General features: G+C 35.7%; 1 protein-coding gene across 9 annotated transcripts; it reads left to right on the top strand.

Annotated features, from left to right (window-relative positions):
- Window positions 1-3,736: 3,736 nt before the first annotated feature.
- On the top strand, window positions 3,737-118,784 carry ZNF644 (zinc finger protein 644). 9 transcript variants are annotated; one of them, XM_082669463.1, is made up of 8 exons: window positions 4,027-4,064; window positions 4,211-4,323; window positions 4,814-4,870; window positions 39,601-39,661; window positions 95,612-98,649; window positions 98,832-99,437; window positions 116,253-116,355; window positions 117,103-118,784. In XM_082669463.1, the coding sequence occupies exons 4-8, from the start codon at window positions 39,618-39,620 to the stop codon at window positions 117,293-117,295; spliced, it is 3,984 nt and encodes a 1,327-aa protein (XP_082525589.1). In that variant the 5' UTR covers window positions 4,027-4,064; window positions 4,211-4,323; window positions 4,814-4,870; window positions 39,601-39,617; the 3' UTR covers window positions 117,296-118,784. The 9 variants fall into 9 exon arrangements, with proteins under 9 accessions (XP_082525590.1, XP_082525596.1, XP_082525597.1 ...); XM_082669464.1 differs by lacking the exons at window positions 4,027-4,064; window positions 4,211-4,323; window positions 4,814-4,870 and adding an exon at window positions 3,737-3,853; XM_082669471.1 differs by lacking the exons at window positions 4,027-4,064; window positions 4,211-4,323; window positions 4,814-4,870 and adding an exon at window positions 3,904-4,022.
- The last annotated feature ends 25,395 nt before the right edge of the window (window positions 118,785-144,179 follow it).

A 144,179-nucleotide genomic window follows, 5' to 3' on the forward strand; every position in this document is an offset into this window, starting at 1 on the left:
ACAATACAGACATTTCTCAAGTTTAATGTGGGTGAAAGTTTGATGAAGGCCTAGAGAGGGCTTTCTTCTAAGCAGGAGAAGGCTGGCTAGTTAGTTGCCAAGAATCCTTAAGCAGTGGCATCTACCTGTAGTATGAGATTAGTCTCTCAGCCTTGTAAGTCTAGTCAATTGATCTTGTCAGGTTTCCATGGCTGCTCAGACTGTTACTATTTCTCCTTCTTTTCATTTTTTCCTGAACTCACTGCAGTAGGCTGAGCCACTCCTCTGAGCTTGCTCTTACCAAGGTCACCAATGATCTTGCACACCCAGTGCACTCCGCTTACTTATATAACCTCTCTGCTGCATTTACTCAGGATGTGCAGAGACCCTGCTTTGTGCTCACCAGTCCCATTTCCTTTTCCTCCAGGGCCTACAGCCCAACTACATTTCCCAGCCTTTGCCTGCAGTTAAGTGGAGCCACGTGACTAGATGCTGACTAATAGAAAGTGAGAAGTGATGTGTGCCACTTCTGGGCTTGGCCACTTCCACTTACTGCACTCACGATTCTCCATGTGTGCTCTCTCTTTCCAGGGGATCCAATAGAAGACACTAAGACCTTAGGGGATGGCAAAGCCAGATGACAGAAGGACCCTAGGTACTTGAGTAACTGCTTTGAGGCTTCCCTTCCCCTTCCCACTAACTTCAGTGGAGTGTGATGTGAATAAGAAGTGAAATTTTACTGTGTTAATCCATTGATATTTGAAGTTATTTGTCATAGTAGTTAAGCTGTTACCAATACTTCCTTGGCTTCTGTGAGGCTGCACTCTTGCCTAAATCTTCTCATAACCCTCTGTTCCTCCATTTTTTAATTTTCTTGGCTGGCTCTACTCATTCCTTAAATATTTTTTTTTTATCTGTTTCCCTAGCCCACCGTTTCCTTTCTTTACATATGTTCTGTGAACAAGTCTATACTCATGTTCTACTTCTGATATGCTGATGAGTTAGAGTAGTAAATGTGTTCCTAAATATTGGATATAATTTTTACTAAATATGTGTATATGAAACTTATTTTGTATCATGTTTTATGAAATTTTGTTTCAATGATTTTGAAATCGTTATTATCTATTTCCTCATCTCCCCCATTCCCTGGTAAATTGAGAGTTGATTATATCCTTTTGTGTAGTTCTTTTATTGGACTATAAAAGCTCCTCATCTACTCAACTAATATTTATTGAATATGTTCAAGGAACTGTCTTATTCTTTTTTTTTTTTGCTGACAGTGCCTAGTACAGTGCCTTGCATGGTATAGGCAATTGGTGAATGTTGGTTGAATTGAACAAAATTATTTACTGCATACTTTACATGTAAAAGTCTCTGTGCTGGGGTTACTGTGAGACAAAAATAAATATAAGGCTTGATCTCTGTTTACTCTCTTCACCTCTCTCTATGCCAAACATCCTCTGACCTCCACCCTAATTAACACACGTCATAATATTTGAAATTCCACAAATGAGACTGTCTTAACAATTTTGGTACTCAGAGGTGGGTCCTCTTCGGGTGAGGCCCTAAGATAAATCCAAACTTGGACTTGACTTTATTACTAGGATAGTAGCTTTTTATTTTAATTGAAGTATAGTTGATTTACAATGCTGTGTTAATTTCTGCTGTAACTAGGATAGTAGATTAATCAATGTTTCTTTTTCTTCTTTTTGCCTGCAATTCAGAAGTATTGGAATGTGGAGAATTAACCATTTTTATCCAACATGAAATTGCATTTTCTTTTTGATTAGGTCATTTGAGACCACAGCTTACTTTGTATCTTTTATTGGGTAACCCCATTCACTGGAAAAACTAATAGATTCATATACTTTGCTAATAATGTCAAGTTTTAACACTTTAACAATAGCCAGTCTGGCTTTTCCTTTCTTTCCTTTTTGTTTTCAAAGATTCTTCCCCAGGTCAGAGCATTCTTTTATTACAGTGAGTAGATGTGCTTTGTGAATTTTCTCCAGGGGTCAAACTGTTTTCCACATCTTGATTTTCATTCTCAACTGCATTTTCCTTTTAATGTCTTTAAATATTTTGGCCTTGAGCCACATAATCTGTCTTTGGATTTTTCTAGTTGCCTGCATTTTTTTTTTTTTTGCATTACCTTATTCAAGATTTCTGCCCTTTTCAAGGTTTCTCCCTCATAGAAGGTTTTTTGACATCTATTTTGTTTATAAAGAATTTCATCAACCATTACTACTTTTACTATTACAATTATTACCATTATTTATACTACTATTTCTATAGTATTACAGTTTAGTTGCTTAATTCTTGTATAAACAAACAATTTCATTAGTGAGACAAGTTCCTGATCATGGTTGAGTTCTATTTGCTGGTGGTGTGATCTGATGCACATCAGTCAGTCAGTGGTGTACACTCACAACAGAGTTTTTGTTTTTGTTGGTAACTGCTTTTGTAGTGATATGTTATAAGAACATTATAATTTTATTTATTGTAAGTCCAATAGTAAACTGAGAATGTCCAATTTTAATGGATTCTACAGATGAAATAACCCAAAAGACAACCCCCCCAAATTAGCTGAAAATTTATATACATTTGATTGTTTACCCATTTGTGTAAATAAAGAAGAAAATTTTGTATTTTGAAAGAGTCCAAAGAGCTGTGTGACGTTGAGAAGATTACCTAACCTCTCTTTGCCTCATTAGGTTTTAGGTTTTAATGAAATTGAATGAATTAGAACAATGCTTGGTAAATAGTAAGCACTCAAAAGTGTTAGCTATTATTATTAACTAATTCAGCAAGTATAAATACCTGTTGTTTGGAATCTATGTTTGCTGATAATGATGATGAAGTCACCATCCTATAGAAAAGGGAGTGTTTCTCATTCTTGTTAAATACGTGCAATTACAGTGTATTCCTCTGAATGCCAATGACATCTTGAGGGTGTGGAAAAGCAGAGTTTTACGATAGCTGCTAAACTAACTAATGAAAACTTTTTTTTTTTTTTTTGAGAACCCAGAGATTCAGAACAGCCAAAGAACTTATTAAGGCAGGAGTAGTAGATTCCTCAGGAAATTTTGATTCATGTCAGACATGTTAGCAACTTTTATGTTTGCTCAGTTCAAAAGCAACGAGAATAGCTCCTAATCAATGTTTCTCAAAGTGTGGTCTGTGAAACTCTGTCCTCAGACTCTGAGGTGGATACTTGTTTAAAAAGTTTTCTAGAACTCTCTCGGGACCTACTAATTCTTTGAAGGGTAACCAGCATACCGGGTGCTTCTTACATAACTTTAATTCGGAGACCCACAACACATTCAGTAATGCAGGGAGAAAGTATGTTCACAGAATCAAATTGGACCAAACCCAGGGAACCTTTTAGGGTAGGCTTTTCCGTTAACTGAGATGCTACACTTGATGCTCTGCTTGTCCATCAAGCATCTCCCAACAATTGGTCCCCTTAAGATCCAGAAACCTTCTTCTGCCATTACTCTACAGTTGTGACCAGCAATGTCGAGTCCTTTAGCTGTTTTCCTCAACAGTAGAAAGAAAAGGAACTGTGGCCCTCTCGTGATTGTGGAAATCAAATATGGGTCTGTTCCACCTTAAAGGGCCTAGACTTGCCTAAGTGTTTGGGTCTTGCAGAGTTTGGGCACCACCATATTTGGAGCGTGCCTACTTTGGGGCGGGAACCTCCTTGAGAGTGATTAGGTCAGCGCTGGGGGAGGTGACCTTGTTGGGTTTCTGGCACCCGAGAACAGTGGTGCACTGTTTCTGCTGCACCCTTTGGTGTAATTGGCCCAGACGCTCCACCAGCGCGAAGCCGCCGGAGAGCTCCTCGCTGGCCGCCCCCGCGGCCCGCAGCTCGGTAAGAGGCGGGAAAGCAGCGCGCCTGCGCCGTGGGAACCGGGGCCGAAGGCGAAAAGCGGGGAGCGGAGGGGGGCCGTTGGAGCCGAGTAGCGTACAGAGCGGCGTGTGACGCGGGGACGCCGCGCGCTCCCAACGTCGCCCCGGTTTGACGCACACGGCACCAAACTGTGAGTTTCAGGGGTTATTTGGTCGGATTCGCCGGGACCTGTGTGGGTTTCGGGCCTCTGGGTTGTGGCGGCGGCGGGACTGAGGGTGGCGGAGGAACTTGGGGGACCCGGCCTTCGGCGCTCGGGCCCGGGGAGCTACGCCCTAGGCTGGGTCCCAACCATCCAAAAGGACGCATTTTGCCGCACAGGCTAAGATGGCGGCGGCGGCCGAGGAGGCGGAGTTGGTGCTACACAAGGAGTCCGGGACCCGGGTTCGGGGAGGCGGCGGCCGCGGCGGCCGCGGGGGGCGGCGGTGCCTGAGGTGAGCGGCGGCCGCCGCCGCGGGGCGGGACTCGGCGGAGGTGGGGAGGGGGGGACTTTTCCACGGCGGCGTCGGAGGATCCGGTAGCGGACACAAAGGGGCTGAGCTGGGCACTAGACTTGGGGGTTTTGTTTAGTCACATGAAGCTGAGCAGCCAGTGAGCAGTAGGGGGAAGGGGCCGAGATCAGGCGGCTTGGGGAGCCTTGCGGTCGCCATTGCAATGCACTGAGTAACGGGGCGGTCCGAGAGCAGCCACCAACCCCTCTCTTTGGGGCTGCTCTGCCTCGGCCAGAAGCGTAGGCTCTGGCGTTAACTGTACACACCCCTCCCCTAACGTGGGACCAGGACCGCAGAGCCCTCCCCTCCCCCTGTTTTGCAAGATCTTATGCCGATAGGTGCCTGGGAAGTAACAGCAAGAGGTAAATCGCTCAAAGTGTTTGGGTTGCCAGGGGCTTGGTGGGTGTCCAGCTAAAGCTTTTTGCTTCTCCAGGTCTGATTCCCTGGCCTTTGTGTCCCTGGGAGCTTAATCTCTGCCAGAGGAAAGCAGGTGTGCTCCACTCCTCCCGTGAACCTGAAGATGAGTTGTCCCAGACCCTTCTCAGTGATTGGAAACTTAGGTGGTGGAACTAACGGTTTCTTGTTACGAGACTTCCACAGACGACTCTCGTGTTGGGATCCATCCATGGTTTAGCAACATTAGTGGAAAACTTTTCTTGAACTGTTTTAAGTAATATTGACATAAATTTAGTTGTTATAAAACTTTTATGTTTAGACTTCATATTTTGTGTGGTCATTAAGAAGTACTCAACGAGGAGAGAAACACAATTGAGAGCCTGAATGATGGTCCTGTTTTGTATACAAGTTAATAAATTCAACAGAAATAACCAAAACACCATCATCTATTCTGGCCAGTCCTAACTAATGCCAGGCTTGTTGCATCTGGATGATAGATTAGATTTGCCTTAATAATATATTGCCTCTCTGCAGTAGTTTAGTTACATAGTTTTGGTCCCACAAGAAAAAGAGCATTTCAAAAAATAGACAACTCAAATTGCTCAAAGAAAGGAAACCTGCTGTTTGCCTTCAGTCATATGTGTAAGTATCCAGGGAACTAGATGGCAGCAATATTACATCGATAGGTTTTTGTAAGAAAAAATTATAAAGAAGTTACAGTTTAGTTTAGACATTTTAATAGGTGAAACACGAAGGCTTGACTAGTATTAATGCAGTGATATGTATGTTGCTGTTAAAATCATGGTGGTGTAAGTTTTAGAATTTCTAACAGTTTAAACTTATACTGCACTTACATCTACATCGTACTTGGTATATTTGTAATATTTGAAGTACAAAATTTGGAAACAACTAATGTTTTGGCTAGGTCACATTAACAAATTAAATTACTTGAAGGGATATTTAAGCACATTTATATAAGTAGCTTTAGATCCCTGTTCAAATCGAATTTGAACTTTTCAACATTACTTAAAACTTTCATTTTCCTTGTTTTTTCCCAGATTTATGTTTCCCCTCTTTTACGTTTTCTCCTTCTAATAGAGAACACTCTTGTATTAATGAATAGGAGATATATTAATATCAGAAATATTATTATTGAATCATATAGTTTTAGTGTAGAAGGAATCTTAGAGAACAACTAGTATTACTCTCTCTTTTTCAATATATTAAGGGCCAGAGATGATTAAGTTAATGGCATGATGGAAAATTGTCTCTCAACTTATACCCCATTGGTCTTTTCATTGGTCACATTGCTGGGATAAGGAGGTGACTATCTGCAACTAATAATGGTTATAAAACAAAACAAGGGAGTATGCTTGAGAGTACTTGTTACTCAGATACTATTATATTAATGAGAAATTCTGTGACAATAAAACTTTTATTTAACTTGATATGGTAACTAAGTTTTTAAAGTGACTTCCAAAGGGAAACAAAATCAGTTACAAAATCCAGACATTTCAGATAATTTCAAAGCAATGTTGCTTTTGAATTCTGAGGTTTCCAAAACAATCGACTCAGAGATTTGAAAAACAAAACAGAACAGGTAGCTTGATAAACTTCTTGGAAAGTTTGAAGTAATTGCCATTTCTACTAGTTATTAGGTAGGAAATGAGATAGAGGCTTGAAACAGTGATGCTAGTGCATTTCATTTTGTAATAGTGTTTTAGTTGGAAAAATGGACATACCACTTTGCCTCCTGTTAAAAACAACTTGTTAAGACTAACTAGTACTACTGCTGAGTAGTAAATCTGTAACATCTGTTAGGAAATTCAACAAGTAGTAAAATCATTTATGATGGGATCCCACAGTTACCTTTAACTTCTTTAGATATCACGTTTAAAAAAAACAGGTAATTTGTCTTTAGGTTTTAAAGTTTTTATGGGTCTTTTAAGGTGCACTTAAATTATTGATTTTTCTAGGAAAGTTGATATATTTCTTAATTTTCAACACTATGTGAGTAGATTTAATTATACTTTGGTTTTGTGATAATTGAGATTACTCCTGGATTCTCTGTATCAATAATTATGAAGTGAGTCTGTCACCTGCAGACCTTAAACCTTTTGCAGGTTTAATTTGTCATTCAAGTTATAAAAGAGGGAGAAGTTTGTTGTGGTTGAATTGAGACTGTATTGGGTAACAGGAGGAGAAAAGAAAGACTCAAGGACAGTTACTTGAAGTGGTGGGGTTACCTGCAATTTAAAAAATTTAAAGAAATTGGTTGTTAGAAAAGATCAGGTTCATCTTTCTCTCACCCCAAATATATTACTAGTGTTTAGGGTTACTTACTTTAGGGTTACTTACTTCTCAGAATGTGATTCTAAAGGAAAGCAGGGGATCTTACTCTTGTGGGAATGCTTTTCTCATGACTGCTTTTTCAGACATATATTAAGGCAACTATAGCTTGCACCGAATGCAGAAATTGGAATGTTGAATTATCCAGCCCTAATTTTTAAAGAACACTAGTTTTAGCAGTTCTTTTTTAATGTTTAAAAATTTTTTAAATTGATAGTCTGTAAAATAAAACATGAGAATAAAGGATGGATACTATAATGTTTTGGATAGATATTCAAATAAGCTCTAATTTTTTTACATTTATTTGTTATTAATCCATCTGGTATAGAGAATGTCTGCTTTGTAGATAGAGAATCTGTAAATATTGAACAGAATTGTGTAGCACTGACTGAAGCAGTTTTAGAAGTGTTGTCTTTTAATTCAGGTTTATTAGGAGGGAATAGCTGCTTTTAATAGTGCAACCCATTTATATCATTGAATTTTGAGAAAACTGAGAATAATCAAACTGATTCTAGCACTAGCTCACCCTGCTGGTTGGCTAAAGTATTTCTCTTCTTTCCTCTCTTAAAACAAAACTAAACTAAACTAAACTAAACTAAAACACTAAACATAAAGATCACTTGAGACCTAGAAGGTAGAACACCAAGTTCAATTCGTGGTCTTTCTTCAGATAGCTGGAGTCTCCATGAAAAAGGTGTATTATTATTCTCTCTAGGGCCTCAGTTGCTGTACTGTTTAATTTTTTCTTAGATCTGCTGAATTTGAACTGTGAAGTTACTATCCTCTCTGAATTTACGGGGAACTCTTATGTGATTAGGAGGAGTTAGTATGTTTTTGTTCCTTTAAATTCAAGATAAAAGATCCTTTGACTACTGAGAGATGTTAGCAGTCCTGTGAGATAAACTTTCCAGGAGGAGAAAATCGAGGATTTCAAGAGGAGGAAGAGGAGAAAAATGCTAGGGTAGCAGCAACAGCAGTGCATACTTCTCTTGGATGAAGGAAAGCGAGACTGTATTAAGATAAGCGTTTCTAAGAGATTTCCCTTGTACCTCTACTAACGGTTGCCCTAACTCCTCTTCTGTCTGTAAGCTGTAGCCTTCCCATTTCATTTGGGATTCTTGGAACTGTGATTTTGTAGGTAGATTTGTTTAAAGTATGGATTGAGTGATTTGTTTCTTGAAATATGATTCTGTTAGTCCAAACTGTGATAGAAGTGAAGTTGGTTAGAGTGATAAACAATGTTTTAGGTATTAAGCTTTTTAGAATGTATATCATTCATTGAAATTGAAAATACAGTTTTGTTTAATTGAAATATAGTTGATATACAATATTATTTTAGTTTCAGGTGTACAACTTAGTGATCAACATTTAAATACATATGGAATGATCACCAGGATAAGTCTAGTAACCATCAGACCCCATACAGAGTTATTATAATATTATTGACCATATTTCTTATGCTGTATATTATATTACCTCCCCATGACTTACTTATTTTAAAATTGGAAGTCTGTACCTCTTAATTCCTTTCACCTATTTTGCCCATGCCCCTCCCCATTCTGGCAACCACCCCGTTTGTTCTCTGTATCTATGGGAAAATACAGCTTTTAAAAGACTTTGTACAAAGTCAGGAAACTAAATATGTTGTGAGTCAAAAGGACAATTTCAAATTAAAAAGCACCTAATAAAGTGTTGGGATTAAAGTTCAGTTTACAAACCATATTTACCTGTATTATATCAGTTATTTATCTAATATTTATGAAGGTTGAACATTTTTATCCTTTCTTCCAGAGTATTTATCCTTTTACTTGAAAGCATAATATCTTTTCATCAGTTTCTTGAGGAAGATGTCAAACATAACTAGTATTTTCAAAACACCAATTACTGGGGAGGGGGATGGTTCCTAATTATTGTTGAATAGTTTGTGCAGGATGGGGGGATAAGGTTTAAAAAGTGTAAGCCTTGAAGTAAAACTGGTGGGGTTAAGATCTAGCTGTGTGAGCACTAGGCAAATAGATTTAACAATAAGAAATCTTCATAAAGATTTAGGTTTATATTACATAATTCATGTAGTAAAGTCCTTAGCTTTCTGATATGTAATGAATGCTGAGTAAATGTTAGCTGTTAGAATAATAGTTATTATTATTATCATCATTGTTTAATTGTGTTTCCTACAGTAACGTGAAATTTTCACCTGTGAGTGATCTGAAGTTGTATACCTTTTCTAACGTTCCATTTTGAGGCCCATATCTACAAAGGAAGTAAGAGACAGTCATCAGAGTGTGGCATCTCCAGTTCTAGCAGCTAAAGCTATAACCAGGGTCAATATTTCGGGAACACATTCTCTTTTATGGCTGTCAGCTAATGATGATGATGATAATAATACATTGGGAGTGAGTGCATTTGAGTGAAGGGCTTTCCCAACCCGTGGGTTGGTTTGCTTCGTTACAACATCCTCAGTTTCTTCACTCGCCTTTAAATTCTTGACCATGAGGATGGTGGTGACCATTAGTAGAGAGAAGCGGGTGAGTGGCTATGTGTATTTGTATATAAAGTACACAGAAACCCCAGATGAGAGTGAGGAGTGGCTTCAGCAGAAGCTAGATTGAGGAGAAGAATGTTATCGTTTCATTACTTAGTCTGAGTCAGGGGAATTTCCTCAAACAGCATTTCCTTTTGCTGTTTTCCTCTCTACACTTCTCTTTGTTTTGTATATATCTGTGCTGGTATAGTCTTAAACTTATTTCCCACTTTAAGTTTTTCTTGTACCACCTACCTTCCCCACCACAAACACAAATTTTAAACTTTAAAAGAAACTGTAAAAGGCAGTTAGTACTTTTAAGTTCACATGAGGAGGGGGTGTGAGTATGAAATATTAGAAGTTTAATATTTGTTGAAAAAATATTTTCAATTGTTTGGAAAAGGAAGTGGGAGGAAGTCACCGATAATCTTTTCACCATTATATAATCATTAGAATTAAAGGAAAGGGAGATGAGACTGACATTAATTAAGCATCTAGTATGTATTCCTTATAATTATGCTGTGATATATATATATTCCCATTTCATATGCAGGAAAACAAACTCACACTTGGGTCACGTAGGTAGTAAATAGTAGAGCAGCCAAGTTTCAACCTAGGCATATCTTGATTCTACAGATGAGACCTTTCTATTCTGCCTTCCTAGCCTTTCTTTCTGTATATCTACGTTTTTACCTTATACAGTTGTAAGTTTTGTCTCCTCCTCATGAAACGTAACATTATAGAAGCGTTTTTCTGCATACCCTTATTTCAAGTGGTGTCTTATTGCCCGCATTGTTTATTCATACCACCATATAAAGGTTCTTTGTCTTGGCTGCTGGACATTGATACAGTGATATTGGTCAAAATAGAAGCTGCTTATTTCTTTACTCAGTGACTAAGATGAAAAATAATTAATTAGAAAAAATACTCTAATATTTTAGAGTATTAAAATACTCATTTTAATAATAAAAGTATTAATAAGAACTAATACTCTCTGGGATTAGAAATTCTATGAGTTTAATACTACTATCTATCCTTTCTGGTGAGACGTTTAACTCAAAATGGATATATGTAAAATGTAGGTGACATTTTCAGTTTATAGCCATATGAAAACAGAAGTTTTAAAATATTTTTACGCTTTGAAATGTCTTAAGCTTCCTTGTTAAAAACCTTTAAAGTTGATATTAAAATTAAATAGGTACTTAAATCAACTGTTTAGTTATTATTAATAATTCTTAATGTAATAATCTTTAATATATAAAAAGAGAAAAGCTTAATATTGAATTTCTTACACTCGTATTGGGTGGAGGCCATATATTAAAAGATAATTTGTGGGACATTTATAAATCGCTTGTATAGGTCAGCACTACCGAGTAGGAATATGTTGAGCCACAATGTGATTTAAATATTTTCATAGGCACATTAAAAAATAAAAAGAAATAAGTAAAATTAATATTAACTTCATTTTATTTAACCTGGTATATCCAAAATATTATCATTTCAACATGTACACATTGAGATACTTGCCATTCTTTTTTTCACACCAAGTCTTCAAAATCCAGTGTGTATTACATACTTAAAGCGTATCTCAGTTCAGACTAGCCAGACTTCAAGTGCTCATTAATCACAGATTGGACAGTGCAGATATAGACAGTAAGTTCTATACAAGTATGGAGAAAGGGTAAAGTAGAAATTGAACTGAGTCTTAAAGGATAGTTGAGAAAATAGTATGCTGGGGAAGAACATTCCCAGAAAGAAGTGATGGGAATTAAAGTAGGAGACATTATTAGAAACCAGATAATAGAGTGGCTTGAATCCAGCTTAGGGAATTTGGTTTCTACGTGTGTGTGTGTGTGTGTGTGTGTGTGTGTGTGTGTGTGTGTGTGTGTGTGTGTTGGATAAATGCTGGAGGGTACCTAATCCATGTCTTGCACATGAGCACTTGATGAATATTGAATTAACATTTAAGTGAATTAATATGAGGCAGAATAAGAAAAATGCTGGCAGAATACTAACAAAGCCTTGTGGGTCTTATAAGGGGAAAGAGTTGCGTTTAGGGAATATTGGTGTTCTGTGATTAGAAATATGATAGAGAATGATGAAAAAGGATGAGAATTGAGAAAAGCTTTTTAGATTTTACCATTATTGGTGACTTGTTGTTAAATGTTTTATTTATATATAATTTACATATATTGAAGTGCACAACGTTTATATGAGTACAACTCAGTGAAATGCCACAAATAAATATACCCAGGTAACTTCAACCCAGATCAAGATACATAACATTTTCTTCACTGAAAAAGGTGCCTTGTGCCCCTTCTTATTAATTCTTTCTCAAAGAAGTAAGCATATTCTGATCTCCATCATCTTAAATAGTTTTGGCTTATTCTTGAACTTGCTTATGGCATATTTGCCCTTTCCAAGGGTAGTGAGAGTTGATGCCTGAATCTGTCTCTTTCTTTTCTATCATTGGCATTGTTGGATGAATTTGGAGGTAAATCAGATGATAAGTAGTTGGTACTGTGGCCCTGCTTTTTTTTTCCAGTGTGATATATACCAACATCAGAGAGATTTCTTAGTTTTCATTAATAGTAACTTTTTAGAGGTTAGTTTTAATGACCAGAAAATTTGTTTAGAATGCAGGGGTTTGAATTGCTTCCATAGATACCATAGTTGTCTGGCTTGCTTTCATTACAGTATTCTCTAGGCATATAGCCAAGAAGTAGGTAGAAGAGATCTTGGATTGCCTCCTTATATAGCTGCTTTTTGGAACGTCTTTATTAAGTAGCTTCTAGGCATTATGTAAGTTAGCTTTCAGGCATTTCAGATTACTTAATAAGGTATTTGAGTATTTCTGATTGTGATTGTAGGGGGAGGAATAAATTGGTGCACTTTTGTTTACAGGTAAGTATCCACTCTCAACCAGAAAGATTTTGCCATTTATGTGTAAAGAATGAGAATGCTCCCTTAAGGACAGTTGCACAAAAGTTTGAATGGTTAAAATCCATGAAGGACACTTTGTAAATGGATCTGCAATGGAATTATTGATCATGATTTTTTTCTTGTAGTGCTTGAGTCATTTTTTTCCAAATGGGATTAATGGTTACAGCATTGTTTTTCATAACTGTTGAGCACTGGAAGCCTTATTGTAGTGTAACAATTGGTGCTTTTGGGAGAAAGATTTTTTTCTGAAATATGTATCACTTACAATAAAGTTGTTAAAAGTACATAACAATGAAAATATGTATCATCACATTCCAGTATGCCAAGTTTTGAGGAATATGTTTTGTAAATTGTGCAGAAGTGGACATGAAAATACTTTCTAATTAATGTTTGAATTGTGAATGTTTTTGAGCTTATGAATGAAAGTATTTATATGAAGTTTTGTTTTTTGGAATTTGTACCAAGTTTGCTTAATATACTCTTGCTCCAAGAATTTTAATTGTTGTCTTGAAGAAATAAAACCTCATCTGTGAACTTTTATTATGTAGGTTTTGTATTTGTGAAGTATAGAAGGCCAAAGTAAAATTGATTAGATTAGACATTGAAAAAGTTTATTATCTATAAAATATTAAGACTTTATATAATAGCTTTTTTGGGCTAGAGTTAGAATATTACAAACAAAACAATTAGCATGTTATTATAGCTTTAAGACCTGACTTCTGTGTGTAGAAAAAAAAATATTTAAGGGTATGTTCTATGTTTTTGTGTTGTTTTGAAAAAATGAATGTTATATTTGAATTTTGTTTTGGGAGATTTAATTTTTTTGTATTCAGAAAAACCTTGTTTCCGTGGTTGTATTTCTCCCAACCTTCACTTATTTTAACTGGGTTAATTATTATACACAATTCATTTAGTACCACACTAGGGTAAGACTGCAGATACATAGAGTAAATGATGTGGTTCCTGCTCCAAAGAGGTCATTATCTAAGATACAACTTAAAGAGTGCTTAATAATGAAATATTTGAATTACTGGACTGACACAAAATCATATGAACAGTATACAGTAAGACTGGAAAAGATTCTTGGGAAAAATACTTTTTAATCTAGATTTTGAAGAAGTGTTATGTAAAGATTGGTGGAGAGGGTAGGGAGTATCAGCTAGGGGGAGGGTATGTTAAAAAGTACAGAGATGGATCTTGTGGAATACAAGCATTTTCCTTGTTTGAAGTAGAATCTATTTTAAATGAATGTAATGAAAAATAAAGCTTATAAAGTTGTGGCCTGAGCTGGAGGAATCTAAAAAAGTTTGGATTAGAAATAAGGAATTCTACTAAAGGCCATTGAACAGAAATACATGAAGGAAAATGAGAAAGATTAGCAGCCAGATATAACATGATTAGAGAAGCGATTGAAGTGAGTAAGGTCAGTTAGAGGTTATCAGCTTGGTGAATGGCGGGGAGGGTATATTAGGAATAAGAACAGGTAGTTTTAAAATAAAACGGGCGAAAAATGTGGCTCCTAAGTTTGTAGTGCAAAGTTAAAATAAGAATGGAACCATTTTATTATCTTCTGGTATTGAAAATAAACTTACTTGGAGACACAGTTTGCAAGTAAGTTATTAATACCGATTGAGGTATTATTGTACATTTGCCTTATCCTATAAAAAAAAACTTACGAGCTTTTTAAAAAACCTTTGATTTGAAAACTAAGTAAAACCCAAGAAAGTTTTGCTATAGTGGTATTTTCTGAATTGCTAGTACTTTCAACTAAAAAACTATTTGAGATGAATAGTAAGAAGAGCTTGTAATTGTATTGCTGTGTTTGGACTTACAATAGTACATTTAAGCCACGGTTTAAGAGACATTCTAATTGGTATGGGAGTTGGTATGAAAACAAAAGATAACAAAAATTAATACCTGGACTACCAGTGTTTAAATTTTAAAAAAATAGATATTGTTTTAAAAATTGGGGACAGTTGAGAACACACTGCTTTTATGAGGGGGATCCCTAAAATGTAGTTCCCTCTGGGATATTTAAGATGTAATATGTTTGTCTTTACTGGAGTTTTTAAGAGTTCTTAAATTGAATGTATATATACTGTTATCTTACAATGAATACCATTATTCTTAAAATGGAATTATAAAATATGAAAAAATTATAAAAGTAATATAATTTTAAAAGTATTTTTCTGCCTTTTTTAGAGTTAGTAAATAGAACAGAGTTTAGGAGTTAATAGAGTCTTGGAGTTTTAAGACAGTATGTTAGTCTTATAACAAGCTTATATTTTAACCACTCTCACAGTTAGTATAGACTTAACTTTGGTTAGTAAAGAAGTTAGTGCGGTTTCTGGCACCATGGTAAAATAGGGAGGTACATTTGACTCCATCCAAGTTACCTGTGGAAGCAAATCAGCTAAAGCAAAAGAGAATAGGTTGCCCCCTACCATGGGTGGGAAAAAGATTTCATCCACCTCTCTGAAATTTGGGGTTTCTATGTAGATAGAGTGGGTGAGAATAGATGACAGCAGAACAATCTACTGTTCCTTGATTATTGGATGAACTGGTGGTTTGGGAATAGGAAGCTTGCTTGAAAGCCCTGCCCTAACCTCTTTCTTAAATAGTTCCCTATTTATACTTTTTTGTGGCTGCAGACTTACTGGAAATAGACCTATCCTCACCTGTGTTCGCTGCCATGGGTCTCTGCACGCTGAAAAGCCATGAAAAATCACTGCATAAATAAGGAGAGGCAACAGTTTAAATGGGTTGGAAACTAGGAAACCAAATTGACTATTCCATATATATTGATCCAACTGAAACAGCTCATACAGTAAAGGAGGAGATAGAGGTAACCGTCAGCGGTTGTGGTGGAAACAAAAGTCTTATGCAGTGAAACTGAATGTCTTAATGGTGGCATTGCCATTAACAGTGATACAAATGGCTTCCTAAGTAGGTGTCCTTTGGTGTGACGTTGCTCGCCTAATCATCTCCTGGTTTATCTCATTTTCCAAGCCTTATTCACCAACTTTCCTGTCAAATTTGATTACCCAGTACCCTTCTAACAGCTTTTTCTTAAATTAATTGGAATTGATTTCTTTCCCACTCTCCTCCCCTTTTACAAATTGAATTAAAAATTCTTGATATGTGGTTTTATAAAAGTTTTATCTAAGTAAAAATAACAAATGTTTGAAATAAAGAAATGGCAAAAATGATAACTAAAACTTGCAAGTTTCATTCATATCAAGCAAAGGCTAAAACTTTTCTAGGCCAAAACCTTTGAATGAGAAAAAGGAATTTTTTAATTAATAAAAAATTAGGACCACTAAGCAATATTAGGCTTGAGCTTTTGTGTGATGAACTCAGAGCACTGAAACATATGAAGTAGAGTTTCTTTAGAGAAATTGGTAACATCAGTCTTTTCAGGAGACTAACTCTCAGATTTTAATAGATCAAGTAAACAAAAAGGCTATAAAGATTCAAATAACAATATGCTTTATTTAATAGGTGTATGTCAAACTTTGTTCCCAGTAAAGAAATACACATTTTTTTTCCAATTTATGTGAATTAAAAAAATTTTTTTAAATGTCTTGGGCTTGAGAATTTGAAATTTTAATAAGAGAAATTATATAGGTCAATATTTTTTGACTACAGTATAGAAAAGCTAGATGTTAAAGCCAAAATGATCGTAACTACTTGGACGATTAAAACTCTGTATCCTACTGGAACTTGAGCCTAAATTTCATACTATTTAAAAAGGAACAACAGTGAAGACATGACACATCAAAACTGATGAGATGAATATCTTTTTAAACATGGTGGATTAAATAACCATTTTCTTTGATATCAAACCCCTACTAGAATTATAGTAATTTTTTTTTTAATCATAGGCTGTCAAGGACAAAGAAAACTGGAAATTTGATCACAGAAGTAAAACTTTGGAAGCTGGAAAGCAACAACTTCGTAGCTCTACTTTCTACTCAACTTTCTACTTTCAGTGGGGAAGGCCTAGAGTGGTCTACAATTATGCTGTTGAACCCTGGGGTACTTCAGGAATTTAGTGGCTACAGGTTCCTTGAAAGAATTGTCTAAGAGTTAATAACAAGTTAACAACACTCATGGTGCCAAGAAACTTTATCGAAGTTTCTTTTCTGATATTCAAAGGGAAAACCTCTGTGCTTGAACAGTAGGCAAGCTCAGGTTAAGGGTGTCTGTCATACTCAAAAACAGAGAATTGAGTAGAAATTTACATGTTGAACTGGGAATCATCCACAGTCTCTTTTCTCCTCCTAGTTCTGAGAATACTAAGTATCAGACTTCTTCCCCCAGATGTGAGATTGGAAGATTCATCCTGCTGTAGCAAACTGATTGTCAGGAAAAAAGACCAACAGATAATAATAAATAAGGATCCACTAGGGAAATCATCAGGCTGATGATCTCACACTGACACCTACCCATTAACACAGAACTTCAAGGCAACTTTTTAAAAAAAAGATTCTTTACCATTATAGTTTATCACAAGATACTGGATATAGTCCCCCATGCTACACAGTAAGACCCTGTTGTTTATCCATTCCATACACAGCAGCCTGCCTCTGCCAATCCCAAACTCCCAGTCTATCCCTCCCCTGACCCCAGCCGCAACCCATAAGTTTGTTTTCTGTGTTTATGGGACTGTTTGTATTTTGTAAATAAGTTCATTTGTATCATATTTTAGATTCCCCATATAAGTGATGTCATATGGTATTTGTCCTCTGATTTACTTCACTTAGTATGATAATCTCTAGGTTCATCAACTAGACAACTTTTAGGTGTTTCATTTTAAAATATGAGATTAAGGATCATTAAACATTTTAGGATAACCACAGTAAGAAAGAGAAGAAGGAAACAGAAACTTTCTATTAAGTTTTAAAACTTTCTATTTAAGGTTTAAAAGAAAACTTTAAAAAGTTACTGATATCTTTGCAAGTAAGGGGATAATTGTATCTTTGAAATAAGAAAGGATACTATAAAAAAGCAGTCCTCAGAAAAAAAAAGACAATCTCTTTCTTAGACATTTAGAATATGGAATACTTAATAGAAGAGTTAGAAATTTAGGATGTTAAATTTCTAGTTGAAGTTTAGAAGATAAAATTGAGAATATCTTCCACAAAGTAAGACAAAAGAGATGTAAAGTAGGAGAAGATAAAATTAGAGGATCACTCTTGGCAAGTTCAACATGTGAAAAATCAGAATTACAGAATGGGAGGAAATGGATGGAAGCAATTATTTTTAAATAATTGAACAAAAATCTTGAGTTTCCACATGAAAAGGACTCATAGCATGCACAGCATGGTGACTGGAAAAAAAAAAGAACCATATCAAAGTACATCATGATGGAATTTCAGACACCAGAAATAAAGGGAAGATCCTGAAAGCTTTTGGTTATGGAGCATATAAAAGATTAGGAATCAGTAACATTGGATTATTATTAATATTATTAATATTAATATTATTAATATTATTTCAATCAATAATGAAATAATGCCTCAGAATCCTGAAGGAAAGTTATTTCCAGACTACTAATTCTGTACCTTCCCAAGCTGTCAAATGTGGGAGTAGGCTAAAAGTATGAAACATGAGGTGGTTAGAATATTTACTTCAAATGTACTGTATCTCAGGAAGTTAGTAGAGTACATGGGCTCTATCGGAACGATTGGGTAAATCAAAAAAAGGAGGGATCCAGGAAACAGGATTTAGTACAGGAGAAAATGATGATTGTGCAGGGAGATGCAAGGAATGTGGCTGTGCAGCAGGTCTGAAGAATAATCAGTTCCTGAGGAGGACAAAGGGATCTAGATGGTATGTCTTCTGAAAATACACACACAAGATATAGAAAGGATTTTTGTGACTTTATTCGTAAGGGATATTTATCTGTAGTTTTATTTTCGTGTGTTTGAGAAGGATTGGTGTCAATTCTTTAAACGTTTGGTTTAAAGGTAGATTTTACCAGAGAAGCCATCTAGTCCTGGCTTTCCTTGTGGGGAGTTTTTTCATTACTTACTCAATCTCTTGTTATCGATCTATTCAAGATTTCCTGTGTCTTTTTTTTTTTTTTTTTTTTTTTTTGCGGTACGAGGGCCTCTCACTGTCACGGCCTCTCCCGTTGCGGAGCACGGGCTCCGGACGCGCAGGCTCAGCGGCCATGGCTCAGGGGCCCAGCTGCTCCGCGGCACGTGGGATCTTCCCGGACAGCGGCACGAACCTGTGTCCCCTGCATCGGCAGGCGGACTCTCAACCACTGCGCCACCAGGGAAGACCTCCTGTGTCTTCTTGAATCAGTTCTGGTAGTTTGGTTTTTTTCCTAGGAGTTTGTCCATTTCTTTTAGATTTCTTAATTCGTTGCCATTCAGTTGTACGCTTTCCTTATAATTTTTTGTTTCCTATTATAAAGCCAGTATTAAAACCGTTTTCATTCATGATTGTAATACACCTTGAGATATTTTAGGTTTGGTTCCAGACCACCACAATAAAGTGAGTCACATGAACTTTTTGGTTTCCCAGTGCATATAAAAGTTATGTTTACACTATTCTGAAGTCCATTAAGTGTGCAACAGCATTGTGTCTTAAAAACAGTGTCCATACTTTAGTTTAAAAAACTCTATTATTAAAAAATGCTGACCATCATCTGAGGCTTCATCAAGTTGTAATCTTTTTGCTGGTGGAGGGTCTTGCCTCAGTGTGGACGACTGCTGACTGATCAGGGTGGTGGATGCTAAGGTTGGGGTGACTGTGACAACTCTTAAAACAAGACAACGGTGAAGCTTGCCGCATCGATTTACTCTCCCTCTCACTTGAACACTTAGAGGCCACTGTAGGGTTATTAATTGGCCTAATTTCAATATTGTTGTGTCTTAGGGAATAGGGAGACCTGAGAAGAGGGAGAGAGGTAGGAGAACAATCAGTCAGTGGAGCTGTCAGAACACACAATATTTATTAAGTTCACCATCTTATGTGAGCATGGCTTGTGGTGCCCCCAAACAGTTACAATAGTAACATCAAAGATGACTGATCACTGATCACCATAACAAATGTAATAATGATGAAAAAGTTTGAAATGTTGTAAGAATTACCAAAATGTGACACACAGACACAAAGTGAGTAAATGCTATTAAAAAAATGGTGCTGATAGACTTGCTTGATGCAGGGTCACACAAACCTTCAGTTTGTTAAAAAAAAAAACACAGTAACTGCAAAGCTCAATAAAACAAGGTATGCTTGTAATTTGTCTTTTTTTTTTTTGGTCAGTAGCTAGCTAAAGGTTTGTCAATTTTGTTGATATTTTCAAAGAACCAATTTTTGGTTTCATTGATTTTTCTTTATTTTTTAAAAATATTCTGTTTCATTTCTGCTGTAATCTTTATTATTTCCTTCCTTCTGTCTGCTTTGGGTTTGATTTGCTCTTTTTCTGCTTCCTTAGGATGGATGGTTAGGTTATTGATTTGATATCTTTTAAAGTAGGCATATATAGCTATAAATTTCCCTTTAAACACTGCTTCCACTTCATCCCACCAGTTTTACTGTGTTGTGTTTTTGTTTTCATCTCAACATATTTTATAATTTCTCATGTGATTTCTTCTTTGATCTAATGAATATTTAGGAGTTTATTGCTTAATTTCCACATATTTGTTACTTTTCCAAATTTTCTCTGTTTTTAATGTCGAGTTTCATTCCATTATGGTTGGAGAACATACTTCATATGACTTGATTTCTTTTAAATGTGTTGAGACTTGTTTTATGGCTTAACGTATGGTCTATATTGGAGAATTACCCATGTGCACTTGAGAAGAAAGTGTGTTCTGCTCTCCTGGAGTATTCTGTAGCTATCTGTTAGGTCTAGTTAGTTTGTAGTGTTCAAGTCTTTTATTTTCTTGTTGGTCTTCTGTCTGGTTCTATCCGTTATTGAAAGTGAGGCATATAAGTCTCCAACTATGTTTGTCTGTTTCTCCTTTCAATTCTGTAAGTTTCTGCTTCATATATTTTGAGGCATTGTTGTTAGGGATATATATGTTTATATAGTTCATCCATAATTTTTAATGAATTGACCCTTTTATTATAAAATGTCCTTCTTTGTTTCTAGTAATGATTTTTTTCTTAATATCTTATATCTGCTAAGAATATAGCCACTCTAGCTGTCTTTTGGTTATTGTTTGCATTGTACATCTTTTTCTATCCTTTCACTTTAAATTTACTTGACTCTAAAGTGTCTTTGAATCTGAAGTATGTCTCTTGTAAGCAGCATATAGTTGCATTGTGTTCTTTTACGCATTCTGCCAAATTTCTGCTTTTTGACTGGAATGCCCAATTAATTTGCATTTAATATAATTACTGATAAGGTAGATTTTATGTCTTCCCTTTTGCTGTTTCCTATATGTCTTAAGATTTTTTTTTCTGTTGTTCCTTTATTCCTCTATTATTGTCTTCCTTTGTGCTATTATTGTCATGCAAATTGTCTTTCTATGTCTTTTAAATCCAATAGGAGAAAAAAAGAGTCACAGATTTTTAAATGACAGTGTCTTTTTTTTTTTTTTTTTTTTTTTGCGGTACGCGGGCCTCTCACTGTTGTGGCCGCTCCCGTTGCGGAGCACAGGCTCCGGATGCGCAGGCTCAGCAGCCATGGCTCACGTGCCTAGGTGCTCCGCAGCACGTGGGATCTTCCCGGACCGGGGCACGAACCCGTGTCCCCTGCATCGGCAGGCGGACTCTCAACCACTGTGCCACCAGGGAAGCTCTACAGTGTCTTTTATGTTTACTTATCAGGTTACCTTTACATGCCCTTTAATTCTTCAGGCATACTCAAGTTACTGACTACTGTCCTTTGATTTCAGCCTGAAGGACACCCTTTAATATTTCTTGTACAGCAGGTCTGCTAGCAGACAGTTCTCTCATTTTTTGTTTATCTGTTCAATGTCTTAATTTCTCTTTCATTTTGGGAAAGTAGTTACAGAATTATTGGTTGACAGTCTTATTTTTTTCAGTACTTTGAATATGTCTTCCCACTGTCTTCTAGCTTTCATGGTTTCTGACATGAAATTAGCTGTTAATTTTATTGAGGATTTCTATATGACAAGTTGCTTATCTCTTGGCTTCTTTCAGGATTCTCTCCTTGTTTTTTGAGAGATTGATTATGAAGTATCTAGGTGTGAATCTTTTTGAGTTTGTCCTACTTGTGATTCCTTGAGCTTTTGGGGTGTTTAGATTAATGTTTTTCATTAAATATGGAGTAATTTCAGCCATTATTTATTCAGATATTACTTCTTCCCCTCTTTCTCCTCTCTTTTGGGACTCCCATTCTGTATTGGTGTTCTTGATGATGTCCTTCAGGAATATTAGGCACACTGTTTCGTTTTTTCCTTTTCTTTCTGCTCCTCAGAGTGGATAATCTTAATTGGTGTATCTTCAGATTCACTGATTCTTTCTTCTGTCTGCTCACATCTGCTACTAAAACCTTGTAGTGAATTTTTCATTTTCATTCTTGTACTTTTCAGCTTCAGAATTTCAGTTTTGTCCTTCATGATTTCTCTATCTCTCTTTTTTTTTTTACCAATTTCAAGAACTATACACATTTTATTTTCTACAGACCTGAATTTGACTTTTTAAAGTTAAATTTACACACATTTACATGTACAAACTCTATCTGTATATTTTTAACAAATGTATATACATTTATAGCCTACATTCCTATAAAGATGCAGAATTTTTCTATCACCTCAAAAATCTTCTTGTGTTGATATTTTCTGCTTGTGAGACATCCATACTTTCCTTTAGTTCCTTTGACATGGATTTCCTTTAGGTCTTAGAACATATTAAAGCTGATTTATAAGTTTGTTCATTAAGTCCAATGTCTGAGTTTCTTCAGAGACAGTTTCTTTTGACTGCTTTTTTATTTTAATGTGTATGAGCCATACTTTTTTTTTATTGTTTTGTCATTTTTTTGTTGAAAACTGCATTTTAAATAATGTGGCAGCTCTGATGATTAGATATTCTCCCCTCCCCAGCATTGTTGTTGTTACTGTTTGTTGTTGTTAGTTTGTTTAGTGATTTTTCAGAACTAATTCTGTAAAATATGTATTCTTTGCTATGTATGGCCACTGAAGTCTCTCTACTCAGTTAGCTTAGTGGTCAGCCAATAATTGGACAGTGATTTCCTTAAGCACCTGGGACCAGTAAGTCTCCCAGTATTTGTTGAGAGGCTCTGTGTGTGTGTGTTGGGGAACACCTTCAGCACTCAGCCAGTAAATTTGTAACTTTGCCTTACCCTTCATTTCCTGTTTGTGCAGAACTTCCAGGTTAGCCGGAGGTGAGCACTTAGGGCCTTCTCAGGCCTTTCCTGAGTATGTGTACAACCTAGAGCATGTGTGCAGCTCTGGGCACACATTTGACCATCTAGATTCTCAGGAATATATTGGAGCTTTTCTAAGCCCCAATTTTTCTTTTTTTTTCTTTTTCTTTTTTTTTTTTTTTTGTGGTACGCAGGCCTCTCACTGTCATGGCCTCTCCCGTTGCGGAGCACAGGCTCCGGACGCGCAGGCTCAGCGGCCATGGCTCACAGGCCCAGCCGCTCTGCGGCATGTGGGATCCTCCCGGACTGGGGCACAAACCCGTGTCCCCTGCATTGGCAGGCAGACTCTCAACCACTGCGCCACCAGGGTAGCCCCCAGTTTTTCTTTTTAAGCTTTTTGGTTAGTCTATTGTTGGTCTTATCTGTTATCCACTGCCTCAGTCAGCTGTAACATGATACAGTTTTTTCCAGTCGTTTTTGACAAATGCCCTTGGGGAAAGGCTTTTTTTTTGCACTGAGTGCCCTCTTAGGTCAAATTTAAGATAGCTTTGGGAGTGGTGTCTTCCAGGAAACCACCAGACATGTCAAATAATGACAGCCCTCTGAGAATGCAGTAGTGAAGGAGCTCTCACCCTCTTCTGCCCCCCTCAGGTAACTGCCAGGCTGCTGGTTTTCACCAGGCCTGTGGACTGTTGGCTTTCAAGTCTACTGTGGCACTAGGGTGGGAGGATGGGAATAGGGCAAAATAAATGCCACAGAGTTTGCTGGTCTCATCAAGATTCAGCCATCTTTCTTGAATAAACTCTCCCCAGATTGCTGCAAGTCTTTGGTTAATTTCTAGAGTTTGGAAAACGTTGACTCTGTTTTTGTCAGTGTTCTTGTTGGTTTTATGGAGATGATTTTTGAATCTCCTTATTTTGGTATTTTTGCTGGTGTCTTACCATTGAGTTTTCCAAATTATTTTATATATATAATTTTATTTTAACACACTAGTCATTTTAAAAAATATTTATTTATTTTTAGCTGCGTCAGGTCTTAGTTGCGGTATGCGGGATCTTTGTTGCAGCATGTGGGATCCTCTGCTGCAGCATGCGGGCTCCTTGTTGCAGTGCGTGGGCTTCTCTCCATTTGTGGTACATAGGCTCAGTAGTTGTGGCACTCAGCCTCTCTAGTTGTGGCCCACATGCTCAGTAGTTGCGACGCGCGGGCTTAGTTGCCCTGCGGCATGTGGGATCTTAGTTCCCCAACCACGGGTCAAACCCATGTCCCCTTCATTGGAAAGGCGGGTTCTTAACCACTGGACCACCAGGGAAGTCCCCAAAGTTATTTCATGTTTTAGATATGAGTCTTTTGTCAGGTATGTAGTTTGCACACATTTTCTCCAAATTTGTCACTTGCTTTTTAATCCTCTTCACAGGATCTCTCACAGAATAGAAAAGTTTCATTTTGATCAAGTCCAGTTTATCAGATTTTTTCTTCTAAGGATCATGCATTTGTTATTTCTAAGAATACTTTTCTGTCTTTAGAGCCTGGTGATTTTTTTCTATCTTCTACCAGATTAATAATATTACATTTTTCATGTATACCTATAATCCACTTTGAATTAACATTGGTATAGAATGTCAGATTTAAGTCAGTGTTTTGTTGTTTTTTCTCTCCACATATATCCAGTTGCTCTTATACAATTTGTTGAAAATACTTTTTTTCTCCATTGAATTGCTTTTGCACTTTTGTCAAAAAATCAATTAGCCATCTTCCTGTAGGGCTATGGAATAATTTGGGGAGGTTACAGAGGGATATAAGAGGGTAAGTCATTTTCTTACACTGGAAATAATCATGCAAAATGAAAAATCAAGATATAACTGTATTGTTTAGAAATTGGTGGGGGGGCGACTTACTGCTGTTTTTCATAACATGCTTTATTTGATTTTTAAAATATGTATTTGTATAACTTTGATTAAAATAAAAACAAAATACTATAGGATAATGCTAGTGCCTTATTTACGGAAAAATTCAAAGCCTTAAATGTCTGTGCTTTTAGTTTTGAAACATTTTTACTGTGGAAAAAATGCTCAGAATAATGCATGGAAAAAATGTCCAACTTAAGTGTTCAAAAGTACATACCTGCTTAGTCACCCACTGTCAAAAATGAAAACATTGCCCGATCCTCCACTCTGCTTCTTCCCAAACCTCTTCTTCTCTGTTAGCGTATTACCATCCTACGTTTTCTGGTACTAACTTTTTTGCTTTATATTTTTACTATTAAAAAACACATTTTTGAAATGTTTTCTGTTAATGAAATTTATGTAAATGGGTCCTGGCTTTTCCAGTTTTGTTTATGAGCTTTAGTTCTATTGTTGCATATAACTGTAATTCATTCACTTCCATTGCTGTACAGTATGTGAATAGTCCACGGTTTATTCATTCTATTTTTGATGGAAATTTGAGTTATTTCCCTTTTTAGGCTTCTGGAAATAACGCTGTGCATTAACTTGTACGTGTCTCATAGTACACACATGCACATGTGTATATTTAGTAAATACCTAAGAGTTTAATAGCTTGGTTTTAGAGTGTATTTATGTTTAATTTCAGAAGACATTCAACATTTGTTTCCCAAAGTGTTTGTAGCAATTTATAGTCATCAACAGAGTTCCTTTTGCACTTTATCTTCTCCAACACTTTATATTGTTAATCTTTAATTTTAGCCATACTAGAGGGTGTGTAGTGCTGTCTCATAGTGGTTTTATTTTCCATTTCCCTGATTGCAAATGTGATTGAATACCTTTTATTACGTTTATTGAGCAGGTTTTGTAAATATTTTGTGTATTTGAAAAAGAATGTGTATTCTGCAGTTTTGGGGTACAGTATTTACATGTGTCTGTTAAGTCAGGGGTCCCCAATCCCCAGGCTGCGGACCAGTACTGGTCCACAGCCTGTTAGGAACCAGGCTGACCAGCAGGAGGTGAGTGGCCAGCGAGTGAGGGAAGCTTCATCTGCGGCTCCCCATGGCTCACATTACCACCTGAACCCTTCCTCCCCCCACCCACCGCCACCCCTGCCCCCCGGTCCGTGGAAAAATTGTCTTCCATGAAACTGGTCCCTGGTGCCAAAAAGGTTGCGGACCGCTGTGTTGAGTCAGTTTTGTTAATCATGTTGTTCAAAACTTCTGCATCCTCACCAGCTTAACTTCTGCATGCTTGTTCAATTAGGGAGGTATGTTAAAATCTGCTGCTGCCATTATGGATTTGTCTTTCTTGTGTTGCTGTCGATTTTTGGTTTACATATTGGAATCCATATTACTAGGGGCACACAAATTTAGAATGGTTTCATGTTTCTGATGAGTTGAACCGCTTATCATTATTGATTCTTTTTATCTTTGGTAATGCTTTTTTGCTTTGAAATCTACGTTTATTGATAATAACATAGCTACACAAGCCTTCTTATTGTTAGTGTTTGTGTGGTTCATTTTCTCCCCCCAACCATTTATTTTAAATTTTTCTGTGCCTTTATGTTTTAGAAGTATTTCATGTATACACCATATCATTGTTGTTTTACTTTCAGTCCCATCTAACACTCTTAGTCTTTTAATTATAACATAAAATTTATTTAGATTTCATAATATTACTGGTTATTGGGACTTAAGTGAGTGATCTTATTATGTGCTTTCTATTTATTAGGACTGTTGTATTCTTTTTCTCACTTTTCTTGCCGTCTTTTGGATTAACTATTTTTATTACTTCTCCCCTTCCCCCGTCTTTTTTTTTTTTTTTTTTTTTGCGGTATGCGGGCCTCTCACTGCTGTGGCCTCTCCCGTTGCAGAGCACAGGCTCCGGACGCGCAGGCCCAGCGGCCATGGCTCACGGGCCCAGCCGCTCCGTGGCATGTGGGATCCTCCCGGACCGGGGCACGAACCCGTTTCTCCTGCATCGGCAGGCGGACTCTCAACCACTGCGCCACCAGGGAAGCCCCCCGTCTTTTTTTTTTAACTGTTGGTTTTGTCTGCTAGCCACAAGTATCTTTTTGTTTATTTGAAAATATCTTTTTTTCATTTTTGAAGAATAGTATCACTGGATATAGAAGATGTTTCAGTATCCACTTTTTTCTGGTGATAAGTCAACCATTACTTGTATTGTCATTTCCCATATATAACCAGTCACTTTTCTCTGGCTGTACTCGAGGTTTTCTCGTTGGCCTTTAGTAGCTTGACTATGATGTATATGTAGAAATGGTTCTTTGTGTTTATCCTGTTTGGGTTTGTTGAGATTTTTGTATCTATAAGTTAATGTTTTCTACCACATTTGAGATTTTTTTTTCCATTATTTCTTCAGCAAAAATTATTTTGTACCTTCTTTACTCTTCTCGCATTCCGTTACATCTTGTTGTACATGTGTGTTGAGTTGGGTGTCAACTATTTTGGACTGCCTGATATTGTCCTACTGGTCTCTGAGACTCTTAATTTTTCTTCAGTCCTTTTACTTTCTTTTTTTTGGATTGGACAGTTTTATTGCCCTGTCTTCAAGCTCATGAGTTCTTTCTTCTGCCATCTCTAATCACCTCCTTTGGGTGAATTTTTATGTCATTTATTTTATTTATCAGCTTTTTTTTTGTTATAGTTTCTGTCAACTCTTTGAATGTATTTTCTTTTAATTCTCATAACATACTTTAACATAGTTGCTTGGAATTCTTTATATGCTAACTCCTGTATTCAGGGTACTCAGAATTATATCTACTGACACCCCTTTTTTCCTGAGTATGGATCACTGTTTCCTGTTGCTTTGCATATCATGAAGTTTTTGCTTGAAAACTGGACATTATGAATATATTTTAATGACTGGACTCTTTTAATGTTGTTCTGAGAATTCTTGTGTGAAGTTTATAGTCAGATTTTGAAGCTTGATTGTGGTTTACATGTTTCTAGAGATTCCACTAATTCCCAGCTGTTCTGCTGGGCTTGGATTCTGTCCTCTGACACTTCAACCTTGTAGGGCTTCAGCTTCCTGCTGCCTAAACTGTACACAGTTGAATGTACCCTGTTGAAACAGCATCAAACTCACAGTAAAGCTCTGTTTTTCAAGTGTAGCTTTCTCTCTGGCCTCTGTCAACTTTTCCCCATCAACTCCTTCAGTTTTCCTCTGTGCATACATAGTTTATCAGTCATCCAGTGATTTGGGCAAAGTTTACCCTGAGAATTTTTGTTATATTCATTTTTTGGTTCTCTCACTGCCATGCTTTCTCCATTTAAATTTACAACTGCTTTTCCATGCCTCAGTTCTGAGCCCTTTGGTGATGTTATCTTTCTCCAGAGATAATTTTTGTTTGTTCGTGCCACACCTGAGGTCTCCAGCAGTCTGGGTTTACCTTAATTAAATTTTAAGGATTGAGATTTTTATTTGGCCATCTAGATGTGTTCAGGTGGGGCTGCAGTGCATGTAAGAACTTTTTTTTTTTTTACTTCTGGTTCACTACAGTTTAATCCTTTAGGTTCTCAACTCAAATACTGGGTAACATTTAGTATAGTACTCAACAGTTCTGTAGTATAGTATACTACAGAACTGAGTACTATAGTACTCAACCTTGCAATCTCCATTTGATCCCCCTAGCTCTACAACAGTGTCAGAAATAATGATCAATTTCTCAGCTGAATCAGGTGGATTGGCAAATAACCCAAAGTTAAAAGCATCCTCAGGTGCTGGGTTTCTATCTATAGGTCTCCATCTTGTCTTGGATCTTGGCCTGGTCATTCTTCTCTGTTGTGTTAACTTTTTGATGCCATCAAATTGACAGTTTTTAATATCTTGCTCAGTTTTTCTAGTAGGTCTCGGTGGGTTGATAAATATTACCTCTTCTGCTATTATTGCAGTTCTTTGAATTGACATGTTTGAATCAATGAGTGCAAATGATAGCATTAGGATAATGTCTCTGTCTCTTGGCTTTGATTTTTTTCTGTGGTGACTTTATTCCTGAATATGTTAATCTCCATGAGGTGGTAAAGATGGCCACTGTCTGCTATGATCTACATCATTGTCATAGCTGTTATTTCCACTGGAGAGTATACCTTTCCCAGTAGTCCTTGCAAACATCATGAGAAGGATTCCAGATTTCCCATTCTGGACTACATTCCCATCCATAATAAAATTATGATGACTAGGAGAACAAGGTACTCTGATCAGCCTGGGTATCACTTGTTCATCCCTTGATCCAGGGGTGGGCCTAAGATTGGTGCAACTTTAATAGTTGAGTAAGAGTGGAGTAAGAGTGTTTCCTTAAAGGAAAATACCATTAGCGTAAATAGGAAAAAGAATGTTAGGCAAGGTTGCAGATTGCTCTGCAACAGTTTATATAGATTTGTGGCATATCCTGAAAGATTTCATTGTATTCTTGAATCCAGTAAAACTATCTAGCAACAAAATTTCATGAAAGATTGTAGTTGACTGATAACATTAGTTGCTAAAATGATTTTGCTCAGTTTATATATCTCTGAGATTGACAAACTGTGGCATGTTTTCTAGAGTCACTGTTAGTAAAATAATAAAAGAGATTTTTATGTCTCCTTTTCCCTTGCCTTCAAAAGTTAAGAGACCTAGATCAATCGTTAATCTAAAATAACTCTTTCTAGGGATAAGAATAATATGGTATCTTTAAGATAGAGTTGCTATATCAGTTAGCTATTGCTGTGTAATAAATTACTCTAAAACTTGGTTTAAAACAAACATTTATTATTAGAACAAGTCTATGAGTCAGGCAGTATTTCTAGGCTTGGCAGGGCTCGTTTAAGTCTGCATTCAGAAGCAGCTCAGGAGGATGATTCTGCTGCTCTTGGCTGGCTTCTCTAGGATGGCCTGGGGTGGGACATCTGGGCTATCCTCTTGTCCTCCAGCAGATTAGAGTGGGCTTGTTCTCATGGTAGTGGCAGGATTCCAGGAGAGCAGAGGCATACACAGTCTCTTGAAGTCTAGCTCAGAACTGGCCAACTGTGACATTTGTTACATTCTATTGATCTTCCTTATAAGGTCAAGCCCAGAATTAAAAGGACTGGGGAAGGATTCTACCTCTTGGTAGGAGAAACTGCAAAGCCTTATTGCCAATTGCATGAGTAATGGGATGGTACAGAATTGGGGTTATTTTTGCAGGCAGACTTTTTGACTCATGTTGTAGAATTAATTTTTGATGTTATTTTGTTCTAGGTCAAGCCCCATTATATTTCAGTAGGAATTGAGTTTAAGTATAGAAGTTGTGACAAGTGTAAATTAAATACATTGATCTGTCCAGTAGTCCAGATGACTTGTTTTACTTGTTTCATGGGATGTGTCTGATGAGATTTTGGAAGCATTGGTCATGTACTGAGTTACCAAATATAGGGTAATTGTAGTGCCAGTTGTCTTACGAGTTGTAGGTGTTAATAGATGATTAATTTGTATCTTTACTCTTTTAGTTATAAATGACAATGGTTTTTTTGTGTTTATTATTATCATTCTAACCTTCTTAATTTGAGATTTGACTTTATTTTTTCCCTGCTTATTATTCTTTGCATATTCTGATATTTTAAATAGATTTATTGAAGTACCTTTGACATATAATAAATCACACGTTTAAAGTGTGCAGTTTGAACGGGTTTGATATCTGTATACATCCATGAAATCATCACTACAAGATAATAAACATATCCTTTATCCTCAGAGGTTTCCTTGTGCCCCTTTGTAATCCTTTCCTATTTATTGCTCCTCCCCTAATGCCCAGACAATGACCGATCTGCTTTCTGTCATTTATGGAGTAGTTTGAGTTTTCTAGAGTTTTATGCAGATGAAGCTATGCAGTGTGAAATCTTTTTGTCTGCATTTTTTTTTTCACTCAGCATGATTATTTTCAGATTCATCTGTGTTGCATGTGTCATTAGTTAAATTCTACTTATTCCATTTTACAGATATGATTTAAGGATTAGTGCTAGACATTTTTTCCCTCAGCTTTTGGCTATTACAAATGAAGGTGATTATTTGTATGTAAGCCTTTGTGTGAACATATGCTTTCATTTCTTTGGGTAAATACCTAGGAATAGGTGTATGTTTGACATTTTAAGAAATGGTGAAACTGTGCCTTCCTTGGCGGTCCAGTGGTTAAGACTTCTCCTTCCAGTGCAGGGGGTGTGGGTTCGATCCCTGGTCAGGGAGCTAAGATCCCACATGCCTCGTAGCCAAAAAACCAAAACATAAAACAGAAGCAATATTGTAACAAATTCAATAAAGAGTTAAAAAACAATACTAAAAAAAAAAAAGACACATTGAAACTGTTTTTACAAAGTGATTGTACCATTTTATCTTCCTGTATGTGTGAGTTAGAGTTTCAGTTCCTTCACATGTTCACTTGGTATGGTCAGCCTTACTAACTTTAGCCATTCTTGTAGTTGTGTAGTGATAACTTGTTGTGGATTTAATTTGCATTTCCCTATTGACAGATGATACTGAGCATGTTTTCATGTACTTACTTGTCATTCATGTATCTTTGGTGAAGTGCTGCTTCAAATCTTCTGCCCATTTTATAATTGGGTTGGTTGTTTTGTTGTAATTGAAGTTTTAAAAACAGATTTATTGGGATATAATTGACATGCAGTGAAATACACATATTTAAAGTGTACAGTATGATAAGTTTTGAGATACATATATATACACTCAGGAAGTCAACACCACAAAACAGGATAATGAATATATTTATCACCCCCGAAAGTTTCCCCTTGCCACTTTGTAATTCTTCCCTCTTCAGCTACGTTCCCCTTTTGGGTCTGTCTTTCAAAAGCATTTAATCTAGGGTTGCTATAGTTAGTGCTGCCTGACTTAAGAGGTTTTATACTCTTTCTAAAGGGAATAGGCATTATTTCTGACTTTGTGTGAGACTAGGGCAATAATCCCTCTCATCCTTTTGAGTGGCTCTTTCCTTCACCTTGGGTAGTTTCCACACAGGCTTGTTCTAATCGTTATGCAGCTGAATACTTAAGGGTGTGGTAGCTCTGTGCAGTTGTCTTCTCTCCAGTATTCTGCCCTGCAATCTCTAGCTGTCATGGCTTCGTTGGACTTCCAGCTGAGTCTCCTCAGTTCAGGGAGACCATCATATTCTACCTGGGTAGCTCTTCCCTGGGGGGCTGTATTTTCTTCAGGTGGTAAGTTGGGAATGTTGGAAGGCTCACCGCATTTGTTTCTCTTCTTTTAGGGTTCACCATCAGTGACTGCCTAATACCTGAAAACTTTCATTTCATATATATTTTTTGGTTTCTTAGGGTTTTCAGGTGGAGGGCAACTTCAATCCTTGCTATTCCATCTTGGCCCTTGTATGTAATTTTTTCTTGATATTTCTTTGTTTTTTTAACTTGTAAAATACACAACATTAAATTTACAATCTTAACCATTTTTAGTTGTACAGTTCAGTAGTGTTAAGAATATTTGTACTGTGCAGCCAGATCTCTAGAACTTTTTATTTTGTGAAACTGAAACTCTACCATTAAACACTAATTTTATCCCCCCCTGCCCCATCCTTAACCCTTGGCACCTACCTTTCTACCCGTTTTTTCTGTTATCTTGACTATGTTAGATAATTCATACAAGTGGAATCATGCAATATTTGTTATTTTGTAATTGGCTCATTTCACTTAGCATAATGTCCTCAAGTTCATCCATGATGTAGCATGTAACAGGATTTTCTTCGTTTTTAAAGACTACATAATATTCCATTGTATGTATATACTGCATTTCCTTTATCCATTTATCTGTTGATGAACAGTCAGTTTGTTTCCACCTCTTGAATAATGTTACAAGGAATATGGATGTGTAAATATCTCTTTGAGATCCTACTTTGAAATATTTTGTTATATACCCAGAACTGAGATTACTGGATCATATGCTAATTCTGTTTTTAATTTTTTGAGGAACTGCCATACTATTTTCTGTAATTGTTACACCATTTTACATTCCCACCTACACTGCACAAGAGTTCCAATTCTCTGTATCCTTTCCAAAGCTTATTATTTTCTTTTCTTTCAGTAGTGGCCATTCTATTGAGGTGTGAAATGATATCTCATTGTGGTTTTGTTTTTTTTTTTTTTTGCGGTACGCAGGCCTCTCACTGTTGTGGCCTCTCCCGTTGCGGAGCACAGGCTCCGGACGCGCAGGCTCAGCGGCCATGGCTCACGGGCCCAGACGCTCCGCGGCATGTGGGATCTTCCCAGAACCGGGGCACGAACCCGCATCCCCTGCATTGGCAGGCAGACTCTCAACCACTGCGCCACCAGGGAAGCCCCTCTCATTGTGGTTTTGATTTGTATTTTTCTTGAACATCTCTTCATATACTCTTTGAACATTTGTATATGTTTTTTTGATATTTGTCTATTCAGATCTTTTGCCCATTTTTTAATCAGGTTGCTTTGGGTTTTTTTGTTGTTGTTGAGTTGTAAATGTTACTTACATATTTTGGATATTTAACCCCTTATCAGGTATATGATTTGTAAAAATTTTCTCCCATTCTGTAGATTACCTGTTCACTCTATGTATTGATTCCTTTGAAGAAGAGGCGTTTTTAAGTTTGTGGTAGTCCACTTTGTCTGTTTTTGCTTTTGGTGTCATATCCCAAACTCAATCTCATGAAGCTTTTTGCCTTTTTTTCAGAGTTTTAGCTCTCATGTTTATGTCTTTGATCTATTTTGAATTAATTTTTTAATGTTGTATTAGGTAGAGGTCCAACTTCATTCTTTTGCATGTTTTGATCCAGTTTTCCCAGCACTGTTTATTTCCCAGCACTATTATAAATGGGATTGTTTCATAATTTTGTTTTTCATGTTGTTCATTGTTAATATGTAGAAGCACAACTGATATTTGTGTATTGGTTTTGTATCCTGCAGTTTTGCTGAAACCATTTATTAGTTTTAACATTTTTTAAAGAAGTTTTAACATTTTTAGAAGAATTTTTAACATTTTTTAAAGAATCTTTAGGACTTTCTATGTATAAGAGCATGTCATCAGCAAACAGGTAATTTTACTTCTACTTTTCCAATTTGTGTGCCTTTTATTTTGTCTTCTTGTCTAATTGCTCTGGTTTGTACTTCCAGTATTGTGTTGAGTAGAAGTAGCAAGTGTGGGCATCTTTACTTTCTTTTTGCTCTTAGAGAGAAAACTTTCGGTCTTTCACTGTAGGGTATGATGTTAACTGTGGGCTTTTCTCATGTGGCTTTTACTATGTTGAAGTGGTTTCCTTCTATTTCTAGTTTATTGCATGTTCCTATCATAAAATGGTATTGAGTTTTGTCAAATGCTTTTTCTGCATCAATTGAGGTGGTCACGTGGTTTCTATCCTTCCTTCTGTTAATATGATGTATTGCATCAATTGATTTTTATTTGTTGAACCATCCTTGCATTCCAGGAATAAATCCAGTTTGGTCATGGTGAGTATCATTCTTTTGATGTGCTAATGAATTCAGTTTGCTGGTATTTTGTTGAGGATATTTGCTGATATTCATCAGGGATATTTGTCTGTAGTTTTCTTTTCTTGTTGTGTCTTTGGCTTTGGTATCAGGGTAATGCTGACCTCATTACCCTGAATGAGAATGAGTTTGTGCATGTTCTTTTATCTTCAGTTCTTTAGAAGAGTTTGAGGAGAATTCTTCTTTAAATGTTCGGTAGAATTATCCAGTGGAGTCATCTGGTTCTTCTTTTTTTCATTGAGAGGGTTTTGATTACTGCTTCAATCTCCTTACCTAGTTTCAGGTCCGATCAGATATTTTAGTGCTTCCTGATTCAGTCATCATGGTCATGTGTTTCTAGGAATTTATCTGTTTCTTCTAGGTTGTCCAATTTGTTGGCAGCTAATTGTTCATAGTAATGTTTTATAATCCTTTTGGTATTTGTTGTAATGTCCCCTCTTTCATTTGTAATTTTATTTGAATCTTCTCTCTTATTTTCTTAGTCTAGCTAAGAATTTGGCAATTTTGTTGATCTTTTAAAAAACAAACTCTTGGTTTTGTTGATTTTTCCCCCCTATTTCTGTTCTTTATTTTATCTCTGCGTTATTCTTTATTATTTCCTTCCTTTTGCTAACTTTTGGTTTAGCTTGGTCTTATTTAAGTATAAAGTTAAGTTGATGATTTAAGATCTTCCTTTTTTAACGTAAGCATATAAACTTCCCTCTTAGTACTGCTGTCACTGAATCCCATTAGTTTTGACATGTTGTGTTTTCATATTTATTTGTCTCCTAATATTGTCTGAATTCTCTTGAGATTTCTTCTTTGACCCATTGGTTGTTTAAGAGTTAGTTGTTTAGTTCTTGTATTTGTGGATCTTCCTGTTTTCCTTTGCTTTTGATTTCTAGTTTCATTTCATTGTGGTGAGAGAAGATAGTTTGCATGATTTCAGTCTTAAATTTGGTTAAGACTTGTTTTTGTGGCCTACCTTATACATATTTTTGATGTGTTATGTTTACTTCAGGGTTTAATTCTGAAGACTTTTCTAATTTGTCAGTGTTTAATTTTCTAAAATATGTTCATGCCTTTTCAATATACTTAAAATACTTGAAAAATGAAGACATTACTTTTTATTTATTTTTTAAAATAAATTTATTTGTTTATTTATTTATTTTTGGCTGCGTTGGGTCTTTGTTGCTGTGCCCAGGCTTTCTGTAGTTGCAGCGAGCAGGGGCTACTCTTCATTGCAGTGCATGGACTTCTCATTGCAGTGGCTTCTCTTGTTGCGGAGCACGGGCTCTAGGTGTTTGGGCTTCAGTAGTTGTGGCACATGGGCTTAGTTACTCTGCAGCACGTGGGATCTTCCCAGACAAGGGCTCGAACCTGCGTCCCCTGCACTGGCAGGCGGATTCTTAACCACTGTACCACCAGGAAAGTACCAATATTACTTTTTAGAAATTTTAGATTTATAGAAAATTTGAAAAGAATAATACAAAGACTTCCCACACTGTCCTTCTTCCCCCATGCACACTTTGTTTTCTCTATTATTAACAACTTACTTTAGTCTGGTACAATTGTTACAGTTAATAAACCAATATTGTTACATTGTTATTAACTAAAGAACATAGTTTATTCAGATTTCCTTAGCTTTTACCTGATGTTCTTTTTCTCTTCCAGGATCCCATCTAGGATACTGCATTACATTTAGTTGTCATTTCTCTTTAGGCTCTTTAAGGCTTTGTTTTTGATGACTTGACAGTTTTGAGGAGTATTGGTTAGGCATATCGTAGGATTTTCCTCTACTGGAATTTGTCTGATGTTTTTCTCATGATTAGACTGGGATTATGGGTTTTGGGGAAGATATATTTGACATTTTAGTTTGCAGTTTTCTCTTAAAATGTACCTTTTGAGGTAAAACCAGTTATATCAGTTACTTTAAGTGTTTTCTCTTTTCTATATCCCCCTTCCAGTATTCACCTAAAGAATATCCTAATTATATTACACTTTTAAGGTATGGATTGAAAAGGAACTTTTTATCAAACTTCCTTATAAAATCCACCTTTTAAAAAAATATAGTGTTTAAAATGGCCTGGTTTGTCTCTTTGGGGAACAGATACAATTAAAAGTGGGTTTTTCCCCCCAGACTTTGAAATATAACTGTGAGCAGAACAAGATAAAAAAATTAAACAGCTAAAGTCAAAGTTAGTTATTGTGTGTAGTATTTGTGTATGCTTTTGTTTTATTTTGTTGTGCTAAATGTACATATAATGAAATTTAACATTTTAAACATTTTAAAGTGTATAGCTCAGTGGCATTATGTACATTCACTTTGTTGTGCAAACATGTACCTCCTTTTGTATTAGTCGGCTAGGGCTGCTATAATAAAAAAACACAGACGAGGTGGCTCAAACAACAGAAATTTAATGTCGCACAGGTCTGGAGGCTAGAAGTCCAAGATTCGAGAGTTAGGTTTGGTTTCCACTGATTCCTGTCTCCTTGCAGATGGCTGTTTTCTCACGGCCTTTCCTCTGAGCCTGCATCCCTGGTGTCTCTGTCTCTTCTTATAAGGACACGAGTCATATTGGATTAGGGCCCTACCCTTATGACCCTATTTAACCTTAATTACCTCCTTACAGGCCCTATCTCCAAATACAGTTACATTGGGAGTTAGAGCTTCAACATGGGAATTTTATGGGGACACAGTTCAGTCCATAGCATCTTTTATGTAGTGCGTCTAATTTATCTCCCAGAAAACCTGCCATCATCATTAATATATTAGTTTCCTAGGCTGCTCTCACAAATTATCAAAAACTAGGTTGCTTAAAATAATAGACACTTAATTCTATCACAGTTCTGGAAGCCAGAAGTCTGAAGTCTATCACTGGGCAGAAATCAAGGTGTCAGCAGTGATGATCTCTCTCCAGACTCTATAGGAGAATCTGTTCCTTGCCTTGTCTCAATTCTGGTAGCTGCTGGCATTCCTGGCTTTGGCTGCAGTCTTTAAGGCCAGTGTTTTCAAATCTCTTTCTGCTCTGTCTTTACCTTCGCTGTGTATAGTCAGGTGTCTCCATGTCCCCTTCTTTATAAGGATACATGTGATTGTATTTAGGGCCCATCCAGATGATCCAGGATAATCTCTCCATCTCAAAATCTTTCACTTAATCACATCTGTAAAGACACTTTTTTTTCTTTTGCCATATAAAGTAAAATTTACAGGTTCGAGGGAGTAGGATGTGGATATCTTTTGTAGGACCATTTTTTAGCCTATCATACTGAGCAACTCATAGTAGACTTCTGATGTTCCCACTTTGATTTATAGTTTGTAATAGGTCTCAGTATCTAGTTCTGGGTGGGTAAAGGCTGGTGGCAGTGGGTGGCAGAATATTCTCATCTCTTCTAGACATTATGCAAAAAATTCTAGGCCTGTGTTCTCAGTGGATGGTCCCAGAAGTGTCAGCATCAGCATCACTTTAGGAACTTAGAAATACAAATGATCAGGCTTCAGTCTTAGACCTGCCAAATCAGGAACTCTGAAGGTAGGGCCTAGCCATCTCTGCATAACAAGCCCTCTGGGTCATTCCAATGCACCCTGAAGTTTGAGAAATACTTTTCTAGATTATTGACATTATCAGTATTAAAACCATATTCCCTATCCTCTCCAAAGTTTTTCTGCTTAATGCTAATACTAAAATTAGTCTAGGATTTATTGTCCACAAACTTTGTTTTCTGTAGAGATACAAACATTTTGTACCAATTCTTGGTACTGATAATAAGTGAAATTAATTCATTTACTCAATAAAAGTTTGCCCTGGGCTAACTTTTGTCAGTTGTATTTTACTTAGATGTAGTCATTTTATAAAGTAATGTTACTGGGATCCAGAAGTGATATGAAGTTTTTCTCTAGTCCTTGAAAATGTGGATAAACTCATTAGCCTGAATTTTACTTTATCTTCTGTATCCCTGTGTACATTTGGGGATACAATACAAAATTTGTAATCTTTCATTCTGCCTACATTGTTAGGCTTTTATTATGTGCTATCCAGTGAAAGTGCTGAAGTGAGATAAATGAATTCTTTTCCTCAGTGTGTCCACATTGTAGCTCAGAAAACACACAGGTAAACAGAATTGATATAGAGCTATCACTAGTTGCTATCACAATTGAGAAACACAGCTTTACATAGTTGAAGAAGTTAAAGAAGGATCTGCCAGGGTGACTGAGCTAAATATCGAAAAACTAGTAGAAAGGTGTTAGCAAGGTTAAGGAGAGATAGAAAGTAGGTATAGTTCACCATGTGAAAAGGCAGGAAAGCTGAGAGAGCATATGGGCTCTTCTGGGAGTTGAAGGGGTTTAGTATAGTAGAAACGTGGAATGAAGGGGAGAGTAAAGATTGGGGATAAATAGATGAAGCTTAGGTCATTGATGAGTACTGTTGAAGGCCTTGAGGCATAGATGTGATGTCTTCAGGGTAGCCATTGCAAAATGATTACTTACATAGTTTTGGGAAGGATGAATTTGAGAGGATAGTGAGTCTAGAAATAGAACAGTTACAGTAATCTAGGTGAGAATAGTAGTAGATATGGTGGTGCCATTTTTTGAGAATAAAAATTCAGAAGAGTAACAACCTGGTTTTAGGAATGGGGGAAAGGTGATGTGTAGAGTTCCGGGTAAGATATATTGAGTTTCATCATTTGTGAAGTGTGATAAAATTAGGGGTGGGTAGATTTTTGACAAGTAAATTTTCAGTGGAGTGTTGGGGTGGAGGTCACCTTATACTAGATTGAAGGCTAAATTGAGGAAGCAGGAGAGTATCAATATACACTATTCTCTAGAATAATCTTTCCTGGCATTTAGTAAGTATTTAATCAGTGTTAGCCATTATTATGGCTATTAACATACAATTTTATGCCATCTCATGTTTTTTTTTTTTTCTTCAACTTTTTGGTGTATTTTTTGGTATGTATGTAATAATATTAGATAAACATTGATATAGATAGAAGTGTGTGTTTTATTAACAAGTAATAATTTTAATTATGCTATTGCCATACTATTAATATTAATGAAAACAAGAGAACTAAAAAGTTTGTTTCTCATTTGAATAGATGATTGTTCCTCAAAAAATGGTACTTAGCAATAGTTTCCTGAAGATTACTGTAATAACTCAATTTATAGTTTTTAATTTAAAAGAATAGTGTATCATAGATGTATTTATTCATACCCGAAGGAAAAAAACTAAATGATTGCCTTTACATGTATTCTTTCAGGTTTGATTTAATTTCGAATGAGATTGTTCTTGCAACGAGATGTTAATAAGACAAAATCAAGGTAAGTAGAAGACAACTTTGTTAAATATTACATATCAAAGTAGGAATAATACAAAAAATTTATGTTTAAAAAGTGTGCCTCCAAATCCAAAATCAATGAGTTTTTAAATTAAATTTTGAAATACAAAGAACCAACTTTTTGATGCACTTGGTCCAGTTGATTTGATGGAAATGAAAATACAGCTGTCAAATTGTGAAACTAAAAGTATGCAGTTTCCAGTGACTATTAAACATGTTCAGAAATCAAGTTGATGTTTGGTTTAGCCACTCGGAAACCAGTTCAGTAAGAGATTTGCTAGGTTACTTCAGTGTTCCCTTCTTAGTGGGTTATAGTACTTGAGTAGTCTTTGCTTTTGTAAGTTTTACTTTCTTATTTCCATTAACAAAGAAAGCACTTCTACAGTTTGCCAAATTATGACTTCTTTATGTTAATATAATGTTCAGAGTTATAAATGATTGTTTTAATATTTTTTGTATCTCTACTGAATGACTTTTCTAATTTAGCATTCTGATTTATTTTCATTTTTTAAGACTGTTGACTTCAGAAAATTGAATTGTGATCATATACTTTTGGTCTGATATGTGAAAGATTGCTTTTTTAATAATATAAGTTTTTGAAATGTTAAAAAGGTGCATTTACTATCTGTTGGTAAGTGAACATGGCTTCAGGATATAAACAGATTAAAAAAGAATACTTTGATTACATTGCAGTTAAGTTGGGTCTTTCTAAATCTAACTAGATGTTTCAGCTGTCAAGAACTTGCTGATCTCAATGGTTAAAAAAAAAAAGAGAAGTGCTGTAGTTGAATAATGTGCAGTTAAATAGTGTATTCTCAATTAGTGGTTTAGGCATAATCTGAAGGAAAGTTTCCATTTTATTGGTATTATGTAGTAATAATAGCAGTGGTAGTGTGGAGAATACTTGTTGTATTAAGTGCTTCTCACGCCTTATTAATCTTTATGGTACCTCCTATAAGGCAGGTACTGCTGTCTAGAAAATTTTTTTTTTGGTTAATAGTGAGCTATTTCTTTTTCTTTAGAAACTTTATTTTCACAGCATTTATTATAAGGAACACTTGCCTGTATATCTTTCTGAAGGGGAGAAGAAGCTAGATTTTTGTACTTAAAGTCTTCTAGTGATTTTTGTTTGCTAGTTGAGTATGGTGTCTATTAGAAGGTTTGTTCTGATGTCTTACAAGTTAGATATTGCTCATGGGGTGACACTGGTTTAACTTATTCTGATTTTATTCCAGCACAATTATATATCACTTTTCTTTTTTGGTTAAGGTATAATTTACATTTTTATTAAGTTATGTATGGTAAAATGTACAAAATTTAAAGTATAGAGCTGAATGAGTTTTTATGTATATGTTCACATGTATAACCACCAATGTAATTTAAGATGTAGAACACTGTCATTGTCCCAGAAAGTTCCTCGTGCCCTTTCCTTTCCAATCCAATAGCCTTTCCCCCAAGGTAAGCATCTTTCTGAATTCTGTCAGCATAGCTTAGTTTTACCTGTTCTTGAACTTTATGTACATAGAGTTATATAATATGTACTCTTTTGTATCTGGCTTTTTTCATTCAACATAATGTTTCTGAGTTTCCTCCATGTTGTTATGAGTACCAGTAGTTTATTATTTTTTATTGCTGAGTAATATTCCATTGTATGAACATAATACAAATTTTTATGTATTTTCTCTATAATTTTGTTTATTGTATTCTCCATGACTCTGACCTCACTTGCCAACTTTCTACACTGCTTTCCTTCGTTTCCTACACTGCTTTACTTGTCTCCTTCATTGTCCCCCATCACCTGCACAATAAAATGTAAACTCATAACGTGGTATATAATGATCTCACTGCAGCTATTCCAGAATGCCTAGAATTATCTGAATAAACCAAATATGATGTTCATAGTGTTAGTTTTAGTTCTGTGTATATGTTGTCACTCGTTCCTACCCCCTTGCCTCCCCAACTGCTAATATATTTTCTCCCGGTTGTCAGCTAATCTCCTGAAATAGTCCATCTCAAGCATCATCTTGTCCTTTGAGCCAGACCTGGCCATACTGCAGTAGTCTGTTTTCCTTCCTAGACTGTGAGCTCTTTGAAGGTAGATACCATCCATGTCTTATTTATCTTAGTAGCACAGTGCCAGAGTACTGTGTATACTTAGTGATTTGTTAAACATAGAACAGCCAACAGAATTCTCTCTCTAACACTAGGGGTTCAGAGTACTGGCTGGAATGGGATGAGAGCATTGGCACTTCAGTTGCTGTTGGACTATAGGAAGGAGCCAATGAAGGCAATCCAAAAGTAACATTATAGGCATTTTGGAAAGGGAAATAAAATATCCTCCTAGTCTTCTTTCAGTCCAGTTGGAATAAAATGGCTAATAATGTTCTTTGTCCAGACCTTAAGGAAGATTGAGTGTTGTTGATTTTGATTACTCTTTCCAAATAAAGGCATTAATCCATGCTATGGAAATTGGAGTATTTGCTACTAGAAGTATTCTCTTTGTGAGTTCCTACTAGTTATTTCTTTCATTTAAAGATTTTAAAAGATGTGTTAGACTAATACAAGTAGAAGATTAAGAAGACTGGTCACATCTTTAAGAAGTGAAGAAAACTTTTCCTCATTTTCCTGGGGGTAAAAAACTGTTGGAGTGGAGGAAAAAATTGAATCATGGTCTGGAATGGTAACATTTTTGATTCCTATAGCTTAGGAAGCTTGCTGTTTGCTGAGAAGTATTTTTAAAGATTATGTTTTATCATTATAGATCTGTAATTTATATAAACAATATGCTTTCTTAAGAAATGAAACTTTAAAAAAATTTTAAAGCATTTTGCGCTAGTTTTCTTCTTTGAGGTTTGGAATTGGGCTAGTTGGGTTGGCTATCGTAGTCACCTGGGTGGTTTTTATGCCTGAAGCTTTATTGCCTTCTAGCAAGTCCAAAGCAAGGAGAGGTTCTTCCCTACTGGGATCAATTTGTTGCTTTCCCTCTCTGCAGCTTCTACCATAAAGCTTGAACACAGAGTTGGGCATTGACCCCATCTCATGCTGTTCCTTCTGTCTCCCTGCAAGGATTTTTCTTAGACACAGATTCTTATCAAATGTAGAACCTTGGTTATTTCTTTTATCTCATCCTGGATGTAGAGTGTGTTTAGTTCTCTTGTTGATAAAATTTGAGTATTGAGAGAAGTTTACCCTTGAGATTGCTTGACTTATGTGTCTCTAAGAGATTTTAGATTAGTTTTTCTTCTCAGAGGCTGACAGGTATACCTCGGTTTCAGACACTTCCTCTTCATTTTGTACTTCAATATTTAACACAGTCAGATGCTGCTAAGCTTTTTTATTTTGCAGAATTCCTGAATCCAGGGATTTAAAGTTCTTTATGAATGTCTTATATTAGTTTAATTTCATTAATTTCCAAATTAACCTTTCCATGCTTCCATTCTTTAGTAGTACTGTAGATGTGCTTCCCTTTCTTGTACTGTGAAAAAGAAAACTTTTTAATTAATGAAATTGTTTGTTTCTAATTCTAGATAAGATTGCACAATGTACATTCAGCCTTTTCCAAATATATTGCCGAGTAACATTTTGTATTTTCAAAGTTTTATCTTTTTATATAAAAGCCACATATGCTTATATGTATAAGCAGACAGTACAGAAATATTTAAAATAAGAAGTAAAACTCTCCTCTCGCTCAGCCCTGTACTCCCCATAAGTTGTCCAAAATGGCTGGTATGTATTCTGCCTTGTTTTGTCACTGTTTTCCGATATGTCTTGGACATTTTTTTCATATATGCATTACCTGTAATATAACTGTTTCCTTCTTAATAAACACTTGGGTAAATCTCAGGGGTTTTTTTGCTGCTAGAGCAGTGCTGCAGTAAATATTCTTAACTATATCATTGTGATTGTGTGAGAATGTCTATAGGATAACTTGTAGCAATGGATTACTGGGTCAATGGATGTGTACACTTTAATTTCTGATATATATACTGCAAATGAGATTGTACCACTTAATATTCTATTAGCAGTTTTTGAGAATATTTGTTTTCCCAGACCCTGCTAAATATTAACCAGTGTTTTAATCTTTGCTAGTCTGATCATTGAAAAGTGGTATTTATTTGACTGTGCATTTCTTTGTGAGATTCTCAAAGGCTTGAAATATCACCTTCATCATAGCTTAATCCATTGAGAACATACAATCTGCAAACGATTTTTTTTTATTGTTAAATCCATCAATTAACATACCTTCATGTTTTATGTACTGCCTTCAGTTACTTAATATTGAATAACCAGATTGTTTGTCTTCGTTTCCTTCATAAAGCTATTTATTCAGGATAACTATTTTCTTATGATGAATTTCTTTATAGTTTGCTACAAACTAATGTTAGCATAGTCTGTAGAAAGAAAATAAAAGCCATTACTAAGTATTAGGTAAATTAAGTCTACATTAATAGCATGCTGCCAAAATCTGTTGTCTGTTGGAACTCAAGCATTTGAAAACTTTCCTTGTTTGTCATCATTTTTTTGCTGCCTTCAGCAGTAAAAAAAAAAATGTGGCAAACGTCATTCAAATATGTAAACAGTAAACCATAAAACTGTCCTGTCAGACCAAACAATTTTGGAATTGCTGTAGTTTAGTCTTCTATAGTAGGTCTAAACTGTAAGTAAAGGTGCTAAATAAAACAAGGCATTCAGTAAGCCTTTATTGAAACCTAACGTTCTAGGCACTATGCTATATGTTAAGTATGCATTGGTAATTAGAATCTCAGTTCTGTATAATTAATTATGTCATGAACAGAATACTGACTGGTATGTATAGGGGAGTATAGTGGGACTAAGGAGGGAATTTTAAAGGAAGATAATGAGAAAGGCTTTATAGAAGAGGTGATATTTGAATTGTACCCTGAAGGAAAGAATAGAATTTTGATTGTAGGATGACCTTGGGAAAATATGGACAGAGAGGGTATAAACTGAAGCTCTTATTTTAGTTTCCAGAAATTATTTTGTAAAACAGTTTCATTTAACTGGATGTCCATATTGTCAGAGTTACTGATATTTTCTTAAGTGTACTCAAGTTTACAATTTACTACAGCCTAGGAATTCATTGCTTGAACTACTTCCTTGTTTGGCTTTTTCAAACTTTTTTTTACCAAGTCTGATTTTGAACCCACCAAGAAATAAATTATACTGTAAAAGCCTCCATACTGATCATTAATTTAAATATTATAATATTACATTTAAGGGTATGAGGTTCATAATAAGAAAAGAAAAACAACTGGCTTGAGGTCAGGTAGATAGTTGCAAAGATGGAATTAGAACCTGTCTTCTGACCTCTGATCTACTGTTCTTTTGAGATGACCATTAAAGCAGACATTTGAAACCTTTTAGAGTCTTCTAGCTAGGCTGAGGACTGTGGGCCTGTCACGCGATGGTAAATATCTGTTTAATGTTTTGTTGATTCATTCAGTGTTTTATGCACTGGTTGCTATAGTTAAATTGGTTTTGGCTCATACTTGATACTAGTTACTAGTCTGAGGAGGAAAGATGACTCAATATGTAATTACAATCAAATGTGATTAATGTTGTGATAGTCTGTGTCCTGGATTACAAAGACCATGTCTGTTTTATTTATTGATATATAAGCACTTAGGACAGTATGTTTATTAAATGATAAAGATTTATTGAATGACTAAATGGAAATATGGAAAGGCCTCCCAGAAGAAGTGACACTTAAACTAAAACTTGGAGGAACTTTTGGTGATTTGTCAAGATAAAAAGTTGGGGAAAGACTGTTGTTAGTAGAGGAAGTGGCACGTGGAAAGGATGAGAGGTAAGAGAAAGGGAAGATTGGTGGAACTGAAAGAAATATGGTATGTCTTGAGTGTAGTGTTCTACGTGCAGTAAGGCTGAGAGGAGTGGCTAGTGTCAAGAGATAAGACAGAGTAAGGCTTGAGCTCTTTTATTGAGGGTCTTATAAGTCACTTTAAGGAAGTTGGATTAACAGAGTAATGAGACGCCATTCAAGGAGTTTAAGTGTGAGGACGTGATGTGATCAGATCAGGGTTTTAGAAATGTGGAGAATTAAAATGGAGAACAAGTTAGTGGAGAAGCTAGATTGGAATCAGGTTGACCCATTTGTAGGGGGAGGCTGCTGGCCTGACTTTAGAGTGGTTGTACTGGAAAAGCTGTAGTTGGATTTGAGAGAGATTTAGACAAGAAAATAGATCAGCTTTGGTGATGAAGTGTAAAGGAATTGGTGGTAGGAGAGTAAGGAAGGAGTTGAGGATGATATCCATGTTTCTGGCCTGGCAGTCGTGCGATATTCACAGATAGGAACGGTGGAGAAGAAGCAGGTTTATAGAGAACAAGAGCTAAATTTTAGCTATATTGAGCTTGAAGTAGCTCAAGACATCTGAGTGGAAATGTCAGGTGGCAGTTAGATGCAGGAGACCTGTAACTTAAAGAGATCTGAGAGTCATGAGCATTAAATCTTCATAATATCTCACAAATTTATTTTTTGTTTTGTCTCTCTCTGCAAGATATTACAAAGCATCTTTATATATGAGCTATTCAGTTGACCTAAAGATTGTTGAAAATGAGTTGCTCCGTATAAATTTATGAGCTGCTGTTTTTATTAGATTCTAGTCTCTGCTTACTCTTAATTAAACAAGATTTAATACCGTTAATGAACAATTAATCATACTATCGATGGCAATAGTCTTACCAAAGATACTTGAATAGCCTAAGGATATATTAAATGTGTTAAATCTTGGATTTCCATTAATAGTGTCTAATACATATTAGCTAAATATGAACTCTGATACTTGATAATTTAGATATTTTCCTGCCTGTGTAACAAAGTTTAGGTTAAAATGGTCATGAAGTCTTTTTTTTTTTTTGAATATTTATTTATTTATTTTCTTTCTTTTGGCTGCGTCTGGTCTTAGTTGTGGCACGCAGCAGCTTTGTTGAGGCATGCGGGATCTGTCATTGCAGTGCACATGGGCTCTTTGTTGTGGCGCGCTGGCTTCTCTCTAGTTGTCGTATGTAGGTTTTCTCTCTCTAGTTGTGGTGCGCGGGCTCCAGAGTGCGTGGGCTCTGTAGTTTGTGGCACGCAGGCTCTCTCATTGAGGCACGCGGGCTCAGTAGTTGTGGTGTGCGGGCTTAGTTGCCCCGCGGCATGTGGGATCTTAGTTCCCCCACCAGGGATCAAACCCGTGTTCCCTGCATTGGTAGGCGGATTCTTTACCAGTGGACCACCAGGGAAGGTCCTGGTCATGAAGTCTTTAGGTTAATTGTGATTCAGCAAATCATTAGGAAAAAAGGTGTATGTGACAGTAGGACTTCGCCTACTTTGTTCACCCTTGTATATCACCATCTAGAGCTGTTCTTGGCACAGAGAAACTCAATAAGCATTTCTTGAATAATCAGTCAATGTTTACATATGACGTTTAATATCTAATCAAATTTTATTTTTAGTCAAATGACAGGCGTGGCAGACAAGTTAGTTCTTCCAACTTAAAAGATTATTCTTTTACTTGAGTAATATTTCCCCCCTTAAATTACCCTGTAACCATTCATATTTATACTGCCTTCCTTCCATTCCAACAAACATATTTCACTTTCTAATCAGAAATATTTTTTTTACTAAATTTATTTATTTTATTTATTTATTTTTGGCTGTGTTGGGTCTTCGTTGCCGTGCACGGGCTTTCTCTAGTTGTGGCGAGCGGGGGCCACTCTTCATTGCAGTACGCGGACTTCTCACTGCGGTGGCTTCTCTTGTTGTGGAGCACGGGCTCTAGGCGCTTAGGCTTCAGTAGTTGTGACGCCCAGGCTCAGTAGTTGTGGCTTGCGGGTTCTAGAGTGCAGGCTCAGTTACTGTGGCATACGGGCTTTAGTTGCTCCATGGCATGTGGGATCTTCCCGGACCAGGGCTTGAACCCATGTCCCTTCCATTGGCAGGTGGATTCTTAACCACTGCGCCACCAGGGAAGCCCTAATCAGAAATATTTTTAGTGACATTATTGAAACATGTCTTCTACTAAAATCACAATCAGTTTGGATATTTTCATTTGTGTATTCTAACATCACCATATTTAAACTGAATTAGTCACCTTTACTCTCAAAACCTGTTCTTGCTAGCGCCCCATTCTCTTGTCATTGAGACCAAAATCCCTCTGAATATTTACATTGCTTACTTTCTGTCTTAAAGATTCGGTCAGTTACTAGGTCTTTTTGCTTTTACCTTGTCAGTGTAATGTGTATCTTTCCTTTCCATTCCCATTGCTGTTTTGTTTATCCTCTCTGTTGTATTCATCTGAGAATGCTATGTCTTTGCTCACTTCATTTTATTTCTGTAAGATCATTTGATTCAGTTTTTTAGGAAGTTACCCTAATTACATTATTTGCTCAAAAAAAAAAAGCCATTTAACAACTCCTTAAGGATAAATGTTAATTTTTATTCATTTATCTTTTTTGGCGGTACGCGGGCCCCTAACTGCTGTGGCCTCTCGTGTTGTGGCGCACAGGCTCCGGATGCGCAGGCTTAGCGGCCATGGCTTATGGGCCCAGCCACTCTGCGGCATGTGGGATCTTCCCGGACCGGGGCACGAACCCGCGTCCCCTGCATCGGCAGGCGGACTCTCAACCACTGCACCACCAGGGAAGCCCCAAATTTTAATTTTTAGATCTTACATTCAAGAGCTTTCAAATTCATGTTCCAGTCAATTTTAATGTTTCATCTCCTACTATTTTTTTAAATAAACATTTTGCTGTAGCCTAATTGATTATCATTGTTCTTGGAAAATCCTGACATTTTCACAGTTACTCATATCACCACTCTCATCCTCAGTTCATCTGTACCCTTGAAATTTAACTCATCCAAGAAAGTTCAACTTAAATCTTGGCTCTGTCTTGAGGACAAAGTCCCTAGGAAGTTACTTTCTCTGTGTATCTGTGATGATTGTAAACTGAATAACCTATTGATTCAATGAGTTAAAAGCATGACAAGATAATAAATAAGATACTAAATAATAACATCTCCTACAGTACCCTTGGCAGGTGATAGACTCCTATATTTTTTGACTGATTAAAACTTAAACTATGATAACCTTAGATTTATTTCATAAACAAAAGTTTATAGAGTGTTTACTGTCTCCACAGTTGACAAACAAGCAGATTTTTAAAATCTGATTGATTAAAACCAAAACCATGATAAGCCCAGATTTCTTTTATTTAACATTGTATAGTGCTTACTATATGCCAGGCAGTGTTACAAGTACTTTATAAAATATCAACTCAATCCTCAGTTTTCAGGTAAAGAAACTGGGATACAATGAGTTAATTGACTTAGCAGTGGAAGGGCTGAGAATTGAATCAGGTAGTCTAGCTTCAGAGTTTGTGCTCTTAAAGGCTTTTTATACTGCCTCTCATAAGAACTGTGGAATAATTTTGCTATGAAGAAAAGAAACCATGCATAAAAAGGTGTAATCAAATATGTAGTCTTATCTCATTTAGACTCTCACTCATTTCTCCTTCACCCTCAGGAGAAGGTATTATTTTGGAGCAATGATACAGTACTGTTGCCCAACTACTCTCATTGGTAATTTTATTTTATTTTTTTTTCATTGATAATTTAAAAAACATTAATGTTGATACACTTTCACACTTAGAAAAGTTACTAGATAGTATAAAGTGCTCCTCTGTACTCATACCCAGATTCACCAGTTAACATTTTGCGACATTTGCTTTATTTGTGTTTTCTATATCTGTATCTATACACGTATTTATTTGTTGTCATTTTTCTCCTGAACTATTTGAGACGAATTTGCAGACATCATGTCCACTTATCTGTGAATACTTCAGTATCTATTTCCTAAAAATAAGGACTCTGTCAGGAAGTGTACCATTGGTGCAGTATTATTGTCCTATCTAATCCATAGCTCATGTTAAAACTTTACCAGTTGTTTCAGTAATGTCCTTTATATCATCTTTTATTTCTCTTTAATGATCTTGGCATTTTTGAAGAGGGCAATTTAATTTTGATGTAACTGTAGTTTCACATGCAGTTAAAAGAAATAATACAGAGATCCCTGTACCCTTTACCTAATGGTAACATCTTGCAAAAACCGCAATACAATATCATACCCAGGATACTGACTTTGATATAGTCAAGTTATGGAACACTTCTCTCACAAGAACCCCGAGGAATGCCTTTTATAGCCAACTTGCTTCCCTTCCCCTGGTCCCCTAATCCCTTGTAACTAGTAATCTGTTTGCCATTTTTATAATTTTGTCATCCCAAGAATGTTGTACAAATGGAATCATACAGTATATAATCTTTTGGTATTGGCCTTTTTCAATCGGCACAATTCCCTCAAGATTCATACAAGCTACTGTGTACATCGATTCGTTCATTCCTTTTTATTCTGAGTAGTATTCCACAGTGTCAGTGTACCACAGTTTATTCACCTATTGAAGGACGTCTGGGTCAATTCCAGTTTGGGGATATTATGAATAAAGCTAATATGAACATTTGTGTATAGGTTTGTATGTAAACATCAGTTTTCATTTCTGTAGAATAAATGCCCAAGAGTGCAATTGCTGGGTTGCATGCTAGTTGCATGTTTAGTTTTATCAGAAATGGCCAAATTGTTTTCCAGCAGTGTATAAATGATCCAGTTTCTCCACATCTTTGCCAACATTAGGTGGTAGATGTCACTTTTTTTTTTTTAGCCATTTTGAAAGGTGCGTAGTGATATCTCAGTGTGCTTTTTTTTTTTTAATTTATTTTTAAATTTATTTTATTTATTTATTTATTTTTACGGTACGCGAGCTTCTCACTGTTGTGGCCTCTCCTGTTGCGGAGCACAGGCTCCGGGCGCTCAGGCTCAGCGGCCATGGCTCACGGGCCCAGCCACTCCGCGGCATGTGGGATCTTTCTGGACTGGGGCACGAACCTGTGTCCCCTGCATCAGCAGGAGGACTCTCAACCACTGCACCACCAGGGAAGCCCTCAGTGTGCTTTTAATTTGCATTTCCCTAATGATGCTCAACATCTTTTCCTGTGCTCATTTGCATTTTTATATTCTCTTAGGCAAAATATCCGTTCATGTCTTTCACCCATTTTCTTATTGGGTTTTTTTGTTTTTTTTATATTGAGTCTTGAGAGTTATATACTCTACCCACTAGTCCTTTGTCAGATACAGGGCTTGTAAATGCTTTCTCCTGTTCTGTGGCTTGTGTTATCTTCTTAACATGGTCCTTTGCAGAGTAGAAGTTTTAAATTTTGAGAGGCCCATCAATTTTTTCTTTTTGAATTGTGCATTTGGTGTCAAGTCTAAGAACTCTTTACCCTAGATCCCGAAGACGTTTTTTGTTTTGTTTTGTTTTCTAAAAGTTTTATAGACTTGCATTTTACATCCAAGTTCATAGTGATCCATTCTAAATTAATTTTTTACAAGTTGTAAGACTTAATTCAAGGTTTTTTTTTTCTTTGCCTATGAGCATCTAATTGCTCTAGGACCATTTTGTTGCAAAGGCTACCTTTCCTCTGTTGACCTGTTTTTGGATCTTTGTCGAAAATCAGTTGGGCATACTGGTGTGGATCTGTTTCTGGGTTCTCAGTTCTGTTCCTTTGATCTATATGTCTATCCAATAGCATGCTGTTTTGACTACTGTAGCTGTATAGTAGGCCTTAATTTAGGGTAGAATGATTCATCCCACTTTATTCTTACAGATTGTTTTAGCTATTCTAAGGCCTGTATCTTTTCATATAAAGTTTAAAATAAGTGTACATGTATCTACCAAAATCTTTCCTGGGATTTGATAGGATTTGCATTAAACCTATAGATTGATTTGGGAAGAATGAAATTGAAATCTTTACTATATTGAGTCTTCAATCTATCTTCCATTTATTTAGGTTGATTTTTTTCATCAGCATTTGTAATTTCAACATACAGATATTTTACATGTTTTGTTAAGTTTGTACCTGAGTGTTTTATTTTATTTGGATTGATTGTTAGTGGTGTTGTGATTTTAATTTCAGATTCTGTATGTTCATTGTTAGGATATAGAAATGCAATTGCTTTTTTTCCTTTGAGGGAAAATTCACCTAAAATACATTATTAATTTTAAAGTATAAAATTCAGTGACCTTTTAGTGAATTTGCAATATTGTGCAACCATGACCTCTAACTAGTTCCAAGATACTTCGACACTCCCAAGGAGGAGATCCTGTACCCATTAAGCAGTCACTATTCATTCCTCCCTCCTCCCAGCCCCTGGCAACCATGAATCTGCTTTCTATCTCTGTGATTTTCCCTATTCTATATATTTCATGTAAATAAGATCATACAGTATGTAACCTTTTGTGTCATGTTTATTTCACATAATGTTTTTTAGGCTCATCCATTTCGTAGCAGATGAGTACTTTATTCCTGTTTATGCCTGAGAAACATTCTATTGTATGACTATGCTAATTTCTTTATCCATTCGTCTGGTCTGTGGATGGGCATTTGGGTTGCTTACACTTTTAGGCTATTGTAAATAGTGCTGCTGTGCACATTTGTGTACCTTTGTTTGAATATCTGTTTTTAATTCTTTTCTATATATACGTAGAAGTGGAATTAATGGGTCATGTGATAATTCTGTGTTTTAACTTCTTGAGGAACCGCCACACTTTTCCATGGTGACTGCACCATTTTATATTCCCACGAAGAATGTACAAAGATTCCTATTACTCTGTATCCTTGCTAACACTTATTATTTTTCAATTTTTGGGTTATAGGCATCCTAGTGGGTATGAAGTGGTGTCTTATGGTGGTTTTGGTTTGCATTTCTTAAATGACTAATGAGGTTGATCATCTTTTCATGTGCTTCTTGACCGTTTATAGATTGTCTTTGGAGAAATGTCTATTTAAGTCCTTTGCCCATTTAAAAAATTGGATTGTTCATCTTTTTGTTGTTGAGTTGTAGGGATTCTTTTTATATTCTGGAGACTAGACCCTTATCAGAAAAATAATTTGCAAATATTTTCTCCCACTCTGTAAAGTGTCTTTTCATTTCTTAATGTGCTTTGATGCACAAAAGTTTTCAATTTTGATGAAGTCCAATTTATTGTTTTGTTTTTTGTTGCTTTTGTCATATCTAGGAATCCATTGTGAAATCCAAGGTCACGAAGACTTATTCCTATGCTTTCTTCTAAGAGTTTTATAATTTTAGCTCTTATATTTAGGTCTTTGATCTATTTTGAATTAATTTTTGCATATGGTATGAGGTAGGAGTCCAACTTTATTCCTTTGGATGTGGATATCCAGTTATCCCAGCATCATTTGTTGAAGAGACAAGACTTTTCCCATTCAGTGGTCTTAGTGCCCTTATTGAAAATCAGTTGGCTATTGATGAATGGATTTATTTCTGTACTTTCAATTCTATTCCATTGGTATATCCTTATGTCAGTACCACATTTATTACTGTAGCTATGTAGTAAGATTTGATTTCGGAGATTGAGTCCTCTTTGTTCTTCTTTTTTAAGATTGTTGTACTGGCTATTTGGGATCCCTTGCAAATTCATATGAACTTTAGGATCAGCATTTCTTTTTTTTTTTTTTTTTTTTGCAGTATGCAGGCCTCTCATTGTTGTGGCCTCTCCCTTTGCGGAGCACAGGCTGCGGACGCGCAAGCTCAGCGGCCATGGCTCACAGGCCCAGCCGCTCCGCGGCATGTGGGATCTTCTCGGACCGGGGCACGAACCGTGTCCCCCACATCGGCAGGCAGACTCTCAACCACTGCGCCACCAGGGAAGCCCCAGGATCAGCATTTCTATTTCTGACAAAAACACTGTTGGTATATTGATGAGGATTGCACTGAATCTGTAGATGGCTTTTAGGTGGTAGTATTGCCATCTTAACAATATAAAGTCTTCCAGACCATGAACACAGGATACAGGATGTGTTTTCATTTATTTATGTCTTCTTTAATTTCCTTTAACTATGTTTTTTAGTTTTTTGTGTATTAATTTGCTTCTTTATTTAAATTTTTCTCAAGTATTTTATTCTTTTTGAAGCTATTGTAAATGGAATTTAAAAATTTCATTTTCAGATTTTTCATTGCAGCTGATTTTTCTATATTCATGTTGTATATTGCAGTTTTTTCTGAACTTGTTTATTAGCTCTAATAGGTTTTGTGTGTGTGTGTGTGTATTATTTAGGGTTTTCTTTATATGAGATCATGTAGGCTGCAAGTAGAGATAGTTTATTTCTTTCCGATCTGGATGCCATTTATTCCTTTTTCTTTCATGTTTGCCCTAACTACAACCTGTTATACAATGTTGAATAGAAGTGGGAAGAACAGACTTCCTTGTCTTGTTCCTGATCTTAGTGGGAAAGTTTTCAGTCTTTCACTATAAAGTGTGATGTTGGCTGTGGGTTTTTCATAGATAGTCTTTATCAGGTTGAGGAACTTCCCTTATATTCATACTTTATTCAGTGTTTTTGTTATGAAAGCGTGTATAATTTTGTCAGATGCTTTTTGTGCTTTTATTGAGATGCTCTATTGGTTTTTGTTTTTCAATCTGTTAATGTGGTATGTTACATTGGTTGATTTTCTTATATTAAACTACCATTGAATTCTGGGATAAATCTCAAATGGTCATGATACATAATCATTTTAGTAGGTTATAGATTTATTTTGCCAGTATTTTGTTTAGGATCTTTGCATCCATATTAATAGGGAATCTTGGTCACTAGTTTTCTTTTCTCATGATGTCTTTGAAATCAGTTTAATGCTGGCCTTATAGAGTTGTTGGAAAGTGTTTCCTCTTCTATTTTTGGTAGAATTTGAGAAGGATTGATTATTAATTCCTCTTGAAATGACTGGAACTGTTCACTAGTGAAACCATCTGGTCTTGGGCTTTTTCTTTTAGGGAGATTTTTGATTACTGAATCGATCTCTTTACTTATTATAGGTCTTTTCAGATTTTCTGTTTCTTCTTGAGTTATTTTTGGTAGTTCATGTGTTTCTAGGAATTTGTCCATCTCACCTAGGTTATTAACTTGTTAGTATACAATTGATTGTAGTATACTCTTATACCCCTCTTACTTCCATAAGGTTGGTAGTAGTGTCCCTCTCGCATTTCTAATTTTAGTAACTTGAGTTTTCTTTTTTTTTTTTTTCTTGGTCAGTCTAGCTAAAGCTTTTTCCGTTTTATTGATCAAAGAACCAATTTTTGGTTTCACTGATTCTGTTATTTTTCAGATCTCTATTTTGTTTATTTTCACTCTAATCATTATTATTTCTATCATTTTGCTAGTTTGCAGTTTAGTTTTGTTATTGTTGTTGTTCTTTGATGTGTAAAGTTAGGTTATTGGTATGACATGTATCTTTTTTAATGTAGGCTTTTATAGTTATAAATTTTCCCCTGAATACTGCTTTTACTGCATCCCATAAGTTTCAATACATTGTGTTTTCATTTTCATTTATCTCAAAGTATTTTCTTATTCCCTCATGAGATCTTCTCTGGTCCATTGCTTGTTTAAGAAGGTGTTTTTTATTTCCACATGTTGTGCATTTTTTAGGTTTCCTTCTATTACTAATTTCCAGTTTTACTCCATGTAGTCGAAAAAGATACTTTGTATGAGCTCTCTCTTTTTAATACATGACTTATTTTATGGACTAACATATGGTCTGTCTTAGAAAGTGTTTCATGTACACTTGAGAAGATATGTATTCTACTCTTTTTGAGTGGAATGTTTTGTATATATCTGTCAGGTCTAGCTGACTTATATTGTTGTTGAAGCCATTTATTTCTTTATTGATCTTCTGTTGGATTTTTCTATCCATAATTAGGAAACTGGGGTATAGATGTATCCAGCACCTATTATTGTAGAACTGTCTTTTTTCATTTGTCAGTTTTTCTTCATATATTTTAGGTCTTGATTGTTAGGCACATATATGTTTATACTTGTTGATTTTCATAATGAATTAACCCTTTCATCAATATATAATGTCCTTTGTTTTTTGTAACAGTTTTTGTTTTGAATTCTATTTTGTCTGATATTAGTATTGCAACTGTGGCTCTTGTTTGGTTGATACTTGCGTGGAATATCTTTTTCCATCCTTTCACTTTCCATCCTGTGTATTTCATTAAGTGTGAGTCTTGTGAACAGATACGGTTGTATCATTTTTTTAAATCATGCCAATTGCTACCTTATCATTGGTGAGTTTTGTTTAGAGTACTTACTAATAAGTGAGGACTTTTGCTATTTTGCTGTTTTTTGTATACATATCTTATAACTTTTATTCCTTATTTCCTCTATTACTGCCCTTTTAAAAATTGTAGTTTAAAAAAACCCTATATAACATAAAATTTACCATCTTAACCATTTTTAAGTGTACAGTTCCAGAGTATTAAGTGTATTCACATTGTTATGAAACAAATCCAGAACTTTTTCATCTCGGAAATCTGAAACTCTATACCCATTGAACAACAACTCCCTTTTTTTCCCCTCCTTTCGGTCCCTGGTAACTATATTCTACTTTCTGTTTCTATGAATTTGACTACTTTAGATACCTCATACAAGTGGAATCACCAATATTTGTCTTTTGAGACTAGCTTATTTCACTTAGCATAATGTCCTTAACGTTCATCCATGTCGTAGCATGTGACAACATTTTCTTCCTTTTTAAGGCTATATGATATTCCATTCGGTGTACATACCGCATTTCCTTTATGCATTCATTTGTCAACTGACATTTGGGTTGCTTCCATGTCTTGGCTATTGTGAATAGTGCTGTTATGTACATGGGTGCACAAATATCTCTTCAAGGCTCTTTTAAAATTTCTTCTGGATATATACCTAGAAGTGGGATTGCTGGATCATATGATAGTTATATTTTTAAGTTTTTGAGGAACCTCCATACTGTGTTTGCACCACTTTATAATCCCAACAGTGCACACCGTTTCCATTTTGTCCACATCTTCATCAACATATGTTATTTTGATAGAACCATCCTACTAGATAAGAGGTGATACCTCATTATGATTTTGATTCGCATTTCTCTGATAATTAGTGACGTTAAGCATCTTCATATACTTGTTGGCTATTTGTAGATCATGTTTGGAGAAATGTTTATTCAAGTCCTTTGTCCAGTTTTGTAATTGGGTTGTTTGTTTTTTGTTGCTATTGAGTTATATGAGTTCTTTATATATTCTAGATACTAACTCTTTATCAGATATAAAACTTGCTAGTATTTTCTCCCTTTCTGGAGATTGCCCTTTTTTTTTCTGTTGATTGTATCCTTTCATGCACAGAAGTTTTTAAGTTTGATGTACTTCCATTTGCCTGTTTTTGCTTTTGTTTTCTCTGCTTCTGGTGTCATATCCAAGAAATCATTGCCAAGTCCAATATCATGAAGCTTTTCCCCTATGTTTTCTTCTAGGAGTTTTATAGATTTAGGTCTTACATTTAGGTCTTTGATCCATTCTGAGTTAATTTTGTATATGGTATGAGATGAGTCCAACTTCATGATTTTGTTTGTGTTTATCCAGTTTTCCCAGCACTAGTTGTTGAAGATACTACCCATTCTCCAGTGAGTGGTCTTGGCATCCTTACTGAAGATCATTTGACCATATATATGGGCGTATTTCTGGACTCTCTCTTCTATTCCTTTGGTCTATTTGTCTGTTTTTATGCCAGTACCAGAATATTTTATTTACTGCAGCTTTGTGATATATTTTGAAATCAGGAAGTATGAGACCTGCAACTTGGTTCTTCTTTTTCAGAATGACTTTGGCCATTTGGGATCTCTTGAAATTTAATATAAATTTTAGGATGAATTTATCTACTTCTGCAAAAAATTAAATGCTACTGGGAATTTGATGGTGATCGAATTGAATCTGTTGATTGCTTTGGATAGTTTGGATATCTTAAATAAGTCTCCCAATCCATGAACACTGGATATCTTTCAGTTTATTGTTCTCTTTCATTCCTTTCAGCAGTATTTGTAGTTTTCATTGTACAAGTCTTTCATCTCGTTGGTTAAGTTTATTCCTAAGTATTTTACTCTTTTTGATGCTATCATAAATGAGATTGTCTTCTTACTTTTTTTTCAGATTGTTCATTGTTAGCATATAGAAGCACACCTGATTTTTGTGTGATGATTTTATATCTTATAACATTGCTGAATTTGCTTATTAGTTTTGAAAGTTTTTTTGTGGTATATTTCAGGTTTTTTACATAAGATTATGTTGTCTGTGAATAGAGACAATATTTTGGTTTCCTTTCCAATTTGAATGTCTTTTATTTCTTCTTCTTGCTTAATACCTCTTGCTGAGTCTTCCAGTACTACGTTGAATAGAAGTAGCAAGAGCATACGGCTTTGTCTTGTTCCTAATCTTAGAGGAAAAGCTTTCAGTCTTTCACATTTAGCATGATATTATCTGTATGCTTTTCAGAAATGGACTTTATTATGTTGAGGTAGTTTCCTCCTACATGGTATCAAGTTTTGTCTGATGTTTTTTTCTGTATCAATCGAGATGATCATGTTTTTGTCTGTTCTGTTAATGTAGTGTATTACATCATAGTACATTGATAATTTAGTTTATCAATTACATTGATTGATTTTTACATGTTGAACCATCTTTGTGTTTCAGGAGTAAATCTCACTTGGTTGTATAATAATTCTTTTAATGTGCTGTTGCAGTCAGTTTGCTAGTATCTTGTTGAGGATTTTAACATCAGTATTCATCAGGGATATTGAACTGTAGTTTTCTTGTGTCTTTGTCTGGCTTAGGTATCAGGGTAATGCTGGCTTCCTTTTCAATTTTGGGGGAGAGTTTCAAGATAATTGGTGTTAATTCTCCTATAAACATTTGGTAAAACTTCCCAGTGAAGCCATCCTGTCCTGGGCTTTTCTATCTTGGGAAGGTTTTGATTACTGCTTTAATCTCCTTACTAGTTATGGATCTGTTTAAATTTTTTATTGCTTTATGATTCCATTTTCAGAGGTTGATTGTTTTTAGGAATTTATCTCTTTTTGGTTATCCAGGTTTTTGGTGTACAGTTGATCCTGGCATTCTCTGATAATCCTCTTTATTTCTGTGGTATTTTAAGTCCCCTTTTATTTCTTATTTAGTTATTTGGGTCTTCTTTTATTCCTTAGTTAATCTAGCTAAGGACTTGTGAATTTTGCTGATCCCTTCAAAAAGTCAATCCTTTTTTTCCCCCTTGTTTTTCTGTTCTCTGTTTCACTTATCTTTGCTCTAATCTTTATTAATTTTCTTCTGCTAGTGTTTTTCTTTTCTAATTTCTAGAGGTGTAAAGTTAGGTTGTTGATTTAAGATCTTTTTTTTTAATGGAAGTACTTAAATCTGTATACTTACCTTTTAGTACTGCTTTCATTTGTCTTAAGGTATTTTTTAATTTCCCCTTTTCCTTTTTTCTTGACTCATTGGCTGTTTAGGAATGTGTTGTTTAATTTCCACAGATTTGTGGATTTTCCAGTTTTCTTTGTGTTGTTGATTTCTAGTTTGATTCCATTTCATCAGAAAAGGTATTTGTGTCATTTGCATCTTTTTGAATTTGTTATGATTTGTTTTATAGCCTAACATGTGGTCTATCCTGGGGCATGTTCCATGTGCACTTGAGAAGAATATGTTTGTTGTTCTTGGGTAGATTATTCTGTGTATGTCTGTTAGGACCTACTGGTCTATAATGTTGTTCTCTATTTCCTTATTGATAATCTATGTTGTTCTTCTATCCATTACTGCTTTCTTTTGTGTTTATCTTTTTGTTGTGTATCATTTTGACTTCTCATTTCCTTTTATGTGTATTTTTCAGTTATTTTCTTGTATTTACCTTGACAATTAAAATTAATATCATATACTTATAATAATCTAGTTTAAATTAATACTAACTTTGTTTCAATAGTGTAAAAACTCTGTTTCTAGTCCGTTCCATTGGTCCTCTGTTTTGTTGTTACTGTCCCATGTTACATCTTTATATATTAATACTGGCTTTTATGTTTACCTGCGGAGTTGCCTTTCATTATTCTTTCTTTTTATGACTTTGAGTTGCCATAAAGTATCCTTTCATTGCAGTCTGAAGGACTCCCTTTAACATTTCTTGTAGGGCAGGTCTACCAATGATAAACTTTCTCAGCTTTTCTTTATCTGGAATTGTCTTAATTCCTCTTTCATTTTTGAAGTATAATTTTACTAGGTATAGAATTCTTGGTTCACAGGTGTTTTCTTTCAGCACTTTATAAATATCATGTCAGTGCTTTCTGGCCTCCATAGTTTCTGATGAGAAAGTACCTTTTGATAAGGACCTCTTACCTACGATCACTTGCTTCTCCATTGCTGTTTTTATTATTCATTCTTTGTCTTTGAATTTTGACAATTTTATATTAATGTGACTTAGTCCGGATCTCTTTCTATTTATCCTACTTGGAGTTGGTTGTGTTCCTTGTTTGATTAGATTCATTCCTTTTCAGGTTTTGGATGTTTATGGCCATTAATTTTTGAAATATTCTTTCTACCTCTTCACTCCTCTACTTCTTTGTCTGTCATTATAAATGTGTTGGTACACTTGGTGGTGTCCACAGGTCTCTTAACCTCTGTTCATTTCTCTTTATTGTTTTTTCTACTCCTCAGACTGCATAATTTCATTTGACTGATTTTCACATTAAGTAATTGTTTCTTCTGCTTGCTCAAATCTACTTTTGAAGCCCACTAGTGAATTTTTCAATTTAATTATTGTGAATTAGTGTGGTGAGGCTGGACATTCTTGCCTTCAGAAGGTTTTATTTTGGGAGGAAAGTATTCAGTCTTTGTACCATTAAATATAATGTTAACAATAGGTGTTTTTAGATGCTCTTTTTCAAGTTGAAGTAGTTTACCTTTATTCCACTTGTTGAGAGTTTTTATCATGAATGAGTGTTGGGTTTTCAATTGATATGCTCATGTTATTTTAAATGATTTTCCGATTTGTAATTCTCCAGTGAAACCATCTTGGCCTAGAGATTTCTTTTTGGGGAGTTTTACAATTTAAATTCAATGCCCTTAAGAGTTACTGGGGTATTAAAAATTAATTTCATATTTAGTGAGTTGTGGTTGGTTGTGTTTTTCAAGATGTTGGGCCATTTTTTTTTGACCACAACAAAAGCAACAATGATTGCGATTACCAAACACGAAACACACTCATACTATGTCATGATATTGACATTTAGTCCATTAATCCTCCACTGTAACAGCTCCTTTACTTTGCATTGAAAATTGATTTGTATATTTTTTGCTTCTGAGTCCTTGTGGGATTTTTCTTTATTCAAACAGAAAGTCGAAAACATTATAATTATCCTCATCAGTTCACTCAGTCCCATGTAATTAGTTTGTTTTTCATCTTGATCTTTTGTTAGCACTTTTATGAATTCATCAGTTTTCCATTAGAGTTCGGAAAATGCTTATTCATTCAGTTCAGCAGTATAGTCAGTTACCAGAAACCTGTACTTGTCAGAGTCCTTTCCATGAATTCCTTGAAGATGAAACCCTTTTATAGGAACATTTTTGCAAAAGCATCAGAGTACACCCAGAACTGTCTGTAGATGACAAAACACTTAAAAATGACTACGGTTAAAGATTCGATGAAAGTTCATAATACACTTGACAAGGAAATTTGGTTATTTCTGAGATATACATTTTAAAGTAATAACTAGAATTATGACTTATAACATTATACCAGAACATATAAGATTTTTAGAAATTTCATGTAATGTCTGGAACATTTATATTAACATGTTTCCATACAAATAACTCAAAGAAAGTTTACTATTAGTTGTTTTGTTTGTTTGTTTTTTTATACTGCAGGTTCTTATTAGTCATCAATTTTATACACATCAGTGTATACATGTCAATTCCAATCGCCCAATTCAGCACACCACCATCCCCACCCCACCATGGTTTTCCCCCCTTGGTGTCCATATGTTTGTTCTCTACATCGGTGTCTCAACTTCTACCCTGCAAACCGGTTCATCTGTACCATTTTTCTAGGTTCCACATACATGCGTTAATATACGATATTTGTTTTTCTCTTTCTAACTTACTTCACTCTGTATGACAGTCACTAGATCCATCCACATCTCAACAAATGACTCAGTTTCGTTCCTTTTTATGGCTGAGTATTATTCCATTGTATATATGTACCACAACTTCTTTAGCCATTCGTCTGTCGATGGGTACTTAGGTTGCTTCCGTGACCTGGCTATTGCAAATAGTGCTGCAATGAACATTGGGGTGCATGTGTCTTTTTGAATTATGGTTTTCTCTGGGAATATGCCCAGTAGTGGGATTTTGCTGGGTCGTACGGTAATTCTATTTTTAGTTTTTTAAAGAACCTCCGTACTGTTCTCCATAGTGGCTGTATCAATTTACATTCCCACCAACAGTGCAAGAGGGTTCCCTTTTCTCCACACCCTCTCCAGCATCTGTTGTTTGTAGATTTTCTGATGATGCCCATTCTAACTGGTGTGAGGTGATACCTCATTGTAGTTTTGATTTGCATTTCTCTAATAATTAGTGATGTTGAGCAGCTTTTCATGTGCTTGTTGGCCATCTGTATGTCTTCTTTGGAGAAATGTCTATTTAGGTCATCTGCCCATTTTTGGATTGGGTTGTTTGCTTCTTTAATATTGAGCTGCATGAGCTGTTTATATGTTTTGGAGATTAATCCTTTGTACGTTGATTCGTTTGCAAATGTTTTCTCCCATTCTGAGGGCTGTCTTTTCCTCTTGTTATGGTTTCCTTTGCTGTGAAAAAGCTTTGAAGTTTCATTAGGTCCCATTTGTTTATTTTTGTTTTTATTTCCATTACTCTAGCAGGTGGATCAAAAAAGATCTTGCTGTGATTTATGTCAAAGAGTGTTCTTCATATGTTTTCTTCTAAGAGTTTTATAGTGTCCGCTCTTACATTTAGATCTCGAATCCATTTTGAGTTTATTTTTGTGTATGGTGTTAGGGAGTATTCTAATTTCATTCTTTTACATGTACCTGTCCAGTTTTCCCAGTACCACTTATTGAAGAGACTCTCTTTTCTCCATTGTATATCTTTGCTTCCTTTGTCATAGATTAGTTGACCAGAAGTGTGTGGGTTTATCTCTGGGCTTTCTATCTTGTTCCATTGATCTATGTTTCTGTTTTTGTGCCAGTACCATATTGTCTTAATTACTGTAGCTTTGTAGTATAGTCTGAAGTCAGGGAGTCTGATTCCTCCAGCTCCGTTTTTTTCCCTCAGGACTGCTTGGGCTATTCGGGGTCTTTTCTGTCTCCATACAAATTTTGAGATGATTTGTTCTAGTTCCGTAAAAAATGCCATTGGTAATTTGATAGGGATTGCATTGAATCTGTAGATTGCTTTGGGTAGTACAGTCATTTTCACAATATTGATTCTTCCAATCCAAGAACATGGTATATCTCTCCATCTGTTGGTATCATCTTTAATTTCTTTTATCAGTGTCTTACAGTTTTCTGCATGCAGGTCTTTTGTTTCCCTAGGTAGGTTTATTTGTAGGTATTTTATTGTTTTTTTGTTGCAATGGTAAATGGGAGTGTTTCCATAATTTCTCTTTCAGATCTTTCATCATTAGTGTATAGGAATGCAAGATATTTCTCTGCATTAATTTTGTATCCTGCAACTTTACCAAATTCATTGAGTACCTCTAGTAGTTTTCTGGTGGCATGTTTAGGATTCTCTATGTATAGTATCATGCTATCTGCAAACAGTGACAGTTTTACTTCTTCTTTTCCAATTTGTAATCCTTTTATTTCTTTTTCTTCTCTGATTGCCATGGCTAGGACTTCCAAAACTATATGTTGAATAATAGTGGTGAGAGTGGACATCCTTGTCTCGTTCCTGATCTTAGAGGAAATGCTTTCAGTTTTTCACCATTGAGAATGATGTTTGCTGTGGGTTTGTCGTATATGGCCTTTATTATGTTGAGTTAGGTTCCCTCTATGCCCACTTTCTGGACAGTTTTTATCATAAATCGGTGTTGAATTTTGTCAAAAACCTTTTCTTCATCTATTGAGATGATCATACGGTTTTTCTTCTTCAGTTTGTTAATATGGTGTATCACATTGATTGATTTGTGTATATTGAAGAATCCTTGCATCCCTGGGATAAATCCCACTTGATCATGGTGTATGATCCTTTTAATGTGTTGTTGGATTCTGTTTGCTAGTATTTTGTTGAGGATATTTGCATCTATATTCATCAGTGATATTGGTCTGTAGTTTTCTTTTTTTGTAGTATCTTTGTCTGGTTTTGGTATTAGGGTGATGGTGGCCTCATAGAATGAGTTTGGGAGTGTTCCTTTCTCTGCAGTTTTTTGGAAGAGTTTGAGAAGGTTGGGTGTTATCTCTTCTCTAAATGTTTGATAGAATTCACCTTTGAAGCCATCTGGTCCTGGACTTTTGTTTGTTGGAAGATTTTTAATCACAGTTTCAATGTCATTACTTGTGATTTGGTCTGTTCATATTTTCTGTTTCTTCCTGGTTCAGTCTTGGAAGGTTATACCTTTCTAAGAATTTGTCCATTTCTTCCAGTTGTCCATTTTATTGGCATAGAGTTTCTTGTAGTAGTCTCGTAGGATGCTTTGTATTTCTGTGGTGTCTGTTGTAACTTCTCCTTTTTCATTTCTAATTTTATTGATTTGAGTCCTCACCCTCTTTCTTGATGAGTCTGGCTAATGGTTTATCGATTTTGTTTATCTTCTCAAAGAACCAGCTTTTAGTTTTATTGATCTTTCCTATTACTTTCTTTGTTTCTTTTCATTTTTTCTGCACTGTTCTTTATGATTTCTTTCCTTCTGCTAGCTTTGGGTTTTGTTTGTTCTTCTTTCTCTAGTTCATTTAGGTGTAAGGTTAGATTGTTTACTTGAGATTTTTCTTGTTTCTTGAGGTAGGCTTGTAGGCCCTGTTAGAACTGCTTTTGCTGCATTCCATAGGTTTTGGATCGTCGTGTTTTCATTGTCATTTGTCTCTAGGTATTTTTTGATTTCCTCTTTGATTTCTTCAGTGATCTCTTGGTTATTTAGTAACATATTTTTTAGCCTCCATGTGTTTCTGTTTTTTACGTTTCTTTCCCTGTAATTCATTTCTGAACTCATAGCATTGTGGTTATAAAAGATGCTTGATATGATTTCAATTTTCTTAAATTTACTGAGGCTTGATTTGTGATCCAAGGTGTGATCTGTCCTGGAGAATGTTCCGTGCGCTCTTGAGAATTAAGTGTAATCTGCAGTTTTTGGATGGAATGTCCTGTAAATATCAATTAAGTCTATCTGCTCTGTTGTGTCATTTAAAGCTTCTGTTTTCTTATTTATTTTCATTTTGGATGATCTGTCCATTGTTGTAAGTGAGGTGTTAAAGTCCCCCACTATTTTTGTGCTACTGTCGATTTCCTCTTTTATAGCTGTTAGCAGTTGCCTTATGTATTGAGGTGCTCCTGTGTTGGGTGCATATATATTTATAATTGTTATATCTTCTTCTTGGATTGATCCCTTGATCATTATGTAGTGTCCTTCCTTGTCTCTTGTAACATTCTTTATTTTAAAGTCTATTTTATCTGATATGAGTACAGCTACTCTAGCTTTCTTTTGATTTCCATTTGCATGGAATATCTTTTTCCATCCACTCACTTTCAGCCTGTATGTGTCTCTACGTCTGAAGTGGGTCTCTCGTACACAGCATATATATGGATCTTGTTTTTGTATCCATTCAGCAAGCCTTTGTGTTTTTGTTGGAGTATTTAATGCATTCACGTTTAAGGTAATTATCGATATGTATATTCCTATGACCATTTTCTTAATTGTTTTGGGTTTGTTTTTGTAGGTCCTTTTCTTGTGTTTCCCACTTAGAGAAGTTCTTTTAGCATTTGTTGTAGAGCTGGTTTGGTGGTGCTGAATTCTCTTAGCCTTTGCTTCTCTGTAAAGTGTTCAATTTCTTCATCGAATCTGAATGAGATCCTTACTGGGTAGAGTAATCTTGGTTGTAGGTTCTTCCCTTTCATCACTTTAAGTATATCATGCCACTCCCTTCTGGCTTGTAGAGTTTCTGCTGAGAAATCAGATGTTAACCTTATGGGAGTTCCCTTGTATGTTATTTGTCGTTTTTCCCTTGCTTTCAATAATTTTTCTTTGTCTTTAATTTTTGTCAATTTGATTACTGTGTGTATCGGCATGTTTCTCCTTGGGTTTATCCTTTATGGGACTCACTGCACTTCCCGGTCTTCGGTGGCTGTTTCCTTTCCCATGTTAGGCAAGTTTTCGACTATGATCTCTTCAGATATTTTCTCTGGTCCTTTCTCTCTCTCTTCTCCTTCTGGGACCCCTATAATGCGAATGTTGTTGCATTTAATGTTGTCCCAGAGATCTCTTAGGCTGTCTTCATTTCTTTTCATTCTCTTTTCTTTGTTCTGTTCCGCAGCAGTGAATTCCACCATTCTGTCTTCCAGGTCACTTATCCGTTCTTCTGCCTCAGTTATTCTGCTATTGATTCCTTCTAGTGTAGTTTTCATTTCAGTTATTGTATTGTTCATCTCTGTTTGTTTGTTCTTTAATTCTTCTAGGTCTTTGTTAAATATTTCTTGCATCTTCTCGATCTTTGCCTCCATTGTTTTTCTGAGGTCCTGGATCATCTTCACTATCATTATTATGAATTCTTTTTCTGGAGGGTTGCCTATCTCCACTTCATTTAGTTTTTCTGGGGTTTTATCTTGTTCCTTCATCTGGTACATAGCCCTCTGCCTTTTCATCTTGTCTATCTTTCTGTGAATGTGGTTTTTGTTCCACAGGCTGCAGGATTGTAGTTCTTGCTTCTGCTCTCTGCCATCTGGTGGATGAGGCTGTCTAAGAGGCTTGATGGGAGGGACTGGTGGTGGGTAGAGCTGACTGTTGCTCTGGTGGGCAGAACTCGGTAAAACTTTAATCCACTTGACTGCTGATGGGTGTGGCTGGGTTCTCTCCCTGTTGGTTGTTTGGTCTGAGGCAACCCAACACTGGAGCCTACCTGGGCTCTTTGGTGGGGCTAATGACAGACTCTGGGAGGGCTCACGCCAAGGAGTACTTCCCAGAACTTCTGCTGCCAGTGTCCTTGTCCCCACCGTGAAACAATGCCACCCCCCGCCTCTGCAGAAGACCCTCCAACACTAGCAGGTACGTCTGGTTCAGTCTCCCCCAGGGTCACTGCTCCTTCCCCTGGGTCCCGATGCACACAGTACTTTGTGTGTGCCCTCCAAGAGTGGAGTCTCTGTTTCCCCCAGTCCTGTCGAAGTCCTGCTATCAATTCCCACTAGGCTTCAAAGTCTGATTCTCTAGGAATTTCTCCTCTCGTTGCCAGACTCCCAGGTTGGGAAGCTCAGAACCTTCACTCCAGTGGGTGGACTTCTGTGGTATAAGTGTTCTCCAGTTTGTGAGTCACCCACCCACCAGTTATGTGATTTAATTTTACTGTGATTGCGCCCGTCCTACTATCTCATTGTGGCTTCTCCTTTGTCTTTGGTTGTGGGGTATCTTTTTTGGTAATTTCCAGTGTCTTCCTGTCGATGATTGTCCAGCAGCTAGTTGTGATTCTGGTGTTCTCTCAAGAGGTAGTGAGAGCACGTCCTTCTACTCTGCCATTTTGGTTCCTCTCCCTGGGCCATTTAATCAAATTGTTAAAGTTATGTTTGTAAGTTGTTCATAGTATGCCCTTATTATCCTTACAATGTTTATAGGGTCTATGGTGATATCTCGTTTCATTATTAAATTGACAAATTTTGTTTTAATCTTTATCATTCTTGCTGGAAGTTTATTAATTTTATTGGTTTTTTTCGTATAACTAGCTTTTTGTTTCAGTGATTTTTCTGTTTTCAATTTATTTCTGCTGTTATTATTTCCTTCTTTTTGCTTGCTTTGGATTTATTCTGCTCTTCTTTTTCTTTTCAAATGTAACATTTAATGGTATAAATTTAAGTTTCCCTGTCAGCATTGCTTTAGCTGCGTCTCTTATATTTTGATAAGTTGTATTTTCATTAAGTTCTTGTTTTTTTTTTGTTTGTTTGTTTTTGCAGTACGCGGGCCTCTCACTGTTGTGGCCTCTCCCGTTGCGGAGCACAGGCTCCGGATGCGCAGGCTCAGCGGCCATGGCTCACGGGCCCAGCCGCTCTGTAGCATGTGGGATCTTCCCGGACCGGGGCACGAACCCGTGTCCCCTGCATTGGCAGGCAGACTCTCAACCACTGTGCCACCAGGGAAGCCCTAAGTTCCCGTTTTTAAAATTTTCTTTGAGAATTTTTGAGCCATGGATTATTTAGAGTATGTTGTTCAATTTTCAGTTGATAGAGATTTTCCTTTTATTTTTTCATTACCAGTTTCTAGTTTGATTACCATTCTTTTAAATTTGTTCAGGTTTGTTTTATTGCTGAGGGTATTGTCTATCTTCATAAATGTATCATAGGCACTTGGATAAAATATCTATTTCTCTGTTGCTAGTTGGAATGTTTTAAGTATTTCAGTTAGATCCTGTTGGTTGATCGTTTTCAGATTTTTTTATATTCTTGCTGATTTTCTTTAGTAGTTGAATCAGTTGCTGAGAGAAGAGTGTTAAAGTCTCCAACAGCAATTGTGGATTTGTCTGTTTCTTTTTAGTTTTATCAGTTTTTGTTTAGTGTATTTTGAGGTTGTGTTGTTTGGTATAACACATTTAGGATCATTGTCTTCCTGGTGGGTTGATCATTTTATCATTATTTAATGTCCCTGTTGATCACTAGTAATTTTCTTTGTTTTTAAGTTTGTTTTACCAGATATTAGTGTTTGCATGGCATATCTTTTTCCATTCTTTTATTTTCAGCCTACTTATGTCACTGAATTTGAAATAAGTTTCTTGTAAGCTGTATATAGTAAGGTTGTGTTTTTTTTAATCTACTCTGTCATTTTCTTTCTTTTGATATATTTAGATTATTTACATTTAAGGTAATTTTTGATGTTTTCTCTGGTTGTTGTTACTCTTTTCTTGCCTTATGATGGGTTACTTAAACAGTTTTTTAAGGGTTCCCTTTTTGTTCTGTGTGCAGTGCATTTTTGATGTCTCTCTGTATGTCCTAATCTCTCTTTATAAAGACACCAGCCAGACTGGATTAGTGTCCACCCTAGTTACCTCTGTTTAACTTAGTTACCTCTTTAAAGGCCTTGTCTCAAATATGACTACATTCTGAGGTACTGGGGCTTAAGGCTTCAATATATGATTTGCGGGGGAGGTGGGGTGGAGACGTAATTCAGTCTATAACAGTAAGTTTCAAGTGTTCTCCTATGTAACTGAATTAAAGAGTTAAATGAAATTATTTGGATTTGTTTTTTTCTAACCATTTTAAACCATTCTCTTAGAGTGTAATAACAAGGTGTAAGGCATCAGGTCAGATATGTAACTTTCAGTTTGCTGTGGCAAGTAGGTATGCATCTGTGTCATCTGAGAGGTATATTAAAGTACTTAGAACAAAAGTGGTAAATCTGGGAGAGAGTCATAGCCTTGTTTTATATCATTTATGATACAAATTTGTTTTAAAAATTCATTTTGACCCATTTTAATTATCATTATGATATTGTCATAAAGAAACAGTAAATGTTTGTAGTATATGCCAAATTTATACAAGTCAATCTGGAGATAGTTACTGTTTAGGCACCTGAAAGTGAATGATAGAACAGTTAATGTTGTAGAGATTTATATTATTCATATGTAGTAGAAATAGTAGACTTACTAATAGAAATTAGTAGAAATATTAAATAAGCTTTTATCTTTTGTGCACACAATGATGGCTAGGGAAAGGCTACTCAGAAACATGCAGTATGTCTAGATAAGACAATTGAAGTTAATAAAAAGAAAGTTTGCTTTGTTTAATTACCAAAATTGACCGATTGCAGGCTTTATTATTCACTTATAGTTAGTCTACTTTATCTGTATCTCTTCATTAGTATTCAAGCACATTCTAGTTGCTTAAAAACACAGTGTATATAACAAAAGACATGGTGCATGTTCTCTTCGAACTTCAATTCAGTGGGAGAGATACATTAAACAATGATAATATCAATTGAATATTTGAAAGATATTAGTGCTCTGAAAGGAACAGTTCTTCAAAAGCATATGATAAAGGAACTTGACAGAGTGTTTGAGGAAACCTTTCTAGAGTAAGGGATGTTTAAGCTTTGATCTGAAGGAAAATTATGAGCTATGGTTAACTGAATTTATGTGATAGAGGGCTGGGGAGAGGAGAGCAGAGGATTCCAGACCAAAGAAACTCCATCTGCAGAGGCTCTGTGATGAGAAGGAATATGATGGGAAATTTGAGAGGGCCAATGTAGTTGAATCCCTGAGAACTGTTAGGAGGAAAGTGTGTGACAAGACTAGAAAGGTAGGCAGGGCCCAGCAAAGGCATTTCAGCTATGTTAAAAGATTTGGGGTTTCCTCTGTCTTGAGACAGAGGAAAACGTTGTGTTCCACAGAGGAGTAATGAACTTGAAGAGATCACTCTGCCGATATGTATGAAGAACTGGTTAGAAAGGAACAAATAGATCCATTTAGAAAGCGCAGATGCATTAATTTTGTAAAATTCTTTCTGCTTATGATAGTACACACAAAAAAGTAGTCACTCCAGGTACTGTTTTAGATAGCAGGGGTGTATCAGTAACAAAACATAAGTCTCTGCCCTCAAAGAGCTTACTTTGTAGTTGGGAAGAGAAAACAGATAATCAAATAACTATATCATCTTTCGGGTATTAGTAAGTACTGTATTAGTACTTACTTTTAGTAAGAAAGGTAAAACCAGATGGGGAGATAAAGAGAGACTGAGAGTGCTATGTTATTAAGGATGGTCTAAGAAGAACTGAGGAGGAGATAACTGGAACTGAAGGAACAGATCTGCACATATCACATATATTTGGAGGAAGAATTCCAGGCAGAGAACACTAAGTACTAAGTACAGAGTATGTGGGGCCTGGTCAAGGAAGAGCAAGGAGGCCAGTGTAGCTGCGGTACAGTGAGAAGAGGGAGAGTGTTAGGAGATGAGGTCTAGGACTAAGTGCATTATAGTTGGGTTGGATGTGAACTATATAACACTTACCACTTTGATGTTTTATATATATAGCTTTATACTAAAATTTAGTAATTTCTTTTGCTGGTAATTGTTCATGAAATTAAAATAGTATTATTAAACTTCTGGACTTAATTCCAGTGATTGGAGTGGGGAGGGGGGTTCCCCCACACCACCAAGCATTTCTCCAGATACCAGTTGGTGTCCTACTATTCAACTCAGTCCTGACACTATCTACCCAGAGACAGCATCAGATTCCACAATAAGGGTTTAGTCCAGAAGACTACACTCCCCCTCTGCCCAATCACACACACACACTTCTGATGCCATTTGCAAGCCCAGGTTGTCACCTATGCTTCTGACTAATTGGCTACAGTTTGGAGGTTGTCACGACCCTGTCCCTGGACTTCAGATGCCAGTTTCAAGTCCAGGTTTTTACCTGTTCTTCCGACCAACTGGCTCTAAATCAGAGCTTCCCATGACCCCCTCATTGGGTTCAGTTAATTTGCTAGGGTGGCTCACAGACCTTCAGGAAATCCATTTGCTCACTAGATTACCACTTTATTATAAAAGGATATAATTCAGGAACAGCCAGATGGAAAAGATGCATAGGGGTAAGTATGTGGGAAAGGGGCTCAGAGTTTCTATGCCATCTTCAGGTAAGCCCCTCTCCCAGTACCTCCATGTGTTCACCAACCCAGAAGCTCTCTGTACCTCATCCTTTTGGGTTTTTATGGAGGCTGCATCACATAGGCATGATTGATTAAATCATTCACCATTGGTGATTGATCCAACCTTCAGCCCCTCTCTCTTACCTGGAGGTCAGGGGAATTGGGCTGAAAGTACAAAATCACACAGTTGGCTCCTCTGGCAATCAGTCCCCATTCTTAGGTGCTTGCCAGAAGTCTCCATTAACATAACAAAAGACACCTTTATAGCTCTCCTGACAGGAAATGAAGGATTTTAGGAACTCTGTGCCCGAAACGGGAAGACCAAATACATGTTCCTTACTATAAGTCACAATATCACAAATATTCTGTCATTTAACAACTTTTAAGAGCTATTTCTGTCTTCTTTTAAAATAAAAACATAGTCTTATCAAAAATACACAAATACAGAAGAGTAGTGTTGCTGCTTGAATTTCCTACCCCCTATACAAACCCCAAATTCACATGTTGAAGTCCTAATCCCCAATACCTAAGAGTAGTACCTTATTTGGAGATAGGGTCTTTTACAGAGGTAATCAAGTTACAGTTAGGTCCTTAGGGTGGGTCCTAATCCAGTTATGACTGGTGTCCTTATAAAAAGGGGAAATTTGGACACCGAGACAGGTATAGAGGGAAGACAGTTTGAAACAAAATAGGAAGATGATCTACGTATGAGCCAAGGAGAGACCTGAAATAGATCCTTTCCTCACAACCCTGAGAAGGGATCAGTCCTACTGTAACCTTAATTTTGGAGTTCTAGCCTTAAGTCACCCAGTCCATAGTTCTTTGTTACAGGACTGCTAGCAAACTAATACAGGTATTAACTGAAAAGCAAAAGTTTCTTTTTTTCTCTATTCTGACTCTCCTCACTCTCTCCCAACACTTACAAGGGTAGCAGATTGTTATGAAACCTTCGGGTCTTTTACTGTATGTGTTTTATTAATTTCTAGAGCAACTTAAGTCTTTTAAGAAAATATGGAATTAAAAAACAAGCAACATACACCTGAAACTAACACAACATTGTAAATCAACTATACTCCAATAAAAATTTTTTTAAAAAGAGCAGCAAAAAGTAAAGTCTACAGCACTATATTCATAGTTACTTACTTTCTATGAAAAATTTAACTTTGAAACTATAAGACCATCTCAGTAATACATACAACTTTTTTCTTAAAAGATTGACCTATTTTGTTTTGTTTTTAAACTTTTATACCAAGATATTTCACAATCTTATTTACTTTAATTTATTACTTTATTAAGATTGATTTTTCCATTCCAGTATTGTATTCCATTATAACCTTTTCTATTGCTTCTGCATGGTATTTTGGAAAAAGAATTTGCTACCACTTGGTGGCACTACTTGGCTTAAAAATGAATCAGATTGTCTGCCGTTAACTGTACGCCGTTCCACTTAAATGACTAAATTCAGAGGGGATCTATTTGATATTAAGCAACTTAATATTATAAATGTTTGGTTCTTATTTTGTAAATAAAATAATAATTAGTGTTGTAAAACTGCATTTTATTAAAATGTCATATGGAATATAAAAACAAACCAAGCCTTAGTTTGATGGGGAGGGAAAGCATACAGATTTTTGATAGAAACCTCCTTTATTTAGTCCAGGCATTCTTTATATTCTGCCTTAAACCTCTATGTGTCTAAATTTTAGAAAAATATATTTTTAATATTAGAAACAAACATCTTCAACTTTCCTTTAATATTAATATTTTCTAAGACGTGTATTTTATTTTGTCTTATATAAAACTAAGATATTAGATTTTTTTAGGTGATCAAAATAAATGACACATGTAGGAAAACAAATTTAAAGTATATTTTATTATGTCTTCCTGCAACATACTAAAAACTCAGGCAGTCATTTTTAATATATTTTATTTGTTTTATTTAATTAGGCAAAGGATCTTGAAGTGTAAGATGTGGAAAGTTATGATGTCCCCAGACATGATTTTTACTTCTAAACAATTGATATATAATACCATAAAGCTAAAGTATTTGTGTAATTATTGTTTTCTGGGTTGCATATACAGCATATAAAAGGTAATGCCCCATGTCTTTTTTTTTTTTTTCCTCTTTCCGGGCCGTGCCACACGGCTTGCAGAGCTTAATTCCCCGACCAGGTATCGAACCTGGCCCCCCGCACAGTGAAAGTGCCAGGTCCTAACCACTGGACCGCCAGGGAATGGACCACCAGGAATTCCCCACCCATGTCTTTTTCAAAATTGAAATATAATACATACAGGAAACTGTACTAAGTATACAGCTGAGTGAATCGTCACAAAGTAAACACTCCATGACCACCATAAATCAAGAAATAGAATACTGCCAGCAACCAGAAGCCTCCTATGCTTCCTTTCCCAAGCACTCTCCCTTTCCCATTTCCTGGAGTAACGACTACCTGGCTTCAAAGACGGTAGCTTTTTTTTAAACCTGTTTTTGGACTTTGATAAAAATAGAATTATATAGTAGTAGCATTTTGTCTCTGTCATGTTTGGGAGATTCATGTATGTTATCAGCTACCAATATAACTGTAGCTCCATTGTACTATTTTTTTTTTTTTTTTTCTCTACGCGGGCCTCTCACTGCTGTGGCCTCTCCCGTTGCGGAGCACAGGCTCCGGACGCACAGGCCCAGCGGCCATGGCTCACGGGCCCAGCCACTCCGCGGCACGTGGGATCCTCCCAGACCAGGGCACGAACCCGTGTCCCCTGCATTGGCAGGCGGACTCTCAACCACTGCGCCACCAGGGAAGCCCTCCCTTGTACTATTTTATCACCATTTATCTTTTTACTGTTGGACATTTGGACTGAGTAATACTGTCATGAACATTCCTGTAAATGTTTTATGGGCTACATGTGCAACATTTATGTGGGATATATACCAGAAGTAGAATAACTGGGTCATTGGTGTATGTATGTTCAAATTTAGAAGATAATGCAAGAATTGTCTTCAGAGTCATTGTACCTATCCCATCAACAGAATATGAGGATTCCTATTGCTCTGTATTCTCACCAACACTTGGTATTAATAGCCTCTTTAATTTTAGCCCTTCTGAAGGATACATTTCCGTGATTCCAAATGAAATTGAGTACTTTTTCTTGAATTTATTGGCCGTTTGGATATCCTCTTTTTTATTATTATTACTATTTAATATTACTATTTAATATTAATACTATTTAATATTACTATTTAATATTTAATAAACTAATACTATTTTATTAGTAGTAGTATTTACTATTATTATTACTATTTACTATTATTACTATTTAGCTTTCTATATTACTGATTTATAGGAGTTACATATTTTATAGATGAGCCCTTTTTTTCCTACTGGAAAGGAACAGTAGGAAAGAACAGTTCTTTTCCTTCTGTTTTTAGGAGTTTTTATATATGCTAGATACAAATCTTCTGTTAGTTACATATGTTAAAAAAATATATCCATTTTGTCTTGATTTTCACCCTCTTAATGTTATCTTTTGATGAAAGGAAGGTCTTAATTTTAGTGTAGTCTGATTTATCATTGTTTTCCTTTATAGTCAATGCTGCTTGTGTCCTGTCTAAGAAGTCTTTCTCTGCTCCAAGAACATGAATGAAGATATTCTCTTATGTTACCTTCTACTATGTATCCTCTAGTGGTTCTCAACTAGAGGCACTTCACCCTGCCCTCATCCCACACCTTCCACCCCATGGGTAGGACATTTGGCAGTGTTCAGAGACATTGTTAGTTTTCACAGCTGGGTGGGTGGAGTACTCCTGGCATCTAGTGGGTTGGCTAGGGATGCTACTAGACATTCTGCAGTGCACAGAATGCTAAGTATTCTACAATGCACAAAAAAGTTAATTTAGCCCAAAGTTTCACTAGTGCTGATGAGGTTTAGAGACACTGTCCTAGAGGCTTTATTATTTTGCTTTCTACTTTCTATCTAGAATTGATTATTGTATATTACTTTGTATGTTGTTTATGATGCATTTAGATTTACCTTCTACCTAGAACTTATTCTAGATATTATATGACATATAGAGGTCACCTTTTTTTTTTTATGGATGTACATTTTATGCAACATCATTTGTTGAAAAGATTGTTTCCCAGATGCTCTGCAGTATTAACTTTGTAATAAATCAAGTGACCATATATGTATGAATCTGTTTCTGGGCTCTATTTTTTTCCATTGGTCTACTTTATCTACCCTTGCACCAAAACTATGCTGTTTTAATTAATATGGCATTATAACAAGTCTTCATGTTCAATGAGGCAAGTTTTCCTACCTTGTTCTTCTTGGCTCTTTGCAGTTCCATATAAATTTTTACTGTCACATTGTCAGTTTTACAAAAATTGAATTGAGAAGGAGTTGACATCTTTATGTTATTAAATCTTCCAGTCCATGAATGTCATATCCTTTCATTTATTTAGGTCACTGAGTCTCAAACTCTGTGTTCTCAAGATCCATTTAAACTCTAAAAAAACCTTTTTTTAATCTGGTTTTGGGGAGCAAGAATATCCTATTAAATATTTACATAAATAACATACTTTTGGGGAACAAGAATATCCTATTAAATGTTAACATAAATAATATAGTTTTGTGAAAAATATACTTTCCAAAACAAAATTTAGTGAGAATAGTGTTACATTTTTGCAAATCTCTTTTATGTCTAGTTTAATGGAAGACAGCTGTATCCTCATACCTGCTCTGCTTTAATCCGTTGAGATAGCACAAGTCGTATAGACTGGAAAACTCTGTTGTACACTGTGAGAGAATGAGAGTGAAAAAGGCAAATAAGGTCTTATTAGTAATATTATGAAAACAGTTGTGATTTTGAAAATCCCCTGATAGGGTTTCAGGGACCCCCAGGGGTCCACAGATCACACTTTTGGGAGCTGTTGCCCTAGAGATTGCAACATGCATCCTTGACCAGTAAGAGTCTAATTAATTTACCTTATATCTTTCCAGACAATGTGAGGAACCTAAAACACTTTAATTCCATTAATCACCCCCCTCACCCTTTGCTCGGTTTATTTGCTATAATACTCACCTGTTTTTAACTCCATATATATGTTATTTTTTAATTTTTTATTATTTATTTTTTTGTGTGGTACGCGGGCCTCTCACTGCCGCGGCCTCTCCTGCCGCGGAGCACAGGCTCCGGACACGCAGGCTCAGCGGCCATGGCTCACGTGCCCAGACGCTCCGCAGCATGTGGGATCCTCCCGGACCGCGGCACGAACCCGCGTTCCCTGCATCGGCAGGTGGACTTTCAACCACTGCGCCACGAGGAAAGCCCCTCCATATATATTTTAATCGTCATGAGACATCATCATTATTTTATGTCAGTATTTTAGATTTACCCAAGTTAACATTTTTAGTGCTTCTTATTTCTGCCTGCATCTTGAGTTCTCCACCTTCAATCATTTCCCTTTTTTGAAGAATACCCTTTAGTATATACTTTGGTATAGATTTGTGCTGAGAAATTCCTCTCAGTTTTTGTTTTCTGGTCATGTTCTGTATTTCACCTTCACCTTTTTTTTTTTTTTGCGGTACGCGGGCTTCTCACTGTTGTGGCCTCTCCCGTTGCAGAGCACAGGCTCCGGACACGCAGGCTCAGCGGCCATGGCTCACGGGCCTAGCCGCTCCGCGGCATGTGGGATCTTCCCGGACCGGGACACGAACCCGTGTCCCCTGCATTGGCAGGCCGACTCTCAACCACTGCGCCACCAGGGAAGCCCTCACCTTCACTTTTGAATGACAGTTTTTTACTGGTTAGAATGCCGGCTTGGCCATCATTTTCTTTTAATTAGGCTATTATCCCTTTGTGTTCTGGCTTCTGTTGTTTCTGTTGAGAAATCAGGTGCTACTCCTGTCAACATCTTCCAACCAAAAAGACCAGCAAAGAACACCTATAGTTGAACTTGGTTTTTACTTGTTGAAGTGAAAGATTCTTCATAGTATAGGGAATTTGGGGGTGTCTTTTTAAGAAGGTATTAGAACCTATTATAGGATTGGACTTTGGTTGGGTAATTTTAGAGAGGAGCTAACAAAGTAGAAGTTTGCTCTAAATTAGATGTTGTCAGAACATGGGCACATTTGACTGCCATCTTTTTTTTTTAAATTGAGGTGAAATTTACATAACATTGCAGTTAATCATATTAAGTGTACAATTCAGTGGTATTTAGTATATTCACAATATACTTTCCTTTCTCATTTCAAAGGTGTTTCAACACCCTGTAAACGTTAGGTAATCATTTCCAATTCCCCCCTTCCACTATCACCTGGTACCCTTTACTTTCTGTCTCTATGGATTTACCTATTCTTGCTATTTCAAATGAAAGGAACCGTACAATGATTCTTCATGTCTGACTTCTTTCACTTAGCATATTTTCAAGGTTCATCCAAGTTGTAGTATGTACTTCGTTTCTTTTTTTGGCTATTATGAATAATGATGCTGTAAACATTCATGTACAATTTTCTGTGTGTACGTAAGTTTTCATTTCTCCTGGATATATATCTAGGAGTTGAATAGCTGGGTTACGTGGTAATTCTTTGTTACCTTTTTTAAGAACGCCCAACGGTTTTCTACAGCGGGTACATTGTTTCAGTTTCTCACCAGCAATGTATGGGGTCTCTATTTCTCCACATTCTCATCAACACTTGTTATTTTCCTGGGTTTTTTTGTTTTTTGTTTTTTTTAATTAAAGCTATTCTAATGGGTGTGAAGTGGTACCTTATTGTGGTTTTCATTTGAGTTTTCTTAATGACCAAGATAGTGAACATCTTTTCATGGGCTTGTTAGCCATTTGTGTATCTTCATTTGAGAAATGTCGATTTAAGTCCTTTGCCTATTTTAAAAATTGGGTTTTTTTCCTTTTTGTTGTTGAGCTGTTTATATATTCTGGATATTAAACCCTTACCAAATATATCTTGATAATGTCCTTTGCACAGAAGTTTTGGTGAAGTCCAAATTATCTATTTTTTTCATTTGTTCATCATGTTTTTGGTGTCAATTCTAAGAATTCATTGTCAAATCCAACATCATAAAGATCCATCCCTAAGCCTTATTCTAAGAGCAATAGCAGTTTTAGTTCTTATGTTTATGTTGTTGGTCCATTTTGATTTAATTTCTGTAGATGAAATGAGGCAGGGGTTCAGCTTCATTCTTTTACATGTGATTGTTCAGTTTTCCCAGCACCATTTGTTGAAAGACTGTTCTTTCCCCATCGAATGGTCTTGGCACCTTTTTAAAAATCAGTTGGCCAGGGCTTCCCTGGTGGCTCAGTGGTTGAGAGTCCGCCTGCCGATGCAGGGGACACGGGTTCGTGCCCTGGTACGGGAAGATCCCACATGCCGCGGAGTGGCTGGTCCCGTGAGCCATGACCGCTGAGCCTGCGCATCCGGACCTTGTGCTCCGCAACGGGAGAGGCCACAACAGTGAGAGGCCTGCGTACCGCATAAAAAAAAAAAAAAAAAATCAGTTGGCCATAGATGTTTGGACTTATTTCTGGATTCTCACATCTATTCCATTGGTCTATATGTCTACCCTTATTCCAGTACCACACTGATTACTATAGCTTTGTAGTAAATTTTAAAGTTATTATGAGTCCCCCTACTTTATTTCTTTTTCATTGTTGTTTTTGCTCTTAAGGCCCCCTTACAGTTCCGTATGAATTTTAGGATCAGCTTATCCGTTTCTATTTAAAAAGGCCATTAGAACTTTGATAGGGATTGCATTGAATCTGTAGATCACTTTGGGAAGTATTGTCATCTTAGCAATATCTTGTTTTCTAATTCATGAACATGGGATGCCTTTCCATTTATTTAGGCCTTCTTTAATTTCTTTCAGCAGTGTTTTGTAATTTTTCAGTGTATAAGTCTTTCACCTTCTTGGTTGCATTTATTTCTAGGTATTTTATTTTGAATGCTTTTGTAAATAGAATTTTCTTAATTTCCTTTTTGGATCATTCATTGCTGACCTAGAGAAACACGATTGATTTATGTTTGTTTATCTTATATGTGCAAGTTTGCTGAAGTTGTTTATTATGTTAGCGCTAGTAAGTTTTTTGTGTGGAATCTGTGGGCTTTTCTATACAGGCATACCTCGTTTTATTGCACTTCACTTTATTGTGTTGCAGATACTCCATTTTTTACAAATTGAAGGTTTGTGGCAACCATGTGTTGAACAAGTCTGTTGGCACCAGTCTTCCAACAACATTTGCTCACTTGATATCTCTGTTACATTTTGGTAATTCTTGGAATATTTCAAACTATCAAATAGCATTGCATGCTACAGAGAAATTGTTCATGAAAGAAAGAGTCAATCGATGCAGCAATCTTCATTGTTGTCTTATTTTAAGAAATTGTCACAGTCACCCCAATCTTCAGCAGCCACCACTCTGATCAGTCAGCAGTCGTCAACACTGAGGCAAGACCCTCCACCAGCAAAAAGATTACAACTTGCTGAAGGCTTGGATGATGGTTAGCATTTTTTAGCAATAAAGTATTTTTAATTAAGGTATGTGCGTTGTTTTTTTTTAGACATAATGTCATGGCACACTTAATCAACTGTAATAGACTCTGGAAAAGCCAGGGGACTGGGGTCCCCATCATCTGCACAGTCGAAAATCCAAGTATAACTTATGGTCGGCCCTCCGTATCCAAGGTTCCGGATCCACGGATTCAACCCACCTCAAATTAAGTAGCACTGTAGTATTTACTATTGAAAAACATTCGCTTATAAGTAGATCTGTGCAGTTCAAACCCGTGTTGTTCAAGGGTCAACTGTGTAGTGTAATCATAACTTTTATATTCACTGAGAAACCAAAAAATTTGTCTTGTCTCTCTTTGTTGCAGTATTCCCTTTATTGCAGTGGTCTGGAACCAAACACCTGGTATCTCCAAGGCGTGCCTGTGTATAGAATCATGTCATCTGCAAATAGGTAGTTTTACTTCTTTCCAATTTGGATGCCTTTTACTTGTTTTACTTGCATAAGTGCTGTGCCTAGGACTTCCAGTACAGTGTTGAATAGCAGTGGTAAAAGCAGGCAGCCTTGTCTTGGGAGGAAGACTTTGTCTTTAACCATTGATGAGTATGATGTTAGCTGTGGGTTTTTCATGGGTACCTTCTATCATGTTAAGGAAATTCCCTTCTAATTCGAGTTTGCTGTGTGTTTTTAATCATGAAATAGTGTTGGATTTTGTCAAATGGTCTTTCTGCGTCTATTGAGATGATTGTGTAGTTTTATTCCTTTGTTCTATTAATATAATACATTGCTTTTCTTATATTGAACCACCTTTGCTTTCCTGGAGTAATCCCACTCAATTATAATTATAATCCTTTTAATGTGCTGTTGGATTCAGCTTGGTAGCATTTTGTTGAGGATTTCTGCGTCTCTTCATAACAGTCTGTCATTTTCTTTTGGTATCTTTGTCTGGCTTTGGTTTTAGGGTAAAGCTGGCCTCATAGAATGTGTTAGGAAGTAGTCCCTCTTCTGTTTTTGGAAAAGCTTGTGAAGGATTGATGTTAATTCTCTAAATGGTAGAATTTACCAGTGAAAGCATTTAGTCTTGGACTTTTCCTTTTGGGGGGTTTTGGGAGGTTTTTGACTACTGATTCAGTCTCATTACCTAATTATAAATCTGTTCAGATTTTCTGTTTCTTCTTGAGTCAGGCTTGGTAATTTGTGTTTCTAGGAATTTGTCCATTTCATCTAAATTATTTAATTTGTTAGTATTCAGTTCTAATATTTTGTTATAATCCTTTTAATTTCTCTAAAGTCTGTAGTAATGTCCCTATTTTCATTTCTGATTTTAGTTATTTGCATCTTCTCTCCTTTTTTTCTTAGTAAATTTCTTTGTTAATTTTTTTGATCTTTTAAAAGAATTAACTTTTTATTTGATTCTATTTTTATATTTTCTTATCTATGCTCTAATATTTATTATTTCCTTCCTTCTGGCTTGGGTTTAGTTTGCTCTTTTTCCAGTTCCTGAAGGTATAAAGTTAGGTAATAGATTTGAGATCTTTCTTCTCTTTTAATGTAGGTATTTACAGCTATAAATTTCCCTCCAAATACTGCTTTTGCGACATTCCATGAATTTTGGTATGTTGTGTTTTGTTTTCATTCATCTTTAGATTGCCCTCTTAATAAATCTCATCTGTAGGGAAGGCAGGCTGAAGCTGAGATAAACATAGTTGGCAAAGAAGGTAGCTAATCAACTCATTTAGCAAGGGAAGGCGCTATTTGGTAGTTTGTGTTACACAGTTACCTTGTCTGAAGTCGATATTCTGTGAGATATTTTTATGTTCAACAGGAGAACAATATGATTTAGCTGAAAGCATCAGATTAGTTCTCGGACATTAGGAGCTGCTTTTTTTCTTTCTCGCTCTAATTATTGTCTCTTTGTGTAGTTATTCTTTTTTTCTGTGTCTACTTTTAAGATGTTCTAACTGTCTTTCATTGTCATCAGTTTTACTGTGATATATCTAGGTGTAGTTTTCTTTCTGGAGTTCCTGGTGCTTCCAGAAACCACAGCTTGATGTCTCTTGTCAGTTTTAGAAGATTCTCAGCCATTATCTCTTCAAGCATTGCTTCTGCCCTATCTTCTCTCTCCTTTTATTTCTAGGATTCCCATTAAATGTGTGCTAGATCTTTTCATTGTATCCTTTTTCAGGTTCCTGTCTTCATTTTCCATCCTTTTATCTCTCATTGCTTCATTCTGGGTACTTTATTCTGACCTTTTTCTAGTTCACTAATTAACTCTTAGTTGTATCTAATTTTTAGTTTTGTTGCATGGTGGCCAGAGAATGTGCTCTATGTGACTTCCATCTCTGTTGGAAATTTCTCTGTGGTCATTATAATATATAGTCAGATTATACAAATTTGTGTTTTACAAATACGTGTTTTGAAATAAAAATGTCTGTTTATTGTTGTGTAGAGTTCTCTGTATATTTGATCAGTGGTCTTCAAAATTTTTCTTTGAAATGTCCTCTAAAAGAATTTTGACAAACTGTGGCATTTTTAAGTTGCATTTGTAATTTTTGTCACAAAGTGAAAGTATTTATCAATGCTTATATATTGTATACATGCTTTAAATCTAATTTCTTCAAAATCTTTGCACTGTAGATTTAATTAGTTCAGCTTACAGAAAACGTCTGCCATGGCCTCTCCCGCTGCGGATCACAGGCTCCGGATGCGCAGGCTCAGCGGCCATGGCTCACAGGTCCAGCCGCTCTGCGGCATGTGGGATCCTCCCGGACCGGGGCACAAACCCGTGTCCCCTGCATCGGCAGGCGGACTCTGAACCACTGCGCCACCAGGGAACAGCTTCCCTTTTTAAATTCAGTTCATGTATCATACGTGTCATTGTTGACAACCTTCACATTTCTGAATTTTTATTCTAAGACTGGGGATTGGGGAGGGAAGGGAAAGTAGGTATGGAGAGGAAGAAGGTAGAGTGAGAGACAGACACTGGAATCTTGCCTTGAGTTGTTTTTCAGTGAATTGAGACTATGTGGCCTTTCTGTATCGTTTGCTTTGCTGCCATGGCATTCTCCCTAAGAAAATCTGGTATTCTCAAACCTTTTATTTGGTTCCCCAGAAGTTTTTACACATCAGAGCAATGTACAATATCAAGGTTCTGGGTGGTGGTACCCTTCTAGATCCATGAAATATTCAGCTAACAAGACAAAGATCTGTGCCCTTGAAACTTAGTTTTATGGGAATGATGCACAAACAATAACTGTAATTAGTAAGTATATTACATAGTATTTAAGAAGGTGATAAATGTTATGGGAGGAAAAAGGGTAAACCAGTGTTAAGTGTATTTAAGAATGTCAGCAATAGGGAAGTGAGTTTTGTATGTAATGTTAACCAAAGTGGTCCAGGCAGGCATTATTCAAGAGAAAATAGTTGAGCAAAAGCAAATTAAATGAGGAAGTTTGCCATGAGAGTACCTGGGAAATAGAGCATTCCAGCTTGAGGAATTGTCAGTGCTAAGGCCTTAATGTGGGAGAGAATGTTCAAAGAATAGTAAGAAAGCCAGCATGGCTGGAACTGGGTGAGCAAGTTAGGGAGAGGAATAAGAAATGAGGTCAAAGAGAAAAAAAAGAATTACTGGGAAGGATCTTCATAGCACCTTTTACAGGGTATTATAAGGATGTTGGGTTTTTTTTCTTTGAGGGAAAAACAGGGAGCTATTGAAGGGTTTTGAGGAACTTGATCTGTCTTAGGTTTTAAAATGATACCTCTCATTGCAGTGTTGAGAATAGATGGTGGGTGGGCAAGAGTAGATGCACTAAGACCAGATTAGGAAGCCCTTGAAATAATACAGGGGAGAGATAATAGTGGACCTGGGTGTAGCAGTAGTGAGAGGCAATTGAATTCTGGATGTAATTTGAAGATGATGGCAATAGGATTTCCTGATGGTTTGGATATGAAGTGCGAATTAAAGAGAATAAGGAAGATTACTCGAAGGTTATTGGCCTGAACAACTGATGGAGATGGAGATAGTTGCAGATTTGTGTTTGGGAATCTTTCTTTCATAAAGTGAGAGAAAGGTGATCTTGGAAGAGGAAAACTAGAATATTCTCCTTGATCTTTTGACTTTTGGGGAGAAGTGTTTAAAGCTTCCCTTTGTGACTGTCTGTCAGTTTCTCCTAATACTTGTGAGTTTATAATTTATATATTTTGTAGGTATTTTGCTGTATGCATAGGGGCTCACGAATAATATATCTTCTTGGTGGATCATGTACTTTATTAATATATAATATTCATTTCTAGCAGGTCTAGTGTTTTTGCCTTAAATTCCATTTGACTTTTCTGGTAGTAGAGACATCTATTTTCTTTTCATTAACATTTGCCTAGTTTATCTTTTCATCACCTTATCTTCCTTTTTATAAACAACATATAGAATACTTATGTTGTTTCTATATGTTAATTCTATACTTAAAAACAAAACAAAAATATGAATGCCTTTTTCTTAATATATGAACTTTTCACATTTATTCTGAATAAATTTATTCTGAATACCGATATGTTTGGACTTTTTTCTGCTTTTTTTCTCTTTGCTTTGTTCCATTATTGTTACTTTTTATATTGGATCAATTTTTTCCCATTTTTTAATTCTATAGATTTGAAATTATATATCTTATTTCACTATTTTAGTTGGTTATCCTTAACATTTTAACATACTTTTAAAAGATTTTCTTTTGATCATTTTCCAGTAGTCAAAACTCCCATGTTGAAATCTTTTGGGGATCTTATTTCCCGTATTATTAACTAGGAGGGCACTCAGGTGCAGGCCAGGAGTCTATCTATGGTCCACTTCCAGTCAGTCTGACAAGTTACTCTGATCCAGCATGATTATCCTGAACAAAAAAGAATACATGCTTCTCATTTCATAGGAATCCTTTTTGAACAACTGTCAACAGTTATTAGATTTAGTTGCATGTTTTACTAGTTTAATTGCTCACTAATGTTTATTGATTCTTCTTCACATATTCTTTTCTATCTATGCCTGAATATCTCCTTGAGTAATTCTCTCATCTGTAGGTGATAAACATTTGGAATCCTTTTTTGTCCAATGATGTCTATATTTTGTTGTTATACTTGAATGCTAGTTTAGCTAGTTATAGAATTCTGGGTTAAAAAGTATTTTCACATCTTTCACCATGATACTGGCAAAAATGGTAAGAATATGGGAAAACAGACATTCTTATACATTGGAGGTAGACGTGCATATTGATAGAGATTTAGGGAAATGATTTGAAAATGTATATTAAACTAAAAAAATTCACGTGCAATTTTAAAGGATCTACATTATCAAAATAAAAACATGACTATAGGGCTGTCTATACAAGGATATTTATTGTAGCATGTATATAATATAATACCATTTCTGTGAAGGTAAGCACAAAACAAATACATATGTATATATGTTTGTATGAATAAGAAAAAGGAGTAGTAGGATACACCAGACTATTACATTGGTAACTGAAGTGGGATAGAGTGGGAAAGGTAGAGGAAATTGCAACAAATATGTTCTACTTATGTAATTTTTTCCAATAAATTTGATTTTTAAAAATGTTTCCTCAAAAGCCTGATGACACTACTGGTGATGAATTGTGTATCCTTGTTTCTTTGTAGATAGTCTTGTTTTTGTTTTTGTTTTTTCTGGAAATGAGTAGAATTCTTCCTTTTATTCTTAGAGTTCTGAAATTTCCCCCAGGACTTCTCAAGTGACATGTCTTTTTCTTCATCCTGCTGAGCACTCACTGAATGCTATTATTCTGAAGATTGTGCTTCTTGAGTTCTGAAATTTTTTTCTATTGTGTCCTCTTCCCTGTTCCCCAGGTTTCTTCTATAATTTCTACTCATTATAATTTGTGGGGTCTAGACTTTGTGTCTCTTTTCTGTTATTTTTTTTAACGCTCTTCCTACTCCCTTGTAAAAAAATCTTTCTATTGGAAGAATACCTCATTTCATCAGCTTTATTCACTCTGTTCTTCACCTCACCTGTTGAGAGTTGTTTTTGTTTTTTGGGTTTTTTTTTTCAGTAGTTTTTTTTTTTTTCCAGTACGCGGGCCCCTCACTGTTGTGGCCTCTCCCGTTGCAGAGCACAGGCTCCGGACGCGCAGGCTCAGCGGCCATGGCTCACGGGCCCAGCCACTCTGCGGCATGTGGGATCTTCCCGGACCGGGGCACGAACCCGTGTCCCCTGCATCGGCAGGCGGACTCTCAACCCCTGCGCCACCAGGGAAGCCCTTTTAGTAGTTTTTTATTTCAAAGTTGTCAGCCTACTGCTACTGTACTTCTTTCTTTAAAATACAATAGTTTATAGAATCTGAGGATATTAAGTATATTTACTTTCTCTTTTTATTCTTCTAGTGGTTAACCTTCTAATTTTAACAGACACTTAAATTTGTATTTCAATCACTATTAATAAGTATTCATAACCTTGTTGTTGTAAAATACACTTAGCACATGAATTTCAGATCCCTTCACACACACAACCTTTTGGGAAAATTTTTCTGAAATGACAGGTAAGTGGTAAACTTACACACTGTGTGCCTTCAACCTGAATGTTGTATAATTTGTCTTTGAATAGGATTGTATCAATATAGTCAAAGTAATTTTAACTCCAAACTTTGAAATTATTGCTCCATTGATGTAATAGTCTTGACGGTGAAAAGTCTGATGCTATTCTGATTCCTATTCTTTTGTATAAAATCTGTTTTTAGTTCTTTTGTTTATTTGTTTTTTTTATTTGAGATTGTGGTCTCCTTTCTTTCCAGAGCCCTTGTCTATAACTGTTCAGGTTTATGGTTTTATTTGTCTACATATGTCTCTCTCTTCTAGTCCTTCTACTTTCATTTTGTTGGCATTTTACAAGAGAGAAAGATAAATTCATGTCCTTGATACTCTGAAAGGGATCAGGAACTCTTAGAAACTCTTGAATCCTGAGTGGCCACTTCACATCTTTTTTCCTTAGAGCACTGGGTCATGCACTGTAATTCCCCCCTTTATTGCTTATTGAACAGTAATGCCCTGCCTTATCCCACAAGAGTGGTATTGTTCTAGCACCAGCAACTCTTAAGATATGCTTCTTCCTATGGCTCTTTATCTTCTGCTTATTTATCCTGTTTATTATACCCTGGGAGTAGTGTAAGTTCTCAGGTATCTCCTCCCAGAATACATTTCTGCTTGTAAGGGAGGGTCTCCATTATCATTAGGAGCAGTACACAAATTCAGTGTCATCATTCTGTACATGAAGCAAGTTAATGGCAAGGGTCATGGGGAATGAACACTTAATGAGTAATTACTAAATAACAGGCCCTTTGCTACATGTTTTATGTACATTGTCTTATTTAATCCTTACAATCCTATAAGAAGGTTCCACTCTTATTTTATTGATGAAGCAACTTGAAGTTGAAGGAAAGTGGAGTAACTTTGTCCTAATACGATAGACGTTGTGGAGCTATTTCTCAAACCCAGGCAGGTCTGCCTCCAAAGAGTGATTGTCTTGGCACTGCACTATAAAATTTGTCTAAAACTCTCTCTTTTCTGTGAGGCTTTTCTTAGCCATGGTATTTTATAGGACCTTCTACTTCCTCTGAACTGTAGCCTAATATTATTATTAAATAATTCATATTACTCACTGGGGAAATAATGTATTGCTTTTTATTGATAGCAGTTTTTTATACTTATGTGTCCTATATAATCTTCCTCAGATAGCAGTACAGTTAAAAAAAAAAAAAAAAAAACTACCAACAATACCATTTGGATAGTTAGAGTTACAAATAATTAAAATTTTCCATGAAATACCTCAATATTAAATATGCTTCAGTCTCCTTTTATAAAACAGTAATGTGCTATTGATAACATTTTGGTTTTATGGATTTGGTATTATGGAAACCAAACATTCTGTCTCTCATGGTTCAAAATTGCTACTCTTGACCATGACCTCAGTCTCTCTCCATATGAGTAAACCTGAAGGAAATTCTGCGGCTTGCAGGATCTCAGTTCCCCCACCAGGGATTGAACCCAGGCCGTGGCAGGGAGAGCACGGAATCCAAACCAGTAAACCACCAGGGAACTCCACATTTGGTTATCAATAAGTACTTGCATTTTCTAAATATAATGTAGTGTCTTCTGTAACGTTTTGGTGAAATTTTGTAATTACTTAAATTCACAATAAATAAATGCTTCTGGTTTTATAATTAAAACTCCAGAATTGAACATGCAGTAAGTAAAAACTTGTTAGGTCAAATGTAAAATCAGGAAAAAAGCAGTGGCTGGTTTGTGATTTGCCTTTACAAAAATAATTCTTTCTTTTTTTTTAAGGACAGTGATATGAGAGAGGTGCATACTTTGTGTTAAGGAAAGCAAATTTCTTATATTTGAATTTTTTACCATCCTAAATGAAGATAATTATAGAGTAGTGATTACCTTGGAATATTTTTCTTAGAAGATAATTGGAATTTTGTAGGCTGATTTTAGAGAAAGGAAAGAAGAAAAGTTGAGTAAATGGTAATATCAGTAAGAGAATTCATGTTTAATAAATATATTATTTTGTAGAAAATAAAACTTCTGTGTTTTTTTGTTTTTCTAGTTCTCAATGAACGTGCCCCACTTTCCCATCTAAATATATATAAATTTGAATTTACTTAATAGAGTTTAAATGTATAATATAGGTGAAAGGTTAATTACAGAATTTTTTGTATGTGATCTGAACCCCCCTTTCAATAAAATGAAATTGTAATTTAGGGAAATAATATATTCTCCAGATGTGAGAATGTTCTTGTTTGCTTCCCATTAGACCATAAACAATTTTGTGTTTCCTAAATATGATTAATTAATATATGATTGGCAGATGAATTAATGGAACTTTTATAATGAGAATTTTACCGTAACCATTGAGATCTCCAAAAGTTTTTTTTTAAATACATACAGTTGAATATTTGAAGCTCTGAATTTGAAAGAGTTATCAAAATTGTTTGAGTGTAGAAAGAAACCAGCATAACATTTCTTATGTTCCAGGCTATATATTAAGGCACAAATTATCTCTTCAACTGTTGTAAGGAATTCTTTCAAAGCCACGATTGTTTGCATTTGCAGTCATGTCACTAACTTTGATGTGCTATTCTAATGGACCTCGATCCTATGGAATCGCATATGTCTGGGGCAGAAGTTACATCAGCAGCACTTAGAACATTGTAAATTTTTGAGTTCTTGAACAAATTCCTGGCCTTCCCTGAATAACCACTAGGCAAAAAGACATCTGACATTGATACTGATTCTGTACTCAAAAATTTCCTTTCTCGTATTCCTTGTTTCTTGCTGATTATTGTCAAGTGTATAGGCACAGTAGTGTTTTAATGGTGAATTTCTCTCTGCCCGTAAGAATTATTTCTTCTCTGAAGCAGTTCATTCCATATGCATATATATTTATCTTACCACTTTGGGTATTATTATCTCTATTTTCATTTCTAATATAATTATATGTTTTGTCTTCCTAGGACTTCTGACACTTGTACTTCTTTTGCACTTATTGGATGTGGTGGGTTAATAAATATCTCAAAATTAAGCAGAAACAGCAAACTCATCATAAACTGAAGAACACAAAGACCCAAAGTAAAATAATAATTTATGGCAGTTTAATACTCTTTTGGTGGAGGGCAGAGTTGACACAGTACCTCTGTAGTGTGGAATTGACACATTTTTGACTCAATTATAAAATTGTGGTCAAAAGTTTGATTGGTTTGAAAGTCATATGAAGGAAGTTATCACGCATTTTAATTTTTAAAGACATGAATTGTTCTTGTTGGAGCTGTGTGCATATGTGTGTCATTTACCCTATCAAAACTGAGATGGTCACTTATCTTGTTCTGACTACATGAAAGCATAAACAACACAACAGTCAGTCATTCCATGCTGAATATGACTTAGCACTCTCCTTTGGTTGCAGCTGCAGTTTATTACCTTGCCTCTTCCAATTGCAAAGTTCTTCATTAGGAAATTAACCTTTTATTAATAAATGTCCATTTGTTTTTCTACTACTGTTGCTTCTCATTATTATATGATTTTGCCAGATTGTTAAAGTTATGCCTTTGTGGGCCCCTTTCTTTTATCCTCCTTGCATTACCTGCTTCAGTTTGCCATATAGCAGCTTCTTGAGATGTGTCAAACTATGTGTAGTATTTAGTGTATTTTTCAACAAGAATCGCTTTGTGTTATTACGTTATTTATGAGCTAGTACCTTACTGTTTGTAACATCTTTCTATTAAATAATGAGGATAATACATGGCATCAGGAACAGAACTATTCAACAAGTTCAATGTAATTTGGTGGTAGGTGGTACAATTAGATCATTAGTTTGTCATGGCAGTGCCACATGCTGCTGGCAAGAAAGCATTATTAATGTTCCCGCTATTTTTTATTTTTGGTGTTGCCAATAGAAAAAACCTCTGTACCTCGAGTTTTCGGGATGCATATAGCTCTGTGACCTCAGTGTGTTAGTCATTTAGTGCCATATTTCATTGTTCAAGAATCAGCTTATCAAATATTACAACTACAGGATTATTTCAGGTAATTTTGAATTTAGAGAATATTTTTAAAGTTCAATAGTATAAATTTAACTTCTGTTTTTAGCTCATTATTTCAAATAATGTTAATAGTGTAATAACCAAACATTAAACATACATAGTACATATGAGAAAGGACCTTAGAAATCATCTTATCCAATCTCCAGTGCCGTATTTCCTTCTACAGTGTTCTGACAAATAGTCCAACCTGCTGAGCCATTCAGTTCACTCTTTTGTAAGACAACCCATTGAAATGCTGAATGGTTCCTGTTTCTAGTTTTTCTTAATCTTGAGATAAAATCCACATCTGTATGATTCAGACATATTGATTATATGTTTTTTCTTCTGTATGCCAAACCTTCAAACATTTGAAGGTTGCTAATTGCATTGGCTAATTGTTGGATTAAACTTGCCAGGTTTTCTCTTCATTCTTCATGTTATATGCTGGGTACCCTTACAAATGTTCAGTATTTTTTTAGAGTTTCCTGTCAATGTGACATACAGCTTAGGATACTACCTGGATGATATCATTATATATGGTATACTCTGTCTTCACTTGCATTGTATGCTAGGTGAGACAGGTATATATATTTGTACATTGTGTATAGTATATATATGCTTAAATACTGAAGTAATTTTAGATGTAATATTTCAGTTAATTAAGGTTTTTTTTGCAATTAGAATGACAGTTGTGAATGGTTTTCTGTTCTTGAACCAATCTCAAAATATGACTAACTGAAGTTGTCGTGTGTTTTCAAGGATAATTTAAATGAACATGGGGTTTGTGAAAATCTGACAGATCCTAACTCTAACTCAGCTAGTGGGCAACATTATAATTTATTTATAGCTATGCAGTGTAGTTATTAATGAACTAATGTAGAGTGAGGGCAAATTGTACTATATTTTTTGTGAAATTATACTACATGACAGAGGTTGGTATTATGTAATAAGTACCCACAAAATATTAACCTACTTGCAATAAATACAATTAATAATGTACATAAAAGAATGGAATTAAGCTAATTTTCTATGAGAACAGAATTATTCATGAACAGGAAGTGGACAGCATAGATTTGATGACAGGAAGGTTGTATCTAATCTGAATTACTGAGTGACCTAGGAAGCTTGCTCACAGGGATTACAGAATAATTATGTTAATATGCAATTATCACCTCATTTCTTCTGTAGTAACCTCAAGATGTAGTGTGGTGAGGGTGTTATAGCAAGTGCTGATAGTTTGCAAAAATACTGATGTTTGAGATTTCTGAGACAATAAGTCTAGCTTGAGGCATATAAGTGATGATGTCATCTTGAAGACAGATCTGACCTTTGTACTTTTTTTTAATGCTCACAGTATATAACTACAGGCAGTTATAGCTGTAGAACTCATTATGATTTTCCAGAACCTGAAATATGTTTTATGTAGATTTAAAATTCCATTTGCAGCTTTTTATAAAGTATGTGAATTTTTTTAAAGAACATTTTAAAATTCAGTTAATAGAAAAATTGTGGTTATACGATTACATGGAGGAGGACACAGTGATAGTATCTAAACATTTAATAAAAAGATCCCAAGTGATACAGCAATTTCATTGAAATTTAGAGAGGCCAAACAATATAACATTAATTTGTTTATTTTAATTCATTAGTTTCTCCTTTTTAAACTTAATGAATAATGCCTACCTTCAAATATGCTCCTTCCTTTGTTATATTAACGTAACCTAGTATTTATGACTCTTTTATATATATTTAACTATATAAAAGTGGTTGAAAAACTGTGTGAGACAGTGTGAAATTAACTTATAGGTCAAATGCTTTCTTGCCTGGATATTCCATAAGCATCCTGAATGTAGGGAAATAATTTTTGATGTCAAAATTCTGGGTCAGTGCAACACATTTTGATGATCCATTGTTCTATATTGTATCTCAATGCAATAGCTCTGAGTCTTGAATACTGTTAAGAAAAAATGTATCTTGAACACTTTCATTTACAGAAATATATTCTGAAAATTAAGCCAGGAGAATTTTTTATTGTTGCTAAAATACTAGCTTACTGATTCAGCCTCTTGTAGCATATTTTTAAACTGATGCAGTGTATTTTTAATATTAATGTGCTAATAAAAAATTTTTCTGAAAAAGAATAACTCCCCTATTTTTGAGCAGAGATGGTCAATTTGGAGGCAAGTAAGGTGTATTTCACTATGTAGATGTAAAGGAAAACTTTGACTGTTAAAGACCTCATTTTATATTTTCACAATATTTAATTTGATCTTCTATTTTTCTTTTTACTACATGTGCTTTGTATATTTAAAAATCTGTTATTCTTTCTATGTTTTTGAGCAAAACCCTTTGATATCTTCAAACTTTGAACTTATGGAAGGCTCTTATAAAGCCATTCTGGTAATGAGGATGCAATCTCCAAGCTGACATGATACTCTCATAGTTTGTCACCCTGCTGTTCAGGGGGTACCAATGAAGTTGCTTTAAATGGGAAGCGTCTGTTCCATCTCTGAACCTCTAACACCAGAACAGATGGGTGGAACATGGAACATGGAAGGTTTTACCTCTGAGGTGGTAACAGTGAAGCCACTCATTAACACTGAATTTACCACTTCGTTAGCAACGTTGCTTCCTGTTGAGAAAAGCTAATATAGGCTTTCAGATTGAGCATATATTTGTCTACCTCTGTGAATATAATAAGTAGGAAAAGAAAGTAAATGTCTTTCAGGCTAGTTTTTTAAAAAAAAATCTGTCATCCATTTCTGATTTATGAGGTTGTTCCTATTTGGGCATTTTACTTTTTCTACCTAACTTAATTAGAAATGTCAGGAACGGGTAATAGTATAGCATCAAGGTTTGCTTTTCTTTTCATTGACGTTTGCACACTCCTTCCTAACACATGTTTATGTGATGCCCATTTTTAACTTCTCTGTGTGTGATGTAGAGACTCCTGCTGGGTGCTGCATTAGCACCATTTTGGAGTGATATCATTGAATATGATGTTATTTGAAGTCTATTTTTATTTCTGTGGAAATTTGCCAATCTCAAAACAGAATTCTAAGACCTATGACGGGCAGAAAAATAATTGTTGGTATAAATAATAATGCCAAAGAAGGATATTTATAATATTTACTTGTAATATTTGTTGTATTAAGGAACACACTTGTGGAAAGAATAAGATCATATTTAAAAGTGCTGCTCTGAGTTGTGGAATAAGAAGAAAATAATTAGAAGCAATTCTTTTATTCTTTAACTGGATTTAATGTTTTACAAAGTATGTACTTGGTACCATAAAAGATATTAGAAATAATGAACTTTATTGCAAATGTTTTAATTTCTAAATAGCAATTGTAAATTCCTGCTGTTCTAAAATGATATTACTTGTTATACAAATTTAAAATACTGTAAAAGAAAAATGGAAGACCTTATTCTTTATCTGAGAGCAGGAACTATGTCTGTCATGTTCCCTACTGAATCCCTGCTACTAGAGCAGTGCCTGGCACATAGAATGGGCTCAGTAAACATTTGGAGAATGAATAAACTGTACTTGATACTATGTACGAAAGGAAAAGAAACATGGAATTTTCTGTCAGTACTTCGAATAATTAAGTACATGGGGTTGCCAAATAGCGGGTTCTTTAAATCGCACTCGAGGATTATTGGATATTTTGAAGGCGTTGCTAAAACTGCTGAGTTAAGAAATCAGAACCATGATGGAATTTGCATTATTTGAATGAGATATCCGAATTTCATAGGAAGAAAACTGTTTTTCTTCTTATACTTTAGGAACTTTTGTTTTGATTTTGCAGTTGTGTTTGTGTTTTTATTCATTCACCACATTAGTCCTTTATTCAACAAATATTGCCTGAGCACTTATGCCAAGCATCCTGTTAGGTTCTAGAGGTATGAAGGTGACTAGGTCACTATCCCTGCCCTCAAAGAGCTTACATTCTTCCAAGAAGATAGGCAACTCCTGTATAATGTGACCATTTCTAAGAGCAAAATAAGAACAGGGTACAAGGAAACTCTTCATAGTAGGGGCAATAATTATAGCCATGGTATGTATGTCTTCCAAACTTTCAGAAGTGTCCTTTCCTTTTAAAATATCCTGCTGTCTTCTCATAATGATTAAATATATTATCAAAAATGCCTACAAAAATATTGTCCACATTTTATATGAAATAAACTAAAAACTTAACATACATTTATGATGTTTCAGAGTAGAGTAAAAATTTTTAGGTTATTGCAGTAGACTGTCAGATCATAAATAGGATAACTGCCAGTAGGGAATGCCTAGAATTTGGGGTTCCAGGTTATGAAAGTTAAAAGAAACATGGAACTTCATTAATTTTAACTTTACTAATTTAGAATGAAGGATATTTTATATAAGCAATGAATGAAACCCAGTGAATGAGACATTTCTTAAATTAGTCGAATTTTAGGAGAATGTGAAACACTGAGAGCAAAGCAGTCTTATTTTAAATAAAAAATGCTGTTTCATACATTAGCCATTGATGTTGATAGCACATTGTGCATTCAAGTAAGCTTCTCTACTGACTGGTATTTTGTTACCTTCCTCTGGGAATGGACTTTTAAGTGACAAAACTTTTACTTTTCTGCAATATTTAACAATTTACATTATTCTCTAGTGTGGAATGTCCCTTAATAAATCTACTTAAGTGAGATAATTTTCTTATTAGCAATCTGTATATGAGATTTTAGATTTTTTTCAGTCTGTAGCATATTCATTTATATTGTGTGTGTCTGTGTGTGTTTGTTTATGTTACTTTGCCCTACATTTTGTATATATGCAGTTTTGTGTTGTTACCTAGCACAAAGGAAAGATTAACCACTGCAGCCCTTTAAAAATCTTTCAATTTTTTTTTAGTGTTTCTTCATCCTTGAAAAATTATTGGGATCTTAGTATAAAAAGTAGAATTAAGCTACTAAAAATGTGTACTTTTAACTCTCCATACGTTCTAATAATATTCTTTCTTTCATACAAATCTAAATTTTTTTTTCCATTTTCTAGACTAAATGTGTTAAATGGGCTTGCCAACAATATGGATGACTTGAAGATAAACACCGATATTACTGGTGCTAAAGAAGAACTCCTAGATGACAACAGTTTTATATCAGACAAAGAGAGTGGAGTTCATAAACCAAAAGATTGTCAAACATCATTTCAGAAAAACAATACATTCACTCTGCCTGAAGAACTGTCAAAGGACAAATCTGAAAAAGCCTTAAGTGGAGGCCAGTCTACTCTATTTATACATGCTGGTGCTCCTACTGTTTCTAGTGAAAACTTTATCTTGCCTAAAGGAGCTGCTGTTAATGGACCAGTTTCACACTCCTCCTTAACTAAGACTTCCAATATGAATAAAGGCAGTGTTTCATTAACCACTGGACAGCCTGTGGATCAGCCAACGACAGAATCTTGTTCAACTTTGAAGGTGGCAGCTGATCTTCAGCTCTCTACACCACAGAAAGCAAGTCAACACCAAGTTTTATTTTTGTTATCAGATGTAGCACATGCTAAGAATCCAACCCATTCCATTAAAAAACTACCTACCTCTGCTTCAATTGGTTGTGACATTCAGAATTCAGTAGGGAGTAATATAAAGTCAGATAGCACTTTAATAAATCAAGTAGAGGTGGGTGAGGATAGTGAAGATTTATTGGTAAAAGATGATTGTGTCAGTACATTAACAGGAATTTCCTCAGGTACAGATGAATTTAGGTCAGAAAATGATACAAACTGGGACCCCCAAAAAGAGTTCATTCAGTTTCTTATGACGAATGAAGACACAGTGGATAAAGCTCCAGTTCACTCTAAAGTAGGTCTAGAAAAAAAGAGAAAGCGAAAAATGGATGTAAGCAAGATAACTCGTTATACTGAGGATTGCTTTAATGATTCTAACTGTGTACCCAATAAATCAAAAATGCTAGAAGTAGACTTTATGGAACAGAATGAAGAACTGCAAGCAGTAGACTCACAGAAATATACATTATCAAAAGTGAAACCTGAATCAACCGATGAAGACTTGGAATCTGTGGATACTTTTCAACATCTAATTTATAATCCAGATAAGTGCGGAGAAGACAGTTCACCTGTTCATACTGGCACTTTTCTTTCAAATACCTTAAAAAAGAAATGTGAAGAAAGTGATTCCGAGTCACCTGCTACTTTCAGCACCGAAGAGCCATCATTTTACCCCTGTACAAAGTGCAATGTGAATTTTAGGGAGAAAAAGCATCTCCACAGGCATATGATGTATCATTTAGATGGGAATAGTCACTTTCGGCATCTTAACGTCCCAAGGCCATATGCTTGTAGAGAATGTGGACGGACATTTCGAGATCGGAACTCGCTACTAAAGCATATGATTATTCACCAAGAAAGAAGACAGAAATTGATGGAGGAAATTCGTGAATTGAAAGAACTTCAGGATGAAGGAAGAAGTGCACGATTACAATGCCCTCAGTGTGTGTTTGGTACCAATTGCCCTAAAACATTTGTGCAGCATGCTAAAACCCATGAAAAAGATAAAAGGTACTACTGCTGTGAAGAGTGTAACTTTATGGCAGTGACAGAAAATGAATTGGAATGCCATCGAGGAATTGCCCATGGAGCAGTGGTAAAATGCCCTATTGTCAGTTCTGATGTAGCCCAGAGAAAAACGCAAAAAAAGACTTTCATGAAGGACCCCGTTATAGGATCATCCAAAAAATCAGCTACCTATATATGTAAGATGTGTCCTTTTACTACTTCAGCCAGGAGTATTTTAAAAAAACACATGGAGTACTTGCATTCATCATCATGCATTGATTCATTTGGCAGTCCTCTTGGACTTGATAAAAGAAAAAGCAACATAATCGAAGAACCTATAGATACTGATAGTCCTAAACCATTAACTAAACAACAGTCAACAACATTTCCAAAGAACTCTGCTTTAAAACAAGATGTAAAGCGAACATTTGGATCATCCTCACAATCAAGTAATTTTTCAAAATTCCATAAGCGGCCACACAGAATACAAAAAGCTCGGAAAAGCATTGCCCAGTCAGGTGTAAATGTGTGCAATCAAAACAATTCTCCTCACAAGACTGTTATGATTAAAAGCAGCATTGACCAAAAACCTAAGTATTTCCATCAGGCAGCAAAAGAAAAACCTAATGCCAAGGCAAATAGCAACTATTTATATAGACATAAATATGAAAACTACAGGATGATCAAAAAATCAGGTGAATCATATCCTCTGCATTTCAAAAAAGAGGAAGCTAGTTCGTTAAATTCTTTACATCTGTTTTCATCATCAAGTAATTCTCACAACAATAGTTTTATCTCAGACCCTCATAACTCTGATACCAAAAGGCCAGAAAGCTTCAGAGACCACAGGCGTGTAGCTGTAAAGAGAGTAGTTAAGGAATCTAAGAAGCAAAGTTCTGTTGGAGAAGACTTGGATAGCTATCCAGATTTCTTGCATAAAATGACCGTTGTTGTTCTGCAAAAACTTAATTCTGCTGAAAAGAAAGATAGCTATGAAACAGAAGATGAAAGTTCCTGGGACAATGTTGAGCTAGGTGACTACACTACACAGACTATAGAAGATGAAACCTATAATGATATTAATCAAGAACATGTAAACCTATTCCCTCTATTTAAAAGCAAGGTGGAAGGTCAAGAGCCTGGAGAAAATGCTACACTTAGTTATGATCAAAACGATGGCTTTTATTTTGAATATTATGAAGATGCTGGAACTAATAACTTTTTGCATGAGATACACGATCCTCAGCATTTAGAAAATGCAGAAACTTCATTGTCAAAGCATAGTTCTGTTTTTCACTGGACTGATTTGTCTCTTGAGAAGAAATCGTGTCCTTACTGCCCAGCAACGTTTGAAACAGGCGTTGGGTTGTCAAATCATGTCCGGGGACATCTTCACAGAGCAGGATTAAGCTATGAAGCCCGTCATGTTGTATCACCAGAACAAATAGCCACAAGTGACAAAATGCAACATTTCAAAAGAACTGGCACAGGAACACCTGTTAAGCGAGTTAGAAAAGGTAAGTTTTCATGCAGATAATTTGGGCTAATATGTCCATATTCGAATTCAAAGGATTTGAAGGTTTTACTCAAATTTGGCCTTTATTAGAATCACATAATTTCATATTTCAGAGTTAATTTGTTTTAAGGTGGTCAATTTATTAAAAATTCTGATATTACTCTTAAAAAATTTTTCTTTTAGCGATAGAGAAGTCTGAAACCACTTCTGAACACACTTGTCAGCTCTGTGGTGGTTGGTTTGATACTAAAATTGGATTATCAAATCATGTTAGAGGCCACCTGAAAAGACTTGGAAAGACCAAGTGGGATGCTCACAAATCTCCAATCTGTGTTCTGAATGAGATGATGCAAAATGAAGAAAAATATGAAAAAATCTTAAAGGCATTGAACAGTCGTCGTATTATTCCTAGACCATTTGTAGCTCAAAAACTTGCATCAAGTGATGACTTTCTATCTCAAAATGTTATACCTCTTGAAGCATACCGTAATGGCCTAAAGACTGAAGCTTTATCAGTGTCTGCATCAGAGGAAGAAGGGCTGAGTTTCTTAAATGAATATGATGAAACAAAGCCAGAACTGCCTAGTGGAAAAAAGAATCAGTCTCTTACACTGATAGAACTGCTTAAAAATAAAAGGATGGGAGAAGAAAAGAATTCTTCTATTTCTCCTCAAAAGATCCATAATCAAACTGCAAGAAAGAGATTTGTTCAGAAATGTGTTCTTCCACTAAATGAAGATAGTCCATTGATGTATCAACCACAAAAAATGGACTTCACTATGCACTCAGGTAAGAGGACATTTATGACTATCTTACATAATTTAAACACAGTTAATGTTTACCTTAGTGGAATATGTGTCAAAAATACTTTTTCAGAATCCTTTTATTTAAGCTGCTTTTTTGCAGAGCAGAGATTGGTTATACTGTTATTTCTGTATAAATCATCAGTTGATGTTCATCAGCACTGAATTCTCTGTGCCTCATCTCTTGGTCACAATGCAAGGTGAGAACAAAAGCAAAAACAAAAAGCTGATCTGTAAAAATAAAATTTGTCACAGACGGGGGATGGTTCTTTGGATGGGAGGTTGATGTTGTTTAGAAGCATAGTGTTACTAAATAGGCTGTCATATTTTTGCCAGTGCTCCAAAGTGATACTATTTTCAAGATTTTAGTTGTCGGTTTTCCTACTGCTTGGGTAAAACGAAAGAGACTCTTTAAACTGAATGGATTGGTGTCTGTTGTGTGTTGTGATTAACCCAAAGAAACTTCTCCCTCTCCAATTCCTCATTGTATTGTGGGATAGTTTGGTTTTGGAGGACTGTTGTGAGTAGAAAACATTTATTTGGGGTTTTAGATTTTACTATAGTGTTCTAGTAGAACAAAACAGATGGTTTAGCTTAGTGGTTATGCACCCATAGTTTTTCCTTTTCAAAGGAATATTTTGTATGTATTGGCAAGTGATGTGGCAGATAAAAAGTTGCCATACTTTATTTGGTATTGCTAAGTCTGGTTTATACTTTTAGACGAGAGATATGTTGTGTCTGTATAGGTTTCTTTTGGAGGTTAAGAATGTTGAAGATAAATTTAGATGATCTCATAATTTTAGCACTGGGTTGAATGTATCTAAGGTAAAAGTAACTGGTCAATGGATTAATAATGAATAAAATTACTGTAATGCTGGTTTGTTTACTTTGGGCAGACACTGGGATATTCCAAATATTTGTAATGCAGTGTTGATTTGAGGAAAGACTGCCTTGTATTTTAAGTGGTCTGAAAAACAATTTATCTTGTATGGGCTTCTGGTTAATAGGGCTCTTTCTTTTGTACGAAGAGAGTCTTTCAAAGATAACTTTTCAGCATTTTTCAGAGGGATAAAATGTAAGGAAGATGTGTCAGCTGTGTTGGCCAAGATATAGTACACTTCAGAGAGGGAAAGCATATTTGTGGCTATCACAATAATGTTGAAGAAACCAATTGAAACATGTTGGGGGCGTGAGGGTTGTCTGAGAAGTTAGGAGTTTCTTATTGTTTCAGCATGTTTACTGTGATGACTAAGATGTTAGCTTGTTGATCATTTATTTAGCACAAAGATTTTAGCAAAATACTTCAGATCATTAACTTTCATTATTGATTGTGCATTCAGAGTAATGAACATAAAATGCCCTGAATAAAATGTTGTGTCTAACAGCTGTTCATTGGTGTGTTTTACCACCTTTTCTCCCAGCCTTCATCAGAAAGGCTTTTTTTAGTATTGAGACTTTTAAGGTTTTGTGGGTAAAACACTTTAATTACCACTTTGTCAACTAGACTTTTTAGTTTTTTTTTTTTATTGGTAATGTTGTAAACTTTGAAACTTCTCAACAGAACTGTGCTATTCAAATCATAGGATTGTATTTTAGGTTTAGGAAATGATCTGCGTAACACAGAAATCTGCAAGAAAGTGATAATAGGTATTAAATCCAGAGGAGCTCAGGGGTTCAAGACACTCCTCCTTCTACCTTTCCAAAGAGCATGGGTTGGCTCTAAATACTAACTACAAACTAATAATAGGTAACTTAATTTCCCCTCCTTATCTTAAGCTAATTCAATGAACGTTTTTTAAAACCATCTTTATTGTGGTACTTTTTTTCACGCTTTTACCTAAGAAAATTTCACTTTTTGAAGTGAGAACTGGATTATAGTTTTCTTTTGAATGATAGGTATGCCTGTGAAGCTTAGAACATGTGTGCATTGCAATACGACGTTTACAAGTGCTGTTAGCCTGTCCAACCACTTACGCGCTTATGCACGAAAGAAGAGTGCTGGACTTTTGACTGGTACAGGTATGTTTGAACAGATAACACAGCAAGTCTGTTTGATACAATACACTTTTTTTTCTCACCAGACTGGTGCTAGTTCAGATCATATTTATAGCTTTCTTTTGTAAGCAGCAGTTGAGTCTGAATAAACATTAAATTTCAGCAACTTGTAAACTGTTGGATATAATTTTAAGCAAGTTATTCTTTTTCATTTAGCTCTTATGGCTTGATTTGAGGAAAAAGGTAACCTAATAGAGGTGTGGAACTTTTGAGTCTACATTATTATTACTGATTTTTAAATTATACCATTTTTGATTTTTAAATTTATTTTTGTTAGTAGATTCTAGTAAGACACCTCTCTTTGGTAAAAAAGATTGTAGTTCTAGCTTAGGGAAATGCTTTGTTAGGCAAAGAAATTATAGTGAAATTTCAAATATGTAACTAAATTAGAAAACTAAGCAAACTAATGAGTCTTCATTAGTCTATAGATCAACTTTTTGAAGGGGCAGGCCTTAATAATGGCCCATGTTGACAACTGAATAGATTTTTCTTTTAATGCCCCTAAACTATTTTTAGGATTAATAAATATAGCTGTGCACATAAATGTTAGCATGCACATTTCTGTGTTATTTTTGGTTGGTTAGCCCAACCTTGCAGATACCTCTTCATACTGCTAGCTTGTGAAAATTTTATTAGCTTACTCATATGTAATACTGCTTCTTAAACCCTACAGAATGCCTTGCTCTTTTCGTTTGTAGCCTTTCAAGCTACCCTGCTTTAGCAAATCCCATGTCTCACATCTTAAAATATTCTCTCTTTTCTAAATAGATCTACATAAAATTCTTTTGCCTAAAATTCTCCTTCCAATCTTTTTATTTCTCTTGCTCTTTTAGATCACTTCCTTCTGCTTTCTTCTAGTTGTTGTTTACCCAGCTTTTTTGTTCTTCCTCATGTCTTCCTATGGCTTACATCCAATATGTTCTTGCCACCAAAGAAACACTTGTATTCACACTAGTGTCTTTCTTTCTTCTGCTTCTTTGCTGTATCCTTTGACTTTATATATCAATAACCAGGGATGACTGCTGACGATTTATATTAAAAGGAGGGGAATAGAGTGAGTTTTACCTTTACTGGATTAGTCCTCCTACTGTGACATTTCAGTTACTCCTGCCTTCATCAGTCTTGGAAGGTAATTGCAGACATTAGAGGCAGGGAGGCAGTGAAAATAAGAGACTGTAGAAACCGGAAATCATCATTATTGTTATCATAACCACTAACTTGTATTGAACACTTCTGTGCGTCAGGCACTATGCTATGCAGCTGACATGCATAACACTTAATCTTCACAACCACCGTTTCAGTTGTAAGTACTATAATTCTTTGCATTTTATAGGAAACTAGAGCTTTAGAGAACTTAAGCAAGTTGTCCAAACTTATGCAGTTAATAGTAGCAAACTTGAAATTCAAATCAGGGCTGTCTTACCCCTAGATCTTTGTTTTTAGTCACTATTACCTACCACATACAGGATGAAAGCAATTGAAAATCCTATGAAGTTGGGTTCAAGGTGAGGATCATTGTGGTGCAGAGTCTAATTTGAAAGAGCAAGGAGGGGAGAGTTCTCTGGTGGCCTGGTGGTTAGGATTCCAGGCTTTCACTCCTGTGGCCCAGGTTCAATCCCTGGTCGGGGAACTGAGATCCCGCAAGCTGTATGGCACGGCCAAAAAAAATAAAAAGAAAGAAAGGGAAAAAAAAGAAAGGGCAGGGACCCAAGAAATGGTTAGGGCTGTATTAGATTTCAGAGGACTTTAGAAAATGTTCCATTCTGACCATTTGGGCACGTTACATAAATATTCAATAAGGTAGATCTCTCCAGTCCAGATTTTGTAGTCCATTAAAAAAAAATGCCTTTATCTCATATGAAAATCCTTCAAAACATAGTATTAATTGCTTATAACTAACAGATAATGACCCTCCATTGACCAGGGGTACATTCTCATGAACTCTTTATCATCTAAAAAGTTTCATTAGTTGGGGAAAAAGTAATATAAGATGAATGGGGATACATTTTTATGGGCATCAGAAAAGGAGATGCTATGTTTAAAATGTTATTAAATACTAACCAAAATATCAGAAGTGTTAGGAAATATGACGTGTGTGTTAGGCAGTCCTAGGGCAAAAAGAAGGGAAATGAAAAGCTGAAGAAAGTCTAGGGTGGTATTTTCCACAGCCCCTACTCACTTTTAAGAAACATAAAAATCACATGCTCCCTTGGAAATTCTGAAACTTTTCCCCTTGTTTTCAAAATCTTCTTGACCAATAGAGCTACATAAAGGATATTTTTGCTGATTATTCATGGCAGTAAGAAGTTTTTATGGGCTTTATTGTTTTCCAAGCATAGAATTCTTTTTTTTTTTTTTTTTTTTTTTTTTTTTTGCTGTATGCGGGCCTCTCACTGTTGTGACCTCTCCCGTTGCGGAGCACAGGCTCCGGACGCACAGGCTCAGCAGCCATGTCTCACGGGCCCAGCCGCTCCGCAGCATGTGGAATCTTCCTGGACTGGGGCACGAACCCACATCCCCTGCATCGGCAGGCGGACTCCCAACCACTGCACCACCAGGGAAGCCCCCAAGTTTAGAATTCTGTATTATATTTATAAACTCCAGATGCCTATTCTCTTCTTCCATATCAGTTTCACTGGTATAAAGCAATGGTCCCAACCTGTTAGCCAGGAGGTTTCCACTGGGTTATTATAAGTGATTCATCAATTCATATGAGTAAAAGGCATTAGTTTTCAAGAATATGTAGATGCTGTATTGATGACTAAAATACAAAACCATTTTTTAAAAAACTTACCTTAATCTAAGTATATCACAAAACTGAGACAATATAAAGGGAAAATAAGTAGAACTAAAGCCTCTGTGCTCCTGGTTCAAGCAGACTTGATTCATGTGAATTGTTAATTATGTGGCCTACTTCGGAAGAAAAAGCTTAGATATCCCTGGATGAAATGGTAAAGGCCTGCTTGGTTACCTGTGATGGAATAAACTCCCAAGCCTTCTTAGAAACCACCAGCTAGCTCCTGGCCTCGTCTCTGGGAACTGGTGGCTTTTTGAGAAAGAGAAATATTCCAGCCAGCCTGAACAGAAGGAAAAGGATGCCCCTCTGTTACTCTAATATTTATTTACTGATGACTCAAATACTTCTAATGTGATGGTTCTCACATGGGGGGGTTATTCACCCTTTTGGGACTTTGAAAGCTATGGGCCCCATCCCAGAAACATGCACTTATCATCCACAGATAAAAAGTTTTATTATATGTAAGCGTTACATATCCCTTGAAGTTTATCATCCATGGGGCCTTCCTCTGGTGAAAAACTAAGAAAGAGGAGATGCCAAATAAAAATGAAGTGTAAAGAACACAAAACTGGGATTCTGGAGCCCTAAGAGATCTTTCTCTTTTTTTAAGAACTAGAAGATGCTTAAAATGCCAGAACTGTGTAACATCAAACTAATTTATATGGTCACAGATATAAATCCTAACTTAACTAAAAGGAAATAATGAAGAAAGTAGGAAAGTTTTGGAATTAAAGACATGGAAGAGATAGCCATACTTAGAACAGAGTTCAATTGTCAAGAAAGAATAAACTTCACATATTTAAATTTTGTCCAACACTGACCTAGTTTATTTATCATCCTTTGGGCAGGTTCAAATGAATTGTTTAATAATTTCCATGTGCCTTCAGTTGTGGATAATCATTTATGAAGCTGTTTTACTGAGGTTTTTTCTTTAGTGGATTTTTATCTAAAGAGACTAGTTCCAAAGGGTTTACTTTATATCCTACATTGCAAATTCAAGACATACTTCTTATTCAGGAATTTATTCTAGTTAATATAGACTGCAGTATTGGAAGACTTCTTTTTCACGTTTTGTTCTCTTTAGATTGTTTTACATGCCCACACAGATTTCTTTTTCCTGGTTGATTCTTTATACAGTCTAATAAGAACATTATTAATTTTCATTAAAAATTAGAAATTTCATACAATTTATAGTAAATGCTTTTAGACTTTTTATTTTAACTGCTGGCTTTTTGTGTTTAATAATATTTTAATTAAATGATATCTTTTTCATACTGGCAGTATTAAGAACACAGTATATTTACTAAGTTATTAATAGAGTGACAGAGTCTAGTGCCTCTTTCACTCTCACGAGTGTCCTGGATTGCACAATAAATTATAGGGTCACCCTGGTTATTAAAATTTTTTAATATTTAAAATTATTCAAAGCAAAGTGTATTCTATCAACTTAATCTGCAATCAGGAACAACAAAAAATATTTTGCGGTCAGAGTAGCAGTGAATTTTTAACAGGTAAAGAAAGGGAAGTAATTGAAGTCCAAGTAGAGAGAATGCTGTGAAAGTAAATATATCAGTAAGTTGAATGCATGTTTGCACAGTGCTTTTCTGTGGTAACATAGCAATCTGTCGTCTCCTAAAAAGAAAAGAAAATAACAGTGGTATTCAACGTTTTTACTGGAATTCCATTTTACATCTTGACCTTGTATACAAACTCACATTCATACATATACATACTCACTTGTTCACTCACCTGAATTGAGTATGATGCACTCTGATATTTTCTATTTTATTATTTTTAATTAAAAATAATAGTGGTCATGACCCAGTAAATTGATTTACTACCCACTAAGAAGTCACTACCCACAGATTGAAAACACTCCCCTTAAGTGTCTCTTTTAGAAACTGATACTGACTAGAATCAACAACAGTAATCGTTTAGAAATCATAACACTCCTTCTGTGGCAGCAAGTGAATTTTCTTTACTCATTGTATTCAAATGTTTAACTATAGATCGTATTTTTCAATCAACTGCTCACCTTTGGTATTTAAAGTAAATTGGAAATTTCTAGCTACTTAAAATTAATGTAGGAAATATATTTTTACATATGCAAATATGTGGGGGGGGGCTTCATTTAATTATCTTCAGAATACTTCCATGATAATATTTTGGAAGTAAAACATGATGGTTGCTGTTCTACAACAACAGACTCGTCATTATAATTAAAGAATGACTTTTCCAGTGAGAAAAAAATAACTTAAAGAAATTGATACTAGATCCTTTTCAGTCAGTAACACTAATGCAATATGTCTGCATTCTTTTTTAGTGAAGTCATTGTTTTATTTTTCATACCATCCACTTTTAAGCGGTATAGTAGATTATGTGTTACTTAATGGGATCTTTTGCCTGTTTTCAGCTTTAATGGTATAATTGGCCATAGGGGCCTGCAACAACAAGTGCTAATGAACATATAACACAGTGCCAGGTGCTGAGTGGGTATATAAAAGCCACTAGAAAAATATTCTTTTATTGTAGAAAGTGCTGTAGGAATTCTTTCTGCTGTGAGGGAAAGAAAAAAATAGTATTGTAAAAGCTTTTCAAGGTGTATTACTTGTCCTTTCATGAGTGTCTTCTGTGGTATCTTTTAAAATATTATAATATTGCATCTTCAAGAAACCACATCCTTTTATAGTGATTCATTCAACCTGAAAGAGTATAAGAAAATTTCAATCTTATTATGATTAAACTCTAAAGGAGCAAACCAGCTTCTAATTAAACCAAATACCTGGATAATTCCTCCAGACTAGGCTGTATGAGGGATACATAATGAGATATGACCCTGTATTAAAGAACTTAGGAAAGCATTATTGGCAATACACACAAAACTATCAAAGTTAGAGAACTATGCAAGATACTATACACATTAATAGTATATTGACTGTATGTGCTCTAGGAGTTCAAGTTGTTTGTTTAGTCTAGGCCTCCTTTTGAGGGTAGCTGGGAATTAAGTTGAGTTTGTTTTTTCCTACTGTTTTTTTTTACTGTTTGTCACCTTGTTAAGTAGAGCCTCAAAAAGAAAGAAAAAGGAAGAAAAGATAGCTCATGCTGATATGTTTCTTACAATGTTTAAAGTGGGAGGGAAAAATAAAAACAGTAGTCAAATAAAATTTCCGTTCATTCAACAAAAGTTTTAGCTGTTTATTGCTGTACCAGGACTGTGCTAGCTCTGAGGCTATAAAGACCCTGCACTCCAGCTGCGTAAACTTAATGATGGTGATCTGTTAGGACAAGGACAAATGTACTGTTGCAGAAAGCTTTGTAAGGTTTCAGCTAGACCCTGAACGTGAAGGTTGAGTAGTTTTAAACAGAAGAAGAGAGGAAGTAGGACATTCCAGGTAGAGAGAACAACATAGCGTGGGATAAAGGGATGGAATTTGGAGTTCAAAAGGTGTTGGGAGAATCAGTTGTAGGTGTTTGGGAAGATGATAACACCAAAAAGGTGGGGTTGATGCTTTGAGTGCTTGCTAAAAAATTTAAGAAGTCGTCGAGGAATTTTTTAAAATAAGGAAATGACGTGTTCAGATTTGTATTTGAAAAAGCTATTTCTCATAACACTGAAAGATGGGTTTCTGTAGTTTCTTGGCTACAACTTATTCTGTGGTACTATTCTTCTTCTTCTTTTTTTTTTTTTTTTTTTTTTTTTACTGATCTGGTACTATTCTTCATTAAGAGTGTATGTCTGTATGTATTTGTCTGCCCAGTAATGTGTGATTTATTCAGGATTAGCAAGGTAGTGAATGGTTCAAGTTGAGTAAATTTTCTGGATAATGGATGACTAGTGTCAAAGTTGATTTCATCCTAACCATTTTTATGGTAGTGCTTCTAAAACGTTATTCTTGTTTTTGCCTTGCGAAACAGTAGACTGAATATAATTTAATTATTTGAGTATTTAGAGTCACGCTTACGGATGCTAATTGTTGTATTATGCCAGCAAAAATCGGGCTATTTGCCCACAATACTGAAAAGCGATTGGCTGATTCATTCACTAATTCAACAAGCATTTTTTTCGGCTTCTTGGTGGTTTATGTATTATGCTAAGTATTACAGAGATAAATTGGAACTTACAATATGGTAGAAGCGCATATATGCATAACTAATACAAAACAAATTTTAAGTGCCAAATTATAAGTGTGCATGAAATACTGTGGAAGTTAGGATGAAGAGGAAGGTATTTTCAGCTAGACCAGGGCCCAGCAAGGTTTTTGGAAGTAGAATCTGATTTGGACCTTGAAAGATAGTTAATTGAAATGGAAATGGGGGTCAGGGGTGGGGAAGGAGCAACTTGGGACTGTGTGGAAAGTTTATTGAAAACACTAGGAAGTAGGAGATAAGGGAATAGAGTTGGACAAGTAAAGGACATAGAATGCTAGAATGCTAACCCGTGATGCTGGAATTAATTTTGTAGGGAGGAGCCAGTAAAGGTTTTTTTTTTTTAAGAATTTGTGTGAAGCTTTTAAAACTGTTTTTTAAATAAAAGTTAAAGGAGTTGGTGGGGAAGTGGAGAAATTGTAGATGAGGTCATTTTAGGAGTCCTGAACCAGGATAGTGGCAATAGGAATGTAAAGGAGGGATAGAAATGTCTGGATAATATTATGGAAGTTAAGTAAGCAGAACTTGGCAGATTAGTTAGGGGTACAAGAATACGAGGAAAGAGAAGGAGATGGGTCAACGTTTTAAACCTTGTTATTGGGAAGATGGTTATACCAATAGAGTTAATGAGTCTGCTACCGGGGTGTTTGGTAAGAGAACGGTGGGCTTCATTACTTCTCTGGCTGTCATTTATCTAGCAACACAACATCATCTAGGTATGTACTGTTAACAAAGCAAACAATCACACTTACTCAATCAGTAAGTTTGTTTTTGGGAGAATGGAGCCTAAGAGTTTTGTACTATTGTAGCATAAAATATTTACATTTTATGATGCCTGCTTTTGCTGGTCATCAGTTATACAACTTAGGAATTCTATTTGATCATCTTTTTTGACCAATATTTTGTTTTTCATAAAAGTGTTAACTAGTCCCCTAGCGTTCCTATTGGTTCTGTTACTTACCAATTTTCAAGTTTTGTTTTGTTTTTTTAACAATTGACTTAATCTGGATATTTATGTTTCAATTTTTTTAACTTGTCTAATATCTTTACATCCTTAGTTGTAGTGTTGTGTTTGTTATGATTTATGTTCTGACATGAATCTCTTGAATGCTGTTTATAATCTGGATTAAAACTTAGTAGATTTTACAATAAAAAAGTATGTTCTGGCCAGACCTAAACTGTAGGCAGATCCACTTCAAGTGACTTTATGGAAATAATAAAATAATACACAGATTTTTTCTTTTGGAGGTTAGGGCAAGAGGATGGCTTGCTGGAGACTGGTGGTCCCTCACTTAAGTAAGAAGTGGAAAAGTAGGATTTACTGTTTTTTTGTTGTGTCTGGAGTTTGAGGAATAAGGTTAATTCTTGCCGTCCAGTGTTTAAAGTATGTATTTAATTGTGGCCTTAGCTGGAAGTTAGCTAAACCAGAAATTACCTAGTCAACACCATATTTGTTAATAGTTCAGATTTTGGCTGGAATGTAAAAAAATACTTCAGAATTATAAAAAGCCAAATCAGATCTATTGGGATTATAGATTTGTGATATTTAGATTTACTCTTATGATTATTATGAACTCTATCTAATTTAAGTTGAACATGATTATATTAAAGATAAGTTAACAAATTTATAGGTAAGGTCATTTCCTTAACTAATTTTGAGTAGGAACAATCATTTAGTTACTTCTACTAAATATGAAGTGGTAATTTGGAAATACACTTTTAGAGGGCAGGGAGTGTGATTATATTCAGGTGATTCTAAACAAATGTGATTTAGAGCAGATTTGCCATTGTGTGTTTTAATGTTTATTCCAATTTTAGATATGTCTTTGTCTTAGAAAAGTGGTTGATATTCAATGCCTATTGGGTTTAGTAAAACAGCATGCAAAGCCAACCTACCTTAAGGAGAAATTTTAAGTTTTTTTTTTCTTACCTGTTACCACAGGTACCTGTTAACTCTTAATTGAACAATAAACAGCTTATACCTGGGGGATTGTTAGTTTTTAGCTTTTTGCAACCTAAAAAAAACTAGTCTGCCTCCAATTTCTGTTTATAAAGATGTGTGATAAAGTTTCATATTTATGTTTAGCTTTTCCCTTCACATGGATAATGCTCAAAGTATCATTTTACTAATCATTCCCTCTACTTTGAAATAGCAGAGGCTTCTAGACATTGAATGTATCGATATGTACTTTTTCTTGTCCCAAGTAGATAACTTTCTTTGAACCAAGCATATAAAACTGTTGCTACCCTTAATACAACCTCCTACTTTGTAGGGCAAACTCAAGCTACCTGACTCCTCTAGACTGATATTAAGCCATCAACTTAATACTTACAGCAAAGGAAATCTGCTTTTCAAATATTTTTCACTTCATTCTCTTCCAGGTAGAATGTTAAATCATGCTATACCTAATTAACTTTGCCATAATTGCCCTGTGATTCTAGGTTAGTTACTGTTTTTAGTTATTGAGAATGGAAACTCCAAAAATAATGAAAGTAACTTAGGGTACTAAAAAAAAATCCAATTTTAGAGTGAAACTATCAAGGGAAAATGATGATGAAAGTATGCTTCTGAGGTTGCTAATTGTGTATCTATATGTTTAATTCTGATTGGAAGGGGAACATTGCTTTCATAACAATAAACTACTTAAACTGCTTTATGTGTCCATCTTGGGAAAAATGACTGGTTTGATTATGGCAGTGTAGGTAGGAATGAAGAGCTGGTGTTGGGAGTAGGGACGTCCTTTCCATTTTTAATGGGCTATATAGAGAGTGGGATTTAACGATTTTTCTCTTAATAGGTATTTTTTTTTTATGGGCCAAGAGATTAAGAGGTAGAACTGAGGGCAGCCTTTCTCATTTAGGGTAGTTGTTACTCAGGACCCAGAACTGGCTACATAATTTGCAGGATCCAGTGCAAAATGAAAATACAGCGCCTCATGTTCAAAAATTATTAGGAATATCAAGACTGCAACAGCAGAGCATTAGACCAAGTATGGGACACTATAAGACCGCACAGATCGAACACTCACAAAGTCTGTCTTGCAGGCGCTTTTTGCAAAGAGGAAAGTATACACTGAAGAACAAAGTATTTAGCTTCTCAACAAATGACTTTCCCAAACCCACATCCCTATTTTATACAGGCTAACACGTTTCTCCTCACCCCCTTAGTTGGGGCTGAGGGAAAGAAAATGCTGTTGGCACAGTCTTTTATATGCTTTTGGCTTATGAACCTTGAAGGATAATGGCAGCAACTAGAATTGAGTTTGTTTATCCATCTCATACTTCTGCACCCCTTGGGACATATGCATCCTCTTCCTACCTCGCCACTGGGACCACCGTCTCCATCACCAGCTTGTTAATAATGGTGGTAGGAATGTTGGGCTTATCTGTTTATGTCATTTTTATCGCTACTGTTTTCCTGAATGAGCTCATAGCTACAATTGCATGCTCACCTTATACAGGCCAACTAGATGGAGAAGAAATTTTCTTCCCTCTAGTAGGGCTATAGCATGCCTCTTATTTTGGATGTGTATAATCTGGCCATTATACTAAGTTTGACTTTACCCTAAATATGCCAACAACCAGTTAGGAACAAAACAGAAGAAATAGGGCTTTTGACTAAACAGGCAGGGAAGGGTGATTGCAAATAACAGTATTTTGGTGGTGAATGTTAATTTAGTTATGATGTTAGTTCTTTACCATAGAGGCTTCAGATGTTTTTAAGAAATAAATCTCCATTCTTTGAGGTCATTTGCGTAGTGAATTAAAAAGAAAATGAAATTCATTGAAGCAGTTATTGTATATAATGGGCAGAAAGGTGGAAGTGGCAAAAGGACTTATGTTAGAGCCCAAAGTAAATTACTTTTCTTCTATGTATAAAACTAATGTCTCAGAAAACAGATTTGAATTTGTATCTGTTGTATTATTTATTGATTTACTTTTTGCTGATCCAGTTTAGTTCTTTAGGTACAATTGTTGTTTTGTTGTTGTTGTTGTATTTCGTAGCATAGCAGTACGATGTTCTTTTTGAGGGCTCATAAGTCTGCTGTATTTCTGTCTCATTCCTATTTGATCAAAACAGCTGTTTTACTGAAAGGTATATTCTGAAAAAATTTTTATATGACCTTACAGCTCAGCTCAATTCATTCTTCTTACAAGTAAAATATTACTACCAGTAGCAATGTAGATCTTTTATAAATCAGATAACTTCAAAGTTTTTTTTTTTTATAGTCTTCCGGTTAAAATTGATCACTTTAAACATTTCCTGCCACCCTAAATAGGAAGATCTGAGTAACTGGGTTTATTCATTTCTAAAGAAGTATTTATACTCAAGAAAAAGAAAATTAAGAATTTCTAAAACTAATCTAGTATTTTTTGTAAATTTCAAGTATAGAAACAATGTTAGATTTAAAATACTTTGGAACAGAAAAATGGTATGTGTGTGTTTTGATTTTTGACAGTACCAAGTAAGTGCAAATAAAATTCTGTTGTAAAGAAAGACTTTGTATAAAGTTACCTATTTGACAGATTATTCATATAAACAACTTCAATAAACCTTAGGCTATTTGTCAGAAATATTGATGAGCCGCATTATACTAAGACTGACTGTGTTAGTGATGTTGTTTTTAATGTTCTAACAATTCCTGGTACAGTCCAGAATAAAACTGCTTTTCCCTCTAGAGACAATAAAATCTGTTAAATGAGAATATTTGTATAATAGACATGTTTGTACATCATCTTTTTCATTTAGTGGAACATTTTGGAATATTCTTTTTTTTATATACAGATTTTTCTAAAATTTTGGGCAGTATTGTAGGGGTGATGGTTGGATGTTGATATTAGAAAAAATTATTCCTGTCAAATGTATTCATATTTTACTTCCTAAAATAAATGACATTTCAAGGGGTAAAAAATTTTAAAGTGATGATGGAGATATTAAGATACGGAGATACTTATGTGTAAGTACCAGAGTTCCCTGGTTTTTAATATCTTAACTTTATGGACAAGTTTCCAAGGATTCCCGGTTCATGTGATTCCCTAAACTTATGTGGAACTCTGGATACTGGAGATTCTCAATCATATTCTGACAGAGTTGTCCTACTTTCCAAAGTCATAATACCTTCAAATACTAATTACTACAAAAACTATGGTATTCTCACTTAAAATTTAGATCTGATCATTCATAAAAACAGCCATAAACTTAAGAGTTTCTAGAGTTCATATAGTATCAAAAGTCAGAAAAAAAATTTTTTTCCCTCAATTAAAGTCAAAAACATTTCTATACCTGAGTAAACATTTCCAGTTCCTTTTTTTTTTTTTTTTTTTCTCCTGTACGCTGGCCTCTCACTGCTGTGGCCTCTCCCGCTGCAGAGCACAGGCTCCGGACGCGCCGGCTCAGCGGCCATGGCTCATGGGCCCAGCCGCTCCACGGCATGTGGGATCTTCCCGGACCGGGGCACGAACCCATGTCCCCTGCATCGGCAGGCGGACTCTCAACCACTGCGCCACCAGGGAAGCCCTCCAGTTCCATTTTTTAAAGTATCACAGCATCTAAATGTAACTTAAATGCTTTGTAACTGATAAAACATTCTTTTGCGTGCTTCCCCATCACCCTCTGTCCTTCTCCCTCAATTTGCTTTACACACCTAACATTAGCATTCTGTGAACAAATATTTAACGGATTGTTAAAATGTATTTTATTTGTATCCTACAGTAATTTATTTACATTTTAAAAGGAAATTTGAATACAGTGTGGCAATTTTGACAACCAGCAAGCTCATCAAAGTAAGATTCTATCTGTAATCTCAAGATATACCAAATGCTTGCTCTGTTCCACGTAACAGGGACAGGGATTGTGTGTAGTTTACCTTATAGATAGGGAAAGAGTAGCTGACATCTAGTAGCACTTAGCCCTTTGAGTTCCTTAAACTCTTTACTTCTAGTGTATGAATTTCTTTAAAATTCACCTAAATTCAAATTGCTCACCAAAGCAACTAGGAAAAAGAAAGTGCTGACTACAGAGTATGTGTTACCTCATTCTTCTTACTGGTTATGAAGAACCTAGTTTCTGCATAGAAGCTAGACTGGCCACTGAAGAATTTAAGTGTGACTGCTAGCAACATTCATTTAAACAAATGATACAGAAATGTTCTACAGGAACTATAGTGTATATTACATAGCGGTAGAACAGATTTCTGTTCATATGCTGTCTAAATGTCAAAGGTTAAATTGCTGGGTTTTTCTTTATTTTTCACTCCAGAAGTATTTGTTGAGTTCCTACTATGTGCCAGACTCTTGAATGAGCTAACTAATGAGAACCTTGTAAGATTTTTCTGTTCCAGATTTTGGTTGTTTAACTTTGAAGTAGCCATTCTTTAATACTTAACTTGACTTCCTATATAGTTCTTTACTTATTAGATTCTTCTTCTGAGGATAAACAGAGAAAGACTGTAAGACCTAGATTTTACTTTTAAAGAGGCAGGTGACAGGAAGCGAAAAACAGTGGCTTGAATGAGATTTAGGCTTCTCATGGTTTTTAATTTTCTATATGACATTTCTGTTAGCATTGCCACTTGACTACTGTAAGAAACTATGTTTATTGGTTTTATAATAGTAGCATCTATTCTTTTGGAACCCAGACTTCGAACAGTTCATTTCACGCAATCATTGAATAGCTAGTTCCTATTCTCTCTTACCTAGAATTTTTCCAGGGGATTTCATGTGACAGGTTAACAGAAGAAAAGCCATTTGGACAACTCTTCTGTTACATTTGTTTCCCTCCCCCTTGGATCCCTAGAGATAAATTCTTACCATCTCTTCCTGCTAATTGACCAGCAGCACCCTGGAATACTATCATCCCTTTGTCTAAAGGAATGGCGTAGTTTTATTCAAAGAATAAAATGTTATGTCCTGTCTATTCCTACCTATAAAAAATACCTTTTTTCTTTATTAAATTAGATTTTTTTTGTAATAAATGATTGAAGGAAAAGTCAAGTAACAGAAAAATTTCAAGAACAGTTAGCACTAGAATTTTGATCCACTTTAATGTAAAAATCTTGTTTTCCCCTTTTTAATCACATTTTTAAAATAAGGTATAGGAGAAAATATAAAAGGAAAAAAACGTAACAAATAGCAGTTAACTTCTGGTCCATTTATGAACTTATGTGAGGTAATCTGGATCTGTATTTGTTTTCTAGGAAAATAAAACATGTGCTTGTTTATGCAATACAGATTGAGTTTAAAAATGAAAGTTGAGCATTGTTTGCCCTTTCAGATGTAGGGCTAGCATATAATTTTAAGAGCTATTTATTATTATAAAATTCAAAGTGAATTGGTATATAAAATTGATTTTTCATTGAACTTTTTACTGTTTTCATAGCATGTGAGATCTGATTAATGGAGAAGTAATCAAATGCAAACTTAATGATCTCACATAAAAGGTTATAGTTTTCCTGGAAATAAGATTTAACCAGATGTTAATGTATATATATGATCATAAGAGAAAAGATTACATTGCTGTAATAATTGACCAATTTAGTCATTTCAAGTTATTTTAGTTACATTTTCTCAGTTCTAGTTTGATATGGTAAAGCATTATTTGAAAAAGGAGTGCAGGAAGAGTATATGCTGATAATATTACTGCTGTTAGAGAACCAGCTGCAAGTTAGTGCATGCTTTAGGGAATACAAATGAATACAGACTTTTTCTAACTTGATTTAGATGGTCTGACCTCCCTAGAAGTATAGTATGTATATATACTTGGAATATATGAGAAATGTTAAGTCTTTTTCTTCCCTTTTTTAGCTTTAGATTGTAAGCAAAAGAAATCAAGGTCAAGATCTGGAAGCAAGAAGAAAATGCTAACATTACCTCATGGTGCTGACGAGGTTTACATTCTCCGATGCAGGTATATGCCTATATTGCCAAATCGGCTCAGTTTCTTCAGATTTTGCTTTGAGACATATTAGCTATTTTATTCAGGATTTTTAGTTTGTGGCAGAAGGTGCATTCTCAAAAATCAAGTTACAAATGAACTTTTGGAGACAGACTTAAAATCTTATATGGCTCATAATATGCTATACTTCAACAACTAATGAATCAAGGTTTTTACATTAGCTAGGATACTGTGATTTGTAAAAGTGTCTTTTGTTTTTGTTGTGTTTTATTTGTGTGCTTTGTTTGGTTTAATTTGATATTTTTTTAGTTGTCTTGAGTTCCTGCTTATTGGGAATATATTTTCTCTCCACTCATACTTCTAAGTGTAGCTATACAAACTCATTCACACCTTCCATACTCATCTTCATGCAGTTTAAGGAATTCTGAATTGGGGAGTGGTCTTTTGAAAAGAATAGTGCATTTTGGAATTAAGAGTTGTTTTAAATATATTAAGATGTGTAGACGTTAAGACCTTTTAATTAATTTTAACCTAATAGTAATGTTCCCATCTCTACAAATATTAGTGGAGTTATTATGAATCGGCAGTTTTGATATTGTATTAAAGCATTTTGACTTTATAGGTGTTTAGAAACTATTGTCAAGTACTATCTCCAATACAGAGTAAAGTTTGCTCCTGTGTTTGTGGATTTTATGGGAATTGGTTTTAAATAAAGGGAATTGGTCATGTTAAGAGAACTGTTATCAACTTCTTCTCTAGGTTTTGTGGCCTAGTCTTTCGTGGACCATTGTCTGTTCAGGAAGACTGGATTAAGCACTTACAACGACACATTGTAAACGCTAATCTTCCACGGACTGGAGCTGGCATGGTGGAAGTCACGTCACTACTCAAAAAGCCTGCCTCCATTACAGAAACTTCATTTTCTCTACTAATGGCAGAAGCAGCTTCATAGAACAAGAAAACCTTTTAAATAGCAAATTTGAATTGGATGTAAATTTGAAATTCTTTGTCTTTTTTTTAAAGCCACATTAAATTATCCGTTTATAAATACTAAAGCAGGAAAATGGGGAAAAGTGAATGACAGTGACATCAGAGCAAATTGAGTGCTTCAAACAGTAAGTAGTCTCTATATTTTGTATAGGATGGGAGATGTGTTTCTGAGGTTTACTACGTTTTGTCAGTTAACTGTGTTCACTCAATGATAGATCAGTACACGTAAGCAGTCATTAATAAACTGTTGCACATGGATACTTAAAGACAGACTTATTGGAAAATTATGTTTTCTGCAGTGTTACCAGAATCAAGGTTCTGTTTATTCCCCACAAGACTTGCATTGAAAATTAAGATATTATATTTTGTTTGTATATATTTAGTGTTTTGTATAATACCAGGAACCGCTAACTAAATTTACTCAACTTAGGGCATTAAATATCATGTACTTCATAGTTTGAGACTGTTCACTCAAATAGGGCAGAGTACTATTCTATCTAGATGTGTAAGTGTTTTTTTAAAATCACATGGAACGGTTTTTTTTATACTAAAAAGTGGAGGGAGATTTGTTTAAACAAGTATTTCTAAAAGAAATATGTACATAGTCCTGGAAATTATTCATGGTAAGGAAATATTCTTTACTCCAGTTGCATTTCTCAGACAATAAAGTGGTGCATCCATGCTACCTCCTACTTTGTCAACAAAGATGCTATTTACCCTTTACATTTTTGTATCATAATAGATTTTAAAAATCTAATGTTCTTTATTGCAAGACATCCTTTTGTTAACAGATTTGTTTCTTTTTAATGTTTTACCTAAAATTTGACATGCTTACAGGACAGGTTTGCCTCTTACTTTATTTAACATTGTAGAAATGTAATTAATAAACAATGCTCACTACACAGTTTAGAATAGGCTTTCTCATTTATATTCTCCTCCAAATTTGATCAGTTAGCAAAACTTAATACACCAATTGAAATATTTCTACATATGATGAGAATGTTTACAATTTAAATTTTAGAACTTGTTTTGGATGTGACTATATGTACGAAAATCGTGTAACACTATGCTCATGCTAAGAACCGACATAATGGAATTACTGAAATAAATGTGCTGTGAGGAATGGAAAATATGGTGCAGATGTCTTGGTCATGATAAATTGTGATTCTCCTTTTAAACTCTTCCCAAAAGCAAATTAATTATTTAATCTGAAATTAAATTCCTTTACAAATAACAGTTTTTGTATGCAAGCACCATTTCATTTTATTTCATGTAGTATGGCTAATACTATAGTTGAAACAAGGATATGCATTGATACTTTTCTTCGTATGTAAATAAAGTTAAGAGCAGTTAAAATAAGGAGTATTTTGGTAGAGTATATACATACCTCACTGCCAGTGAAATTGCTTTCCTATGGTATATCTCCTTACCAGAAAAATCTCTAAATAAAAAAAGACTTAAAGAAAATTATAATGTCTATAGTGTGAAACATTTCTTATTTTTATCACTGGTGGAAATGGTCCACTTGAAGTTGTGTTTCATTTGATTTATGTTGTTTATACTTAGCAGGTTACTTTATTCACATACTTTATATGTAAAATTAGGAAATTGAACAAAATGGATCATTCCCAACCAATGGTCTCCTGATCCCTGGGTTACTAGATAAGGGGAAAAGTACTTATAAGTTATTCTCATTTTTCCAAAGGCCTCATAGAAACTGTTTGCTTCTCTATAATGGTGAGTCTAACTAAAACATCAAATTTCTTAACTTTTGACTGAAAATTTACCAAGTCTGTGTATACCAGTATTCTCTTACTGAATAAGTTTCATTGATATGAATATATTCTGTATTTAAATAGAATATATATTTTTCATTGGAAGTCATACTACTACATAGCAAGTACAGTTCAGAAATTAAGGGGAAAAAAAAGATTCCTGGTGGGAAGACTAGCAATCACTAGAGCCCCTTTCAACTCTAATGTTTATAGTTCTTTGATTTAATTAAGCCAACTATCAAGATGTAGGAATATAAGTAGGTAGTTTGACCACAGATTTCATAAGCAAACCTAGATTACGTTTTTTATGTTAAACTATTTCTAAAACAATATTTCTCCTTCTGGATATAAAAAGAATTAAATCATCAAAATACAATAATTCAAATTGGAAACAGTAAGCTAGAGGGATTCCTGAAAAGTAAATTAAACACAGAACATTTTTCATAATAAAGATATTTGGGTTTCAAAATTTTAAAAACTTCTTAGGGAGCAAAGTTTGTCTTTTATTTGGCAACTAGAAAGTTAATGATATATTTTAATTTGGCTTCCACTGGAAGAAAATTATAAAATATTGTCTTAAGTTACATGATAGAGTTTCATGTTAAAACATGCACTATTTCAGTATTCAGTATTGTTGAATTTTCTTTTATAATTCCTTTATTATTGCCTAAGATGTTTGAGCCTCTTTTGTATTTGAGCTTCTTTTTCTTTTTTAAAAAAATCTTGTTAAAAGCATTGATTTATTTAATAGCATCAAGACAAAAAAGTTAACTTCTTCAAAAGTAGTATTTTCCACTATGCTTCTTTAGAATATATTTAGAACCATGGCATAGCTATAATATCTCTATTTTAGATTTCACATGCTTAGTTACGGGTTAGAGGGAATAATAGTTTTTCAGTAGTAATTTAATTAGACAAAGTTTCTTTTAAGGACATACACATAACCTCTCAGGGACTATACAGTTAAAACATACTGGTCCAAAATATAGCTTTGATTTTTTTTTTCTTCACTAAAAAATTGTAATATATGCTCATTTTAGAAATATTAAGAAAATGAAAAAGTAAAAAATGGGGAAAATCTCCTGTGGTATTATGACTCAAACACATTTACTTTTTTTTTTTTTTTTTTTTTTTCTGTATATGATCTTTATTACATTCTGGTAGTTTTTGTCAATTCCTATTTTGGGTACATTTGTCACGATGGAGTACTGAATACAGTTTATCTGCATCATTATATATGACTGTGTATGACCTTCATTCTGAAACACATTTACTTTTAACAGCTTGTTATGTTTCTCATATTGTTTCAATATAGTTATGAATGTAGTAATATTATAATTTATCCCAGTATCCCATTTTCCCAAGTTTATTTGAAATTTAAGTACTGCATTGTATAGACTAACCTTTGAATACTCAATCTTGAGCATTTTCCACCAACAACAACCAGTTCTCTGATTCTCCAGACACCAGTTCGGTGTCAAACAGTTCAAGTCAATTCTGACATTAACTACCTGGAGTTAGTGTCAGACTCCATGGGTTAAAGGGCTCAGTCCCACACTTGAGATGCCACTCACAAGTATCAGGTCACCCATACTTGTGATCAGCTGGCTATAAATCAAAGGTTGCCACAACCCACTCTTCAGGTTCAATAATTTGCTAGAGTGGCTCAGAGAACTCAGAAAAATACTTGACTTTAACAGTTTATTATAAAGAACATAACTCAGGAACAGTGAAATGGAAGAGATGCATAGGGCAAGGTGTGCTGGGAAGGAGGTGACATGGAGCTTCCATGCTTTCTCTGGTGCGCCACCCTCCCAGCACCTTGATGTGTTCGCCAACCCAGAAGCCCATCCCTTAGGGGGTTATTATGGAGGTTTCATTATGTAGGCATAATTAATTAAATAATTGGCCATTGGTGATTAACTCAATCTCTAGCTCCTTTCCTTTCCCTGGAGGTTTCGGCAGGGTAGCGGAACAAAAAACTCCAACCCTCTAATCATGCCTTGGTCTTTCTGGTGACCCACTCCCATTCTGAAGCTATCTGGGGGCCCCCAGCCACCAGTCATGTCATTAGCTTATGAAAGACACTCTCATCACTCTGGAGATTGCAAGCGTTTTAGGAGATGTATGCCAGGAGCCAGGGACAAAGACCAAATATTTATTTTCTATTATATCACGCTAGATGTAAAGCCTCTCTGTGACAAAAACTAGTCAGCATCAATGATATTTCAAACCATGGACTATAATTAAGCATTTACCCCTGGTATGGAAGGTAGCTATCCAATTTATTGCAAAAATGGGAACTTGTTTTCTTATTCTGAGGGCCAGTCAAGTTCAGTTATTGATCTTTAGTCAATAGTTCGTAACTTTAATTTCTCGATTCTTTAGCCTACATTATAGACATAGGTACAACCTTCATTTTTCTTGATTACTTTGATTACAAATAATTGAATAATACTTTTAATTGCTTAGGTGTAAACAACAGTAACAAGTAAAACTTACAGAATTGTTACCTCATTCTTACATTAAGTCAGAGGTCAAGGTGAACAAAGAGTGGCATATAATCTAATAAATAATCACTAGGGTTTTTCCTTTTTATTAAAGTTTTAGACAAGAAAAAATAAATGGACTTCCTCCACAGTAAAAATTTGTCATATTTCTATTCTAGTCTTGTTCTTCTATTTTATAGACGTTTCCTTTTTAAAAAAACACAAGATCATGCTGTGTAGAAATTAACCCTTTATTCTCTTAGCTGTAGATCCACAAGCATTTTCATACCACTGCATATTATTCTTAAATATACTTTCAATTTTTGCATAATGTTCCATTGTACCACATAGTATTTACACCTCCATTGTTGACCATTTTATGTTGTCTCTAGGATTTTGGAATTATAAAGAATGCTTTTGACGAACATTTCTTGCAGTACATTGTACACATCCAAAATTATTTTGTTAGGATGAACTTCTAGTAGTAGAATTGGTAGATTAAAGAGTTGGATATCGCTCACACATTTGAGGCTTTATATATGAATTTCCAAATTGTTATACAGGGAGGCCATTATAACTTTATGCTCCTACCTGCAGCTTATGAGAATGGCTTACAATTCCTTTCATCCTTGCCAGTGTATTTTTAAAACTTTGCTTGTTTAGTAGGTAAAAAGTAGTATCCTGTTCATCTTTAAGTGACAAATGAAAGCAAAGTAAGTTAATTTTTTATCACAAAGGAATTAACTTTCTGATTTAAAATAATAAAAATACATATGAACATGTTTTACTAGATAATGTGTCTAAAATAACTTCAACTTTGATTTTGTCATTCGCCAGTGGTATAATAGAGAGTATAAGTGCCTTTATACTGTAGTCTTTCAAGAGATCTTTGACTATTACTTATTCCAAAAGTTTGTTTGTATATCAATATGCATTCTTCTTTGAGTTCCATAGCACTTCTCAGATACTCAGAATGGGCCGTGACGCCTCTTCCTCCCCCAAAAGTAAAGAATAGCTACTTTAAAAGTATTATGTGTTGCCATATCAACTGTCAAATGGTTTATATTTTTTATTATAATTCTAGGCAAATTCCCAAAAATCTTCTGGCACAGGTTTTTTGTTTTTATAGGGTTGGAAGAAGAGATAGTGTGAATTATTTTGCTTCTTCTGAACAAACTGGTAAAAAAGATTATTATTTGTTTTTTTAAAGAAATAAACCTAGAGAGTTGGTTCTTTCTTAAGCTATTAAGGTCAGCCTCTGGAATTTCATTTTTCTATTGACGAGTTTGGCAAATTTCAGCAAATACTTTAAGGAGCTTTTCGATAATGTTTAGTCCCATTTACAACTTAAAACTTCAAAAAAATTTTAAACTTCATTTATAAAATCAATATATTGTTTCTATTTTGAGAATCTCAGTACCCTGATTTAAGACCTTCTGAAGTATATAAATATCTTTTATAAATACAATAGATTAAACTCTTAATAAACGTGTAGAACCTTAAAGTCTCATGAATATTTCAATGCCTCGTATAACTTAGTAACATTTTTACTTAAAAATCACAAGTCAAAGTTGATTACTCAACTACACATTTTAAGTTGAATTTGGAAAGCTGAACTGTTAGTCTAATAGGCCAAATTTTCTTAAATATTATAAATACCCCAAATTTTTAAAGCCTGCACAGATTGCTTCGTGCCAGATTATTTTTTGAGGTGAAGTTCATAAACATGTTACCATTTAAAGAAATATTGTAAGTACTACAAGAACAGAATGTAGAACATTGCCTGCACCCCCAGAAACCTCCATGTTCTCCACCCCAGATAAATTCTCTCCCTCCCATTACCATTATTCTGACTTTTCTAATAATCGTTTGTTGGCTGTTTTTAAGTTTGACTTCCTAGGAATGCATATAGTTCAGTTTTGCCTGTTTTCGTATTTTACAGAAATGGAATTATAGCACAAGTATTCTTTTGTGACTTGCCCCCTTTGGTTAACGTTATCTTTGCATTTCATCTCTATTCTTCCCATAGCTGTAGTTTATTCATTTTCATTGTTGTATATTATTGCATATCTATATATGACACCATTTAATTATTCATGTTTATTGTTGATAAACATTTGGGTTGTCGTCATTTGGTTGTTTTTTGGCTTTTAAGAGCTGTGAAGCTATGAACATTCTTGTCTGTCTTTTAGGCATCTGCAAGTTTCTCTAGGGTACATGCCAAGGAGTAGAATTTTTTGTCATAGAATATATGCCTCTTAGACAAGGACAGACTATTTTCCAAGATGATTGTACACATTTGTACTCCCACATGGAGTTCATAAGAGTTTTTGTTCCTACCTTCACTAATACTGTTGTCAGACTTAAATTTTTGCCAGTTGGTGAGTGTTAATGTTATTTCATTGTGAATTTAACTTACATTCCCCTGATTTCTATCAGATTGATTATCCTTTTTTATGTTTGCTTATTGGCCACTTAGATTTCCTCTTTTGCGAAATGCCTTGACAAATTGCCCATTTTTTTATATTGGAGTATCTGTCTTGTTTCTTATTGACACTTAGGAATTCCTCTAATTCTTAGGTTATATGTGTTGTAGATATCTTCTACTTTGCACTCTATTTTTCCACTTGCAGTTATAGTGACTGTCGATGAACAGTTCTTAATGTAATCAGATACATCCTTTTGAATTTCTCAAATGTTCTTGTTTGTCCAAAGATGCCTATATTCGCTGAATTCTTGAAGGATATTTTCATCAGGTATGGAATTCTATCTAAATTGGCAGTTATTTTCCCCCTGCATATTGAAGTTTTTATCCAGTGTTTTCTGCTTCATTCTTGCAAGTTCAGCTGTTGCTCATTTTAAAATAAGCTGTCCTGTATTTTCTGGCTGCTTTCAAGATATTTGTCTCTATCTTTAGTTTTCTAAAGTTTTGCTATAAAATGGCTTGATGGGAATGTCTTTTGTTATTGTCAAGTTTGGGAACTCTGCTGGGCATCTGGAAATTTTCTAGACCTTGTCTGTAAACTATTATTTCTGCCTCATTTTCTCTCTCCCTGGTTCTTTTGGGACTCCAATTAATGTGTGTTAAATCCTTCTCACTGCATCCTCTGGGTGTTTTACTTTCTCTTCCCTGTTTTCTATCTTTGTCTTTTGGTGTTACATTCTAGGTAGTTTCTTTTGCCCTATCTTCTAGTTTACTAATTTTCTCAGTTACTGTTAAATCTCATCTACTGAGATCTTAATTCTGGTTATGATATTTTTCAGATCTAGAATTTCTGTTGGTTCTTTCCAGATACGTTTTTTATTGTTTCTAGTATCTTACTTGGCTATTATTTCTTTGAATATCGTCTACATAGTTACTTTTATATTCTCCCTCTGATAATTCCAGAATCTAAAGTAATTGTGGATCTGAGTTTATTGATAGTTGCTTTTTCTGTTTCTTGTTCATGGTGTCTTGTTTTCTTATGTGCCTGTATGTTTAACAATATGCTGAACGTTGTATTTGGAAACTGTGTTGAAGTTTAGGATAGTATTGTCCCCTATAGGATTTTTGTTTACTTCTGTCAGGTGCCTAGGGGTACGACCAGTTTCTAACACCTTAATCCAAGTTCAAGGTTTGCGTTTTCCTGGACTATCCCGATGACCCAAAGTCAGATTGTAATAACTGTGTCATGGAAAGGTTTGCACACCTCTGGTTTCACCTTCTACCCTGTGAATGTAGTTTTCTTTTCCTAGCCCAAGGCCATCGAATGTGTGACTTAGTTTCAGAACTATTTCCTCCATACAGGATGTGTCCTCAGGGCAAAAATAAAAGGTTTCATTATTGGGTGGCCCTCCTGAGTTTCTAGTCTTCTCTTAGTTTGACTTGGTAATTCTCTACCATCTCGTTACTTCTTTAATGCTTATATGATGTTTTTGTTTTTATTAATCCAACTTTTTTAGTTGACCCCGGTGGGAGAGAATTTATCCAGATTATTTAATTTGGTCTACTGTTATCAGAATCAGAATATAAATAAATTTCTGAGAGCAGGGATTTTGTATGTTTTGTTCACTTCTGTTTTCTTAGAAGAGTTCTGGTATATATTATGCATCAAGTCAATATTCACTGAATGATTTAAGTGAATAAGCTGTTATTTTAAAGGAAATCTAAATTTCTTATGGGGTACATTCCTCTTTTTTTCTTCTTAAAAATAAAATTTGGCTATTCTTAAGCATTTTTCTCTTCCAGGTGTATTTTATTTTATTTTATTTTATTTTATTTTTTTTTGCGGTACGCGGGCCTCTCACTGTTGTGGCCTCTCCCGTTGCGGAGCACAGGCTCCGGACGCGCAGGCCCAGCGGCCATGGCTCACGGGCCCAGCCGCTCCATGGCATGTGGGATCTTCCCGGACCGGGGCACGAACCCGTGTCCCCTGCATCGGCAGGTGGACCCCCAACCACTGCGCCACCAGGGAAGCCCTATTAATAGGCTTTTAAACATTGGACCACCCTTACATTTCTCCTTAGTCATGGTATGTTGCTTAGTACTAGGAAAATTGATTTGCTTCTATGTCACTGAAGAATTTTTTCATGTATATCTATTAGTGTACTATTAGTATACTTTCTGCTATATTTGTCTGGATTTGGTATCCAAGTTATATTAACCTCATAAAATGAGTTCAGAAGTTTAAATTTGCCTATGCTTTGAAAGAGTTTTCATAGACAGTATTTCTTTCTTAAGGATTTGATAGTACTGATTCATAAACTCATATGAGCTGTTAACTTTGGAGAGAAAGATCTTGTTGACTACTTTTAGTATTTTGTTTATAATCATAGGTTGTTAGGTTTTTTTCCCTCCCTTTGAGCCAATTTTAGTTACATTTTCTTAGAGGAGTGTACATTTCTTATAAATATTCTAAAAATTTGGGATAATTTGTACATAGTGTATTTCTCACAAGTTATTTAATCTCCATATCTGTCATTGTTTACTTACATAACTAATGTTTATTTATTTATTTTTTGACCCTGCTGTGAGGCTTGCGGGATCTTAGTTCCCCGACTAGGGATTGAACTCACGGCAGTGAAAGGATCGAGTCCTAACCACTGGACCACCAGGGAATTCCCAATATTTACTTCTACTTTATCTTTTTTACTTAATTAAACTTACTGAAAGTTTTATCTATATATGTGTGTGTATAGAGAGAGAGAGAGAGAAAGAGAGAGAGAGAGAGCTATTATCATTGTTGTTTATTTATTACCTTACATTTAAACTTTGATTTTCTTTTTAACCAGTTTCTCATGTGTTTAAAAATAGTGTGTAGGGCTTCCCTGGTGGCGCAGTGGTTGAGAGTCCGCCTGCCGATGCAGGAGACACGGGTTCGTGCCCCAGTCCAGGAAGATCCCACATGCCGCGGAGCAGCTGGGCCCGTGAGCCGTGGCCTCTGAGCCTGCGCGTCTGGAGCCTGTGCTCTGCAACGGGAGAGGCCACAACAGTGAGAGGCCCGCATACCGCAAAAAAAAAAAATAGTGTGTAATCTCTGGGGTTTGGGGTACAGAATTTTTTATATATATATCTTTATCATGATTTAGCTTCTTTAGGGTGGATATTACAACTCCTACATCTGTCTTCCATGTCTCTTACTTTTTTTTTTTTTACATTTTTCATTCCCTTGTCTTTTGCACTGTGCCCTGGGAGAATTCCTTAGTTCCTTCTTCCAACACACTAATTGACTCTAAAGCTGTGTTCATTCTGCTAATCAGCCTATCCGTTGAGTTGGTTGGAGGTTTGGTATTTTGCTGTGTTTATTTTTATACTCATTTTTTCTTTCTAATTAATTTTTAAAAGGTATAAAAATAATTGTTCTTCTTAAGGTCCTATTTGTCTCATGGATGTGATATCCTCTTGGCCTTCTGAGGATATTAATTCTATATGTTTTTAAGACTCCTTTTGCCCTATTAACTGTTTTCTCAGAAATTAGTTCCGTCTGCTGAGTTTGATGCCCTTTCATAGTGTTGGTTCCCTCACATATTTGGCAATTCTTGCTTGTTTGCTCACTTACATTTCAGATTTCTTGTTAGCCTTTCTGCAAATGTTCTATAAGTTTGGCCTGTTTCTGGTGATTATAAGGAAAGAGTGCAACCAGTATCAAGTGTTTTAGAAGTGTAGACTTTGTTTCTTTTTTGGTATTGTAGAGCAATATCATGCCTCTGCCATGGCTGAACTATTATAAAAGTAGTCCAACATCTGGAATCCTTCCCACCTTTTGTAACTACCTTCCCATGCATAGTTTGGCCTCAGTTTTCCTCCTTCAGTCAGATTCCATTTACCCTCTTTTTTTTTTTCCAGGAATTACGCATAATTTATGATTAATCAAATATACTTTCTTCTTTCCCAACACTGTTATAGACTTAAATTTTTTCATTATGACAGTTTTTAGGGAATGGAGGATGCTGCAATGCATATTCAATCCAAACTTCAGAAGTTAATCTATAAGTTATTGTCAGTATATAACTTTCCTAATTCCCCTAGATCTCTTCCCCAATAATTTCTTAGTCACTGGTAAACTTTTCAGTATAACACACAGTCTGTAAGAGAGAGTTTTACATGAAAGGCTTTTTTTGATTGATAGAATAGTTTGTGCAAATTGGAATGGAATGTTACTTCCCTAAACCATTATGACATCACGTTATAAGACATGGTACTTCTGCTTCAGAAAAGTGTTCTTTTTAGCTACCTCAAATCTTTCTCTTCTGCATATAACTTATAAGTCAGTTCTTTTAGAATAGCACAACAGTGCTTTCTACTCACGGCAGTCACTAGATATATATTTCATGAAGATGCTTAGAAATAGATAAGGAATGAAAGTATTTTGTTTTTTTAGAAGTTAATTTAAAACATAGATGATTAAAATGAGTAAATTTTTTATCCTCTGATTTACAGTTTGTATTCTGCTTCTTAATTTTTTATTTGGTTACTATTAGAAGGTGACATTTATTGTTACTCCTTTCTCTTTGCTCAAAGTGACCAAGCTGCTAATTTAAAATGTCTGTTGGGGCCATTTCAGAACCAAAACATTTACCAAAGGTGAAAAATATTATGTGAACATGGTTTTTTCAAGACCTCTGCTATTATTTCATATAATATATTACAAGCTCTTCTAGAGGTCCATAGATCATGAGACCACTTCTTACCCAGAAGGCCAATCAAATGGTCCTAAATGGTAATACTGGCACAACAGTAAGTTTTGTTTTGTTCTCATGACCCATTTTCTGGGTGGTCTACTGGATTAAAAACACAAACAAAATGCAGTATGTATTGGGTTGGCCAGAAAGTTTGTTCGGGTTTTCTGTACGAACTTATGGAAAAACCCGAACGAACTTTTTGGCCAACCCAATACTATAGAAGTGAACAGATTCAGTCAGGACTCACTTTACGTAAGATCTTCCAGTAAATTTCATATTTTATCTCACTCTTCAGAGGAGAGAAAGGTCTGATCCGCTTTGTTCTTGCTACTTCCAGACTTTTCTCCCTCTCTCCTCTAAAAATCCCCAGCTGTGAAGCTCATGCTATCAAACTGTACTACTCACTCCTTCTCCTTGTTGCAGTTACCAATCCCCCAGTATGCCACAGCCTGGAAGATTTTTAGCTGCAGGTCAGTCTTTGCACTCTCAGGTCCTAAAACTTGAATGTCCATGAGAAAGTGACATTAGAGCAAATTGCTGAAGATGGTGAGGGAGGTAGGGAAAGTGTACTGGGCTGTGGGAAGAACAAGTGCAAAGACTAAATGAGAGCATGCTTGGTGTGCTGAAGGTACACAGGAAGGCCCCTATGGCTGGAGAAAAGCAAGTGGGGAGCAGGAGGTGATGTTAGAGAAATAATGGAGATCTGGGTCATATAGGGCCCCTCTATACCATGGTTAGGCATGTAAGATCATAAGACCTCTATAACAAATTTATCCTTTCCTATTTCAGTCTCACTTGCATGATTGTACCCTAAACTTTGTATCCATAACTGCAGCCCTATTTTCTTCTCAGTTGTAATATTCCTACTCTCTGAATTACCACTTCTTGTCCTTCCAATTCTATTCTCTTATACTCTGACTCTGTAATTCTTCAGCCCCACCAGAGCCTAAAATCTATTGATTTTACCACCTTTTTATTTGACTCTCAGTCTCTCCATCAACTATCCCCCTTGTTACCCCTTACTGCTTACCCAAACTTTATTCATCAGTCCTTTATCAAGATCACTCTCTTGTAATCACTCATCCCTGTTCCTCTCTCCCTTTGTATATACACTGTTGGCGAAATCCCAGCCCTAGTTAAACCAACTTTCCACACTTATGTTTTTTTCTCCAATCTTTAAAAAAAAAACCTCTTTTGTCCCCCACTGTCCTCTCCAGCTACTGCCCATTTCTACTCCTCCTTTTAAAGCAAAACTCCCTGTCAGAGCCAGATATAATAATCATACATTTATAATAATAGGTAACATTTATCACGCACTTGCTATGTGCCAGGCACTGTTCCATATATTTTACATGTAATAATCTTATTTTATTGCCATAGCAAAGTAGAAAATATAATCTTTTACAATGAGAAAAAAGCATGAAGAGCTAACTTTCCCAACAACTGGCAAATACTGAAGCTGGAATTCAGTTCCAGGCAGCCTGGCATCAGAGCCTGTGCTCCTAACTATTAAGACCAAACCAAAGTGTATTCTAAGTTTCACATTAGCAGCACACTCCAGTTTCCAAGAGTGACTTCAACCTACCCCAACCCTCATTGCTCTCGAGTGGTGGTGGTAACAGGTTCTGGCTGCTGGGCCATGGTATTACAAGGTGGAGTTTTTCATGTAACCTGAAGTTTAAAATTAATTGTTTCTAGGCTGAAGACTCTTTCTCTCTTGTACTCTTGAGGCTTTAACCCTATTTTTGGTTTCTTTTTGCTTTGCATTTCTCTCTTACCTTGCACCTAAATTCATTGGTAAGGGGCTCAAAGCTGCCTCTCTCTGGTAAAAGTTCATAGTATGCCAAACAGGAAACAGAGTTGGGTCCAGGGAAAAGGAGTTGTAGAAAAGACTTTCTGATCCTGATTTCTTCGTCTGAATTGCCCTCTCTGCAGGACTTTGTACTCAGATAATTGCCTGTAATCCATTATTTATTTGTCACTTCTTATGTCATCTTTGGGGAGGGAGGAATTTAGTTAAACATTTAATATGAATATTGTAAATAACTACTGATTTAGAAAATTTTAAATAGTAAATCCTCAGGACCAGTTAAGTTTTTAAGAGGAAGGAAACATGAGAAACACTCTGGCTGACTAACCTCGTTCTCATTGGCAGACATGGCAGAGGTCATGTGCCCCTTCCTAAACAGTTACTGGCAAGAGGAAGGGACTCTTATGATTGGCTTTTCCCTTTCCTGGGTGAAAGAGGTTGTGGAGTCAACCACAATCCCCAGGGAGGAAAATCCAACCATTTCCCAAGTGATGACTTTTCACTGTCGAAGCTTTATTTCTTAGAAAACATAAAGCTGAATAATTTTGCCAAACGAGCGTAAACTTGATGAATGAACTCCATTGGTCCTTTAGGAATAATATATGAAACATTTATCTCTTTAGTTCTAAAGAAAATATATAACTTGATAGAGATTTGACTTAGCAGTTTTAAATCCTATATGCTTTGGGGTGAGTTGATCTCTTTTACTAGACATCTGTCTTAGGGCTTTGGCCTAATCACTTTTAGTAAATAAAGTATTTTGGCCCAAGCTTTGACTGTGATGACTCCAGTTGTATCTGTGCTGGATGTTGCCACTTCCTAGTACAAGAAAGGGCTTTTGGGCTTCCCTGGTGGCGCAGTGGTTGAGAGTCCGTCTGCCGATGCAGGGGACGCGGGTTCGTGCCCCGGTCCGGGAAGATCCCACATGCTGAAGAGCGACTAGGCCCGTGAGCCATGGCCGCTGAGCCTGCGCGTCCGGAGCTTGTGCTCTGCAACGGGAGAAGCCACAACAGTGAGAGGCCTGAGTACCGCAAAAAAAAAAAAAGGCTTTTTATGTGTATTAAATGTAAATAGTAATCCTTATAGCAGGTCCTTCAGGTTGATGCCAATACTGTGAAAGAGGACAGAATCATATTTATACTAAGAAATACTCTAGAGGGATTATGTATTGCATAGAATTCATAGAGAAAATGATAAGAGGTTTGACAAGGCTGAACAGATCAAAGAGCCTAATTTCTGAAAGCGAAGATCAGCGAGCACTAGGTAGTATAAGGAAGGAGACTTTGCTTAGAGCAGTTTCAGACCCAACCCAGTGGATATGCTTGAAGAGCCAACCAGAAAAAAAACAAACACAAACTTTGCTTCCTTATGGACTAGAGCTAAGCGAACGGGAGGTATTCTGGGGGAAAAAATGGTTAAAACTGATGCAAGAAGGAAGAGGATTCTGTTTCTCCGTATTGCCACTGATTTTGACACAATTCTCTGATACTATAACACTATCAGAAACACCCAAATGACAAATACAACTTCAGCTGACTTTTTCTTTTACTGAATAAATACAATTTTCCCCTGCCATAAGGAAGAACAATACTGTTCAGACAGAGGACCTTTTTCCATAGTTTGAATAAAAGAAAATGGATGGTATTTTTTCCCACTGTGGTCAGTTGATGATGGTGAAATGATGATGATGATGACAGTGACAATGATGAAAGGCATATTTGAAGTCTTAAGTGTTTGTTAGGGGAAGGAAGTTGGAAGTGGTGGAAAAGATACTAAACCAAGTATTATAACTTGATTTTTAGACCTGGGTTGTTCCCTACTTTAGTCAAACACAAGACCCTGAATTCCTATTGTTTTTAGTCACTAGAGTGGACTGTATGATCTCTTGTCCTTCTACCTCTAAAATTCTGTAATTATAACAGATAGTACCCATGTAACACTAATAAAATAGCCTGAACGGTATCAAGAGTATGAAAAATAGGGCTTCCCTGGTGGCGCAGTGGTTGAGAGTCCGCCTGCTGATGCAGGGGACACGGGTTCGTGCCCCGGTCCGGGAGGATCCCACATGCCGGGGAGCGGCTGGGCCTGTGAGCCATGGCCGCTGAGCCTGCGCGTCTGGAGCCTGTGCTCCGCAGCGGGAGAGGCCGCGACAGTGAGAGGCCCGCGTACCGCAAAAAAAAAAAAAAAAAAAAGAGTATGAAAAATAGCATATAGAGTAAGGTGTCCATTTAATTAATTTTATGCTTACCTATAATTGGTTTATGTAACACTGTTTTTTTCCTGGAACCTCTGTACCTCAGAAAGGGTTGCAGAGTTCATTCTGGCAAAGATAAAAGGCAGAACTGATATCATATCGCCACATGGAGGCTAGCAATTAAACATAAAGCCAGACAGAAATCACAAGGAGAGCCATAAATAAAAGAGAGTCTTAATGTGATTTAAATACCGTGACTGAGTTGCATTCAGTGTCAGCCTGGTCACCAAGTCCAATGCAACATCATCCTCTATAGAGATGTATTCTAGCAAAAGACTTCTGCATCCACCATCTGGCCCCCGACTCAGTGAGCACATCTCACTAAATGACACATAACCCAGTGGGAGGCACCAAATTTGCTTAAACATGAGCACATCCTCTTCTCATAACAAAGGCTGAATATGACCCTAATTTCGTATTCTGTAAACTATGTTGTGGAAATTATTAAAACAGGTCTTCTAGATAGGCCTATAAACATTGACTGATTTTGTTTCCTTTGTCAAAGCCACAATTTCCAAAAATATTATAAATTTCAGCTTAAATTGAGAAGCCAATTAGATGTGCTTTTAAAATTCATTCTCTATGTGGTAAAATAACAAGTAAAAAAAGAACCAAACTGTTTGTGACTAGGTAATCTGATCCTCCAAATACAAGAGTTTGAGCAGAAAGTTCCAAAAGTTAGAGTTTCTATTCTCTGTCATAAGCTCCCGGGAATTGCGCCAAATGAGCACCACTCAAGAAAAATTGCTCTAAGATTTGGACTTTTGTATCTTCAACCATAATTTCAGGCATGTTCCAGAATAAAGGCAACCACATTGTTTCTTCAGTCTCAGATAGTTTACTGGACTTCTTTTATTCTTTGTTACTTTCGAAATATTTTACATTTCAGGAGGAACAGTATGATTTGCCTACAGAACGTACTTTTCCTTTAAGTACATCTTTGGCATTCCTCAGACTGCTAAATATTTTGTTGACTGTTGGAGGGAAGGAGGCTATAAGGTAGTCTCTTCTACTATTTAAAAAGCATCCCAAGTCTACAGATCCCTAGTTAATACTCAACACTTTTTGATGGTCTGCAGTGCCCTGTCTGATAAAGATAAATGCTAGAGCAAGAGAATTACAGGGAAATTGGAACTAAAACTAAAATAACTGAAACTAAAAGTAACCATTTTTCTTCACAAAGTTATATAAAAGTATGAGAAAACCTTTTTTAAGAACTGAGCTTCAATTAATAGAAGTAAAAGGAAATAGAAACAGCTTCTTTAATCACAGCAAATTCAAAGAAGAAGGAAAAGCATCTCCTTATAAATGAGAAGCAAAAGGTTCCAAATGATATGAGAAAGAAGAAATAGTAATGCCAAGTTCATGTAAACTGTTAATTAGAAACTACAGTGGAAATCGAGCATGTGACTAAGAAATAATATAAAATCCTGGGGAAAGCCTACTTAAGCTAGATTTCTTCAGGGCTACAGCATTGATAGTATGTTTCATGTTTCACAAGTTGACCTGAATTATTGTTTAGCCACTATCCTGAAGGGCAGGGAGGTGAATGAAGACTACAGAAGAGCATCATAATGCTGACATTTCAAATATCTAGTCACTTGGACTTCCTAGCCTGTAAACACTGAAATTAGTCTAGGGGAAAAAAAAAAAAAACCTTAATTCATAAGCTCATTTAAAAGAGCAGTAGGCTGGGTATTAGCAGTTTTAACAATTTTAAAGAATAAAACCTATTCAGACAGTCTAATACTAGGCCCTAAGCTTCTGTCTTGAACGTAAACCACACCTGAATATTAAGGGCCATTATATGGAAGATGGTGACCAGCTGTTCTCTTTCTCCCCTGAGTTCCAAACAATAAGAAATGGGCATCAGCTTCAGTGTGAAGGAATTGGGGAAAGAATGAGAAAGAATATTATTAATTGAAGTGGGTTACTGAGGGAATCTTATTCTGTGGAAGTCTTTTAAAATGTTACGACTATCACCCAGAACATTTATTGTCTGTGACATAGGTAGCCCTGAAGTGAGAAGTGTGATGAATTACACAAGAATTAGAAAGTCTCCGAGCTGGGGAATAATCAGCACAAACGCCAAATAACGTAAGATAGAAGCATGAAAATACATAGCCACAAAAATGAGAGATAGAGACATATATAGATCAACATAAGGACAGCATTTAGCTAATTACACTCTCTGGAAACATTCTAACTGCTTTTGGATAGCAAAGGAGTTCATGTTTTTAGCTTTGTCAGTTAACACAATTTTGAATTGAGTCAAATTCTCATTGGCATCTATGATCTGTATACAGTTTCTGGAACAGCCTTCTTCTGGAGAAAGTTTTCAAACAAACATTTGGCATCAATGGGATACTTTTTCATCAAACTGTCAGTGTTTTTCGTAATACAGCCTTTGACTTCTAGAAGATCCAGGCTGTCTTAGAGACTCTGAGAATCCTAGGGCATTAGACCAATGCCAGGTGAATTACACTGAGGGCTTGGATCCTGGGGAAATAGAATCCTGAGAACTAGGATGCCCTGACTGAGATTTTTTTTTTTTTTAATAAAAGGATCATTCAATTTTATTAAACAACTTATCTAACAGTTTCTTGGGCCTCCCTCCCCCACTCACATTGTCCTGGTTTACTCCAAATACACGTGTGGGAAATCTATGTGTATTATATTCATATAGATTTCAGAAACCTATACATCTTATTAAAAAACATGTGAATGTAAGATGAGTACCATTGTGAAACAAAGTTTACTTTCTGAGCATAAGAGAAAACAACGTCTCCCTAATAAGAGACAAGGAAAAAACGTAACAGATATGAAGTTGTATGTATTTGCTTTCAACCAAGATGCATTAAACGGAGTTAGTATACCTTATAGTTGAAATAAGTTTTACAGTGGGGATTTTAACAGAAGCTCATAGAAACAGTGAGAAAACTGGCTGATGATAAATGGAATCAATCGATATAGAAATAGTACGTATGATCATAAAATCTGGCCCTGACTGAGATTGAACTGTTTCTGCTGATATAGATAACAGGAAGATATTTGTGGCATTTTAGATTAGAATTTTTAGACTCCATTCAGACAGCTCGTTAAAAACCATGTACCCTTTTGTACCTATAGAATCACAGATTCAAAATAAGCAAGAATAACGTGTTTAGGCAGTTTTAGTCCTAGGCAGTGGTGTGCTAGTAAATGTTTACCATCTGGTTTTCCACGCAAGGAGTGTGTGTGTTGCCAGGGGCGGCGGGAGTACACAGGTGTCTGATTTGCAGCATTTGCCAGTTTCTCTGGTGTAAATGCCCCAACATGGCCGATTGCCAGCTGCCAAATTGATACCACTGTAGGCAGAGTTGGGAAGAGATGTACACAGTTGCTCCATCACACCCGTGGTCCTATGTCAGGTGCACGTAAAGTGCCAAAGTTCAGAGCATCAGTCTGACTATGTCATTTAATAACAGCCACCATTGTCATTCAAGCAGAACTTCTCCCTTCCACCTTGTGACAAATGTTCTAAAAGCAGACCTAACACATGGCTTCTCCTCCATCTGAGAGCTGTGACTTAAATCCTAAAGACTTTATTATTTAACAGGAGATTTCCCCCGTGATACTGCTCTTTGTAGTAATATTACCCAGTTCCTTATATGTTCTGGTTGCTATAAGCAGAAAATGAAATGTTTACAGGTCAACAGAACTGATTCTTAGAGCAATAAGCACAACCTTCAGAATAGAAAAATAGTTTGGAGGCATGTTTTATTTTGGATTTTAGTATTTTTATTATTAAAAAGACTGATAACACACAAGAAACACTGCTTACCATTCAGTAAAAGCCTGGCAGGAAACGAACATTTCACAACAGTTCCAGAATGTCTCCATTTGCTTATTTTTTGAAATAGTAGAACTATATTACGTTGACATATCAGTTCATGGCCCACCTCCTGTCTTTATGCCCAGACCTGTGCATATCTTTGTAACTCCAGGATACATGTATCTCACATCTTCAGTCTCTCTGTAAAAGATTTTCTGTAAAACAAAAGGGTGTTAACTTCCCCAATGCCAAAATGCCCAAATGGCTTGGGTTCCTGCCCATAAAACATATATTGGGTGAGGACTGAAAAATCTAGTTGCTTTCACATTTACTTATGAATTCCTGTTCTCTGTATATAAAAGAGGAAACCATTTGGCAACCTGCCAGAAGCATCCCCTGAATCTTAGGGGGGAAAGCAGATGGATTCTTAGGACATAGTCATTCCAATCATGATATGGTTAATATTCATTCTAAATTAGTGATAATGTTCATAATAACACGTTGCCATTTACAGGGAACTTTTCACATGTATGTACTTCCCACTACATAATACTGAATAACATTGGTAATATAAAATGTCATTGTCCAGTTTCAGAGCTTCTGCCAGTAATTAATATGTATTTATTCAATAAGTAGGTGATTGTTGCTTTCTGTAGTGAGGCATTATGGAGTCTGTCAAGATGAATTAAGATTAATCCATTATTATTTGACTCAAGATGGACAGGAGTTAGAAATGCTCACACATATTTAGACTCTATTAAATTCTTAGTTCCTCTCATTTTATCACTGGGAGAGAATTTAAGCTCAAATAAGTCATTACCATGGTCCTAATAAAATTTTTTCTTGTTAGGTTTGTTTGGTTGTTTTTTCCTTTTTGGCTGGTTGTTTTAGTGTATATAATAACTCAATCCCAGTTGATGAACACATCTCTAAGTCAATAAATTTTATATACCACATGTCTAAGGTCATACTCAAGATTTATTTCTTCACTGAATTTTTCCCTGACAGTAACAGTTAATGACAATGTGACCCAATCATCTTAATTGCTGTGAGTTAGCACAGCTATTCTGCATTGCTGTTGGCTAATGAATTAGATTCATTGGCTGGTTCTGACTAGCTGACATCACATGTCACTGACAAGGTGACAGTGTAGAAGAGGACAGGAAGGAGGAGGAAAGCAAACTTCAGTCAACACAGTAAGACACCCTAATGCAACATCCCAGTCTGTGCCCAAGGAAGATGGACCAAATGAAAAAACATACAGAGCTCCTCCTGGTCACTTGCCATAACATTATATTTTTTTCTCCTCTGATTAGAAAGGAAGTCATGAATGATGTTATTCTGAAGCTTCACAGTAAAGCTTTCTGTAAATCTTTTAGTCAGACCTCCAGCTCAATCCATTCTGTGGTACTAGAAAATAGCTAAGGTACCTTTGACATCGAAAAGCTCCACATATGGATGAAAAGTTATTGTGGAAATCTTATTGCTGCTTCTTATTGGGGCCAATGATGGAGCTCCCTGATTCAAATCACAGTGTTACCAACGAACTTTGAATTTGATACACGATGAAGCAGTGGCTCTCCTTGGTGGCAAGGGATATATTGACAGCTTAGGTGTTCCTCTGGGATATCTGTCTCCTCCAGATCTTTAGAGGATGTTGTTAGAAAGTGAAAAGCTCTTTAAAGGAGTCAAATATACACAGAAATCTCAGTTGTCATGGCCTCACAGCCCAAAAAATCCTCACTGGAGTTTTTCCAAGAGAAACCCTTTCGCCCAAATTCTGGAATGCGTGGTCAGGCCTGGGTCTCTACCAGGATGTGGAGATGTAGATACGTGACTTTCAAACACTAGGAGAGCCAGATCGGAAGCCGCTGTTCTGTACCCAGAGCAAGTGGCGTGGTTTGTGTGTAAAACCACCAGATGGCACTGTGTGGAGAATGAAAGAGCATTTATATCCTCTGGAAAATGGATGCTAGTTTCAGTCGTCCTAGTTTTTTAAAGGACATTCTGAAACATCTAAGCTCAGTGATCAAGAAGGAAAAGGAAAAACAACTGCTTACTTCCAGTGGTGGATATAGCCTTTTTAAACTTGTAGTGCTGTGATTTGGTGACATTTCTGAAACTACCAGAAACCCATTTATTTATAAACTGTACTTCCAGGAGAGATTGAAATAATTGTTAAATTACATGGGGTGAGGAAGGTGAAGAGGCAGGGAGATCCTGATAAAAATTAAATATTAAATTAGGGTGGACCCGGGGAAAAGCATCAGAAGGTAAGTAGAAATACATAAGTAAATTGAGTGTTTCAACCAAATACTAACCTAACCCATTTACCTAAGGAGAGAACATCACTTCTTATTCACAGTGTAATTGGGTGATATTCAGCATCTTTGACCTACAAAATGATCATGGCATGTGGTTCAACTTAATAAAACTAAACACTATTGGAAACAGGGTAAACTTGTAAAATATGTGAAAGCACACTAAATTATCTCATGGCTTACTAATAAATAGTGGGGCGCTAGAAAAAACAATCCAAAATAAATTTTTTAAAAAGCACTATAGTCAATTCCTTAACTTCAAATATTTTTAATCCGAAGTACTCTCCATATGCCCAGAGATGATTTGAGAAACCTACAAGTTTGCAAGGATTTTTTTTTTTTTTTGAGAGAAAGCAAGTCTAGTTAAGCAGGTATTTTCTATTAGCCCCAAAGAACTGTAACACCAAGCAGTGTTCTTCATTTTTAAGAATGTAGAGGAAGCTAGCTATGGAAAAGATCAAGAATGGTCACATGCTGGTGAGTGGTGACCATTAGTCCTTCTACAGTGGTGAGTAGTAGTCCTTCTACACTGATGGTGCAGAAACTCCTCAGCTGTGGAGTCTTCCACCCTCAATGTAACCTTAACCTTTGATGCCATCCACAGGTCCTCTGCCACTTGACAGCAGGAGAGTCCATGGGTGTCTGCAAGCAACCAAATGTTGGGCTTGGCTGTGCCCGCCTTGCCCTGGCCCATCCCTGGGCACAAGTGGGATGTGGACTCTGAGTAGGGTCCTGTCATTTCTCATCCATGGCTTCTGGGTCATTTAGACCAGCTTTCTGTGTTTGCTAACATCTTAAAAGGCCATAGAAAATAATGAAGAGTATCTTTTTGGTTGTAAACACAGGAGGAAAGTACACTTAGCACTTGAAAGGAATACTGAATAAAAATACACAATTTTCTCCATATATTAAATTTAAGAATAATCTGATGATGAAGGGAGAGGCAGGATGGTATCTTGATGGCATTATTATGCGGTAAAAAGCAAAAAAAAAAAGAAAACACCCAAATTTTCCAAAAGTATGAGAAAGTACTATGAAAACACACCAATTCCTTAGAATAGTTTTGTTAAAGATATGTATTTTTAAGGTACTTGACAGTTTACAATGCCCATTCATACATAACCATTCTCATAGTACTCCTACAACATGGAGTCATTTTCCTAATTTTATAGAGTAAGAAATAGAGGCATATTCCTAGAGGTTTAATAACTTCTCCAATGTCATAATTAGTGTGCCAAACAGGCAAGTTTCAGATCCAGGTTTTGCTGAAGTTTAGTACGTGATGGAAGGAAAAGACCTGTGCTTTGGTATCACACACACCCGGGTACTGTTTCTTACTGTTACCTCAATTCTTAACTTGTTTTCAGATTAACTCCTTCAATTTCATCACCTGCAAAATGGTAATTAATGGTAACCCCTCCTTTAGAAAGTCATTGTGAAGATTAAAGATAATATTGGGTTGGCCAAAAAGTTCGTTCGGGTTTTTCCATACAATGTTATAAAAACCCAAACGAACTTTTTGGCCAACCCAATATATAGGAAAGTGCACAGATAATTGTAGATACTCCAAAAATGGCAACTACTTTTCTTGGTATTCCACTAATACGAGTACAAAATTCTGCCAACTCTCTCTCCTTGGTAAAGCTTCAAAACAAAGTGAATGAAGGAAATCTAACTTAACATCACAAACCTGCTAATAACAGAATCAAACTATTTTGAAACCATAGTATTTTGGACACAGAAAAAAGAAGATTGTGTAATGCTGCAGTCCAATGTAATAGCCACCAGCCACATATGACAAATGAAGTTTAAATTAAAGTTTAAGAGTCTGTTCTTCAGTTACACTAACAAAACCCGAATATAGAGTGTAAGCCCTTCATTCGGGGTAAAGAAATTGAGGCCTTCTTAATATGTTCAGTTCAATATTCCTGTCTACTCTTACCCCCAACCACCACCAATTTACTTTTTATATTTGCTACAGTGTCTTCATTAATGGCAGGAGCCATTAAATATCCATAAGCTGTCTATCACTAACTTGTCTGGAAGTTGATAATCGGTGTCAGCTGGAATCATTGGTAAGTCTGTTGGCCAAAAGCTTGCACAAGGCCTCTCCATATACTCTGGGATTCCTTACGATATGGCTAGATTCCAAGAGCAAGCATCCCAAAAGAGAGAACCAAGTAGAATAGAAACTGTATCATCTTTTCTAACCTAGCCTCAGAAGTTGAAGCCATACATCAGCATTCTGTCTTATTCTATGCATTAGAAGTGAGTCACTAAAGATGGTCCATATTCAAGGGGAGAAAAGAAGTGTCAAAGAACTTGCAAACATGTTTAAAGCCACCACAGTGTATCACAAATTATTTACATTCCTACGACTTGTAAAACACCTTCATCATTCCCCAGACTCCCCCAAAGACTTTCATCTTGTTACGATGTCAGGATCAGGTTCAGGGTTAGGATTTCATGACCTACATCAGATCCAGAGGCAGATGAGGCTCCTTGGATGTGGTTCCCTTAGTACAGCTCCTTAAGTACTGTTCTTAATCTGAAGACCTGTGAACTGAAAAGTGATCTTTCCCACTTTCGTCAACATACAGTGACGGGGCAGGATAACTGCTATAGACCCTCCCATTCAAAAAGTGAAAACAGGAGACACAGAAGTCATTGCCCCATAGCCTTTGTGAAATCCAGCAGGGCACATGTTGCTGTTTCCCTGATTAGAGCTTTAGTCCTACTACCTGGGAATGATTCTCCACAGTTCTTGGCTTTTCCCTCTGGATTTTTTTTTTTTTTTTTTTTTTTTTTGGTATTTTCTTGAACTTAAGAGTAATCCTTCCTTGCACGTAAGAAGTGGTTGGCGATGCAGCCGAGTGGATTTCCTAGCCTGCTTCCTGCTCCTAATAGTTCAGGGGTCCACAGATTTTCTTTTGAATTGTAATGTCTCTGTGTCTTTCAATTCAAGCTGACTGTTTCTGTTGGTACAATTTCCTTAAAAGTCTTGTGGGCTTACTCTGAATCACTGAGAGTCAATCCATTATACAAGAGCAGCGCTCACACATCTTGTCATGATAAGCCATTCTCTACCTTGGGCTTCTTAAAAGTCTCCCATGGAACAATTACTCTAAGATCCTTAAAAGACCTATTGTTTAATGGAGAGGGTCTGTGAGGCACACTCCTACTATCCTTTGAAGGACTTTTGTCTGTTTGAAGCATCATCTTAAACCGTTCTGTGTTTTTATCAAAAGTCTTTTAGTCATATGCTGAGCTGCATTTTTACACTACGTTTTCCTGACAGCACACTGGATTTAAACTCTGCACAGAAGCCATTTCTTAATGTTAACAATATTTGCCATCTGGAAATGATAGCAGATTTATTTTTTAACAACAAGCTCTTGTTACTTTATAGTTAGAGTCATTCTTTAGCTTTTTCCTTTCCTCTTGCATTTTACTAGAAGCAGGCAAAAGAACCCAAGCAGCAACTTGAACACTTTACCTTGAAATCTTCTTAGCTAGGACATCCAGTTTATTATGTATATTTCCGTGTTACTGAGAGTAAACTTTTAGCACTATATAACAAGCGTCCCCTTTTCTCTAGTTTCCAATAACATTTTTTCACTTTCTTTCAATTCCTCACTACAGCATCCTTGAGGTCCATCAGGTTTCCACTAGGAGTATCTTTGAAGCCATTTTTTTTTTTTATTTACACTCCCACCCAAAGCCACTATCTGTAATTTAGGTTTTGGGTTACAGCAGCATTCCTCTTTCAGGTACCTGAGTGGATTCCAAATATCTATTGTTGTAGTAACCACTATAAAACTTAATGGTTTAAAAACAAGATACAACTCAATGGCCAAAACAAATAACCTGATTAAAACTGGGCAAAGAATATGAATAGATATTTCTCTAAAGAAGACATACAGATGGCCAAAAGGCACATGAAAAGGTGCTTAACATCCTTAATCATCAGGAAAATGCAAATAAAAACCACAGTGAGATATCTGTCACCTCACACCTGATAGAATGACTATTATCAAAAAGACAAGAGTGTTGGTAAGGATGTAAAGAGAAGGGAACCCTTGTACACTGTTGGTTAGAATGTAAATTGGTACAGCCATTATGGAAAACAGTATGAGTTTCCTTTAAGAATTAACAATAGAACTACCATATGATTCAGCAATCCATCTTCTGGGCAATATATCAAAAGGAAAAAATATCAGTGTCCTAAAGAGATATTTGCACTTCCATGTTTATTACAGCATTATTCACAATAGCCAAGATATGCAAACAACATAAGTGTTTGTTGATGGGTGAATGGATAAAGAAATTGTGATATATAAATGTTATTGTGATACAGAAATGTTGCCATTTGCAACAACATGGATGAAACGAGAACATTATACTAAGTGAAATAAGTCAGACACAGAAAGAAAAATACCACATGATCTCACTTATATGTGGAACCTGAAAGTTTAATTCATGGAAGCAGAGAGTAGAACAATGCTAGAGGTGGGGAAAATGGAGAGACGTTGGCCAAAGTTTACAAGGTTGCAGCGATGTAGGATGAATAAGTCTGGAGAGCTAAATGTACCATATGATGACTATAGTTATTACTGTATTGAATACTATAAAGTTGCTATAAAAGTAGGTTTCAGGTGCTCTGACCACAAAAAAAAAAAGTATATGAAGAGATGGATATGTTAATTAGCTTGACTGTAGTAATCATTTCACTATGTATATGTATTTCAGAACACCAAGTTGTACACCTTAAACATATCATTTTTATTAAATAAATAAATAATAAAACAATAACATTGTTTTTAGCCTTGAAATTTCGATTTGAGCACGGCTCAGTGGGATAACACTCACCCCTTCTCCAGTTAGTGTTAGCTGGGGCTCCTCAATGGCAAATCTACTGAAGGCTTAATTCACTGACATGTCTGGTGGTTAATACTGGCTGTCAGCTTGGACTTTAGCTAGGCTGTTGCCTTGAACACAATCATGTAGCCTCTCTATATATTCTGGGCATTCTTCCAAAATGGTGGCTGTCACCATTTATCACTCATTCCAAAAATATGTGTCTCAAGAAAGAGCCTGGTGGAAAGTGCATCACCATATCTCCCCATTCCTCAGCTCAGCAGTAGCCCTGAAAATAGCAGCCCACATTCCAGGTACCTCAGGGAGCAGAACAGACTCCATTCACAAAGAATTGTCATTATTTG

Source organism: Grampus griseus, assembly GCF_964374135.1.
Source record: "Grampus griseus genome assembly, chromosome: 1".
In the NCBI taxonomy this organism is placed as follows: domain Eukaryota; kingdom Metazoa; phylum Chordata; class Mammalia; order Artiodactyla; family Delphinidae; genus Grampus; species Grampus griseus.

Coding starts and splice junctions, on each gene's coding strand:
- ZNF644 (XM_082669464.1), top strand. CDS start 39,618: ATGAGATTGTTCTTGCAACGAGATGTTAATAAGACAAAATCAAG. Junction 39,662..95,611: donor GTTAATAAGACAAAATCAAG/GTAAGTAGAAGA, acceptor TCCATTTTCTAG/ACTAAATGTGTTAAATGGGC. Junction 98,650..98,831: donor TGTTAAGCGAGTTAGAAAAG/GTAAGTTTTCAT, acceptor TTTTTCTTTTAG/CGATAGAGAAGTCTGAAACC.